At 46.7% G+C, this 115,355-nt stretch overlaps 3 protein-coding genes across 8 annotated transcripts in view; 1 reads left to right on the forward strand and 2 right to left on the reverse strand.

The window, feature by feature from the left end:
- The window catches only part of LOC142587613 (histone H2A-like), a 4,476-nt gene extending 4,292 nt beyond the window's left edge, over positions 1 to 184 (reverse strand). Inside the window, exon 1 of one of the 2 annotated variants that reach the window (XM_075698754.1) lies at positions 80 to 184. The gene's annotated coding sequence lies outside the window, so the exon portion shown is untranslated. The remainder of the gene's footprint in view (positions 1 to 79) is intronic. The other variant, XM_075698755.1, reaches the window with a different exon arrangement.
- Positions 185 to 15,408: 15,224 nt separating this feature from the next.
- LOC142587616 (transcription factor YY2-like) lies at positions 15,409 to 65,287 on the reverse strand. Of its 5 annotated transcripts, none has more exons than XM_075698759.1 (8): positions 64,790 to 65,286; positions 51,216 to 51,336; positions 49,931 to 50,026; positions 45,137 to 45,194; positions 41,278 to 41,436; positions 33,406 to 33,575; positions 32,859 to 32,939; positions 15,409 to 19,267 (listed from the first exon to the last, which is right to left on the reverse strand). In XM_075698759.1, exons 1-8 carry the CDS (start codon positions 65,265 to 65,267, stop codon positions 19,198 to 19,200), a joined length of 1,233 nt encoding a protein of 410 aa, XP_075554874.1. In that variant the 5' UTR covers positions 65,268 to 65,286; the 3' UTR covers positions 15,409 to 19,197. The 5 variants fall into 5 exon arrangements, with proteins under 5 accessions (XP_075554874.1, XP_075554873.1, XP_075554878.1 ...); XM_075698758.1 differs by having other exon boundaries at positions 51,216 to 51,342; XM_075698763.1 differs by lacking the exon at positions 49,931 to 50,026 and having other exon boundaries at positions 64,790 to 65,287.
- An 86-nt stretch (positions 65,288 to 65,373) lies between these two features.
- On the forward strand, positions 65,374 to 111,374 carry ifc (delta4-sphingolipid-FADS-like protein ifc). Its single transcript, XM_075698764.1, has 5 exons — positions 65,374 to 65,720; positions 100,318 to 100,640; positions 102,869 to 103,076; positions 105,184 to 105,395; positions 108,691 to 111,374. The coding sequence occupies exons 1-5, from the start codon at positions 65,639 to 65,641 to the stop codon at positions 108,916 to 108,918; spliced, it is 1,053 nt and encodes a 350-aa protein (XP_075554879.1). The 5' UTR covers positions 65,374 to 65,638; the 3' UTR covers positions 108,919 to 111,374.
- The last annotated feature ends 3,981 nt before the right edge of the window (positions 111,375 to 115,355 follow it).

Here is a 115,355-nt window from a genome sequence, read left to right on the forward strand (position 1 = left end):
GCGTGTTTTACGTTCATTCATCTAGCAATGACAATCAAGCGACACACAGTTCGTACTTGCCAAATATTCAAACACTTACAGAACGCTGTCTCGCAAGCTCCTCTGGAATAGGTAGCGGGATGGTTTCTTCCACCACTACTGGTGGGCGAACCCTCGTAGCCACAGTTTTACCTTCGGAATAGCTGTCACATGACCGTCTGGTTGCGTTCACATCGAGCTGAATCACGCTGTTTTCGTACAGACCTTCAATATGCGATAAGGAATAGCCTTTCTGCCGCTGCCTTCACCGTGAGGGCATGCTATATCAGTTCGATCAGCTGCCCGCCGTTGGCGTTTGAAAGGTTTGAAACACCGAATGCCACGTGAATATAAAAAAGAAAGAAAAATTGGCGGATCCCACGCACTATGGGAATCGAAGTAAGCGAAGCTTCGTATGTTTGCTTTCATTGGCGACAATTATAGCGGTGATGTTGGCGGCGAATGTGTAATTTCTTCAGCGTTTAGTCCAATACGAGAGTAGCGAGTTGATGTTAAACGTTACCTTGCGTGTACCACTGCTGCTGCTGTTTGTCTGCGTAGTCCACAAAACACACAGGTGTTTGCTTGAGGCATCGTTGTACGTCAGTGTTCATAATCTCTGATTGAGTTGAGCATAATCATTGCCTCATGTGGCACATCGCATCGTGGCATCAGCATACGGCACATCATGTGGTATTATGTATGAAAATGCAGAATTGTCTAAGAAAATTTCACTACTGAGTTTTTTAACTAATTTAGCTCACGTATTGCAATGTACTAATTAAGGCACGTGATTTCACAAGGCACGTTCACTTGGAACTAATTTTCACACTAACACTAGTTTTGAGATAAGAGCTGTCCAACTCGCAGTAAAAATGCGATGCAGTTCTACTTACTTTTTAACAAAGCGATTTTTTAAAGCTTTTGTGCATTGAAGCTCAAAATTTACTATAACAACACTGTATTTTGTCAGAAACTTTGGGAATGCGTATATCAAAACTGGTGTCTTGTTCACAATTCGTTCCAACTGGATATCAATGTCGAAGCCATCGACTACGATTTATAGATTAAAATGTTTGTCATTAAGTAATTTCACTAAACCTTAATTAGAGAAACATCGCTATCATCAAATATTCGTTATGAATTATCGTGCAGAAATGACTACTTGTAGGAGTAACGTAGCTGAAGAAGTCGAATTGTGCTACGTGCCAGGGTTGTTAATCCTGTTAACGTTAAAGTAAACGTATTAAAGATATTCTGGGGTCAGTAGTATGCACGAAATTTCGACTCTATTGTTACTGGAGCTCTGGATCTAATAGTACCAACTATACTGAGAAAAAAAAGATTTCAGAAAAACAATTACATTTCCAGGACAAATGTGCTTATCTCAAACCTGGTGTTAGATTGAAAATTTGTTCGAAGTGAACGTGTCTTGCGGATTATCATAAGCTTTAATTAGTACTTTCCAATACGTGAGGCAAAGTAATTAGTTAAAAAGTTTAGTAGTGAAATTTTGTTAGTTAGACAATTATGCATTTTGATTTAAGCTGTAATAATGTCCGCCTTTTCGAGTAATCCAGTCCCCTAAGTAGTCTTATGCTTTTCTGAAAAATGGGAGGGATGACCATTTTATTGGACTTTTTATTGGACCTACGCTGGTAGGGCTGCTTACTGTTAACAGTTCGACTTCGCTTGTATCATCAGTCTTGCAGTTGCTACAGTTAATTATTGTTAACCGGGCGACATGCTAGCATTATCTTTGTTCTCAAACTTGGAGTATTAAACGCTGGTCAAATGCGTCGCGCAAAGATGTGAACAAGGCTTCCGCACACAAGCCGAAACGTGTAATACTTTATTAACAAGACCTTTTTCGTCGCTGTGCTTTCTTTTCCTTCTCACACAAATCTACTACCCGACCATAAAAGATGACGTCAGATCATATATTGCACTGCTGCAGCGTTTTGGCGTCATCTAAATTATATAGGCAACATTATTGTTAAAGGTCATTCCCGTACATCGGAGAATGCGCTCAGCGGGAACACAAAGACGAAGATCGGAAAGGCGTTATCGATGCGCCATCTTGGCTGTCTCTCCTCCCTCTACGTTCTGAAAATATTTCCCCTTATTTTCTCTCACCCTATCCACGCCACAATTTGGTTGAAATGTTGAGTTCTCCGACGTATCCAGTTGCTGTGCGAGCGTGAAGCTGGTGGCTAACAGTGATCGTAGGAAGTACGAGCAGAAGTTCGGGACCGTCGTAGTTAGCATTGCGATGGTATAGAGAATACTATCACTGAACAGGAACAAGTTGAGGAACGAGTACAAGACACCCGAATATTGCGTTCACAAGGTTGTAAAAGTTGGATCATCACAAGTACATCTTGCCTCTTTCATACCTCCTAAACATAATGTTTAATGGGAAGCAAAAGCAGGAGAGTAATTCATGTCTCTGTGGCGGCTATCGCATAGAGACCTCTGTAAATTCAAAATATTGCTTCCTTTATTTGCCCTATAGAGCACCATTATTGAAGATCGCTACGCAATTGTAAAGATTTTATGAACTCTCCGAGTTGCTCAATTTTCGCTTCCAACCTGCCATCATGCCATTGTCTAACGGCAAATACTGTGATAAGAAGAAACGAATTTAGGATAAGTGAAGCCCGCGATTTTGTCTTTTATCGCCGCTAACAGTCATAGGGGGAAGCATAAAGACATGTGTAGCAGTGCCCCTTTAACGTCCCAAAGCAACACGATTGGTGTGATATAGGCTGGTAAAGAGCTCCCGATTTATTTTAACCTGCTGGAGTTATGTTAGCGTACACTGAAAGCCTTGCATACGTTCTTGCATTGCGCCCGCTTCAGCGCTCACCTGTACCACGCAGGAACTGAAATGACGACCTGATGCTTGGCAGTAGAGTATCATAGTGAGCCACAGGTTTTGCGCTGTTGAAATGGAGAGGGTGCGTTAAAATACGAAATTCAGCACCAGATATGCATATGAAGCAAGTAATTATACCCTCGTTCCTATACTGAGATAGAAGCTTGTTAACATGATTCTTCAACACGAGAACTGCACAGCAGATTGAAGTGAGATTCTACGTCACTTACACAATTGCAAGAACAGCTGTTTGAACCGAGACTAACTATTTTCTTATCGGGCCCAAAACTATTGTTCAGTTTGATCGACAGCGTTTCAGCACGCTGTTAAACGCTGCCGTCGGAACGCTTTCACAAGCAAGGCCACACACCGCATTAACTTTTGGTCAGATATGGCAATTTTCGGCAGATCGGGGAGTCCTGAAAATGACGCAGTTTCGCCCAAAACGCGAAGCATTGATTGCGATAGCAAATTAGTAGACAGCTATACGAAGTAAGCATAGTACTTTTATCGTCCGTATAAACTTGTAGACATTCGCGTACTAACTAAATTAACAAGCATGGTGTCACGCGAGCACAAGGAAACATGAACACATATCCCTCATGACCTCGGAAAATCGTTGTTGAAACGCTGGAGTGAGGAAGCGCAGCAGCAGCAGCGAGCGAATTGACATTCGTGCTGCCTTTCGCTTCAACGCGAACTAAGCGGCGAAAACACCGTGTACACGAAGCTATCAGCACTCGGCAACTGCACTCAGTCCCGATCGCCGATAGCTTGCAAGAAGCACCCGCGCGGCCGCGCCATATGCAGGAGCCGTCGGAGTAGAACGCCCCCCTTCCTTCCCTCCTTCGGTGCCTTGCACGCGACGGAAGACGGCGCGCTTCCTCCCCGCTTTCCTCCCCTGTGCGCGAGATTGAGCCGCCATCTCACCCTCGCTAACCCTCGCATGCTTTCACTCGCACATACAGCATAGGGCGCACGGCGACAACGCTATCGCCCTTGGCCTTTATATGGAACATCACGTCGACGGCAGAAATGAGCCAGGAGTGTCCATATATTTGCTCGCGCAATAAAATCAACCTTCGGCAAGAGGTATTGTTGAAACTAGGCTCCAACACTCCTAGCACTTCGCAATCAAGCAATGGGCAATTTGCGATTTGGTCGACTCGGGTACATAACTTTTAAATGACAGCAGCTGTGAAACCTGGCAACCTCTCTCTAGTTGTCCGATTTTTGTTCGGACATTTACGCTGCTTTCAAAATGCCTTAAAGGCAACTGAAACGAAATTTTCTACCGCATAATAAGCCGAGTTTCATATAATTTAGACATGCAGTAACCTATGTGCATGTGTGCGTGTGTGGTGTGTGTGTCTCACGATCTTGCTGCTTTACTTGCAGAAAGGCCGAACACAACTTTGAGTCGTATAATTGTTGCCAATCATACCTCGTTGCCATCGAACTACATGCTTGGGGGCAAGGCCATCCTCACCTTTATGGTACCTGCCCAAGCCTGAAATACGCCTTGCCATCCCAGGAATCACGAAGAAAGCTAACATGCCGTCGTTTGCCCTGAAGCAGGCCACATTAGGACTTTTACAGGAGGTGCTGTATGAGTTGGAGGACTATCCCACCGCTGGTTACCAGTTGTAGGATTTGTGGTCGGGCATGAAATACGTGGTAGCTGGCCCATGCCGTCGTCCAACTCACCCACTCTTGGGACATGGTTGTAGGGAGGAACTTGCTCTCATCGAGAACTATGAGTACGGGATTTATTTACAATATCTACAAAAAGGGTGGAAAACGTAAGATTTAATCAGTCTAGCGTGACTGAAAACAAAGCACGAAGCCCCAAGCACAGAGCACACCGAGTAGCCGAAAACTGCTGCTTAAAAACCATCTGCCTCCCTAGACCCCTAGGTGAGTGAAAACTGTCATCCTACCATTATCCAATCTAACCGTTCACAGTTGTTGGAGGCGTAGTCGACCTGCCTTTGAGGGGGAGGGTTCGCACACTCACATCTGCACTTCGGATTCCCAGACCACACACCGAATGGAGAGGGTCCTCGTAGAAGTTGATACGCTTGACCCAAGCTGGCGTCTCTTGATTGCGTAGCTGACTCCGCAGTTAGCCGCCACATTTGTCAATCGACCGTGGCGATTTCTGGGGCCCATGAGAAACACCGCAAAACACCCTTTTCCAGGAGTATTCTTGCTCCAAGTAGACCGTGAAGGCGACAGCGAATCGACTAACAATACTCGGGCCGCCGAACGTGGCTAACTTGTTGGCACCGCTGGGCTGTCCGAGGAGGCGCATTGTTGGCTTGACAAAGCGACTCGTCGCAGCGGGATTAGAAAGGCTTGAAGGAAGCTACCACCGCAGGTCGATCGAAACAGCTGCAGCGGGCTGGGAAAGTTCACAAGTCAGTAACCCTGCAGGCCGATCGTAACAGTGCACAGTGGTCGCGTACATGTTTACATCGATGGCTCAGTCACTCCTACAAGTTCAGCTGCCGCTGTGGTGATACCAGCAAGATCCGTCAAAATACACCTAAAAACGTCATATGTATCATCAAAAGCAGCTGTTGAACTGGTAGCCCTGCGTGCGACTCTTCATTTCATTCAGGAGGAACCACCCCATGCATGGTCAATCTTCTGTGATTCCAAGGCAGCCCTACAGAGTGTACTCTCAGCACTGCGCCATGGATCACATGAGCAGCGCGTCGCAGAGATCAGAGAAGTCCACCATCACATAGTTGACGAAGGACACGATGTAATATATCAGTGGTGGCTGTTAGGATCGGCCTGCAGCTATTTCAGCCCGCTACAGGTGCGTCGATCGATCCGGGGTGGTGGCGCCCTTCAGAGAACCAGCGAGGACAGCGCTAACCAACCATGAACTTACTTCAGAGAACTGAGGACAACCGGCAGCCACGCGGCGGGCGTCAGCTCAGGGGAGTTCTCGAGGGAAGGTTATTGGCGGAACCTCCCCAGGCGCTTTTCGAGACACCAGACAATGGACCGCGGCGGAGGCCACTGTGCGAGGTCCGCTCTGGAATTTAGAGGCGCAGGCTGGGGTCGGGCGTGACTACCTGGCTACGGGGACGCAGGACAATGGGCACCACGACGACTGCGCTGCAAAGGTATCTGCCCGCGGAGGGGGCACTGAAACCTGTGTGTGCGTGTGTGTAAAACGTCCCGCAGAGAGGCGGCCTGTTTACGATGACGTCGAACGTTTTGCCTCACCTAGGGATCTAGGGAACACGAAGTGTTTAAAAACGGCGGTTTGTCGGCTGCTAGGAGTGCTCATCGTGGTGCTCTATGCTCGTCAATGTACTCGTGAGCTGTGTGCTCGTTTGCTGTATGCTTCATCTTGCGGGCTCCATTTGGGAGCCACGCTAGACTCTCAATGTATCCCATGTTCAAATGTAAATAATGTAAATAAATCCTGCTCGCCTAGTCCTGTCGCCCCAAGTTCCTCCGATCGTCGTACAAGCCCGACTCCAAATCCTACATGTCCTAGTCACTGTGGCATACATGGCAATGATCGAGCGGACCCAGCTATCCGACCTGCCCATGACGGCGTCAACTGCGTTGCCATTCCTCTTTCGAGAGCCCACGCAGCGAAAAAACGTTCCGCCCTTGCGCGTGACCTAACATTAGCTCAATGGAATTCAACCGAATTCACAAGTGCACACCTTCATACCCTGTACCTTAATTTACTGCTCCATATTCCGCCCGACCTTCCACGACGTAACTGCATCCTTCTAGTACGTCTATGGCTTGCAGTACCATTTTCAGGTGCATACTCCTTTCTTATCGGAATGGCCTACAGCCCACTTTGTGACTTCTGCGGGTGAAACGAAATAATCGCGCGCCTTCTTTGCGTGTGCCCTTGTTCAACCCGCATAGAGCAGCCCTCTCAGCCAGCCTAGACCAACTGAACAAGCGCCCAATAACTGAAAACAACATGCTTGGAAACTGGCCTACGCGAACATCAGCGCGATCCGCTATGAAGGCGCTGCTGCGTTACTTAAAAGATACGGGACTTTGTGACAAATTCTGACTGTACACTGTGTGGCGTAGGATTGAATGTTGACACCACTGCGTAACACTAGGAACGCCTTCGCAGACTACGTGACAATGCCCACAGAAACAGTTCTGTATCGTGTGTGTGTGTGTGTACGTGCATGTGTGTGCGTGTGTGTGTGTGTGTGGTTTTTTATTCTTTTTCTCTCTTGCCCCTCCCCCGGTACAGCGTAGCGAAGCGGAGATAATCTATGGTTAACCTCCCTGTCTTTCTCTCTCTCTCTCTCTCTCTCTCTGTGTGTGTGTGTGTGTGTGCGTGTGTGTGTGTGTGTGTGTGTGTGTGTGTGTGTGTGTGTGTGTGTGTGTGTGTGTGTGCGTGTGTGTGTGTGTGTGTGTGTGTGTGTGTGTGTGTGTGTGTGCGTGTGTGTGTGTGTGTGTGTGTGTGTGTGTGTGTGTGTGTGTGTGTGTGTGTGTGTGTGTGTGCGCAAAACCTTACGCTTGAAATACCGGTCAATGTGTCACAAAGAGCTCGCAAAAAACGATATTTTTTCATACCGAAACTGAAACAAGAAACGCCGCCATTATCGCCCGGCGGAAGTGACACGTACAGTGAAGAATGTGGAGAACCAGCGCCCGCGCTGTCTGCTTTCCTTGCTTGTATTCCGTTCCGTTGTATCATCGACCAGGTCCCGCATGTCTGCTAGCCACAGAGTTAGTATGCTTTGTTAGATGCTTCGTGCGCTGTGACTACGCCGTTGCGCGCCCGCGATGTTCTTTTAATGGGAACAGTGGCGTGCCAACTATTTTTCGAATGGGGGGAGGGGAGGGCAAGCTATCTCTCCTCTCTCTCTTTATATTGTAATTAAGAAGAGCACAAGGACCGGGCCAGCCAGATCGTCTGTTCCGTGCCTGCAGTGGAACCAGTGGGCCAGCCGGATCGCCAGTGCTTAGCACGAGCGTGAGCCGTTTGGGCAACCAGCTGTTCTTGCCCTGCGTGACCTTCCTTCTCGATTACGAACAGACGCTACGAACTGAACTGTTCAAACACTCCATTACAATTGGTGGAAGGTGCGGGATATTCAAGAACACCTACACCCTGGAACTCCGGTCTCGGACTCTGCCTCCCGTCATGCCTGACTCTCCCCAGCCGACGTCGCCGCCACCCACCGTTGCCTGCTGTGGCGCTGTCCCGCAACGCCATCCAGCGGTCTTCAGCTGTACGAATGAGCAGGACGTCAATGACTGGTTGTCTGCATACGAACGGGTAAGCTTGCACAATCGATGGGACGATACCGCGAAGTTAAATGCCGTCATCTTCTTCCTTGCGGGAGTGGCTCACCTGTGGTTTAAAAATCACGAAGCCGACTTTCAGTCCTGGTCCGTGTTCAAGGCCAGTTTCGCTGAAGTTTTCGGTCGCCCCGCCGTCCACAAGTTGCGCGCCGAGCAGCGGTTACGAGAGCGAGCTCAACAACCCGGTGAAACATTCACCTCTTATATCGAAGGGGTTCTCGACCTGTGCAAACGTGTGGATGCTTCTATGCCCGAAAATGAGAAATTGAAGCACATTTTGAAGGGCATCGCCGATGACATTTTTCAAACGTTGATCGCCAAGAGTCCGCGCACCGTAGCAGAGCTCACAAACTTGTGCCAAAGCTACGACGAGTTGAGGAGGCAGCGCGATTTGACCAGGCGCCCCTCAGTGGCTGACGAGGCCCTCTCTTCCATGACGGCCTTCCTTGATCGCTCCCCCTGCTCACACAAATCCAAGCTTTCGTGCGGGAGAAAATTGCACGTCAGCTTTCTCTACTGCCCTTCGCTGAGCTACCCCAACAGCAGCCGCTGCCGTCACAGCCTCCTACACAGCTCGCCCCTACGCTTCGGCGGGTTATTGAAGAGCAAGTTGCTGAGGCTCTACCTATGCAGCATCAGCAGTGCCCTGGCGCCGCGCCACCTACATACGCATCCGTCGCCGCGCAGCCTCCTCGTCAACCACTCGTTGCGCTACATCCACGGCCGCTACGTTCATCATCCCGTTCATCGACCTGCTCCTGCGTTTGCTAATCCTTGGCGCACACAAGACAACAGGCCCATACGTTATGCCTGCGGTATTCCCGGCCATGTTGCACGACTCTGCCGCCGCCGCATGCTGCACTCTGATGGGTTGGTGCAGTCGCCTTCCTACGCCGACGTGCAACCTTTTCAAGACACTTATTTTAGTCGGCAGTCGAACAGGCCACCAGCCGAGCGCCCAGTCCTTACACGTCGTTCGCTCGCCTTCCCCGCGTCGCCACTCGTTATCCCCCATGCGTCGGCGACCTTCACCCACGCAAGAGGAAAACTAAGCGCCGCAGTTCAGGAGGCAAGAACTGCGTCGCCATCGATCTGTACAAGTCCTCCATTGTCGCCTTCGAACGTTGTCGACCTTACTGTTGACGGCGTCCCTACCGTTGCGCTAATTGATACTGGAGCAGCCGTGCCTGTCCTCAACGAACACCTCTCTCACGCTTTACGAAAAGTTACGACGCCATTTTCGGGGTTTCCTCTTCGCACAGCAAGCGCCCAGCCAGTACAGCCTTCAGCAGCATGCACAGCTAGAGTTGTTATTCAGGGCGTTCTCTATATTGTGGAGTTTGTGGTTCTTCAGTCCTGCTCTCACGACGTGATACTTGGGCAGGACTTTCTTTCGCGAAATAACGCCGTCGTCAATTGTGCACGTGGTGAAGTCGAATTATCGCCTCTGTGTGACGTACACCTCGTCGGCGCCACTTCTCTTCCCGCTAAGCTTGTCCTTCGGGAAGACATCGCCATACCGCCGTACTCGTCTGCCGTTGTTCCAGTCTTCTGTGGTGCTGTTTCTGAAGGCACTGTCCTCTTCACTCCTTCGGAACTCTTCATAACCCGCAAAGATGTTCCCCTCCCTTTCGCCACGCTTGACATTTCAGCCGGTCTCAGCGCCATCGTTGTCTGCAATCCGCTTCCTACAGCCCTGACGGCTCTTTGCGGTGAAGCACTTGGTCATGTTCAGCCTCTTGATGACATGTTTATAACCGACGTGCCGGATGCTTCGTATACAGAGCTCGCTGACTTCTGTGCGCTTTCCACTTCTGCTCCGCCATCACCTGACTTATTCACACCTTTCATTGCCGATGACCTTACTTCCGAGCAGCGCTCTGTAATATATATATATATATATATATATATATATATATATATATATATATATATATATATATATATATATATATATATATATATAGAGAGAGAGAGAGAGAGAGAGAGATTTCACTGACGAAAGCCGGACGCCGGCCGAAACGGCGGGAAAGAATAAACGTTTCGCACATTCGTTCGGTCTCTTTGTACGCTTTTAAACCAACTGAATCATCCAGAGAAACATCCATCGGATATATATATAGAGAGAGAGTTTGGCGGATTGGAAAGTGATCTTTGCAGTATGTGCCACCTGCATGGGATCACTCTGCCGGCGCTACACTATCGGCAATGACACCCCGCCAACTACGGAAGCTCCACTACTGTAAGACTGCATTTAATTAGCCCCTTTGACTTGTGCAGCACATGTTCGTTTGTCGGTCTGCTGCCTTTAGCGGCCGCAGGCCAGTTAACAAACACGTTCTTTTATTTAATGTGTTAATGACACGTTGGTTTATTGTGCAATATTCATTGGAGGTTATACAGAAGTTCATGTTCATGACTAGGCGAGCATACTCGGAGTGGACCCGGATGGCACGTACTGTAAAGAATATTCACCTGCTGTGTTCGAAATATGAAGACAAAATGTATTCCATTTAATTTGTTAAATTAGCTCTCTTACACGCTTGCGCACATTTACCATTCGAATGGATTTAGGGACACCGCTTATCCCGCATCGTATAAACGCATTCAGTATATTTTGCAAATTACAAAGAAACTTCAATTTTGTGAGCACAATGTGAAGGCTATGATGACCACGGTGCTATGAAGCAGAATAGCAATGTGAAGGCAACCATTCACATTAGTCACGGAGTCTATCATGGTGACGGAGCCTATGCATCGTACAGCGAGTTTATAAAGCTTGTGGATATTAAATTGCGTTCTAGAACGCCATTTTTCAGGCAACCTTTCTAACTTATAACATTAAGTTATCGCTAATTGTTCATTCAAGTCACGTAATTAAGTAACTGCTTCCTAACTAGAAAACTTCTCAGTAGACAAAAAAAAAAGAATTCACTGAATCTAGCGAAAAGAAAAATCGGTAAAATGGCAACAGTTATTGAATACCCGTAAATTACAAGAAACAAGTCTGATTTCGTGTTTTCAAAGATGGTTAGATTAGACGGCCCCAACAATTAAACACGGGATGACGCAAGGGACGGTAGATTAAACTTGATGTGGACCGCCCAGCGACAGCTTTCCCAGCAATGCAAACTTGCAAGGCGCGTCGCGCAGGCGTCTCGCAACCCTTCACTGTTTAGCGCGGCCGGCCGTGCCGTCATGACGCCCGCCCCACTATACCCGCACGAAAGACGATGCTATAGCTGCCCAATCAGGGGACACGTAATAAGAAAATCGTACTTATGTGGGCGCAATTCTGAGAGAAAACTTAGTATCAGCTGTTGGATTTATCAGTGTGCAGCCGGCGGTGCCCGCTTTCACAAGTGCGTGTGTTTAGGCGGGGTGGCATGCTTCCCCCCCCCCCTCCCCACCACACGCACAGGTATACACGTCTATGAGAAGCGTGGTGTCACGCACGCACAGGCAAATATAAACGCATCTCAATCCATGACCACGAGCACTCGCTGCCACAACGCTGGCGTGATGAAGAGAGCTGGCAGCGAGAAGTGAACGCTTCGTGCTGCCTCTATAGTTTCACCGCGAAGCAAATTCCTTTCACGGCCAAATAAATGAAAGCAGTGTTGAAAGTACTGCGGATCTCAGTTGCACTATTGAGGTTCCTAGTATGACAGACCAAGTAGCCCGAATCAATGCCTACATAAGTTTTGTGTGTGAGCGTGTTTTTGTACGTTTTCTTTAATACTTTGCGCAATATACGTACCGGTGATGAGTGCGCTGAAGAACCGATGAGGCCGAGTCTCCGCGTGCAGCTGGCGGAGAGGCCAGACCCCCATTATCAGGGCTGCAAGCGGCTCTGTAGAATCGAGTGATGTTAGTCGGGACTCCAGGCGCTGTATTCCCGGCTTTCAAAACTAGGGGAAGGGGGGGGGGGGCGGTGCAAATGACATACATTGCTTCCCCCCCCTCAGTTCTGAGAGCGGTGGGTAAGTCCCCTCCCCCCCTCCTATATATACGAATGCGAAGTGTTCTCCGAGTCCAGCCAGTTTTCTATATCTGGTTGCATACGTTCAACAGCAGGGCCTCGATGCGTTCTGCTTCCGCTTGAAGAGCGCACTGGGGTGGCCAAGCTAAAGGTGCGGGATAGCCCGGCTTGACGCGGACGCGATCCAGGCAAAAAAACGGGACGCTCTGCAGTCTTGTGTGGCTGGTGCGGGAATAGAGCATGTCCTATCGTACGACGAAGCAGCCGGAACAGGGTGCATCGCGCGCTAGCTTGGCTGACCAGCAGCATATATGCTGTTCGGCTTCACTGAAGCGAGCGTACGTAGCGTTTAATTTGCGCCTTCAACAAACAAAGCGCTCGCTCCCCGCGCACTTGTCCGCTAGCGCTGCGGCAATTGATCGCCGCGCTGCTGCCTTAATGCACGGGGTAAAATTTTAGCAATCTCACAGTGTCTCCGGCATGACGTATCCGACTTCACCGGCAGCTGCCTGGCACGCTCGAATCGCCGAACTAGTCGACCGATCCGACCGATCAACTACCGCCATAGGCAGTGGCGTAGCAACAGGGGGGGCCGGGAGGCCGTGGGCCCCGGGTGCAAGGGGTCAGTGAGGGGGGTGTGTCATATGCGTCTGAAGACACCCCTCTTTCCGCCAGCTACACCTGGGGAGGGGGGTGACAGAAGACCTATGGGCCCCGGGTGCCAGATGACCTAGCTACGCCACTGGCCATAAGCAGCTGAGACTTGGCACAGCTGGAGTAGAGGGGCTCGGTACTAAGCACGCACACCGTGGTGCTAAGCAAGGAGGTTTCGTGTGTAACCTCCTCGGTCCTAGGTGTGCGACAGACCAGCCTGCGGCGGTGACAGAGCTTCGCCCATTTGGCTCTGGCGGTATTGCATTATTCCTGCATGGCTTGCCGCCGCATCTACACCGTGGTCGCCGCGTCGAGTTCCACTTCGTGGCAAATGCAGTTACCTTCTCGTTTCTGGCGCTGCGTTAGAAAGGATTTTGTTCGTCTGCTTCGACGCGTCCGATATAGAGATGCAGGAAAGTCTTGAAGACGATGCACTACCGGAAATGATCGCTTGGCAATATCACCCTTGAATACAACGTACCTTCAAACGTTAGCTTTGGTTTATGTGCGCCACCGCGGCATGTAGAACTTATAGTCACCCCGTGAAAGTGTTTGCCAAGCAGATCTTGATAGCTAAGAGACATCTGTTGAAATGTAGCTTGCGCAACTTCGTCAACTGCAGTTTACATGCATTGTGCGCGTTGGTTGGTCCGCGTCGCGCTTGCCTGCCGCGCCGCGGTGCACGCTTGCGCTCGGAAGGCTGGGACAGGAAAGATGTGTTCGGCCTTCCACTGCTCGGCGTTGTCCACCACACAGCCATGTGCTCTAGTACGTATTCGAGCACCAGACGGCCACGCAACGCATCGGCATTCTTGCAACTGCTCAAATCACGAGCGCAACAGGGAGAAACGCACGCCGAGAGTGAAGTCCGTCAACTCGCAAATGATGAGCGAGAAATGCGCCTGGCTGCCTAGGCGCAACGTGGCGCATCTGAGATAAAGTTCCGTACGGCTCTTCAACACTCGCCATATCCGCATCGCTAACGCTTTGCCGCCAGGTGCACGCGCCGTCTGCTAATAACAAAATTACGTCATTACCAGCCCTGCGGCTTTGACAAGATTACTTTGAGAGTATACGATAGGCACAATTTAGCTTTAATGAAATTTCGTTTCAATTGGCCTTTAATTCAACATCAGCACATGCTCAGGAAAGCGGGTTGTTCTGAATAGCCTTTGAATATCAAATGCAACTCTATGGGTTGCTGCCTACTGTTGGGAATGGCCGTACGGGGTGACAACGTGCCAGCTATTTCAGCCCGCTGCACGTGTTCCTACCCAACCGGACAGGGAGCACTTCACAGAACTGCGAATGACCAGCAGCCACATGGCGCGGGGTCAGCTCAGGAATGTGGTGCCCAGCCGTGCCACCCGGGACGAAGCAGAGTTCTACGAAGCCCCTCTGACGTCGGCTTCGGACCTTTACACCTGTGTGTGTGTGCGGCACTGAAACCTGTGCAACACTTGTTTGTGAGCCCTCCTCCAAAAGGGCGGGTCATCTACGGTGACGTCGAACGATGACTGGACGAACGTTTCCGTCCACTGGGAATCAAGGGGGGACCAAGTGCTTATAAGCAGCGTTTGTCGGCTACTAGAGTGTGCTCGTTGGAGTGCTCGTCGTAGTGAGCTGCGTGCTCGTTGTCATGCTCGAAATGTACTCGTGAGCTGTGTGCTCGTAAGCTGTTTGCTGTATGTTAGTCTTGCGGGCTCCATATGGTAGTCGCGCTAGACTGTCAATATATGTCTTGTCTAAAATGTAAATAATGTAAATAAATCCTGTTCACCGAGTTCCTCTCTACGACCTTCAACTCCTTCAAATGGTGGCAGCGGCGAAATCATCCGACGACTCCTACATCTGGTTGACAGAGGTGGGATCGTCCGACGAATCTAATACTACTAGCGTTTTGACAGCATATGTCACGTATGGGAAATCCTTTCCATAGCGAGTTCTCGTTCACATAAAAGCGTGCAGTCTACCTTGGACCGACCTTCTGCAAAAGCTTGGCTAGCTGTCTGAAGTACTGCACAAAGGACAAGCAGGATCCAGTATCAGTTCAAGCTGCACAACAGCCAGCTTTTTTTATAGCGAGAAGCTAATCGAGTATGAGGGGGCTTATGGATTTTCCCAACATGACAGTCAGTGCTTCGAGAACCTCAATAATGCTGAAAAATGGAGAAACCAAATGCTCCCTTACAATATTTGTTTGCCTGGTCTGGCTTGGGAAAGTTACAACCAGGAGCATGGCAGGTGTTTTGTATATTAAAGATTTTCTTTACTCTAAGAACATTTACTGAGGATCCAAAATTCTCATTTGTGGTTCTTTGCTCGCTTTTTGAAATTTTACATCAGAATTATCAAACGCTCAGCAAGGATTAGACTACATGGTGTGTGTGTTTGAACTAATACACTTTAAAATAAAATGTTGAAACATTACAGGACTGAAATTAGCCCGCTTCTGGCAGTAAGGAAAGAGTTAGGTGTTACTTCTCCTATTGCCGCAGCGTGCAGCACCAATGCTGAGCACAAGCTTCAATGAGAACAAACAGACCACAAGAGCAAGCGATCACAATAGAAAGTCCTTTTTTATTATTCTCCATACTCACTGTTGCACAAAGCAATCTGTACAGCAAACAGACAAACGTGTCTCCTCACACACACCAAACCAAAATGCTTTGAACGCGCGGAACAAGGATAGCACAGCATCAAAACACCCTGCTAACAAGCAGCGTGCAGTCAGTACAAACAGACAAGAAAATTTAAGGAAAACAAACAGTGTTTGATGAAAGTTTCTATGACTACACGCGCATACTATGTACATATATCCAATAATACATTTGTTTCCCCCTCAAGCTCAATACAAGGACTGTCGCATCTGAATTCACCAATACACATCATTACTGGAACACAAACCCATCAGCAAAAAATAATAAGAGGGGAGGGGAGGAGGGAGAGAGACCCAGCACTGCAGACAAAGTGTTATATTTACATGACAGCAGCTGTGAAGCGGCCCCCATTTTTCTTGCCTTAACACACAAATATGTGCACCGGAAACAACGTACGTCAAATTTTGGTGAGGTCCAAATGCTCAAGGAAAACCACTGTGTGGCTCTCAAACAGTGCGAGCACACATTTTCAATGTTATCGTTCTGGCTGTGTTTGCAAAACGTGCTTGATGTTGCTTGAGTCTGCCAGCTGCGTTTCTTCTAGAGGGCAAGTCCAATCATTATACGGGACGATTCCCCACCAGTAGAGTCTACCACTGGCCATCAGTGAGTTGTGTCGGAACAATTACGTCCACTAAATATTCGACCTTAGGTCTTCAGCGTACAAGATGACGCAAGTACGAACCAAAGGTTGCCGTTTCTCGCCAAACACACAAGAAAAACAATGCATGCTGGATTCAGTACTAGGCGTACAGTTCCAATCACAGTGTGATGCTTTCATTTGCTGTCAACATTGGTCATGCAAACGATCGGCAAGCTGCATCATTAACGGGAGCCGCAGCGTGCCACAATGTCGTCAAAACAGTGCACCATTCAAGCAGGCAAACTTCAGCTGGACTCTGGGCAAATGTTAATTTGTCCAGTGGGCCCACAATTCACACAATACAGCCGCACACAGTGACTCATCTTTCAGCTGGTTTTATACAGAAATCCCAGTGCTGAGGTCTCAGCTATGAAACACAAACCATCAAAGGTTCTTCTATAATAATCAAATACTAGATCCCACAAAGCATGTAAGCGGTCTCATGAATGAAAAGAATAACAGAAGAGTACAAGAACACATATTCAGTAAAAACTGGTGACACTGTGTTACACAAGGTATAGACATCATCAATGCCCATTCAGGAATTTGTATCACGAGTCTGTACACACTTCTCCTGCGGATGAAGCCATCTGAAAATATTTCATTCTCTGCTACAAAAATCGACGTGCTGGCGACGAGCAAACCTGACTCGCCCAACCACACGTGGAGAGCCACCCTAGACAATGCAACATGCGCCCTTCACTCACAAAGCTTTCTAGGCAATCACACGCTGGCTCACTAAACCTAGATGCGACAAATGTTGACTGTACCGTACACTTGAATGTTGCAGCCTTCTCGGCATGACCACAGCTCGTGCGACCCTCTGAAAGTCGCCACAAGTGTCACTGACAATGGTGAATAAGGTGCATGGTGTTGTGATTTTAAAAAAGGGGGGTGGGGTGAAGGGGGGGGGGGGCTAGATAATTGACTATAACAAAAAAAAACTGAGGATCAGTTTGTAAACAACTATCTCATGCCTAGTGAAGAAAATGTTGCCGTCCCCTACATTAAACGGCAAGCAAATGGCAAAGCAGGCAGGGAAGCTGCAACCTACTTGTGTCAAGGATCATGGGAACTATGTACAGTGAGATGTGCTAAATATGACCAAAAGTCTGCTGTGTGCCCACATACGCCAAGAACCAGCACACTTTCTATATTCACATAGAAAAAAAAAAAAAGTGCACCTAATGGGCACATGTCGACAGGTGAGAAAGGCAAGCAGCAAAGTCTTCGCAGAAGACCACAATTCTACATTAAGTGCTGCGGCAAAGCAGACTTAACAAATTCCAAAGCAACATCTCTGAGATGTAACTTGCCTGCCAGCCTTGAAAAAATTTTGTTAGAAACCTTTTTGCATATTTTGCTAACTAGAATGCTGTGCTGTGAACTGACAGCATAAGTTGTGCACACGACTACTTTGCATTCTTTTTCTTCTCACTTTTGTCCCAGCTCAAATTTCTTGGAATGCACTTTGACACAGATACACTCCATGTCTATTTCCATAAAAACAGACACTACCAAACTTTAGAAAACTTCCTTCCCTCTTTTTTCTTGATAATGGTTGACACTGTTCTTAACCATGTTCCAATGTGCATACGAAAGAGGATTGACGAAAAGAGAGTAGTGGCCCTAAAACTAATTGAATGAGAAAAATGAGTAGCAAACAAAAATGTAGGCACCCCATCAATCCTATTGCATATCTTATTCCAACTGCACAAGACACCTGCTTACTGTAACTGCGGTAGCTGCTTGGACACCATGCACCTATACCCTACAGATAGCTTCGACATAATAGGCAAATGCCTGTTACAGTCTTTAAAAAAAAAACAGTGCCCATCAGACGTTTTGTAAGGCGTATGGGACCAGGTAACCAACTCTCAAGGAGAATTTTGACCACAGCAGCACGAGTAGGCAGCAGCAATAAAATGCATACCACCGATGTCAGTTTGGCAGGGACGCCAGAATGCCAGTTAAGCTTACAGATGCAAAAGACTCAAAAGCGAAACTAGGCAACATTGTGTTTCAAGCTCATTTTGACAAGGCAGCACACTGTGAGCCTTCAATGCTTACAACACGGACCATTTTCATCACGTGTCAAAGCTAGCATGTTTCATTGATCGCGTGACCCACGAGCCACTTCATGGCATTCAGAGCAAGGAAGCACATAGGAGGAGAAACAAAAGATCTAACAACAATCTCATGCTGCTGCTATGCTGGTTTTACCACTTAGCCTTGTCCTATGCTATGTGACATACCGAAAAAGTCACATCATCATGCACATGCGTTGCCCCTTTTTATTTCGCACAGGCTTGACGTTTCATCGCCATTCAAAGTTGGCGAAGTTTACGATTAACTAATTTTGTTACTTGTAAGTGGGCTCAACTGCATGCGCAAGAGTGTGACACCTCTAGAAGAGACAACTCAGCAGCTGCACAATGATTGAATAAATACAACACTGGGCGGACACGTAAAAAAAAAAAAAATTCTACATTTTCGGACTGGCCTTTAATGCCTGCTACAGCTCACTGGAATCTCAAGTGCACCCCCCCCCCTCCACAAGCTAATCTTACTGTATTTTGTAAATAATAATAATAATAACAGTGTTCGTCTAGGTACTGCTGTTCAGGGTAAAGCAGTACAAACAAAGTAATGAGGAACGGCAAAAACAAGGTGAAACAACAGCGGAAGTACAACAGCGGAACCACGAAAAAGACGTCAAAGCCACTCATCAGGCATTTCACACTCACACACTTCTGAAGCAGGCAAAAGGGAATTCCATACACAAATTAGCAAAAAGAACTGACTTCAAGAACCAAACAAGACAACATGTAACGTCTGACTCGTGAACAGTCGGGGAAAGCGGAGGTTACGCACTGGCACCAGGGTTGGTGTTCTAACTTCGAACAGCTGTGACTACACTAGCAGTGGCCAGCGGCGGTGGCTCTGTGCTGCTTTGCTGCCCGCCTTCCTCTTAAAAACAAAATGAAAGAAAAAAAAAGAACATGAAGTTCCTGTTTCTCTTGTCTGTGTACATGTTTTTTTTTTTTTAATCCTGGTCAAAGGTGAACGTGACCTTCTGCGACTCAACATCCGACAGCCTCTGTCCTGTGCCGTTTCTGCAAAATAAAAAGAGGGAATAGAAAGAAAGGAAGAAAAAGAAGTTAATGGGAGGGAGGAGAAAAAGAAGGAGGGGCAAAGAAGGCGAACAGAAAAAGAAGGAGAGAACAAAACATTTGTTGGTTCAGTTGGTTCCACACAAATTTTGTGATACACATGCAGCGTGCAGTTGCCTTTGATGCGAATGAAAGCACCCACAAGGCGGCATACGTTCAAGCCACCTTGTCTGGCTCAAAATGGCCAGAATGAACACTTGGCTGGTGAGTTCCCGGCACCACGCCAAACACAGACGATCTACACTAATGTATGTCCCAGTTTTAATCAAAGGCAACTGCTCCCACAGTAAATAAATGTGGGGTAGGGGGGGAGGAAACAAAAACAAAGCTTCATAAAGCAGGGCACTTGGTTTCATGAACCATTCAAAGAAATTTCAGTCAGGCAAAGAATCAAAGCCAGGTGTCACCAGAAACACAAATCCCTTCAGAGTGGCTGAAACCCGAAGCCCACTGCTACTCACTCAAACAAATTACAATGCATGGTGCAATGTTCTTGCTAAAATGAGAGAAATCACACTGCCGATGCTAGCGAACAACCAATCCAACGAAAGCCAATTATGTTCTCAATTTTCTTGGCAGTACAGTATGCCCCCCCCACCTCAACACAACTGAAGTACAGAAGAGTCAGGGTTAACTAGAAACTAGAACACATTCTTTCATTTCTGATGTTGCCATTTCATGCAACGCCAGCATGACTTACTATGGGGCCCACACCATCTTTACTGGCCAGATACATAGGATTGAAAGTTGTACCATCGAGTAATGGCTCGTAAGGGCAGCTTTGATTTATACTTATGCATTCTTGTTCAAGGACACTGCGAACGTTGTTCTATGGTGGGAAAATTTCTGGCACATACTACTTCAGCTCTACCAGCTGGGAAGTAATCGAGAGGATATTACAAGCATCTGGCTGGTTAAGACTGCTTTACAATACATACAACTTGTGCTTATCACAAAAGTGATAGGACTTCATTGTGATAAGAGTGAACAGTGCTAGGCACAGTGAGGAGAGGGACAGCTACTCCCAAGATTAGATTAACTTCCAACAAAAATGCTAATTTTCTGCAACATTTTCCGCAACTGTGCATCCCATATCCCTGACAATTGGGAAATTAACACTCCATGGCGGTTGATAACACCTAGATCAGAAAAGAACACCAGGAACATTTATTTTAAGCATAGCACCTGGCACCAGTGAAAGTGTGTTGCCTGTAAACCAAGCCCTCTAGCTGAGTAGCACATGCTATATACTACTACACCTGAACACACAAGTGCCTACTGACTCGCGCAGTTCCATAGTTGGATGAATCTTGACGTTCTGCGACATAAAACAGGGACAAATAACAAGACCTACTTTCCATGTACTATTGCGCAAGCATGCTCAGCAACTCAGCGCACACACACACACACACTTGGTAACAAACGAGTCACATGACATTTTGTAGACAGGCAGCAAAGCTACCACTGAGGACTAAGCATTCACTCCATGCTTAAATACCCTCCTGAGTTCCGGCTATGGGACATTTGTCCAATATATTGGACATCAAATACTCTGCCACTACCCAGGCCGCAGCACGTTTTAGCCTGTAAAACCGAATTGTCCAAAATTTAGGCACCTACTAGCGCCACCTATGAAGTTTTGTTGAAAATGCATTTTTAGTTTGGCCACCAGGGGTGTTTGCAATGGCGGCATTCAGCAGCACGGCTTTCTATGGCGATCGCCGAAAAAGTGAGTTCTATTTCTCATACTTTATTGCTCGTTCTTTTTCTGTGATGAAAGTTTGATTAATAAACAGATATTGCACTTTTGAAGCGATTTTTAATATTAAATTTTCCCTTTGCTACTGCATACCCACTGCCTCAAAAATGACCGGGTAGAGTTCCAGTGTCCAATATGTTGGACATCATGCTGTGCTAAAACAGCCGATAATTGTGAAATACTAAAATTCACTTTTCATCTCTGTAACATAATCAATTTCTTCTGAAAAGCTCACAAAAATCTGTGAACATTAATACACCTCGGAACTCAAGACGATAGAGCGAATGTGGTCAAGCCTGCTCACAACTGCCTCGTTTAACAAAAGCAGTTTAACGCAGAAAAAGACAAACACCTGTCAAAGAATATGCTAGTAAAGTGCAAGCCAACACATCAAAGGCATACACCAAACTACACTCATCGAGTGTGGTCAAGCAGGTGCCTCTGGCCTGTGCATGTGGTTCCAAGCAGTAGATACTGGCTTCAAAATCCACTGGCCAGGAGTACAAGGGGCATAGTAGTCTAATACTGCATAAGAGACTGCAAGCCCCCTATTCCTTTATTTAGATGGGTGGCTTTAATCGTGATCTGTGTTAAATGCAGTTAGCACAGTTACACAACAGGCTGTTAGGCCACTAAATGCATTTGACAGCAAGCCGAGCTTGGCAACCTCAGTTTGGAGTAAACAACCTTATGCAAACCGTCAAGATAGGGGAGAGCATGTAAACACAGCCCAGTGCAGGTCCTTTACAAGCATCCCAAAAGGGTGAGAATTGACTTGATGCAACTACAGAGACCACCATATGCATCTCGAAGTATAATCTCACAGCTCTACGCTCCAATGCATGCTGCTACGGCAAGATGGCGGCAAAGCTCAAACGACAATCTTCTCGCCGGCGAAGGACTGCAGAAAAGAAACAAGCGTGGCTGAAGCTTCACGAATCAGCAAGCACTACCGATAGCTGTCTACACCAGTTGAATTAGGTTCATGATACCATGTAACGCACCTTCCCTGATTAAGAGAATGCTGCACCAGCTTCAGCATTTTACTTGGAGATGCCAGCCATTTCGATAGGAAATACGGCAAAAAAAACTGACAAGTTATAAGGCACACCATGCCTATGCGCCATGCTGCCTTCTCGCTGCTCATGCCGTAGGCTCATGTAAAAAATTAGCTCTAAATTAAGACAGGTATAATACTTTTGCACTGTATTGTAATTGAACGGGAAACTAGCGGCAGGCCCTATTCATCACTAGCGTGAGCCATGAACAGGAGTGCCCGCGTAACTTGCTTGGATGGACTGCATTTGGTGTTCACCATGGTTGCAAATAACTCCCATTAAGTCTAATGCGGATAAGGCCTCCCGTGAAATATTAAACATCCCTTAAACTAAAAGGCGCTCGCAGTAAGGAGAATGTTTTTGCAGTCAATAAACCTGAAGCCACTGTCATTAAGTATAATTTACCAAATATGAATAAACTGGTGTCATTAGCCTGTTCTCTGCAGTGCACTCATAAAGAACTTTCGAGACGAACCCAACCGGCGCTGCACTATAACTCAGGATCACTACAAGCAGGCCTGACCGTACTATAGTCGCCGATCAATAAATTGGACACCGACAATCCAGACAGCATTGCGGCACTGCCAATGGCCCCATAGCCTTAATGAGTAAAGACGACCGATATTTCGGACAGCCATCAGCTTTACTTTCTATTATTCGGACTTCGTCCGTGGCTGCAGTGTACGCCAACTCTGCCACCACTATCTCCTCTGGCAACCTTGACGAGACATCAAGTATGGCCTCAGAGATTACATGCTAGATGGTAATCTCAGAGGCCTTATTTTGGTCACCGCTCTATGCCTCTGAGATTTAACTGCAAATGCCAATCTTGGAGGCTTTGCCTGAACTGCGAGGTTGCTTCAATAGTGCGATCATCACATCCTTTTCTGGTACCCCCCTGCATGGCCCATTATCGCCATTCTGTTTGTTGAGTCAGAGGAGGCGCTAGTTGAGTTAGCCTTGCAAGCAGCGTTCTGCCATGCTGTGCTTGTTTGTTTAGTTTGCGTTCCAGATAGCGCTCTGCTGGCTCCAAGAAGTCTTTCTCGTTAAGTTATAGATAGGCCACGTCAAGTGCACAAACGGTGCCCTCGCAGCCTGACTCTGCAACGGAAGAGGCTGAACTGCTGCCTACCCCAATGAGCTCAAATGTGGACATCATTGATGACCTGCCAGGCTGCGGTGTGCAGATTCCTGCCGCCGTTAGATCTGAAGACTGCAGATGTCGACGGCGCGGCTTCATCGTGCGCCGAATTGAACGATGACGAAATAATTGAGCAAGTTCTCCCACCATCAAACAGCGACTCCAATGATAATGTGCCATGTGCCCCAGAACCTTCCACATGCGGATCTGACTCAAGCCTTTGCAGTCCTTGCATCGGCTTACAGCAAAACTCAAAACTGGCAGAAATAGAAGCAGACTTTGTTGCACCTAAATGGTGTGCATGCAGCAGTGCATTGACCACTTGTTCCTTACACAGGGACCCTAAAACGTAAATAAAGTGATCTTTTTTGGATAAATTCGTTGTTTTTTTTTTCGGACATTCGCTAGTTCGGACTTATTTACGTTCCCCGTGGAGTCCGAATTATCGGTCATCGACTGTAGTCAGAATAGTGGTAGTTAACTGGCTCGCCATTGACCTATTATAATAGCCACACACACACAAAAGAAACAAGGGCATACAAAGCAAACTTTCTCTGCACAGTTGCTTTCAGTCAGCCTAAAACAGGTTCCCAGCTTTATGGCTTTACGACGGCACACTGCATCCGTACCTGGCACTTTAAGCACCAAAGCTTTGAGCATGCACCAATAACAAAACCCCCACACACACACACTGCATCATTTATAGAAGTGCTACTTGCAACCTGCGCTTGCACAACAAACCGGCAGGGTACACAAGCTCGTGAGCTCATTGCAGAAATCAGTTTGCAGCAACCATCGAGTTTCCAAGCGCTTTCAAAAGAATAAAAGGCCTGTTGCCAGTCCCTGAAAGGCGGAGCCAGCAGAACTAACTGATGAGCTAAACAAATCTTTCCTCCCTCTCAGTGTTACGAGCTGTCCATCGCTGCTTGGCATGGCATTTATCAGTTTTCACTTCATGCGAAACACAGAAGCTAACGTGAAAGGAGGATGGAGAGAGGTGACACATATAAAGGCAAAAAAGGCTTCTGGCCTCTTCCTCGGGCCAGTGCAATGGTACGATTGTCAATGCATAGTGCAATTTTAGAGTTGAAACGGTCAAATTTGCCCCAATGCGGGTGCAAATTACTCACTCCTTTCAATGCCTGTAAACAAATTTCCTCCCATGCAGTGCCAGCGGAAAACTCGATGGATGCAAACTAATGAGGGCAGAGTGTTTTCTCGCTCAAGGCGAAACCGAGTGAACCACAGGTGTTCAAAGAAATACACACAGGAAAAGGGCCACAGGGCACAGGAATGCACTATTTGATGGGGCACCGAAACATCCTAGACATTTATGTCTGATGAAGTGCGCCATGGGTGTTGTTTTTGTGTAGTCCAGAAAATTAGTCAAGAGAAGAAGCAGTGCACTTCGTTGCACATCTGCCATACACATTTTTCAAAACTGGTGCCAGTCAAAGGCCTTCAAGCAATCTGACATGCTTTGTGTATTGGCTGGCTTCAGTATGAGTACCGAAACACCGTGCCCCCAAAGAACATGATCACCAGTCTTTGCCGATGAACGGTTAACCAGTCTCAAACAGAGGCCACGAAATCCCATGCCACAGCACGGTACTATTCATGAGAGAACATAAAGGCTGCGCCATTTTCTGTTGCCACGTGTGCAACTTTTCTGGCTTGCCTAGCTTGCAATCATCGTAGGGAGTTGCCCCTTTCTGGCGTTCCAGGATTGCAGATTATTAATCAAGCTTTGCCCGAGCATGCCTGTGAGGTCGACGGTGGCATGGGGAGGCCAGCTGCCACTCTAGCCCCGAGAGAAACTATGCATACAAGCTCAAGGCAACCTGACACTGATCCACCAGGTTCCACGTGGTCATTCAAATTTATGATGGTATACAGCAAGAGCAGTAGCAAACTAATGGCACATTGGCTGGTCACTTTCAAGTGCTTTAAAGCACTCTGGCAGCGCAGTTCACACCCCAGTGGTCAAAATCAAGCTCTTTGAACAAATCTGCCTGGTTCTGCCAGAGCGTTCGAAGGCGCCCTCACATTCGACCTGAGAGCACAACCAAGATCTCGCAGAGTTCTATTCACGTGACTGATGTGACTTCTCTTGTTGATGCAGCATCAGCAGCTATCTGCAGTGGCAGGTGTATGCCTTTGGTCTGCCATGTTTGTTAAAAACATAAGTGCCAACCTGTTTGTTTCCGCTTACAGTTTCCGATTGCTCTGGTAAGCGGCAGTACATTTTGGCTAGGGCACAGTTTCTCCAACTCTAATCTAGAATCGTCTCCACATCCTCGCCGTGCAAGTCAGCACATGGTAGGGTCCAGCCTAATACGCCATAAAACTGATCTCGCCCACTCTTATCTCTGAGCCTGCAGCTTGCTCCATTCCTGTGCACTGTGGTTGAAGAAGCAGGTCGGGAGAAATGCAAGAAATGAAGGGGACGAGGAAAATGGGAGAGTGAACAGTGGCTATCAGAGGCGAAGAGAAGGTTGGCGGGGGCACCACCATCATCACTAATAGTCTGACGCTCCCTGGGATCCGCTACCAGCCAGGAAAGAAAGAGGAGGAAAGACAGCAGGAGAGAGGGAGAGGAGAGAGAAAGAGAGTCAGCCCAGCCATCTGCCAGCAGCAAGTCTGCGCATATCCCCCATGCATGTCAAGACTCGGGAAACAGGGACATAGGGAACTGACTGGGCTTCACCACACACTTTGGGGCAGGAATGACTGTGCCTTTGTGAGCCTGCCATACAATTTGTTTTGCAATGCGCCCTTTCAGTGCAGCAAACAAACCCCTCTCGTCAGGGTGCACACGTAACACCATGGTAACAATGTGTGCTTGCTGTGAACAGCAGTGGTAAGCATTTAGGAAAAGATGTCCCAACAGTGAGGACAAGACAAAGAAAGCCTTACATGCACTATCATGCTAGAGTGAAATGTGTAATGTGAGAAGACAAACTTTCCCTTTCTACAGTTGCCAGGGTGTGTGACAGTGGTGTGATTCTTCTCAGAAATGTTTAGTTTCGCTGCTAGAGCACATTTAGAGCACATTTAGTGACTGCTTAGGTCACTGTCACCCATTACAGTTAAGAGTAAGAAATTCCAAGAGAGGTTTTACCCTGTTTCATACCACTTGCATATTATTCCAGAATGATAGTGCCAATGCATGCCCCTCATGTCCTTATACACCTTTTTCAAACCAGTAAATCTTCAAGCAAGTGCCCGTTTTCTAAGGCCGAAATGGTGCAATTAGCCCTGTTTGGCATACCAAAATAAGCCGTTTAATCATGTGTGCAGCAGTGGCAGTAAAATGCAAAGCTCCCAAAGAACTGACATAGGGTTATTACCTAAACAGTCCAACCTCGTTATAACGAAACCACATTTTACGTGTAAAAACCTTTTTATATAAACCTCTATATCAAAAGAAAAACTTTTATACAATTTGGCATCAGCAGCTCACACTTTTTTGCTAACAAGCTTATCTTTACATGTCTTGTCACCACTCTGCGAAGAAAACAGATGATGAAGCCAGCTGGCAGGCCAGTTGCCTGCTCCGAAGTTCAGGTACTACAGTTAGAACTCGATCTAGCGAAACCAGATTTTGAGAAGTTTTCAACCTACCGAACAAATTTCCATTCCCCGGCAAATACCCATACGTTTCAATGTTGTGATCAAACCAAATTAGCGTAAATAATTTAGCAAAACTAGATTTAACGAAGTTTTTCCTGAAATAAATGTGTAAAAAAAAAGCGACAATTTTTTCCTAATTTTGTCACAGACAGGTTTTTCTTCGAGTGTGCGCTCTAATGTTAAAGGGAAGCTGCAACAGTTTAAAAAAAAAAAAAAGTGAGTTCCCTGCGGCATTCTACAGTTTTAGTCCATTGAACACGAATATCTAGTTTAAGAAGGGCGGAAACAAACGCAAGTGGCTTTATTTTTGCAAGAAAACGCGCACCAGCGCCTCAGGGCATCGGGCGAACGCCACTGTTGCCCGTAATTGGTCGGGACCGCTGTGACGTCATTCACGGGGATCACCGGTCGGCGCGGCCGTTTCAGAGCGTAGCACGCTGTTCTGGTCTGGCTTCACCGACGAGTTGTAAGCGTCATGGAACGCTCTCGCTGTCTCGGACAGCTTGTATTTTCGCCTTGCATGTTTGAACAGACAGTCGATACAGAAAACGATGGCGGCAACGACGATGTTGAGTGTGCCAACAGCGAAAACGATGTGTGCACCTTCTCGCGCATTAGAAATATTAGCTGGTATGTATGTTTCTTTTTTTTCATGTAGCTGCACGTTGCAATGACAGGAGAAGAAACGCGCAAAAGTGTCACTGGGAACTTGCTGCTGGAAGAATGCCGAAGCACTAACTTCTCATTAAATTGTAAACACGGGTGCAATTCCGCGATGTCAGGCACCTTGCCGCTGCTTGTCTAAAGTTCGGTGTTTTTTTTTTTTCGTGTTGATACACGATCGCGAACATAAGTACCGCGTTTCAAAGCGCGCACATACAGTGCTGCGAGGTACAGTCATGAAAGTTGCTTATCATACACATCCAGATCGAGATGGCCCTGCAGGGCGATTGCATGAAGTCTACAGCATTAGTAAGAGAGTAGCAGTAGTTGTAATCAAACTTAATAAGAGGTATAGATTAAGGGTAGTACAAGCCTAAGCTCCAACATCCAGTCACAATGATGATGAAGTAGATCAGTTTTATGAAGATGTTGAATTAGCAATGAGAAAAGTGCAAACTCAGTATACAGTAGCAATGGGCGACTTCAATGCAAAAGTGGTGGAAAAGGCAGGCTGATGAACAAGCAATTGGAAACTACAGCGTTGATTCTAGGAATGCTAGAGGAGAGAGGTAGAATTCGCAGAAAGGAATAAGCTGCAAATAATGAACACCTTTTTCAGGAAGCGTAGCAACAGAAAGTGGACCTGGAAAAGCCCTAATGGTGAAACAAGAAATAAAATTGATTTCATACTTTCTGCCGATACCAGCATAGTGCAGGATGTAGAAGTGATAGGTAGGGCAAAGTGCAGTGATCATAGGTTAGTGAGGGCTAGGATTCACCCCAATTTGAAGAGAGAAAGAGTAAAAAATTGGTCAAGAAGAAACAGGTAAACCTAGAGTCAGTAAGGGTAAAAGCAGACAAATTCAGGCTGATACTTGCAAACAAATATGCAACCTTAGAACAGAGAGATGAACATGACATAGAGGTAATGAATGAAATCATAACTAGGCTGGCTTTAGAGGCAGCAACTGAAGTGGGAGGCAAGGCACCAAGGCAACCAAAACGCAAGCTCTCCCAAGCAACAAAGGACCTAATAAGGAAACAACAAAGAATGAAAGTGTCCAACTCAAGAGATCAGATATAATTCGCGGAACTGTCAAATCTGATCAACAAGGCAAAAATAAGGGATATTCGAAATTATAATGTGAGAAAGACTGAAGAAACCGTTAAAAATGGACACAGCCTGAAATCAGTGAGAAGGAAACTTGGCGTAGGACAAACAAAGATATATGCACTAAAAGATAAGCAGGATAATATCATCAGCAATCTTGAAGGTTTAGTATCAGCAGCGGAAGAACAGAGGTATCCCAGAGGAGTCGGGATACCTCCATTTGAAGCAGTAATGAACAGGATACAGAAAGTCCTTCTATAACTAGAGATGAGGTCAGAAGGGACTTGCAAGACATGAAACGGGGAAGAGCGGCAGGAGAAGATGGATTAACAGTTGATTTAATCAATGATAGACGAGAAATAATGCTTGGAAAACTGGCGGCTCTCTATACGAGGTGTCCATTGACTGCAAGGGTCCCAGAAAACTGGAAGAATGCAAACACTATATTAATCGACAAAAAAGGGAGACATTAAAGAAATGAAAAATTATAGGCCCATTATCTTATTCCCAGTATTATATAAAATATTAATGAAGGTAATCTGCAATAGAATAATGGCAACACTATACTTTAGCCAACCGAAGGAACAGGCTGGCTTCAGGAACGGATACACTACAATGGATCCCATCCATGTCATTAACCCTTTGAAGGTTTTTGCCGTACATGTATAGCAGCGGTTTTCTGTCCCGCAAGGTCTTTGCCGTACGGGTACAGTTTCGACCCTCCGTTTGAAATTTCGCGCCATAATCACGATGCATGCTTACTGGGAGGTGCTGCCACCTCTTAGGACTTGCAAGAAGCGTTTGAAATTTGTGCTACCTTCTTGGGGAGATAAACAGAACTGATTTCTAGCTTCCGCGTGTTGCGCAGACTGCGGCAACACCCCTTTTGCGGTTGTGGTTTCGCCGCGTGATCGCAACGGAGGCACGCGAAACGTCATTTTTCTCTTTGTCGGCACTCTCTTGCAGAGGCGGTGGAAGTTGATTTCTATCTCGATTGGCGCTGCTCTTAGCTTGTTTATAACTGCCGCTCGCAAGGTGTTCTCGCTCTCAGCGGCAACGCGCTTTCGCGGTTTCAGTTCCTCTACGTGATCGCAACGGAGGTGCGCGAAACGTAATTTTTCTCTTTGTCGGCACGCTATCGCAGGGGCGGCGGAAGTTGATTTCTATCTTGATTGGCACTGCTCTTAGCTTGTTTATCACCGCCGCTCGCGAGGTATTCTCGCTCTCTGCGGCAGCGCGTTTACGCGAGAGGGTGCCTCAGACCTCTGCCCAAGGCAGCCGCACGCGGAGAAGATGTCGTGTGCGCCAACACAACTCGTCGCTCCAAGAGGAGAACATACACGCATTTTAGGTGTGCAGACTGCGATAAGGCGCTGTGCAGAGACCCGTGTTTCAAGGAGTACCACACTCTGAAATACTATTGAACATTTTGCAGTTCTGAGTGATGCCGACACCAAAATACTGTTCCTAATTTTTTTTTACTATTTATTCCCGACTTTATACATCTTGTACATTCAAGATCTGCAATAAAGTAATTTGACCCCCTGGGAAAGTTTCTTCAAAATAATTCGACCCTCAAAGGGTTAATCAGGTAATCGAGAAATCTGCAGAGTACAATCAGCCTCTCTATATGGCTTTCATAGATTATAAAAAGGCATTTGATTCAGTAGAGATAGCAGCAGTCATAGAGGCATTAGGTAATCAAGGCGTACAGACTACTTACGTAAATATCTTCGAAAATATCTACAGAGATTCCACAGCTACCTTATTTCTACACAAGAAAAGTAGGAAGATATCTATAAAGAAAGGGGTCAAACAAGGAGACACAATCTCTCCAACGCTATTCACTGCATGCTTCGAAAAAGTATTCAAGATATTAAACTGGGAAAGCTTAGGAGTAAGGATCAAAGGCAAATATTTCAGCAACCTTCTGTTTGCAAAGGACATTGTTTTATTCAGCAACACCGCAGACGAGTTACAACAAATGATGGAGGACCTTCACAAAGAGAGTGTAAGAGTGAGGTTGAAGATGAATATGCAGAAGACAAAGACAACGATAAATAACCGGGCAAAGGAACAAGAGTTCAGGATCACCAGTCAGCCTCTAGAGTCTGAACGAGTATGTCTACCTAGGTCAATTAATCACAGGTAACCCTGATCATGCGAAGGAAATTCATAGAAGAATAAAAATGGGTTGGATCACATACGGCAGACATTGTCAGCTCCTGACCGGAAGCTTACCATTATCATTGAAAAGGAAGGTGTACAATCATTGCATTTTACCGGTGCTGACATATGGGGCAGAGACTTCGAGACTGACAAAGAAGCTTGAGAACAAGTTGAAGACCACACAAAGGCAGATGGAATGAAGAATGCTCGGCATAACGTTAAGAGACAGAAAGACAGCGGTTTGGATCAGAGAGCAAACGGGTATAGCCAATATTCTAATTGACATTAAGAGAAAATAATGGAGCTGGGCAGGTCATGCAATGTGCAGATTAGAAACCGTTGGACCATTAGGGTTACAGAATGGATACCAAGAGAAGGGAAGTGCAGTTGAGGACAACAGAAGACTAGGTGGGGCGATCAAATTAGGGAAATTCACGGGCACTAGTTGGATTCGGTTGGCACAGGACAGGGGTAATTGGAGATCACAGGGAGAGGCCTTCATCCTGCAGTGGACATAAAATAGGCTGATGATGATGATGACGAAATTCCCTATGCTTTCTGTGGCTTCACAGTCTCATTTTCTTCGCACAGTTATAACCCAACACACTATTGAGCCCCTTGGGTTCCCTTTAGTACTTTAATCCCCCAATAACCCCACTATATCAGTGTGCAGACTCCAAGCGGTCACTCAATAATATGGCAGCCACAAAGTGCAGTGTTTTGCTGAAATGCAACTGGGGCTATCTGGGTCAATCAAGATCTCATGCTTAAATGTGAAACAAAGCCAGAGTCAAGCAACATGCAAGTCAGCCAGCTAAGCTACACTAATTTTGAAGCGCAAGACAGGAAAACATGTGTCGCCTTTCAAGCCCATTCCTGAATGTACAAATGCCAGGTGCTCCATTTAAGCTGAGTATCGAACCTAAAAATTCTAGCAGCATCATTGCTGCCCTGGAGTTTCTTACAGTCACTTAGAGGGACAAGTGGGGGGCTGCGGATTGACATGTTTCTTGGGAGAGTCAGGACACCTTAGGGTGCACCTGGTGAACGGCGCTTAATTTATCACGATTGAGTCTGTGCTAACCGAACTTATATAATACAGTTGTCTCTGTATTATTAGGGAGCTTTAGCATAGGGGTATCATCCTACCGTTACCAATACTGGCTGCCACAACTGCACGTGCATGGAATTTACTGCGCTCCATTACGTTTATTGGGATGGCCTTCCGCCGTTTACCACGATCAAACAAATGACAACATGGCAATGTACAGCCGCCTGTTTCGATCCTAACTTGCCCCTGTTACTTGCTCCCCATCATGAAAGCTAGAAATGAACGGTAAAATCAGTCACCAACTAGTTTCACCTCACGCTCGGGACAAATGATAAGCAATGTTTTGTGGTTATTATCACAATTTTTTGTTATGATGCTGGTAGGCCTATGGAGACAGCACCGATGTGAGAAAGTGTGTCTATTTTGCTGTGCGTCTGGATGCTGTGTCAGCATACGCTGACACAGCATCACACAGCTGATCAACACTAAATGCTATGGCACCATCTATACGACTGAAACTGACACACTTTCCTGTCTCAGTGCCATCTCTCTAGGGCTAGCAGCATAAAAGCAAACAACAGAAATTAATGACAACACAACATTGCTTATAATTTCTCCTTGGCATGAGGCAAAAGTAAGCGATGACCGGTTTTATCATTTCCTTATTGCTTTCACGACGGGGAGCAAGTAACGCGGGACAATCAGGACCAAGCAGACAGTCTGCCACATTTTACGCAATCACGGCAACCAGGGGAGCCATCCCACTAAACTAACCAGAGCCAGGTAAACTCCACGCACGCAGAGCTGTGGCAGTCATTATCAGTTAACGACAAGTTGGTAACGTCATGCTAAAATGTGGTATTATGTAAGAAAGACATCTCATTAAAACAATGGCACTCACGCTGGGATGCAGTTAATCAAATGTGAACAGTAATGGCGGGTCACTTACATCTCAGGAAAGACGAGGTCAGTGCTCAACTGTGCATCAGTTTCAATTGTAGGTTTCCATTTTCTTCGCTTGCTCGTTGTACTAGCATATGCAAGTAAACATTAACGAAATAAACATTACAGGAGAACCAAGATTTTTTCACGGAGGTTTCATTACAAAAAAAACTTTCATCTCTACGGCTGTGACCATGTCTCAGTTCAAGCCACATTTATGATAAGCTAAACCTTCCATATCCCGCCATTTCACTGGTTTAAGAAATCCACACAGATGGTGATGCCACATTTCCCTCTAGGCGATATTGTAAGAAACTCTCATGATCCCTGAACTCCTAGAAGCCCAGCTCCTAGGAAGAAACTGTTATGAGCCCAGGAGCTCTGATGCAATGTGCATCACAGCTCAGCCACAAGTCAGCGCTCGTGAATGTTACGCGACTCCATTTTGCCTCACGTTTTGTACCAGCAAGAAGCCTTTTGATGCGGGCTGGACAGGGAAGGCCGCCGTGTGTAAGAGGAAAGGAGGGCAGCACGTGTTTTGCCAGCAGACTCACTTGGCTTTGGCATGGGTGAGGATGTGTGACTTGAGGTTGGTGGACTGGGCAAACTTCTTGTTGCAGCCGTCGAAGGGGCAGACGTATGGCCGGTCGCCCGTGTGGATGCGCACGTGTGTCCGCAGGTTAAAGTCCAAGGAGAACCGCTTGCCACACCCTTCAAACGTGCACTGCAGGGCGAGAGGGGAGACAGTGGCCAAAACTTACAACATCATTCCCCCGCAGAAACAGTCGAGGCACTAGAATGTCCGCACCAACCCACGGTGAAACTTTCATTCACAGACGCAGCTCAGGGACCTGTCAACAGCTCTCTGCAAAACGTGAATCACGTCCTCTAATTTCTCTTGTGTTCCTCTTGCAGTTTACTTTTAAGACATGCATAAGTACCCGCTTGGTATTAATGAAATGCTAAAAAACAAACACTGTGCAGTTGAAGTCAAAAGTTTAAAGACGGTGGGATCTGAGAAAGAACAGAGTATTTCTGCAGCATGGTATCTTATTTTTAGCCTGCACTAGTTAGAGTAGAACCACACTGATATGTTTTCAAACAACTGAGGGGGGAAAAAAAACATGTAACAGCCAGGAAAACATAACATTTAAGAAAGCCCCAAATCGCCACAGCAACGTCAGAAACAGCTCTAAAACAGCTCTAAAAGAGCTCTGACACAGCTCTGCATGTGTGTATAATTAAGGAACACATACTATGTCCTGTGATAGTGGCCCCTTTCTACTATTCAAAAGCTTCACCTCATAACACAGCTGTATTGCGGCAGAGCTGACTCTAATCAACCCTCGATATATCGAACACGGACATATCTAATTATTGTCGATACCAAACTGTTCCCCTATCCCACCAAAAATCACAATTACTTTTAACCTTTTATGTGAAATGGGGTCAGATGTTAAATGGGTACATAGAACTCCACTGCCCCAGCCAACCTCTTGCGACAGGCAGTGGACTTCCCAACAACACACTTGAAGATGGCGGTGACACGGTACGCATTTCTGACAGCTACACATTAGGCTACACGCTTGCATCGATAGTGCTGGAATCACCATTTGAGCATAGCAGCACACACAGGAGGAAGCTTGGCTCGTCTGATAGCACTGCACATTTGATGCACACTCCTGCTCGGCACTGCTACTAGGCAGGCCAGTCATAGTTATCGTGGTGTGATCGGCGTGATCTATGCTGCCTGCAGTGTTGCGATGACTCCAAACGTGAAGAAGAGAACGTCACGGATATTTGCCACAAAACTTGAGATTATCTGGAGCGTCGAGAATGGAGCAAAGAAGTCAATCGTTGCCGACGCTTTCTGCATACCGCAAACAGCATGCGTAATGACAACTTTGTCGGTTGCGACGACAACTGGAACCATGGAAGAGCTGACAGACACAGCTGTATTGCGGCAGAGCTGACTCTAATCAACCCTCGATATATCGAACACGGATATATCTAATTATTGTCGATACCAAACTGTTCCCCTATACAGCTCTAAACTCTAAACTCTGTGGACATTGCCACAGAGTTTACAGGCGAATGCCGTAATGAAGAGGATGCTTAACACGATCCCACAAGAGCAACCATCGTCCTGCTTTGAGTTAGGCTGTGGCTGCCTTTGTACGCCACGCTACTGCAGTGCTATAGAAGGCACTGGTCAGGCACTCGTGGAATGTTTGGATTAAGTAGAGGAGGCCGCAGTTACGCATGCCGCCACAAATAAAAAAAACAAGCTATGCAGCTGCAGTTCTTTAAACAAAAACAATAAATTGTTTGTTTGACAATTCAACTGAGTATTCCCTGCGCCATGTGCAATTTAATCATTAACTTGCACAGGCCTTTTACGTATATATTAAGTAATTTCAGTAGAATTCTCGCTATACTGAACTATTTTGCAATCCTCATGCTGTTCGAGATGTTGAGGCTCAATTGAGTGTACCTGCAGCCTCGCCATAACAAGCGTACTGGAATTGATGACTGCATAGTTCCTGTATTTCATTCTTCTGAATTTGCACCTGCACCACAGACATCACTACATGCCTGACCTATACAAAGCATCATATTGCGAAAATTGCCATAGCACACTAGACGTACATCAATTGCTCTGGCCGTGTGGTCGGACCCACGCAAACAAGGATCAAGACTCCGCCAGGCTACAAGAAGCATTACGCAGCACGGACCTGGTGGAGCAGCTCTGGGCCGTCCAACGAGCCCATGATGCGGCCAGGGAGTTACAACTCCCGCTCCCAACGTCGGAGTAGCCCGCTCTATGGGACCTTGCGTCCCGTAGCTCGCAGGACCTTTCATTAAAGTTATTCCATCCATCCATACACTAAGTTTACATGACTGCCACATTTAAACGGCACACAAGATGTGGGAGCATTACAGAATGGCAATGTATAAAATAGGAACGTAAAAATTCACTGACGATTATGATATTCCCTAATGCAAAATTTGCATGCAGCTCTATACGTGTTTTCATTTCACAATATATTGGCTGGCACGGACGATCTGTTTCATGCGGTGCGTGCATTGCAAATGGAGTGAAGTGTGGTGCGACTGCCTCACTAATTGGGATATCGAAAGAGGCAGTGTGTGGGCAACATGTGGGCGTGATTCACAGCAGCCGCCGCAGACAGACCTCCACTCATGCAGCCCTTTGTATCCATATATGGTATCAGTTGACGCATTCGCTGCGTGCTTAATCGTGAGCGTCATCTGTGAACAGACAACAAGCACTACTCTCGTACAATCTCGTAGCAATCATAGCTGCAGAACAAATCTTGCGCGGCACTACTCTTTCCTTTTCCCGCTTTTATACCCTCCTCATCGCTTTCTGCCTTATGGTTCCACTGCACCCTCCTCCTCTGCTTTCCTCCTCGCGCTCTATTCACTCTCGCATGCAGATCCGCTAGCAGTCATAGCCACCACCTCGGCAACACTAGGTCTTGCTACTTCGAGGTTCCCTATGAAGCTTCTTGCTTTTTGGTGCAATTTTTTTTTTCATTGAAACAATTTGCTGCTGCTAGCAATGGTGCCGACTCCGCCTTTGTACTCGTTGCCCATGGCTTCAAGGCTCGAAAAGCACAATGTGTTGCATAATGCCAGTTTTCGAAAGTTAGCTTCACCTCAAAACAGCTGTTATGCTGTGAAGCATACACGAATTGCAGTCGAGCCCACATACACCAGCCCTACTTAAGACGAACTTTCGCTAAAACGAATGAGACCCGTGCAACCTTCAAAATATACATTATTTCAAGGGCATAAAACCGCACGTATAACAAATGTCTTTGAGCCCTGCCGATCGGTTACAGCGAATGCACGGCGTAAACCTGGTGCCGCAATGTGAAATAACGGCGACCTCTGACCCCTTTGAACACACGGTCTGTTTTCCCAAGCCTCCCTGCAGGCAAACTATCTGTTTTGTGCCCCGCTACCCTCTTCCTGCCGTCATGCGCTGCGCACAAGTGTCGGCGTGTGGCTTCCAAGGCCGCCGTCCCAGCTGTCCCTCGCAACTCTGCTCCCCTTTCCTCGCTCTTTCTTGCAACTCCCTCGCTGTCTTGGCAGGTGCGCTATGGCATCGGTTAAAGTACAAAAGTTTTGTTTTCTGGCCATTACCGCAAAGCAGGCCTCTCCACACTAGTCTATGCTTTCTTGCTTCCACAATTTCTTCTAGTCAGACCCGAGTTGTATTCAGGACGACCGATGGGAATGCTGTTCCTGCAGCGGTCACAAAACGAAAAGCGCTGGACATGGTAATGAAGCAACTTTGACGGAACTGTCACAAGGTGCTAAAAACTGCGAGTTGGTGAAGAAGTGCATGTTAAAATCAACCATCTCGACGATTCTAAAGAACAAGGAAAGGATTGCCAGCTTTGTCTCCGAGTCGACAAACAGAAAGCACCTGTGGAAGGCCACCTATGCGGATGTAGAGGACGCGCTGCTTAAATGGTTCATCACGAGTTCACAACATTCTGAAAAGTGGACCAATGACGCTGGGCAAAGCCAAAACCTTTGCATTCCTGTTAGATTTTCCCAGGCAATGGCTGGCTATATCGATTAAAGTGCAGCATGGGATCGTTTTTAAATCGATTGTCGGTGAGATGGCTTTGGTAAGCGACCAAGACGTTGCCACTGGGCTTGTAGGAAACTGAGCCATTATTGCAAGCTACGCATAGCAAGACGTGTATAACACAAACGAAACTGCATTATTTTATCAGGTTCTGCCAGACAAGACACATGCCATGAAAGGTGAATCATGCGGTGGCAGCGAGCACAATGAAGTGTGCATTACAGTACTTCTGTACGCTAACATAGATGGCAGCAACCGTCGTGTGCCCTATACAGTCGCCGACCGTTTATTCAGACCTCACGGGGACTGCGAAAATGTCCGAATAAACAGGCGTCCAAAAAAGCAGATTAAGGAGAAAAAAATGAAATCCTTTATTTCCACACACTTATTTGGGCTAAGCAGTAGGCCTGAATAAATCGTGAATGCGCCGTTGCACGCTGTTCTGTTTACGCGTAATCAGATAAGCCTGAATCTCGGAGAGGGCCATACGGTCACTATAGGCGGCTGAAAGCAAAGTCACTGCTTGTACACGCTCCGCATGCGACGGCAGCATAGCACATGGTGCGTCATCTTCCGACTCAGTCATCATCCGGCGGTGCAGCAGAAACCTGACGAATGATCTCGCCGTCGTCGAGTTCTGCGCATGTCAGTACAGCAGTGTCAGCACCTGTGAAACTGTCAAATGAGACGGTGTCCAGAATCACAATGCAACCACTGCACAAGTCTCGGCAGAACATTTTCTGTGTCGGTAGGGAGCACATCAGAAGGCGGCAAATCTTAGGCCTCCCGGCACTCACTTGCCGGCATTCCCCAGCGCAGTCTGCGCGGGCACTGTCGGCGCCATTAGACACTTGACGCGATGTTTCCGTATGCAGTGTTGGATCACCAGAACCTCGACGCAGCACACAAAGCAGACACCACCATGCCGACACCAGTCGCATAAACGAAAAACGTGGCCTACTCGCAGTGTCGTGCGCGAAGAAACAAATCAGCTGCTGGATTGTCTTGACATGGCTTACTAAGCTGAAACCGGAACTGCTGTAGAACCACTCTATCGAACCAGGCAGAAACGATGATGATGAGCGGGGATTTGCAGTAGCGCCACTTCGTGGGGCAGCAAGGAGGCTCCGTTCAAAACAAAAATGGCGTTCAGCAAGTCGAACCATGCACCGGTCAGAGTCGGTGCACGGTGCTCTCGATCGAGTTGGCTCATGGAGTGTCCGAAAAATCACATGAGAGGTTGCAAGGTGTCCGAACTTTCGGCAGTTGTTATACATTATGGTCTATGGGGAGAATGGCGGTGCCGCGAAGCAGACTGAATAATCGAGCATGTCCGAATTTTTGGAGTCTGGAAAATCAGTCGGCGACTGTATTCAGAGCAATGCACCTGTGCTCTACAGGCACAATAATAAGGCTTGGATGATGCACGATTTATTCGCAGAGTGGCTGGGCGAGTTTGACTGCGACCTGCAGAGGCAAGGCAGGCATGTGCTGCTCACGCTCGACAACTGCTCAGCGCACCAAGTGCAAATTTCTCTAACGGCAGTTACTCCACTTTCCCTGCTGTGCAGCTAAAAGTGCAGCCGCTTTATTAGGGCAAAATACGCATATAGAAGGCTTCGTATAGGTGCCGCATTGTGGAACGCTTGCTTATCACTGTTGACTGGCCGGCCACCAACTTGCCGCTTCGAGTTTCACGGTATTCAAACGTTCAGATGATGAAGGTGACCCGGCGGAGGTGGCAGCCAGTGCCTGATGCCAGGCCTGAAGCTTCCGAAGATGATCAGTCCGGCAGCGATTTGTGGCAGCGCGTCGTCGACTCCGACAAGGGGGCCCACGACATTGGTTGAGACGACTTTGTTTTTGCCGATGAAGACGCCGATATTGTGGAACCATGTACGGACAAGGGTATCAGTTGCAAAGTGCAGGTGGAGAGCGCCACGGAGGAATCGGAAGACGAAACTTCGGAGCCAGCACCTATAAGCGCACCTGTAACAATGAGCTATATAGAGGGCCTCAGAAACTTGTCTACGCCAAGGGCCTTGGCGAAGAGCACGCTTTTACTTTAAAAGAACTGGGGACCACCCTTATTGGATCTGCACTGCAGAAACAGACGAGAACCACGGACTTCTTTACAAAGAAATAAATTTTGCATTCTGACTAGCCACCTTTTTTTAAGCTGTGGTCAACTTACTACAAACTTTGGGATATAACAAACAGACGCTGTGTGACGCTCAGGTTCGTTATAAGCGGACTTGACTATATTGCGATGAAGCATACCAAGACAGAAAAGCGAAAATAACCACAGGACACGGTATGTATCCTTTATTATAAATGTGCGCACCTGCCATTTCATATCACAGTACAAGCACAGATACGTTTAATCACAGTACAAGCACAGATACGTTTAATAAGTGTGCTGGCAGAACTTTAGAGCTATTTCGGATGTGCCTGAGGCGATTTGAGCCCTTGGGTGCAATAAAAGTTATGCATTCATTATTTCGGACATTTTCACAGCCCTTAGGGAGTCCGAAAATTCGGATGTTGACTGTATCATGACACTAACCTTTAAAGAGGGAAAACATGGGAAAGGTAGGAGATGGAAATTCAAGACGATGAGCAAGACGAGCACATGGTGAAAGCAGGAGCCAACGTTTCAGCAGAAGCCAACGTTTCAACAAGTGAACTTGTCTTCTTCAAGGCACCTTGAAGACAAGCCCCCCTGTCGAAACGTTGGCTCCTGCTTTCACCTTGTTCTTGTTTTGCTCATGATCTTTAAAGAGCAAATTTTTCTCAAACCATGCTAGATTTCCTCTCCCTTGCCTCCCTTGTGATACTGCACAGCTGCGCATGCAATGTCACAAACCCAGCGGAAGCTGTCAAGGATGAAGAGCACCGGCTATATTGTGATGGATGGATATCTATTGGCGGCTGGCTCATTGGAAAAAAAAGTAATTGGGATGCGTCCGGAAGTGTGAAAAAGTGCGTGAGAGAGGAAGACGCGCGTTGCAGCAATGCTGTGAAGGAAGTTGTGAGGCCTTCGCTACTGTGAGAACTAATCACTCACGAGATGAAATGAAATGCTACTTCAGCACTGCTCTTGTGCGAAATAGAAACAAGATTTGTCAATGCATTCCCTAAACTAAAGCATGTTGACATAGTAAGCATTTGCTTGTTGTTTTCTTGATACCGCCAATCATTCATCCTTTGGTTAACTTGGACATTCTTTTCGGTCCCGTGAAATCAGAAAAGATTTACTGTATTAACGATGATTTACCTTTACACATAGCACACAAGCAGCAGTAAATTTGGAACAGCGCAAGCTGGCAAGCAACACACGGCTTTTAGGTTATAGTGACTTCATTGTTGCTGCTTTCACCTGCTTCAGAAACTTGTCTGAATAAACTTACTCCAAAGCAGTTCAGAATTAGAAGATTTCCAAGGGTAAGTGCAGAGAGTGGAAAGTAAATCCTTGTACAAACAGAACTTATTTTCCTCAAATTCGACGAAATATATGTAAAATTGTACAAAGAGCCCGAATGTGTAAACTTTATGGAAAATTCAGGAAAGTTGGCAGGTATGCATTACATAGTAACACGCCCTGTGGATCCTCCCTCATACTTTTTCCCAACATGTTTTCTTCCCCTCAGGACCTAAATATAGTTCTAACTCACTCACTCACTCCCAACATGTCGATTTATGTTCAGTCAACCTGGGATAGTTTAACAGACCATTTAACTAATTTAGCTACTAATAATTTTGGAACCCCTTGGTTAGAAACGAGTCCTCCAACACGCACCTGAAAGGGCTTCTCGCCCGTGTGGACCAGTTGGTGCCGCTTGAGCTTGGAGCTTTCGACAAAGGCCTTGCCGCACTCTGCACACACGTGCACCCGGGGACCGTGCGTGTGCAGGTGCTTCCTCATGGCAGAGTTGTCACGGAACATCTTGGTGCAGCCCTGCAATTGTGACACACATGGGGTGGCAGGGGGGGGGGGGGGGGGAAGAATAGCATTGCATTTTCACAGGTGGGCCCCAAAACACTCTTTCTTATCCCTTTAAACCCCGATTCTGAGCTGTACTCGTCATGGGAAGTCAAACCTCGATATATCGAACACGGATATATCAAATTATTGCGTATATCGAACACTTTCTATATCGCCTGGAAAATCGCATGCATTTCTAATTGTGTATTTTGAACGGGGCTGGACGTAAAATGGATATATCGACCTCCGTCACGCTAGACAAGGTGCGCTCTGTTGACAGGCGGCGAGCTTTCCCGCAACATCCTTGAAGACAGCGGTGGCGCAATGGGCGTTCCTGACTACTGCCCATTATTGCTGCACTCATCGATCGTGCCGAGGGCGTCATTTGAACGTAGCTTCGTACGCACGCTGCGGCTTGGCTAGTTCGACAACGTTGACGAACGACGCATTGCATTTTCAGCAGCAACTCCTCAGTGGCACGCTCGGCGCCTGCCATGCCTCGCGAGGAATGGCAGTTTGCATCCACAATGACGTGCGACAGCATGCGCTCACTGTGCTCGCTCATGGACGCCTTGGCAGATGCCACTTAATACTTCGTTACTGACAGTGTTTCAAAATGCTTCAATTGACGGATGTGGAGATCACAGCAGAAGTAGCAGCCAAACAAAGACGCTGCCAAGGTTGACCCCCGCAAGCACTGATGTTGCCTCGCTCCCAACTTCAACTGAGGCTATATATAGCTGCTTTGGCCCTAGAAGGCACCGGCCTATCGCTTGCGGATCGTTTAGACAATGTTGAGGACTCCGTGTTTAAGCACGCGGCTGCCAACAGGAAGCAGGCTACACTGCTGCAGTACTTTCAGCCAAATAAATAAATATGTTGCGTGAAGCTTCGAGTGAGTATTTACTGCACCACAATTGGGGGCCGATAGGAAATCGTTGTTTGGAGCGTGCATTCGGGCGCCGCGCGCGATTGGCCTAGGCCATGCCAACTTCGCGCGGCAGACAAAGTCGCCACTGCCTAGGCCAATTGCACACTATGCAACTGAATGCACACTCCGAATAATGATCCCCGATCGCGCCCTTGTTTCATCGATTGATTTGGAAAAGTTTCCAACGCGTTCTTTACATGATTATCTATATCGAATTCTGGCTATATCAAACTTTTTCCAAAAGCCAATTGCGTTTGCTCACTTTCTAGGCATCAGTGAAGATGAACATAATTCAACATTGGCGTCGCTCGTGAAGCTTGATTTGGAATGCAGAGCCGTAGGGGGTGGATGCAGTACTATTGTACAACAAGGGAAGTACTGGATTCTTAGGTTCTCATCGCGAATAGCCGAGTTTATTTGGCTCTCGTAACCATAAGCGCCAAACATCGCTCCTCTGTACATGACAGGTAAGCTATAATTTTGCAAAGAAGGAGTGCCGGCCCTTTTCTTTAACTCCTTGAAATTCGTGCCACTAAATTAAAATCAAATCTTGGGGTTTTACGTGCCAAAAACAGCCACCTGATTATGAGGCACACCATAGCGGGGAAGTCTGGATTAGTTTTGACAACCTGGGGTTCCTTTAATGCGCACACAATGCATGTCACACGAGCATTTTTGTATTACACCCCCCATTGGAATGTAGCTATCGTGGCTGGGACTGAACCCATGACCTTGAGCTTAGAAGTGCTACACCGCAGCCAATAAGCTACCGTGACGATTCAGCGAGACAACAGTGGCATAATTTGGCGGTAGAGAACATTATCACTGCACTGATACCATGGCCTCAGAAGTTGGCTGTTGAAACCTATCGATCTCAGAGGCCATGCTGGTATTTCAGTATGCTGAGTTTAGCAACTCAGTCATCTCTCCATGTTAGCATAGCCACACATCTTGAAGCACAGTATGAACAACAGGAAGTAGAAGGCCACAAATACATGGCAGGGGCATCATTTGATTGCCATTTAGCCCATTCATATAAGACACATTTAAAAAATATTTTCTCTTAAAGTGTTCCTGAAGTAATGTCCCTCAATAATACAGTCGCCGACCAATTTTCTGGATCTCATGCGGACCGAAAAATAGCCTGAAAAATCTAACAGTACAAAAAGCTAGTTCAGCCGAAAAATTTTAATTTATTAGGCTTAATGCGGCTTTAAAAGTCTCTAATAATGCCCGGCCTCATATTACACTTGGACGCGACCAGATTTGCTTGGATTTGCGCAAGAGTGACATTGTCCCCGTATACAGTTTCATAAAAGTGCCATCTGCGATCTCCGTTGCCGGAGATCGCCATGGAGCTCGAAGAAACACGCCACGTTTATTCGCACCACTTGGCTCTCCCAAAGGCACACGAGGTGATGCCAATCACACAAATGCAAAGCCGCACAAACACACACAAAGATGCGACGTCGTCTCCGAGACACACCTGCTCTGTGGACGCATCACGTGCAAATAGCAACAAAGACATTAAGAATAACTAAATTAATAAATATGGATCCCGCATTAAGCGATTATGACAATAGTGCTGACCGAAAAAAGAAATAAACAAGAATAAGTGCCGTCCCCAAGAGCGTGTAGTCAGCCAAGGGAGAGCGGGTATGGCCTCTGGGATTGGAGAATGTTGCGCGTGCTCTAATGAAATAGAGCACCTCCCAATCTTGCAGGCTATAGAGCAGGCGACTAGGAAGCCAAGCAAGCAGAAAATCCAACATGGCAGCCCTCAATATCGGGTAGCGTGGCTCGGAACCACGGTGTAAGAATATTATGGGAGGTGTGCAAACAGCACCCATCCCAGCATATCAGTTTTGCGTGCGCTTTAAATAGTTTGGCGCACAAAGATGGTGCACTTGTGTTGGGACCATCTGCGAATGAGACACGAGCCCCGAACAGAGGAGATTAATGAGAGCGGCCCCTTCATTGAAGTGCACGTGGGAAACTGCTGTTATGCAGACACGCTCGACCGCTCGTTTCGTACTATCGTCTGCTCTTGTCAGCTCTCGCTCGCACTTGTTTGGTTTGGTTGCTTTAGTCTCGTTCACGCTTCTTTAGGCTGTCATAGAAGTGGGTGAACAGGTTGACAAAACAATTAATACTGCAAGAAACCATGCAAAAGCAACACACGTATACCAGCACAATGCACAAAAGCACTCACAACTGCATGCGACGAATGCGAACGTTGATGTGATGGCGATGTGGCTTCACCCTTTAGAACAAGCTAGCGGCCCCTAACATATAGCGCCGCCCCTCGGAGGATGGCCGAAACACACGCATGTTGCTGACACGCTCTCAGCAAGGCGAGGCACTGCCGATCACACACCTCTTATAATATTCTTACACCGCGCTCCGAATGAGCGATTTAATCCGGAAAATCAAACTTTGGGGCCTAAACCCATAAAAGCAATCGGTTGCGAAAATGCATGAGCTCTATGGGAACCCTGACGATGCATTCATGAAGTCGGGTAGATCCATCAAGTAAGAAATTTTTGGAGCCCAAAAAATCCGTCGGCGACTGTAGATGCATTTGAGCCCCTTCACGAAGTTGTTGAAAAGTCTCCCGTGATGACACTTTGCTTCAAGTCTCAATTCAAAGTGGAATCACTGTCCAACATTACTACATGCTGCTTACAGGTCACTCATTGCAGAAAGCTTCTGGCAGAGATTGCATTACAGCAATATACTCACTTTGTGTGGACATGCTATCGTCCTTGCTACATCGTCACTTTGTTTCCTTGGCTTCATCCTGTTCCAGTTGGGAAAGTAGACACGTGCAAGCAATGTTAGTCATGCACCATAACACTATGACTAAAGCTCAGAAACCACTGCGTCTGCTGTGAATGCTGATTATGTGGACCACTATGAGCAATCAAAATACCTGAAAAATTAGGAAGGTTTGTTGACTACAATGCAACTACTTAATTAGCACTACCTTGCCTTAGATATGGCACAGAGCTGTAGCATATCTATATATATATATATATATATATATATATATATATATATATATATATATATGGCAGCCGCTAGAATGACAACTGGCACTGAATGAACTGAATCTAGTAGTGGTCAAATAGTTGCCACAATCTCACTTGCCTTCTGAAAGTGCAATGCATTCAGTTAAAGCCATAGAATTATAGCCCTCCAGAAGAAGCCTAAGATACCCAAAAGCAAAAAGCCACGAGTTAATGGATGGCAAAAACAGTTCATTAACTATGCGACACTTACGTGCAAGTTAACAGTGCAAAAAGAGATAGATAATGATAATTTTAGCTGTCTTTTTAGATCACACAATATTTAGAAATTGCCTGCGGCAGACAGCATAGCTTTAGTCACTGAGCTGTATTAACCGTAGAGATGGGCATTACTCGCACATGAAATCAAAATGCATGATTGACTAATTAACAACATGTAACTAATTACCCACTAAAATAATTGTTTTACAGCTCACAGTGCAAACTAGTTGTAGTCGGTGAGTTCACAAGGAGTGTCCACTTGAACTTTCAGGACAGTTTCAAAGTATTCATTCCCAAAGTGTGCGATGAAATACATAGGCACTCCAGTTACTCTTATTCCTCAATGCATAAAACGGTGGTTTGTTAAAAAAAACCAGGTGGAACAATCTTTGCATCTTTACCGAACTTTCATAGTAATATCTCGGAGCCCGTGTGATCTTTGAAGGTCGTTCCAAGTGAATAAGCCTCTCCAAACTCACCAGATAAAACTTGTAAATTGCGATGCATGCCATAATTAAGTCATTTAATGTGTTAATTAGTCAATTATGCATTTTGATTTCTCATGCGAGTAATGTCTGCCACTTCGGGTAATTCAGATCAAGAATTACAATTATGCTATACCAGCCACAGGCGATATTTAATAATTCTGTATGGTCAAAAAAAAAAACACCTTGTATATTTTAAAATGTCATGTCGCAGATACAATGTAAGGTCCCGTTAGCACCTGACCCTCCCAAAAACTCTAGCAAGGTGTACTGCACACTGCATCAAATGTATAATGAAATTTCACATGTCAAATGTGAACTGCAAATGGTGCACTGTTATACAAATACTGATGAGTGAAACACTGCGTGCCATTCTTCTAAGGCGCTGCATACATAGTGACCAGCTGACAATGTGAAGACGCCAAACCAGGACAGCAAACATGCAGCACTCACTCCTACCCCTGTAATCAAGTTTGCTCTTGAGCTGTTCCTGCTGTACTGGCGCTGTTTTGAACCTAGTCATCATAATTAAGAGCCCAGCTTTTGGCGGTGTACTTCCTTCTTTTATTTCTGTAATGGCTAGTGTGTCACATATCTACGCATTTTTAAGACTGAATTTACCAAGGTGTGCCCAAACGCCCCTGAACTAGGAAGAATGCGATGCCATATAAATATAATGTACATTTGCAAAGACTGGATGGCAAGTCTAAATGATAACCACGTGACTTAAGGATGGCATAATTAACAAGCACTAATCATGTAAGAGCAAAAGTGGGCAAGCAACCTTACAAGACTCAACGTCACTTCAATATCCAAGCAGATTTAACAACTTTAACAACAGATAGGTCCCCAAGCTCAACTTCATTTCTCGAGTTAAAGGTGGGTACTAAATGTAAATTATACCTATTTGTGTTTCCTGTGCATGCAAAACCACGTTCACGCACACATTTTCCTATGCCTTTGATACAGGAGGCTCAAAACTGTAATGCTAAAAATTAAATGGATGGAGAAGTTCGTTTCACAGGAAGTTTCATCTGCGTAACATGCTATGACAAGGCATCTACATAAACTTTACTTAACTGCGGCAAGCTTCAAGTCATTCCGCATCAAGTAAAATTAGAACAGCTTGATCAACTTTATTTTTGGCCACATAATGGAAAATTTCAGAAAGAAAAGTTATTTGAGTGAATAATTCATTAAATTATTTTTGTAATTGGTTTATGAGCTACCCATAACTGAAAATTAGTCCTGCGTGTCAGAAATGCTACCGTGGGTTCTGTATCAGCATTTTGACGTATCAAACTCAGGTTATCAAATAAGTTGAGCTATTAAATGCGTTGGGACATTAAATGTAGACATATTTCTAAAGGTGCAATTATTTACATTAAAATAAAGTCTACTAAATACAGCTGACTGTATCACTCACATTGCATCATGTGCATTGTGTACGTGCGATGTCCAATAAGTGCTGACTCATTCATGTACAAGCAGCAGATGTACAAGCATGTAGAAGCAGTACATGATGTACAAGCATGTACATTCATGTACAAGCAGCAGAACCAAGCAGCCACAGAGAAGTCTAGCTCTGAAGTCGACCTCAACGACCAAGTAACCTCAATCAAACACATGAGGTCAAAATCGTTGACTTCACACGCAGAGTGTTTAGCAGCAACCAATCTCGTTCTCATATAGTGAGAGTAAGGTCAACATCATGAAGTCTGAGCTTAATAAGCTTGCCCTGTACTGTATAAGAGAGTTATAAACTGCACACTAAAGGGACATCAACATTGTCAAGACACAGCATGGCATTGCAACAAAGGCACAGAGCCCAAGCCTTATGCAGGGCCAATGCTGTCCACTAACTTCAGGCATTCGCTATCTTGAATTCTGGTGGTTTTATGTGCCAAAACCAAGATTTGATTGAGGCACACCGTAGCGGGGACTTCGGATTAATTTTGACCACCAGAAGGTTTTTAACGTGACCCCAGTGCACAAGACACAGGGGTTTTTGCAATTTTCCCCGTCGAAGTGTGACTGCCATGGCTGGGATTTGATCCCGCGACCTCATGCTCAGCAGCGCAACACTGTAGCCGCTAAGCCACCGCGGCGGGTGGACTCCTACTACTGAATTTGCCTACTGGCTGTGCACTGGGAGGTGAGAAACCACTGAAATTCCCTGACTTCTTTTTGTAATTATATGAATGTGAAAGCACTGCTGGCTAGAAATCATTGGTCACATAATGCCATAGTATGAAAGTGCAGATAGATAGATGACAACTAATGGCAGATTCTACTAGCCATTTATGGACAATCTGGAATGCTACTAATGTCACCCACATCAGTTTTAAACCTCCATTACAACAATAAGCAGTGCAGATAGCATCGACTGAGCCTCATTATTACCATTCAAACTTGCTTCTGCATTACACTACCCCTAGCAGCACAAAAAGCAAGATCAATGTTGGCCACATTGGCCCTACATTGGACTATGCCGGATGCACATTGGTCTTGCAGTGGCTCTGTGTAGCCGCAGGGTAGCCAACCAGTCTGAGAACTGGCTAACTTCCCTGTCTTTCCGTCTATTTTTCCTCCTCCTCCTCCTCCTGTGTCCAATGCCTTAGGTACCTTTGACAGGCATGGTGCTCTAGAACAACCATTCAAGTACACCATAACTATTGTGAGACAAAGGTACACCACAACAGACACACGTGAGCATGTGCTCGCGCACCCTGCTGGTATTATGCCAATCCACATTGTATTAGCAATGATGACCTTCATAAAGCTTAGCCCCATGAGTAATCCCCTTTAAGAATTGCCAGTTGCTGCTGCTGTACAGGCAAGAAATGCGCAGGACACGGTGAAAAGCCAGATGCCAAGCCCTGCGCCACATCTCTAACACTTGCTATGGTCCCGAGGCTTCAGGGCATCAACAAGGCCAAGATCATGGAGGGTTCGGGCAGCAAGACTTTTGTACCAGTAATGACCGACAAAGAAATGTGTTGCACATAATCAATTTCCGCATCACTTAGGATACCTGGACAAAAGTCTTACCATGAAATAATGCTCCTCAATATATAGCCTGTGGCATAATTGTGAACTTTGCAATAGAGTATACATCTCGCAACATCTATTGTTTTCTTTTTGTTAAAAGCCTTGCTGCTTATAAGGCAGGCACCTAGAAAACCCCCAGAGGCTGCAGCCTGAGCATCAGAGGTGGGCGTTTTTGTGGGCAGTGATGCCTTTGCCAAGGTGAACCTGTGCCCAGCAATATGGCTACCACAAAAAGAAAATTATTCAACTGAATATGGCTTCGGGAAGTGCAAATCCCAATGCATAAATCTCTCTTGCGACTAACAGGAATCGCAGCTAGGTGTGATTGCCCAACATCTGTGTTCAAGTTAAGTCTTTACTTTTCTCTGAAAGAAAAATGGCAATGGTCCTAACCTAACTGACAACATATGACCATGCTCCAGCTATAGAGCTTAATATGGCAGCACAGGAGGTGCCCCCATCCAGAATCTGCCATCTTAACACTCAACAGAAGGCCTCAGCTTTCCCAATGCATGATACAAGGCAAAGCACAATACCCCCAGCTCCTGTTGTCGCAAGAAGAGGGCTGCAGATGACTACAGCCAAAAAATGTCACTTCACAGGTTCACCAGGCCAAATACACCCTGCAGGGTCAGATAGAGCGGGTGGTGGAGTGGGTCAGTGGGGATGAGGGCGACGAGGGAGGGAAGAAGAGAGAGGACGCCACTGACCTCTGGCCGGCGCCACCCTTGTTTTTGTCGGGGGAGTAGACACTGGTGCACTGCACTTGCTCCCACCACTGCTTCATGCCATTGTCTGGTGTCGAACTGCAGGCGCGGCCCCCACCACGGGCACAGCAAGAGAAGCAAGAGGGGCAGAGCGGGGCAGAGGTTAGAGGAAGGAATACGCCACGCGGCACAACTCTTGCTTTCTCAAACGTACACAAATCTCAATGGCAACCAGTGCAAGTCAGGCAGCTACTAAACATAGAACCATGGCTTTCCATTGGTAACTAGGGATGTCGCAGCACCAACACCTATGCTATTGCGGTAACTAGTGGTGCAACTTTTCGTTTCAAATTGCAATGCAACAGCATGCCGCCTAGTGAGTGCAGGAAGCAGCTCAGCCACTTGCCATTTCAGATTAATATGAAGCACGGGTGCCCAAAGTATTATGTGCACAAATAAAATGCAGCCACTGGGGTTTATGTGTCCTTGGGTTTGTGGAAGTTGGGACATGCAATGTGCAAATGGATCGTAAAAGTATCACTATGCTGATATACATGAATACATCACTTGAATTACACTAAATAGCGTGGCAATGCAGTTTACATAGGAAGCACATTCCATTTGCTTTTGCTGCCCATGGTACAAAGCAAATATGCTCTGCACGTATGTACAGGGACTCCGGCTGTACATGAATTCCACAGATAACATCTTTCAGAACCCTTGGCATGTGTGACCTTACCAGTATGAAGCAAGAGTCAAATTATATGATATAATCAGACGATGTTGATGCTTTCCGTAAATAGCCCACAATTCACAGGCTATGTTGGTGCACCTTCCTTGCTTGGAAATACAGCTCCACTTGTTGCAGTGACAGGACACAACACTATGTCAGACCTTTTGCAGGCTTTCAGCAATTTTACCCAACTCTGCGAAACCATATTGCTGCACCTTTGCCTCTGCCTCACAACAGCAAGCAGCAATGACATCTGTAATGGCTTGTGACTGATATGCAGAAAATTAATTTAGGAAACACGCACAGCATAGGGTTGCTGTGTTTTACACCAGTTGCATGAAAAATTGCTTTCAGTAATGTCTGGAAAAGCGAAATTTCTGCTGCTCTTTTGCAAAGATTCTTGTAGCATCAGACAAGAGGAAGGATGTTAATGGTGTGGACTTGGGCCTTCTATTAGAAGATAATTTGGCCACTGTGCAGCCCAAATTCACTGGCCACTGTGTGTGAACACTGGACAGCTGGAACACTTCGAGAGACAGGAGGCCATGCACTCACTTTGCAAACTCTGCCAGCTGCTTGGGGTCACTGAGGTCCACACCGGGGATGCCACCTGGTGGAATCTTCTTTCCCGTCATGTACTCCGTGTAATCGGGGTCCGGCTCGGGTGTCGACTCCTCTGCAGCTGACCCAAAAAGTCCACTCAAATACATACGCTTGCTCAAAGCACAAAGAATAAAGATAAATAAAAAACTGATTTCGCAGATGTACACTAATGATTCATCACAGATGCCTCGGCCACATGCATGGGGGCTCCAATACAAGCTGCATTGCAGCACCAAAGCATCCGCTGCAGCTTCACAAACTCCTAGCTGAGCTCCAATGTGGGGCCGGCAAAATGCAACATGAGAAACAGGGCTTACTGGCTGAGAAAAAAAAAAAAACATGAAGAAGTTGTCTGTTTGAGTAAGGTACAAGCAAGGCAACTTCTATTTTATAACCATGGATAATTACATTTCAAAGGCAAAAAAAAAACATATTCCCCAATTACGATACTCCCTAATGCAAAATTTGAGTGGAGCTGTATACATGTTTTCATTTCGCTATATATTGGCTGGCACGAACATCTGTCTCATGCAGCACATTGCAAAGGGAGTGAAGCGTGGCGGGACTGCCTTGCTGAGAGGACATGCATGGGTGACACATGGGCGCGATTCACAGCAGCCGCCGCAGACAACCTCCACTCATGCAGCGCTTTCTTTCCGTCCAGACAATGCATGCTACTCTGGCACCATCTCATAGCCGTCGTCGCCGTAAAGCCCCTCGTGCGTGGCACTGTGCTTTTCTTCTCACTGTTTCCCCATACCCTCATCTCTGCTTTCCTCCTGACATTCTCTTTGCTCTCACCACTTTTGTCATCCCGCGCTATGCTCGTTCTCTCGGTTACAAGGTAGGACGTTAACACTCACCGCAGGAATGTGCAATTAAGAGCTGCACTCTAAATATGATGCAGGTTACGTTTCTGGCCAATACCTAGAATGCCACCATCAATGTGTCTACCAAGTTGACATTTCCAAATTCCCAGAGTTTTCCAGGTTTTCCCTGAATGCCTTGGTAATATTTCCTGAGTAACACAAAACTTCGTTTTGTGTCAAGCCGGGCTGACACAATGTCACCCGATACTGTCACTCTCCAGTACACATGTTAAAAAAAGAACTACTTAATCCAGTTTGAATAGTAGTGTTTATTTTATTCAAAAAGAAAACAGAAGGGAGAGGTTAGTAAAATGCCCAATGAATCAAATAGCTTCGGACAAAAGGGTAAAGCCCATTGCAAATCGAGTAGAAAATGTTCAAACATGAATAAAAAGTGATGCATATGGAACCAAATATTTTCGAATATGAGCTATTTCTATAAACTGATAGCAAGCTCATTGGTATGAGGCAAAAACTTTGTTACAAGTGAGATTCTCTCTCAGCAGCTGGAGAGTCAACCTCAACTGTCCTTATTTACTCTCAGCCCGCGCACAACACCTCAGTGTTGCCTTTCGGTGCTCTAAAGAGTTTATTATTGTTCGTGTGCGGGACACCTGTATCTCGGCATCAGCCAACATTTTGTTTTTTGAGCTCAAGCTCCTTCAAAACGGCGGCAGCACGCTTCCTTTCCCGTTCATTCCTCAATGCGTAGGTCCTTTATGTTCTCGTCATCTTTCCACTCCGCGTTCGCCCCACGAACCATTTGGTCAGTAGTACAGTCAACGTCCGATTCTTTGGACTCCCTAGGGGCCGCAAAAACATCCGAAAAATTGGGCAGTTCGAAAAAATGAATGCATGTCTTTTACTGCCCTTAAGGGATCAAATCATCACAAGCACATACCAAAAATCTCTGCAGGCCTGCCAGTACACCTATTACTCATATAAATCGGTCCTCGTATTGGGACAAGAGATGGCGGGTGCACGCGTGTATAATTAAAGAATATATACTGGGTCCCGTGGCAATTTGCCCCTTCCCGCACTTCTTAAGCTTCACCGGAATACTTTGCGTATGCTTCACCTCGTAACATTTCTGTACTGAGGCCACGGAGCTAGAAATATTTAGGAGTGGAAACTCCGCTGTTTGCGGCGACCAGTAAAGGTCACAAGCCCGCGGATATGTTTTCATGCTGGCGGCACCTGGCGGCATGGGAAGAAATTACCGCCGTTTCGGTTGCCAGGGCAACCGGTTGAGCGTGTTGCTCCCGTTCGGCCGCGCGCGCTTGACTTCTACTACGGAGTGGCCGGAGCTGCCGGAGCCGCCTGCCGGGCGCTGCTTTTTTTTCTTTTTTTCCGCTGCAGCTTCTACGACGCGCCGCATGGTGCCGCCACTGTATACGGTAGCGTCGGCGCATGCAACAATCGTGACTTTATCTGGTCGCCCGCTCTCGCTTGCGCTGATGGGAGTTTCACCTCCTATATGTCTTACTCCGTGACTGAGGCTAAGCTTCCTTTCGGAAACTGGCATAATTCAACGCTTCGTGTTTTCCGAGCCTCGAAGCCATTGGCAAGGATTACATAGCCTGAATCGGTGCAACTGCTAACAGTAGCGAACGTCGAAGCAGCTAGGCCTAGCGTTGCCGCAGTGGTGGCTACGGCTGCCAGCGGATGTGCGTGCAAGAGCGCCTGTTCGAGGCAGCGAGGTGGTCAAAATGGCGGCGGCGGTGGCTCTAATCAATGCCGTTACGGACCTGCGGTCATGGCAGAAAGTCCGGAATATCGGATGGCGAAGGGTTCTTGCGCCCTAAATTTCATACGTTCTTATGCATTGACTCTATGTGGTACGTGGCGGTGCCACGAAGCCGCCCGAATTCTTGGGCATGTTCTAAAAATTGGCCGTTCAGGAAATCTGGCGTCCGGAAAATCGGTCGGTGACTGTACAATGACAACTCCTCCAGCCGTTACGGTTCCTCTGTTACTCGAGCCAGCCTTAGCGCGACATTAGTATTAGTACCCTTTCAATTAAACTACAGTTAATTTTCCCTGATAGAAGCACAAATTCCCTGAGTGTTCCCCGAGAATTCCCGGTTTTCCTGGTTGGTAGACACCCTGACTCTACAATGGATCATATCCATGTCATCAATCAGGTAATTGAGAAATTCGCAGAGCCCAATCAGCCTCTATATATGGCTTTCATAGATTATGAAAGGGCATTTAATTCAGTAGAGATACCAGCAGTCATAGAGGCATTACGTAGTCAAGGAGTGTAGACCACTTAAGTAAATATCCTGGAAAATATCTCCAGAGGTTCCACAGCTACCTTAATTCTCCACAAGAAAAGTAAGAAGATACCTATAAAGAAAGGGGTCAGACAAGGAGACAATCTCTCCTATGCTATTCACTGCGTGCATGGAAGAAATATTGAAGAAATATTAAACTGGGAAGGCTTAGGAGTAAGGATCGACGACGAATACCTCAGCAACCTTCGGTTTGCCAATGACATTGTTCTATTCAGCAACACCGCAGACGAGTTACAACAAATGATGGAGGACCTTCACAGAGAGAGTGTAAGAGTGGGGTTGAAGATTAATATGCAGAAGACAAAGACAATGATAAATAACTGGGCAAAGGAACAAGAGTTCAGGATCGCCAGTCAGTCTCTTGAGTCTGTGAAGGAGTATGTTTACCTAGGTCAATTAATCACGGGGAATCCTGATCCTGAGAAGGAAATTCATAGAAGACTAAAAATGGGTTGGATCGCATACGGCAGACATTATCAGCTCTTGACTGGGAGTTTACCATTATCATTGAAAAGGAAGGTGTATAATCAGGGCATCTTACCGGTCCTGACTTATGGGGCAGAGACTTCGAGATTGACAAAGAAACCTGAGAACAAGTTAAAGACCACACAAAGAGGAATGGAACGAAGAATGCTAGGCATAACCTTGAGAGACAGAAAGAGAGCAGTATGGATCAGAGAACAAACGGGTATAGCTGATGTTCTAATGGACAATAAGAGAAAAAATTGGAGGACGCTTAAGCTTCGCCTTCAAGAGCCGAACGCGAAAGCCTTATCGCACCCCGTTCGCACCGCCCACTCATTCACTCGGCATGCTCTTGAATCCCACAAAGACATAGTTTTCATACACAACACTTCTAAGTCCACAGCACAACTTTGGGGCATCCTCGCACCGGTTCCCGCACGGCCCCAATGCGTGAGACGAAGGGGAGAAGCGGGCAAGTGGCACGCTACCTGTCGGAACAGCGCCGTACATTGCGAGAAGGGGGTCTTCTGTGTTTGCCGCAAGGTGGCTCTGCGTATGTGCCAAGCGCAGCAGAAATGTAGCGGAAACGTACTTCGCTACACATTGAACTGCGACTTCTGTAATTTACATGCTCATAATTACCTATAATTACCATAATTAACATTATAAGGGACCAGCAACAACTTTCCGGGAAACTGAGCAACATGCTGAAATGAGTAAGACATCTTGCGAGGAGTATACTTTCGATTTTGGCAAGTAAAACCCCAGAATCTAATCTTCTTTTCAAGTACTACCAGAGAAATTTTAGAAACAGTGCTAGTATGAATGGAAATATCAAGAATTCTATGCTTACTCTCAGCCTAGGTTCCTCTCAGCCTAGGTGGCACCACTAGCAATGACCCTCCTATCTTTTCAGACATCAGTTTGCGCACATACACTAACACTATTCAGTAATGCCCAGGAGCCTTCGAAAGCATTTCAATAAATAAAAACCTTTAAAGTTTTAAACACACTATGGTTTGCCGCAACCATACACCATGTCAACATTACTGTTTCGCCTCTTGGCTGTATCTTCACACCACAGTAATACAAGGGCCATTCTTGTGGAATGAAAGTGAGGCATAGTATAAGGTTAAAGTTCCATAGTGGGACGTCTTATATGTATGATGAACAACAGTGTCTGCATGCAGCAATAAAATAAAGAAATCAACAGAAAAGACAATGCCATAGTTATTCGAATATACGTCAACCTTTCTTTTTCCCCGGATAATGTTCCTCAAGATAAGCTATCGACCTACATACCTGATCAAAGAACCTCGACCCCCTACCTTTCCTTCCTTTTCATCCTCCTCCTCCTCCTCGACCTTATTCGTGAACAAAGCTAGCAAAAGTACTTCACTATCAAAGCTCCTCTGTTGCCCCCCCCCCCCCCTTAACACCAAACGGGTGATTATCCAGACTCGCTTTAAGAAATGCTGCATATATGACGCACTTAACGGCAATGAGAAAGACTGCATTTGAGGTGCCGAGGAGGTTTGCGGAGCATCAGATGAGGACGACTTCTCTGGCAGTTCTGACGAGGGTGCAGCTCATGGCACTGACTAGCGAATTTAGTAGCCTAGCTTGCGGTAAATAAAGGTGTGTCCTGTTTAAAGTTCGTTTTTCTAAGAAGACATGGGTCAACCTATATTTTAGTTACACTTTATTTCTTGGCAACTTCAATATACAGGGGCCAACCTATAACCATGCTCAACCTATTTTTTGACTAAATATGCTAGTCAATGTAACGCATGAAAATGCAGCAACTAGAGCTTGTAGTAACTAAGAGAGGACAAAACTTGTATGGCAACATATACTATGAATGACCCCCCCCCCCCCATGCTGTCTTCTCACTCACCTATGTCTTTCATCTCTTAACAGAATGGAATGTAGCCGGCTAGCCCAATTCAATTCCTTATCTTTACTTAACACACCAAATATTGCAGATGTAGTCATAAGGCTGGCATTTATATGTTAACACAGAAAACGGAAGACTTAGTATTAAACATAAAGACAAGGAATTCCATAACTGTTTGAACACTGCTGTGGAAAACACTCACCATTGTGATTATCGATTCTTCACACAAAACAATGAATTTTGGATGCCAGTCATCTTTCACTACACAATATGCAACTTTAAATATGACAACATCAACAGAGTATGCTAAAAGCTAGCAGTACAGGCAGACACAGAAGACTGACAATTATTCCAAGTATTCAAACAGACCAATTATGAACACAAGGTGCTAGCCTGTCAAATATGCAGATGCTTCTTCTTCAACCAGAAATATCAGGTTGTAACATTTCTAAGCCCCACATGCTCTTCCAAGAAGTTTGAACTAACTTCAAGGATTAACCATCATAAAAGCTATTCATAGTGATAGATTATAACTAGGGGTGTCCTGCTATTCGATTCGCACTCGAGAGTTCAAAATTCTTGAATATAGATTTATGTTGAACATAAGGCATAACCCATATAGGAGTATCAAGACTGAAAGAATGGTGAAAATGAGGACCGTTTCGAGTGATGCAGGAAAGTTGCAGTCCCAGCACAGAGGCCCCAATTCCCAAGAGAATGCATGGGGCAGATAAGTTAAGCTCAGTAACTTTCCAGTCATTTAACTTGTAAATGCCTAATGTAGTACACTGCTTTCATTCACAGCAACTCCACAGATTTTGTCGTAGAAAAAACAAGAGCTTCCTAGCCTGTTTTCAAGAGGAGGAGGAATAAACGTTTAGTAAAGCAGATTTGAGACCTAGGCCTCTCTACCTAGATGACGGCCTCGAGCCCTTGGGGCCTGGCGGCATATTCGGCATGCTGGATTGCCTCAAGTTGGTCTTCCGGTGCACAGATGAGCAATGTGGTCTCCCACTGCTCTCTAGTCTTGTGTGTATTTTATTCTGTGTGGGTGTCCAAAGGCAAGGCCAAACCATATGTTGTAGGTCCGCTCTTTCTTGACAGAATTTACATCTATCTGTGTAAAGGTCCAGGTACTAGTTGTGGTAGGCCACCGGGTTCGGATACGTGCCTGTGTTGTAAGAGGCGCCATGCCGTCACTTGCCGTCTACTTAGCGAAGAGTGTGCCAGGGAATTTATAGCGTTTGGTGATCTCGTTAAACCTGGTAATCTGGTCTCTCTCCATTCCCAGTATTTGCATGTCACCTACTCGGCCCGTCAGTTCTCGAGCCAAGTTGTGCACTATTTCATTCCTGGGAAGGGAGTGTGCGGGTGCCCATATAATATATACGTCTCAATCTTCACGAAAGTTGATTAAAATTCTCAGCGATTCCAGCGAGATTCTTCCTTTGGAATAGTTCTTGATGGCCGACTTGGAGTCGCTGACTACAATGTTAGCCTCCGTGGAGGCTATTGCCAGTGATAAGGCAGACTTTTCCGCCACCTCTGCCTTTCCTGTTTTTACCGTGCCACTAACTCACCCTCTAGACTCGTAGCAACTATCGACACACACTGTCTATGTTAGCACTCTGCCGCGTCCACATAGACCACGTCCCTAGCACTACGAAATCTTTTGCGGAGAGCTCTCACTCTTGAAATTCTTCTATCTTGGTCAAACTTCGTGTGCAAGTTTCTGGGGATTGAGGGTATTGAGAGATGTTCCCTTATTTTCCTTAGGATGTCTCTCCGCAGTCCATGCCATGCTTCGTAGGCAATTCCAATGTCGTCTAAGAAGTGTCTCCCCTTCAAATTGTGTGAGTCTTTCATACTGCGCCACTCTCTGGACCTCGATAAGTTTGTCTAGTGTGCTGTGCACGCCAAGCGCCAGGAACTTCTCGTCTGACATATTTGCCGGAAGTCCCAAGGCTTGCTCATGCGCCCTTCTAATAATGCATTCTATCTTGGTTTTCTCCGCAGCGTAGAGCTTGAGGTAAGGGACCACATATACAGTACGACTGATTACGAATGTCTCTATGAATCGGATGAGATTGTGCTCTTTAATGCCATAGTTGCTGTTGAATATCTGCTTTATTAGTCTGATTGTTTGTTGAACACTATTCTGCAGTAGCCTGTTTCTCCATTATGGCCATTTTTGGATATGCAGAGTCCCAGTATTTTCAGGCTCTCCACTATTGGCATCCTGGTGCCTTCTACTGTGAATACAATGCCTGGCCTCTCCTTAATGCATTTTCGATGCCTTGCATGTGGGTCTATAGAGCAGAAGTTCTAATTTTTGCGAGCAACATCTTAGTCCCCTGTCTCTAGTGTAGTCTTCAATCGTACTTACTGCTGTTTGGAGGATCTCTTCCACATGCCGATCGCTACCAGCCGCCACCCAGAGGGTGACGTCGTCCGCGTATGGGCTGTGTCCAAGTCCTTCTATCTTTTCGAGTCTCGCAGGAAGGATGACCATTGCCAGGTTGAATAGAAAGAGAGATAGGACTGAACCCTGTGGGGTAACCCTATTACCTAGTTTGAGCGCCTCCAATTTGGTTCTTCCAATTGAAAGAAGTCAAGGCATCTATCAAGAAGTCCTTGATGTATGCGTATGTTCTACGTCCTACATCCAGCTCTTGGAGATGTTGTAGTAATGCCTTGTGTGTGACAGTGCCAGAGGCCTCAGTTAGATCAATGTATCCATCATCCATGTATCTTGTGAGGCATATGAGAACCACATGTTCCACGAGTTTACCGAAACAGGGTGTTAGCGATATGGGCCTAAGTTCATCACTCATGGTTTCTTTACGGGCTTCTGTATAAAAAGGACTTGGGCTGATTTCCCTTGACTTGGAATGCCACCTCGCCTCATCAATTATTCATAAGGTCATAATTCTTTTCAGTGAAAAATTCGGTAAATGTGTATTTAGCCGTTTCTGCATAACAGCCGCATCATTGTGGATTGCCAGACATTGAGAAGGGTGCCATTTGGAAACAGGAAAAGTAACCAAAATAAACCTAAATATATTTCATTATGGCCAAGATCGTGATTACCTGTTCGCAAGAAACAAATTGCGCATAAAACCGGATTATATATGCTCTGTATTATTGGAATAGCAATTATACGGACACTCCAGGCACATTTCTGCTGTTGCCGTCATGTTCCGTATAAAGTCCAAGGGCGATAACATTGTCGCCATGCACCGTATGCAGCACGTGCGAGTGAAAACGTGCAACGGTGAGCCGACGATGGCAGCTCAATCAGACTGTGCCGAGTGCCGATAGCTTCGTGCACACCATATTTTCACCGCTTAGTTTACGCTGAAGCGAGGGTCAGCACAAAGGTCAATTCACTTGCTGCTGCTGGCACATTTTCGAGGTCATCGAGCAAGATGTGTTCATGTTTGCCTGTGTGCGCATGACGCCATGCTCGTTAATTTAGTTAGTAAGCGAATTTTTACAAGCTTATACAGCCGATAATGCTCCTATCCTTACTTTGTATAGCTGTCTACTAATTTGCTATCACAATCAAGGCTTCACCTTTTGGGCAAAACTGACTTTTTAACACTTCGACACTAATGATATTTGACACAGCAGCGTCCTATATGTAGAACGCCAGGCAGATTGGGTGCGGTTTCGAGAGCCTATACATAGTAATGGATGTGCCAGACATGCTATCAAAAAGATAAAAAAGATACTAACATACTAACATGGCTGCCAGCTTTCGATTATAGAGTTCATTGTCATTTTGAGGTAATCGTCCATCATGGCAAACACTACAGTACTGCTGCCGTTGCGTCTAACACTCACGGTGTGGAACCCAAGAACCAAGTAATAAGATACCAGATGAAAAGCAATTAAAATGTCACAGCCAGGAGTCAAAGCCTCTTATGACATAATGACCAGACATAATGCTAACACAGGAGAGACCACTCTAACCACTACGATGTACTACACTTCCATATGGGCAAGAAGCAGTGTTCTTCACTACTTACGTACCTTCTTGATGTGCGTGTCAAAAATACATTTGAGCATTACAGTGTAGGAAGTGATAGAGCTGACCTGCTCACATTTCACGGTTAGCTAGCAGCCACATGCCAGAAAGGCTTATTCCAGAAGTCCTTGGATGCAAAGGGGCAACAGCATTTCTTTGAAAACCCAAAATTTATTTGGCCGATTCCATCACATTGCGATTCTGCGGGACGAGCAAACTGTGTTCCTACTGCCATGAGAAAACTACCATGCGTTGTGAGAAATGCGAGAGAGTTCGTAATAAATATTTTAAATTCTAACACAACTTTAAGGAGTGCATTTGCCTAGTGTCCTATATCTAGGGTAGCTCGAAACCAGCAGTTATAAAGTAATTGTCTATCAATAAACTGCTGATACCAATAAACTGATCAATAAACTGCTGATACCATATACCAAAGCCTCTGAAAGGCATTTTAGAGAGAAATATTTTAACTTTCAACTTGTCACAGTTTAGGCATATATGGGTTAATAGAATGGCTTGCTTTTAGGGAACCTATATACGAATCTCTTGTCTTCAATTATTATTTGGCCAGTCTCACTACACTTGGATCAATGTTAAAATATAGATGCAGTACTGTAGCATTAAATTTACTCACTTTTTGAACACAACACTGCATGTGCTTCAGGTGGCATGCTGTTCCTTTGTTCCATTACTTCCACTCCCGAGCTAATGGGGGGACTGCACCAACTGCCCCAGTCAACTGCAAGCACTTGTTTCTCATTTTCAAGTGTCTACAGTTGTCCTGTGATTCAGTTGCGAAGGACATTACATATATGTGTGAAATAATGTATATCAAGCGGCCCCTACACCCCCTTATTTTTTGCAATATGAACACTGCATAAACTTAATGTTTCAATTTGTTTAGAAACCAGAAAATATTCTACAAGGGATTCAACATTTGGAGGCTGTTTTTCTTGAATGCTCATATTCGACTAGGAAATTTTGCTGTTTGGACACCTTAAAACCGATGCCAGAGGACGCACTGACAGGAGCGATAAGAACCTGTACTACCGACGCTAATCACGAACGAGGCAAAAGGTGCACAGACAATAAGCTGTTACAGTATTTGCTGCAAACATCCATTTATAATGCTTTCCCCTCTGCAAGCCCGCCTGGAGTTTTGGGATTGGCTAACAGAAAAACTGTTCTGCTAGCTTGCCCTCTGCAACATGCACAAGAGGAAAAGTCTTCAACAATGTTTTCTCAAGGCTCACGCTCTTTCCTGATGATCTATCGCATTGGCAGCACTCAGTCTTTATTAAAAGTCTGCCAAGAGCACACGCCTTTTGTGGGAAACGCGCACTTTATTTACGATTATTCACCTACGGGGTACGTAACAAGCAAAGCAGCAACAAAGTTGAAAAGCAGAGACTGAAGAACAGTGTTCTTGAATCAAAGTGACTTTTCCAGTGACTTTGCCGATTTCGCTTGCTAAAAGTGAGTATTCCTCTAGTATATGGAGTCTTGCAGTGCCACAACAGGTCGGCACAGGTACTTTCGCAATCTCTTTTTTTTTGTGTGCACTTTTTGCAATATCGCAATGCCGTGTCCTTTAACAGCTTTAATATACATATATGCACAAAGTTCCAACAAATGGTGCAAGCCTTCAAGACTTTAGCGCTAGAAATAGGCAACCATCAGGCCTTGCAAATCTCCCTCATTCTCTTCCTCTCATGCTTGTAATCTTTATCAGCTCTTATGCCAGGATCACTAAAAGCTATAATTAGTAGAGTGGTGGCATTTCAATATGTGACCAACATACTCTTTTCCTTACGTGAAATTTCCTCAACGTAGCGGATTTCTGCAGGAATGGTTTGGTTTGCAACATGGCCACATATGCTGCACAAGGTCATCTCGCATGAAAACAACTCATACTTTCAACTTCCTTTTAAAGTTATGCGTGGCATTCATTGTACTGAAGAGTGGCCCACCATTCCTTTGTGCATTAAAATTAGTTAAAAGCATGTCATGAGCTTTCCAGTGAATTTACTGACAGCTGGCTGCTACACTGCATTGTGCCATTGAGAACTATTTCATGCAAATTAAAATGGCACTAAGAACAAAAGAACACTAGGAGTATGGCCATCGGTGAAGTAGCTTGTGCTGTATTCATTATATTTGCAGTGTTTCCTAAGAAATGAATGCTGATGAAAGTCATGTCACTGGCTCACCCCGTTCAGGCATTTGTGGAAAAAAAAAAATGAAGACATCCCGAAATGCATCAAAAACGACTCCATCCTTGCCACAGCACGCCAAGCTGGAAGATTCTTTCATTTCGAAAATAGTTGAAGTTTTCTTTTTTTTTTTTCCGTCGACAAGCGCCATCAATGTTTAAATTAGAAGAGAAACTCGTACTGCATCACTTCAGCCACCTTCACGGTTTTCTTTTTCTTTTCTTTTTTAATTATTTTTTTGCTTTCGAAAGGTAAGAAGGCGCACCCCGGAAATCAAAAGTGGAGCAGCATTGAAAACCAATTCCCACTGCGAAGGTGCTGGGCCCAATTAACTAGTTTTCCCTAGTTCCCGCTAATAAACACACACGTGACGAAAACTCGCAACCACGCGGGTGTCTCCGCGTAAGGTAAAACAACGCTGACCCGAGTGCAACACGTCGCGAAGTTCAATTGACGCCACACGTTTTTCCACGCACAACTGGCAGGTCACAACAGAGAAGACGCGCTCGGAACCGCGACGTTTTTTCCAAAAAAATTACATACCGCTCACTGATGACGCTAGCTTCACGCAGTATACGCGCTATTTTCATAAGGAGCGCCGCCGCGATAACCCGCTCGGGCTCGGCCAATACTCCGGCGACGAACGCCAATGAAAAATCTTCGCCAGCGAACGCAAGTTCCCAACGCAAGCAAGCATGTTCCAGAATGCGCGGCCGAAGAACAAGCCGCGCATAGCTCAACCACTTCACGTAGAATAAACGCCTACGGAAGCCGCTCAGACCGCTGAAACCGCCGTACCAGCAAACATACAATCGCGAGCCATTTCTCTTCTTCCTACAGTGTTCTAGTGAAGCGATTTCACAGATAAAGTACGACCAGGGTCCTTCAATACAACAGAGCAATCTTGCGTAGGGTCAGCCCGCTAAACGTTTGCGCCTTCTGCGCCCGAAACGCGCGCACCGCGTTCTTTTGTAGGTGTTTGTTTCATGACTGCACTCTCGTCGAACGGACCGCTGCGTTATTCCGTTCACGGCTACACTGCTTAGCTCCGCGGCGGATATGTAGACGCGCAAATCGCAAGACAAACAGGCGACGAGATCGCCACGAGCCAAACACCGCCACCGCGGCTCCGCCTTTTTTTTTATTTTTATCGACGGCGGGCGATCGCACGCAGACGGCCAGCGCTGCGCGACACCGAGCTAGCTTGTTTCTACGGGAGCCCCTCGCGACCTTGAACGATAAAAAATGCCCGCACGGCTCGCACCGCGAACGCGTATGGGCAGCTTTGGTGTGTCGGGTCGGCGGACCGTTACCGTCGTCGAGCTCGAGTCGGGAAACGAACGTCCGCGGCCTAAAAATTGAGCATTTCGGCCGAAAACGCACGGCAGGCGAGAGCTCCGTGCCATCCAAAGATGGCCGACCTCCGCCATACTCGAAAAGACGCCATATTGTTGCTTCTGAGAACATGGCGGCGCCCATGGAGGCTTCATGGCCGGTTTTTCATTCAAAACACAGCCGCCGAAGCGTCAGAACTCGAGCCACACGATCCACCGGACACAGCACGGGTCACTCAAGGCCGCGTAACGACAAAATCCGTCGTCGGCCGGCCCAGTCGGGGAGCGACAGGCGTTTTTTCCGAGTGTACTCGGCGTTCTGCGCGATCGGCTCACGGCAGCATTTGCGGCGATACGCGTGTGTTTACGGCGCGCAGGACGAAAAGAGGCGAGCAAGACAGTGCATGAGGCGTGCACCTACCGTCCTCCGTGCCCGAAGCCCACATGGTGACGGAGAACTCTCCTTCAAGCGTCTTGATCTGCACCTGTTTCTGTTCCCACTTGCGCGTACTACGGTCCGTCTCAAACGTCAGTTCGCCGCCAAAGCTGCGTCCTTTGCCACCACGCTTGCCTTTCCTGCCGCGTTTACCCGACGTGCTGGGGCTCGTCTCGATGAGCACTTCGGGGGTCGGCACCGGGATGTTGTCGTATCCTGTGAGCGCTTCGTGATCGGCGTCTATGCTGCCGACGATCTCCTCCTGGGTTTGTAGGATGATCTCTTCCCTCCCGGGCTCTGGCAGCGGCTGCAACGCGATCATAGGCTGACCTTCGACCGCTTCGACGGTCGTCACGACTGTCTCGACGGGCATTTCCACGGGTATAGCCTCGATTTCCACCTCCTGGATCTCGGGCTGAATCTCAACCTCGGTAACCACATCCGAGGACGCCATCTTGCCCATCTGCAAAGATGGAGGAAGAAAGCACGTGACGCCGCTTGTTCTCGTGACGTCATCGATTTTTGACAACCAAGCGAAGTGCGTTGCGATTTTGTGCTTTTTGTGCGTTTGTCATCGGTTGATTACCTGTTCGAAGCATCAAGATTTGCTTAATAATAGTTGCATTTTTCGGAAAATTTCGTTATTCCTAGTGTAAACCTAAGCCAGTGACAAGTAATGGATACACGACACAAATTATAACGTAGACGACGACCTGCGGCAAGAGCGAACGCGCTCCCTCGCGGGCGTTCGTGTGTACCACTCATTTGTAGCGTTTGCCGGCTGCGGAGAGTGCCATAGTCGTGCTGTGCGAGCCGGAGCCGTGACTTTTCGCGATGGGTGCTCACGTCTCGCGGACCGACTTCGAATGGGTTTACAGCGACGAGCCGCATGCCACGCGTCGGAAGGTGATTCTCAGTAAGTGCCCCAGTTATTTGTCGCTTGTTTTATCCATTTTTCTTTCTTTTGGCACCGGTAGTCTGCCGGGATATCCCGGCGGCGATCGGTTGAATGGCCGGGCGTGGGCCGGCTCGTCGCCGATCGAGTCTTTCGTAAGCAGCCAAGCTCGGGTCACCTGATCCGCTAAATTCTGTGTGACTTCTACACCCTCCTACGCCACGTAATTGGGGTCACTCTGTTTTGTCGCTGCTGTGAGCGCGGATCCACTGGCCGACGGTTTTTGAAGTTTGTTTATTTACTGGCTTCTAGCCGACGAGGCTTTTCTTTTGAGTCACCCCATGCCTGCTTTCCTTGGGTTTCGCTTGAACGGCATCTCGAAGAGTGGCTGCAGTGCGCGCTCAATGGGATCGTGTCTCAAAGTGGCGGACTTGCTTTATAGCGTTCTAGAATACTTGTATCGATGGGCTGTCTTGCGGCCGCACAAGCCTTCCTTTCTTTAAGCCCAGCCCGACGTTTTCGAGATCGCATTTGAATATCGCATCCCGTCACGGCCACCTCTGCTGCTTTTCGAGATGGAGATTATGCCGCTGACGGGTGAATTGATCGTCGGTTGGGGCTGGCCGACGTGACTAAATGCCGCGTTCTCGAGACCTCTGCGTCCGTCGTTAAAATTGTGTTCCCCCGGCTCTCGCCGGTATATCCTTTTAAATGCCCTGGATTTGGAAGTCTCTACGGGTGCCGGATGTTCAGGCGTCGTACAAACGTCTGCATATGTCTTTAAAAGTAGGACAGCCCGCTTGCGTTGACCTTGACGGGCCTTGTGCCGTTTGTTTTATCCCGTAACTCCGTTGCCGCCCATTATTTCATATGTATGTGTACTTTGAAATGGTCATTTCCAGTACGCGATTATTTTTTTGCGGGCGCTTGGTTTGTTCTGCATTTGCGCGTGTGAATTACGGAATCACGTGCGTAGCCTTTTCACCGCGATCTTGTCTTGAAGTTAGGGAAAATATGAGCGATGCTGTAGGCCGCATCATGTGTCGCAAAACTCTGGCCTGAACTTGTCAACCGAGTTTAAGCTTTGTAGTACGGCGTGTTCGCGCCGTCACGTTTTCTTGTGGTATTTGGTTATTGTATACCAGCGGCGTGCTGTCATCGAACCACGAGCCGCGTTCCAGCGCCGCCGCGCCCGTGCGTTGCAGCTCGTGCCCAGGGAGGAATAGAAAATGAGGACGGTGGTGTTGCTCTTGACTGCAGAATTCACAGTCTAATCAGAATCTGCCTGCGTGGCGTGCGTTCCGTAATCGGTATTACGTTCATCGCCAGTAAATAATGGGAATATGCTTCCGTGATAGCGTTCTAAAGAGCAGCTGTGAGTTGGCGTTTCCCACGGCAGTTGTCAGTGGCATCATGTCTTTAGCTGATGAACTTCGTTTAGCGTTACGTAATAGCGTGTCATCTTTCTTTTAACTTCCACGCGACGTGTTCAGGTCAGTGTTTCGCTGGCTGATACTTAATAACGCCAGGTGCTGCACATGTTTCGTGCGGTAAGTTGCCATTGGAAGATTGAATTTGACACGAACTTTCCTGTGTAACGGAAAATGTTCGTGTTGCCTGTTTTGTTTTATTATTAATATATGATTTGTAGTTGATTGAGCGCTCTCGATCTTCTACATCATAGAAGCGCAGATTCCAAGGGCTAAAAGCGCCGACCGATGCACCGTTATGGAATTTGCACTCGAAGCTGGTAATTTCCCTTCTTTCCGCTCTGCTATAGGGGGAGGGGGGGGTGAAGTTCCATTCGGGGAATTCTTCATCACGGGAACTGTAACATCGAACAGCAGTGAGTGAGGTTCTGACGCACGTTTAGAGAAATCTCTTGTTTGAACACGGTGTTCCTTTTCTGATTGGTGCAGAGCGTCCGTCATACTTAGCCTAAACACACCTTACACGCCTCTTTGTTGCTTCTGCTGATGGTGCTGCACATTTCTGGCTGGTGTGTGCGCCTTGAAACTGCTAGCTTAATTAATGCGTCTCCCTTGCAGCGCCTTCGATGTTTGCTGCTTACGTAGTGCGTTTGTTAGACTTAATCCGCTGGAAACGTGTATGGATTCTCCGGCTCAGCTTAATCTCGGGTGCTCCTATCTAAACACATGCAAAAGGACAATTCGTTTTTCTCGGCAAACTCCGCAGCAAATTTGACGAGGTTTGTTGCATTTAAAAGAAAGACTTAAAATCTAGCGACTGTTGGTTTCGAATTTTTTTTATTTACGTCGCCAATTTTTTACTAAAAAGTGGCAAACATCGCAAATTTTCAGAAAACGAAACTATCGAGTTTAGAACTCCGTAACTCGGCAATAAAAAATGATATCACAATTCTGTGAATTGCATCTGATAGTACATCTAAAGCGGATAAAATTTATGTTACACATGACCCTCAAAAAATTTAGTAATGTGTAAATGCAGCTATTGCAGAACCCTTGTACACAACGTAACAAATTCACGTAACCTGCAACCGGTGTCATCTAAAAAAAAACGAGCTCAACGGCACGTGACGAGTTTGCGCATGAAAAAAGAGACTTCGTATCATCCAGGACATTGTCAGCTGACATCGACGGCGGTAGGCGTTCTCTGACAGCTTGTGGTGCAAAGAGGTAATTAAGTGTGTCAGCTTTATAGAATTCAATGGCTCTGTGTGCGAAATATCTTGTTCATCGGGCAGCTGCTTCACGCCGCGTAGCCGATTGCTCTAGTATGGCGAGGCCGTAGCTCTAGTATTGGTTGTTTATTTTTTACGCGAAAAAAAAAAATGAAATCGCAGCTCACCGCATTGCAGCTGTCGAGCTACAGCTGCCGTGACACACGAACGTCGGTCGGTAGTGGGTCTGGGGGAGAGAGAGGTACAGGGAGAGAGGGGATACGGTAGGTGGAAGGAAACTGTTTACATAATGTGCATTGAGGTGAAAAATAAAAGCCTTTATGTAAACCTGAAAAGCCATAGCTTGCTTGTGAGGCTCTGCAACTTCGATGTTGAGTGCGTCAACAAGTTGCTATAGCCGCTGTTCTTGGCCCAGCATTTTTACAACATCGGTCCGTTCGACCACATTTCGAATTACTTTCGAGGTGCTCGCTTGTACTAAAAACAGATTTGTAAGATGTTTCAGTGCACTGGACGCCCGCGATTCCGCTTGTATCGAATTAACGATTTATCGTTCCTGTGTTTTACAATGAGAAATAAGTGCGCGTGTCATGGTTATGTGTCCGCGTCTTTTGTACCTCTGTATACTTACAGGCGAGACCGCAGTTCTCGGTGAAAATGTGCCCGTATTGTGTAGCCATGTCGCACATTTTCATGTTGACGTTTTTGTTGTCGTTCCTCTCGTTTTGAGACGTCAAAAAATAAACGAAAAACGTATAGAGTGCAACTGAATGCAATGTCTTCGACAACAGTCAAGTCAGTAATCACTGGTAAAATGACAAAGACGACGACTGGTACCTGATACAGTTTTTAATCTCCAAGTTCTTTTTTTTTTTCTTAATTCATTAACTCTGTGTACACAATCATTCGATTCATGGCCCATGCCATATAGTGGATACGGGCTATATATTTTCAAGGCCCCTCATCATCACCACCACCATCCGGTATTGGAAGCCGAAATTGCTTGTTTGTTTTGGGTGTTCTTTTTGTTTGTTTGTTTTTCCGTTTATCTGTGTTCGACTCAGTTTTAAAATTTCGCTTTTCGAACACCCTATACATAGTTCGTAATGGTATAGCTCGTATTGGGGACTTCCTGCGAGTTCCGAATTTCTCCCTCCGAGCGACAGGGCGATTCTTCGGGAAGTTTCGCGGCGAGGAATGTATAGGTAACATTGAGTGGCGTGTCTGACCAGCGCCGAGGCGCCCCTGCATTATTTTTCTCGCAATGCGCGTCGTTCTTCTGCGACCCTGTTCGTCGTCGCGACTGTCGCGTTTCTCGTTGGAGGGGGGGGGGGGGGGTGAATGCCTTTTGTTTCCGCTTCTCTGACATGCGCGAGCGACATTTCATTAATAGGCGTCGCGCAGCGGGGGTATGGTGCCGTGAATGTAGAAAGCATATCGAACGGTACGAAGGGTACGCAAATGACACGATGTTGGCTCGCGCGACTGTTCTGTATAGTGTCTCCGTTTCGGGACTGTCATTTCGCGACGAACGTTGACCTACATCCTGGCGACGCGCGGAATAATAAAGAAAGAACGCCCGGCGATGCATTAGCGTTTTACATGGTTTGTTATTATGAGTGCAAGAGAAAAAAAAAAGACATCGCAGCAACGGTTGTACACTGGATCACGTTCAGATGCTTGCACAAGGGGACAGTTGTCTCTGTTTCGTTAGCCTGACGCGTTTGAACCATTCACCTGCGAGTCTTCATTGTTACGCCAGTTGAAGTGAGTGTTCGATAAGGTCCGCAAAGCACTCAAACGTAACGGTTATCGAAGTATAACAGTGTACGCTGCCTCGCTATACAAAGCCGGTGCAGGTGTGTGCGTGCGTGCGTGCGTGTGTGTGTGTGTGTGTGTGTGTGTGTGTGTGTGTGTGTGTGTGTGTGTGTGTGTGTGTGTGTGTGTGTGTGTGTGTGTGTGTGTGTGTGTGTGTGTGTGTGTGTGCGGCGACACCGCAGCGCGCCGGCACGTGGATTTGACGCCACGGATTTCAAAGTATTTTTTTATGTTTTGTTAATGCGTAAGCATTTCTATGCTTACCCAACTAGAAAACTGTGCGTAAGACGACCGCTTTTAAAATTTATAGGTAAGCGGCGAGAACACAGCGCGCGAACACTATCGGCATCGCAGATCGCTTTCAAGGCACGGTCCGCGTTTTTCGTGTTGCTCTACAATTTTCTCATTGACACTCCATCTAATTATAATATTTAAAAAGTTGATTAATTTATTAAGGCTAATTATGTAACTAGGCGGAATGCAAAAAGTAATCTGAGTATCTACAAGCAAACATACCTTGATTCTTTTCAGCTTCGCTTCGAGGTCACTGCGCACGTGTCCATCGAGGTTTGTGTACACCTCGATGGACACGTGAATCATCTGTCGAGCGATGAGCTTTATTTCCGTTCTACGTATTGGCTTATAACGGTGAGGAATGTCGTGAATGTAACCGGAATGTCGGTCCCCACTTCCGCCCACGAAGGAAGGAGACGCCAAGGGCGTCTCTTTGTTAATGCGAAAACGAACGTAACTCGATTAGGGTGGCTCGAGACACTGTGAGCCCGATTAACGTGCCTAGTTGAATGCAGTTTTGTTTTATCCCCTATACGCATTGCGGCGACTCCTCGCGTAAAAAAAGAAGTTGAATGTTTAAAATTTACAAAACTAGCCTTTGGCAGGAATACCACTGCTTTTGGCGGACACGTGGACGACGCCTAAATTTGTTTCAGCGTTCAAGTGGAGAGGACAAACCTGTGACGTAGACGCATGCTTGCTAAGCAAGGATTTTTCAAGCGGTGTAGTGAAGGCATCCGTTCGATCGGACCCGGCGTTGTAATGCCGGTAATAAAATGGTGTATCCGGCTTAACCTTCGGAATGTCGCTTCCACTCCAGAAGTTGACTCTCTGACCCCCCCCCCCTCCCCGTTCTTCACGTTTGGCAGTATTCGTGCTGTCGTCCTTCACGACAGACGTCGCCCGTGCACGTTGCCGCGCCTGTATGCGTGATGCCGTTATCCTTGCACAAAGCCGTTTGAGGCCAACCCCGCGTATTCAGAAATGCACTTTGCCCATGCTTGACTTGATATATATGACTCCTGCGTAAGTGCCCAAAGACGCTCATTGCGTTTCCATTGGTGCGTTCGCGACAGGCGTCACTTAAGTCAAGCGCGGGCTTCATGTTGAGAGGCATTTCTGAGTACGGGGGGGGGGGGGGGGGTAAGTGATTGGGTAATACACGAGGTGTCACGTGTTTATGGCCGGGCAGCAGCATTCTTTCGCGGTTTGTCTCAGGGACGGTGACCGGTTTCCCGGCCCGTTCGTTTAGCCGTGACGTCAGCATAGAGGGGAGCGACGGGCGCTTGGATGTCCGTCCGCATAACGTTGACGTTGTGACAGTTTGCAAAGTGCAAGAAAAACGCTGAATAATTCTAAAGATCTAATTTTTAAGCTCTTTTTTCGAGGTAATCGGCTTACTATTTGCGATGAAAATTAGACAAATCTTTAATTTCTTGAATTTTGCGGCGAAACCGCAGCGCGCCGCCACGTGGATTTGACGCCACGGATTTCAAAGTATGCTTTTATGTTTCGTTAATGCGTACACATTTCTATGCTTACCCAACTAGAAAACTGTCCGTAAGACGACCGCTTTTAAGATACTTAAGTATGCGGCGAGAACACAGCGCGCGCACCTATAGTCGGCACTCTATCGGCATCGCAGGTCGCTTTCAAGGCACGGTCTGCGTTTTTCGTGTTCCTCTACAATTTTCTCATTCACACTCTTCATCTAATTATAGTATTTGAGAAGTCGATTCATTTATTAAGGCTAATTATGTAACCAGGCGGAATGCAAAAAGTAATCTGAGTATCTACAACCAAACATACCTTGGTTCTGTTCAGCTACGTGGCGTTCGCATATTCTTTTTTACCCTGGCTAAAGTTAGCTCGCACACTTTTTTTTTCGTGCGTGCGTGCGTGTGTGTGTGTGTGTGTGTGTGTGTGTGTGTGTGTGTGTGTGTGTGTGTGTGTGTGTGTGTGTGTGTGTGTGTGTGTGTGTGTGTGTGTGTGTGTGTGTGTTGAGGGTACCCATAATGCATACCGCGTCCATGATTTTCCTCGATCAAGTCGTGGTTCGGCACCCCTAGCTCGCGGAGCGATATCCACGCACGGTGAACCGGCTGTACCCTCTTGGCGCCGGTTATCCGCCGTTTGTTTGTTTGCTCGGGACAGTGCGTGCAATCAGCTCGCGCGGTGCCAACACGTGCCAAGGGTCGACAGGTCCTCGAGAGGGGAGAGCCTTTTACGGCAACGCGGTGGCGTAATAAAACGCGCCACTTTCTTTCGGGGAGAGTAAGAAATCGCTTTCACGGTCGGTCCAGATTATACGTCTGGCTCGCTTCTAAATTAAACGAAAGAACGTGCTGCTGCTGATGCTCCTCTCGGTTGCCGCGTCTAAGCCGGAAGGAGTCAATTCGGTGTCGCCGAGCGGCGGATTGCCTTAATTTTTTGTTCTCTTCCTTTTGCCGGCGTCGGGCAACCGCATTGAGCGGGGCGTTAACGCAGAGCCCTTGACCTAAGCGCGGTCGGCGTGCGCGTCCTTTCAGCGACGATGGCGTGGTCGCCAGGCCGTTATTACGTCGGTCGCGAGGCCGCAGGTTCGACAGCCGGCCGCTTCGAGGTCGCTGCGCAGCATTTTAGGCTGCGCGAGAAACGGATAGCCGCTGCTCCCGCGTCGTCCTTTTTTTGGCTTTCGTTTCGCACGTCGCCCGAGACGCACACTGCAAAAAACGAAATGAAGTTGTATAATTAAGCATCTGTGAGTTATGATCAGCATGGGGCGCTTTGGCAATGAGCCTCGTCTTCGGCTGTACAGCCTGTGATGCCGTTTATCCGGCTGTATGCCGCGCGGAGCCGCAAAAGAATACGCCGTACGCGTCTGTCTCTCGGAAAGGAAATCTCCGGCCTGTTTCGGGTGCCCGAATCCGCGACCCAACGCCTCTCCGGAGTGCTCGCTCTAGCAACTGAGCTAGCGCGCGCGAGGTTCTGTAAGGTGGATGACAATCCTTCCCTTTCACGGACCTTCCTACGCACACCTTGCGGATTCCCGCTGGAGTATTGTTATCCGGCAGCAGCTGTAAATAGTAACAACTCTGAAAGGAGAGGCCACGTGCCGGTAACGCGTCGCGCCTATCTCGTTTACTATCGGTTGATGCGACGACAATGAGAGGACACGCGCGACAAGAAAAAAGATCAAACAACGAGCAAACGTTTTACTACGTGTATGTTTATCAACGTAAGTTACGGGGTCAGTGATGTGCAGATTACATTCAAGTACATTCAGTGGGTCTGACGGTTGGAGTCCGCGTTTGTGTTTGTTTACGAGGAACAGTGGGGAGCCTGGCCCTGCACGATTGGCCGAACGCTGCTGTCCGACGAGGAAGCGTTTTGACGCGAGCTTTTCGGATATGGGCTTGATTTCTTGCATGGTGAAAGCAGCATTAAAGATTAATACTTTCGTAAACTGTCGTTAGAATATTTGTGATAAGTTTCGCTTGTCGTTAGGTTTGAATGTGTTTACAAACGAATTCAATTCTGGAGTTTTACGATCCAAAACCAGTATCTGATTATGAAGCACGTCGTTGTGTGGGACTCCCAATTAACTTTCACCACTTGGCGTTCTTTAGAGGGACACCAAAGGCAAATATAAAGTCAAGCTAAAGTGATACGTTAGTGCTCGAGAATCTCTAAAGTGTCAATATTATTGCGGACAAAGCCTTATTAATCGAGAAATTTAGATCAATGCAGAACACGATTAGAGACTCCCCCGGGACATTCGGGTACTGGCCCGATGACGGGGGCACTCCTCATTTAAGTTCTGCCGCTAGTAACCAACCACTCGGTATAAAAAACGTATTTGTATTGCATTATAAAGCGAAATAAAATGCTACATGTCCAGTTCTATTTCATTTACAAAAAAAAAAAAATGCGGAACTCGCTGCCCTTGACAACGACGCGGGCGGTCGAAAGGTTTCGTTTTCGCTCGGCTCTGCGTAGTGCTGCAATTGGTTTTCCTCGCTCGCGCAACTCGCACAAACTGCAAGTAGCAGAGAATTCCACGACCGTGCGATGTCGCGGGATGACCGAACAGTCCGTGCCACTTGACCAAAAGCAGCTGCAGCGGCGAATCCACCACTCTTGTCTTGGCTCGATTCCTCCAAGGGCGCGCGTTCGCGTATTACGCAAAAAAAAAAAAAAAAGTCTTCCCGCCGTTTGTCGGGCTCTGTTTTACTTTACCGACGACAGCAAAAGGGCGTTGATGGCGTCTGCAACGTCACCACTCCCTGGTTGGGTGGCAGGTGGTTTGAATTACGCTAGAGGTATTCGGACCCTTCGGATGCAATTTTCTTCTAAACTAAGTCTTTTCTTGGCACAAAACGAGTGCCGCGAGGTTTCTGGAGTGGTATTGAAGCAGTCCGCGTCGACTTAGTATTTTAGCTTTTAGTGTCCCTTTAACGTGCACCCATAGTATGGCGGCTACCCATAGCATGGTACACGGACGTTATTGCATTTCGCCTTCGTCGAAATGCGACCGCCGCGGCCAGTATTTGATCACGCGACCTCGGGCTTGGCAGCGCGCTGCCAAAGCCAGTAACCAATCGCGGTGGGTCAAGTGTGTTTCTATGTACTTTTTCTTTCTTTTTCGTTCCTGTCGCATGTAATTCCTTGTGAAAATTAGTAGCCGGCGCCATTAGGAATCGCCAAAATATCCTAAATATCATGTTTCAACGAAAATATGAAGTGTGCATAAGTAAGCGACGCCTTTGCAATAGCAAATATGCTATTATATACCATGCCTCTGAAAGAAGGCTCGATATGAGGCCAGAATAGGTGCGAAAAACGAAGCCGATGTTTCCACATCACCTTGCCGCGACGGGACGAATTTCGACAGCCTTTATTCCAGTGGGCTTTTTTCGATTATTCAATTTTGCACTGTCGCCCGCAAAACGTCCGCGGCTTCTGATCTGACTAGTCCTAACAGAAGTGCACGTCACAGTCGCGTGACCCAGCCGTCGGGGGGCATGTGTCTTGGACCGTCCGAGGTTTCACTAGAAAGCACCGTGACCGGAAGTCGTTCTCCGGGCTGCCGTCGTCTGCTGGTAGCCACTCGTAGATAGCACCACTATACTCAGCGGGTTCATTATGGCGCAGCGTCGGGCGCCACGTCAGTGACGCAGCCGTAACGCCTGCGTAGTGGAATCGCATCCTGAGCGCGTGGAACGCGCTCGCAAAGCGCAGTTTATGTCGCCCTCGCGCTCTTTGTGCCACTTGACCGCTGTAATTAAGCTAGCTCGTTGCGTGCAAAATTTAAGCGAAATTCCTACACGAACGTAAGCAAAATCGCGATCTTGTCGCGTCGCCTTATTACATAATTATTTTTAATTAATCAACTTCTCAAATAATATATTTACATGAAAAGTGTCAATGAGAAAATTGTACAGAAACATGAGAAACTCCCGATACAGCTTTCTGTTGCTCAATAAATACCCGCAAAGTGCCTCGAGCGGCCAGTCTCGCGGCCAGTCGCGGTGTAGGACAAAAAAATTATCTATCTCCAAGCGACCGGAAACAGCATTAACTTGGTAATGCTGTTTGTTGGACAGGTAATCGGGGGTATCGAATGTTTTTAAAATACCATTTAAGTAGCCTCTTCACGAAAATTGCGCTTCGCACAGTTTCCAATGTGTCCGTTGAGCTTGCTTATATTTATTTTCAATTTATTTTACAATAAGCAACCAATTAGCGCTACCACTTTGTCAGGATAGCTATTAAGAGACATATAGATGGGCTAGATGGTTGCTGTCTTGATGGAACACTGTTATTACGGCGCGTCTTGAGGTCGGGACACAGAAAGAACGCACAGAGTACAGCCGCCGAACTTCAACTGCGCTTTACTGCGGAAAAATTACACTAGCAGCAGTTGCTGCGCAGAAACATTAGAAACAACATTGCCGCAGCGCACTTCGTCAGCACGAAAGTGGATCGTCATGTCTCACTCCACTACCGAAAGTCCCGAAAAATCCTCAAAACTTGCCGTTATAACCACGTTCCGTCGTACCACTTCGTCGACCGGCCGTGGGCTAGCGTTTGTGTGTGTGTGTGTGTGTGTGTGTGTGTGTGTGTGTGTGTGTGTGTGTGTGTGTGTGTGTGTGTGTGTGTGTGTGTGTGTGTGTGTGTGTGTGTGTGTGTGTGTGTGTGTGTGTGTGTGTGTGTGTGTGTGTGTGTGTGTGTGTGTGTGTGTGTGTGTGTGCGCGCGCCATGCGAAGCTTGCGTTTCACCCGTTCGGTGTCCCGCCGAGTGAAGACGCGTTGCCGTGGCTGCCGCTGGAGTGGAACTCGAGTGTCGAGGCGTCGGGGCGAAGCGAAGCCCTTGCTTGCGATTGCACGCGCGAGATAATGAGCGGCACCGATTCGAGATTGTGTGCCGGGAGTCTCGTCACCGCGTGAGTGCGCGTCTCGGTGTTTGTGTCTTCCCGGGGTCGGTTTCATTTTCCTTTATTTATTTATTTTAGCCGTCTAGTATAGCTTTGTATTTGTGTGCGCATTTTATTCTTTCTTTTCCGATAGGCCACCATGCTCTGTAAACATTTACTCGTTTAATTGATTCGCTCTTTCTCTTTGCCCGCATGCACACATGCCAGCGGGGGAAAAGAGAGAGAGAAAAAAAACTTTATTTTCGCTCAGTGGATTACCGAGAAGGTGGCCTCAGTTCAGGCCGCCTCTAAAAGCGGAGGAAGGCATCAGTGACAGTTGATATGGGCGCTTGTTCGTTCGTTGTATTTGTTTGTTTACAAAATAGAAAGGAGAGGAACAACGCGCGACGTTTCTCCATCGTTGGCGCGACGTTTCTCCCTCGTCCGATCTGGTTTCTCTTCTTCTTATTCTCTCTCAGTAAGTTCACGTTTAACGTGTGTGCAGTTCAGCCTACGCGATCGCCTCGATCTGCCAGTTGCGTTCATTATTAGTTGCAGGGCGTCGGCGCGAGTTAAAGCTAATCCCGTTGCCCCATTCTTTAGAGATTAAGGTCACATTGCTGTATTTAAGAGACGTTACACAGAAAGAAAGGTGGAACTTACATTCCAGTGACAAACATTCCTCAGAAAAGACATTTAAGAAGCTCCTAATTATTTGTTTAATAACTGTAATTACGCAGTAGCAAGTTGCTTTGTGTATCCTTTCGAACAACGGTTACTTGTAGGTAAGTTTAAGTGGGATGACGTCAATCGACTGGGGAACTTTGATTGCCTTTTTTGCCTTATCGTTTCTACATTTCAATTAAGACCACAGGCAATCTTCCCATGTGCGGTTGGCTTAGCTTCGCTGTCTGTTGGCTCTGTGTGATTTGTGTCGAACTATAAGATGGGCGAGCTCCTTCCCTTCTCGGCTCTCAGAGTCACGGAAAGCTCGTTGGCACTCTGCAGAGGGCCGACGTACGCATTTGTGGGCGTTTGCTAAATGCATCCTTTGTGGCGCGGTGGTGAACGTCGTCGTTTGCCGTCCTGCTGCAAGAATAGAGAAACTCGCGGGTGGACGACGCTCGGTAAAGAAGGTTCTTAAAGGAGAGAGTTGAAAGTGGGGTAAAGTGCAGCGCACTAACTCTCTCTCGGTAGAGGACACCTCAACCGCGCTGCGCAAGGGGAAGGGGGAACGAAAGGAGGCGGTCAACAGCATTAACAGCATCGAAACGCCACGGACGCGAAAGGTGACTTGGCTATCGGCGATCTGCACAGGCGACGGCCTCGGCGTATGTGGGACTCGAGCCGCACCTAGTTGTGTTGAAGCAGAGATTCCTGTGCTGCGAGAACTCGGTGCCGTGGTCCGTCATTGGCTCGCTGGGGGCAAGGGCGAACTCGTCTGCGACTTTCCGAGGTGCGCTGGCCGCGCTTTTTCTTTCATTTTTTTTTCTTTTTTTTTTTTTTTTTTTTTTTAGTTTCTCGGACTCGTCGGCCACTAGCGAGCTTTCCCGCGTTTTACCGTGCGGTGAGTTGCACGTTTACAAAGGAAATGCCGCGGAATGGAAGCTCCCCGTGTTGTCCTGTTGCCTGTCCTACGGCGCCTCCTGTCTCGACTATTTGGTGGCGGTCTGTGCACTTATATCGCTCGCTCGCTTTCCACTGCGTCGTCCGGGCGTGTTCCGGGCTCGGCGAATGCGGATGTGAGTAGCTGCAGAAAAAAAAAGAAACGGAAGAAAAAAAAATTGGTTGCGGGGTTGTTGGCTAAGGTGTTACCGGGATCGGTATCACAGGGGAAGACCGGGTTTGCGTTCCAGAAGTAGGGACTCGATCAACATCTACGCTTGAGGGAAATTACATATTCCGCAAACACCAATCCTGAACTGCTCCCCTCCTTGATGAGGAAGCGCACAATTTCCGTAAAATCACGCGGTGCCATTTACGTAACGTTCTTTACTGAGAGAGTAAAACGTCTTTATTAATAATATTTGAATGGCGAGAGCAGTGTGGGAGGAACCCTCAGTCCAGGGTCCCTAAGATGATTCCGGTGGTGTTTCGAGCCTGTTCTATCTTTACTGAGGCGCCCTGACGGGTGACGCTGCTTTGCAAGCGTTTCCCGCGGGCTCCCTTCTTGCCTTCTTTTGTCCCGTGAATTCCTCGTCGCGTTCCTTGATGATTTTTTTTTAAATAAAAGTTTATACTACTACTACTACTACTTCCTTGATGATGTAGGCTGGTGCAGCCCGAGTGGTGACGCCAGTAGCATCAAAACAAATGTGACGGTATATCCTTTGCCTTTCGCTCGCTGCTTCGAAGGTCCAGTGGATGTTTTGATATTTCTTCACGGCTCCGTTGTCCAGTTACTTAACGAAATTGTGCGTTGAGATCAGTGTGAGGTGATTTACGGCCGAGAAATTTGTTCCGGCACTGGGATTACGTGGACAGTGTGAGATCTCCATATCTGGACGAGGTGGCAACTTCAGCAAATCTGGAGCACAGTGCGTACGGAAAATATCGCCCCCGACTTTTCCGTTGAGAGACACGAAGACAGCCAGTGGTGTGGATCAGAGAGTAAATGGGGATAGATAGGATAACGGAGCTGGGCAGGCCGTTTAATGCGTACGGTAGATAACAAATGGACCATTAGAGTTGCAGAATGAGCGCGCCAAGAGAAGTGAAGTGGTGTCGAGAACGACAAGAGAACTAGGTGGCACGATGAAAGTAAGAAATTTGCTGGCATAATTTGAAACCGGCTAGCGCAAGATGGCGGTGATTGGAGATCGCTGTGCGAGGCTTCGTCCAGCAGTGGACGTAAGAATAGGCTACTGATGTGGATGACTGCTCCGGTTATGTCGTCCTCCTCAGTCTATATATTGTGCACTGCAATGTATATTTACGTCTTTCGGCTTTTATAGGCTGCGAACCCTTATGTAATAATAATAATATTTGAGAAGAGGGGGTTAACCGAGGGTCCCGATTTTTATTAGTCATATCATAAGAAGCCAACAAACACTGACACCAAGGACAACATAGGGGAAATTACTTGTGCTTAATAAATGAAATAAAGCAATGATTAATTAATGGAAGTTAAAGTGGATGAAAAAACAACTTGCCGCAGGTGGGAACCGAACCCACAGCATCGCACGCGAAATGCGAAGGTTGTGGGTTCGGTTCCCACCTGCGGCAAGTTGTTTTTTCATCCACTTTAACTTCCATTAATTAATCATTGCTTTATTTCATTTATTAAGCACAAGTAATTTCCCCTATGTTGTCCTTGGTGTCATTGTTTGTTGGCTTCTTATGATATGAATAATAATATTTGGGGTTTTACGTGCCAAAACCACTTTCTGATTATGAGGCACGCCGTAGTGGAGGACTCCGGAAATTTTGACCACCTGGGGTCCTTTAACGTGCACCTAAATCTAAGCACACGGGTGTTTTCGCATTTCGCCCCCATCGAAATGCGGCCGCCGTGGCCGGGATTCGATCCCGCGACCTCGTGCTCAGCAGCCCAACACCATAGCCACTGAGCAACCACGGCGGGTGAACCCTTATGTAGTTTACATTGCGTAATATATATGAGAAATAGCACTGGGCTTCTCTCATTGTCTTCTCCTTGGCACATGTAGGCCCACTGCATTTTATTTATTTGCTGTTACATTCTTCCTGACAATTTGCTGTATCTTGCCGTTGTAACCTTCTTCACATTTGTTAGCATAGTTTCAAACCTTCCTCGGAGTTTCTTTCTTTATTTATTTTTTTTTTTTTTTTGACCGCAGCTCGGCCCGTTCTTGCGTTTCATTGTCGGCGGCCTCGGCGTAACCGAGTGAACGAGCGCAGCAAAGGATGAAAGAGCGAATGCGGAGCGCAGCGGGTGATGAAAGACGGCGACATTGTAGAAAGCGCGAGGAGGAAAGCCTGTTGTCAATTGGCGCTAACGAAGAGAACAATCCCTGCCGTTCCGTCATACTGCGGACAAGCAATATGAGGGTGTGCTGATAAGTTGCTGGCTTTGTCCCTTTCCACACGAAATAGAAAAACGAGTACGGGGCCATATGACAGGCGTAATATTCTGGTATATCTCTCTCCAAATATCGGAAGTTTGTGATTTTTATTAATGTTTGTTCTCTCAATGAGAAGCTGTGATTGCAGAGGCACAAGCAAGTTTCGCGTCGTTGGAGTTAAGGACTATCGTGGATCTTTTTAATTTCTCCAGGGAAAATCAGCGAAAGAACATTCCCACCGAGATTTGACAAACGCTGAGAGATAAGTGTCCTTCCTACAGCGCTGTCAGAATCTGAAAATCTGGATTCAAGGCCGGGCTTTTCATCGTTGAAGATGAGCCCCGCAACGGACAGCCCTCGCTAACCCCCCCCCCCCCCCCCCCGCCCCAACGTCAGATGACCCGGTAACCTGAGGTGCTGTTGCATGAGCTGATAATCGAGGCGCGACGATTATCCGCAAAAGAAAAATAGCGCAGGTACTTGAAATTTCGCGGAAGCGTGTTGGGTTACTTATCACCACTATATCCTGGACATGCGCAAACTTTCAGCGTAGGGTGTGCGAAATGTTTGAACAATGATCAGAAGAAAGAAGGAGACGGAGCATCCGAAGCCATTTCGGCCTATTTCGAAGATGCACAGGACTTTTTGCCTCGCTTAGTGACCGAGGATGAAACCTGGCTCCATATCTATGATCACGAAACCAAGGGACAGTGGTTTCCCGCTACTGAAGAAATTCTGCACCCAGAATTTGGCCAAAAAAATTTAAGTTGTGTGTGTGTGTGTGTGTGTGTGTGTGTGTGTGTGTGTGTGTGTGTGTGTGTGTGTGTGTGTGTGTGTGTGTGTGTGTGTGTGTGTGTGTGTGTGTGTGTGTGTGTGTGTGTGTGTGTGTGTGTGTGTGTGTGTGTGTGTTGTGGTAATGACGGCATCATTCCCCTTGGTGGAATACCTAACTTAGAGATCCTCTATTAGCGGACAGCATTATGCTAACCTGCTACATCAGCTGAAGGAGGCAATTAAGATGAAACGCCGTAAAATGTTTACCAAAGGGATCCATTTTTCTTCCACGACAATGCACATGTGCACACATCCAATATTTTGGCTTCCAAATTTAACGCCATGGGTTTTCTATTGGTCCATAACGCCCTGTACTGGCCTTACCTGGCCATGTCGATGGCTGTTATATGTTCTTATCTTCAAGAAACACCGTAAAGGGGCAACGTTTTGAGGACACATCTATCGTCAAACGTGCTCTTGAGAGCTTTTATTATAGTTACTTTTATTTGGATGATCTAGAAAAGATGCTACTGCGCGTTACCATGTGCATCTGTCTCAGGGGGGAATACGTTGAGCATATCTTTTTTTTTTTTTTTCATAACTCTCGTTTGCTTTTTTCCGGTCAAAGCCATGAACTTATCAGCACCTTCTCGTAAATATATATGCTTCCCTTTTTCAGGTACTTTGCAGGCATGAGGTCGCAGGTCATATGCGGTGCAAATATTGTCGCATTAAACATACCTAGTGTGCCCCCTGGCGTAACACGCTGAAAACCGTAGTAACGGTGCTGCTACATTTAAAATCATGGGAAGGCGGTACGTGTTTACAATTGTGAGGTATCATCGTTGAGCTTCAAGTGCAGGCAATGCATGGACGAAAAGCTCCGGAAAACGTGGCCTATTTGAACCTAATATCGTTGTCTTCCTTTCGGTTTCGTTCCGGAGTGAACAAAAAAAATCGTAATGTTCCAGTTGAGATTCGGTTCGAACAAAAATAACGTTTTTTTTTTTTTTTCTTCTGCATTTCGCTTCAGTTTGGGTTCCATACCCTGATCGCAGGTGTTCGTATTTGACGCCGGCCATGCTCCTCCCCTCGAAGCCGCGAGCATCGAACCGGCACTGACGGTGCACCCTAACGCGAGAGACCCTCGGTGTATCTCAAAGGGAGGACTTGTAAATACTCGCTATGCCATTAGAATTCTCAGATCTCATTACTGTTTACAATTTAGCCATTAATGGTTATTCGTTAGAGAATCACGTAAACACAGCGGGCTGGTGCGATCGATTTTATTGTGAAAAGGTCATCACCAGCCTATTTATGTCCACTGCAGAACGAACGCTTCTCCCAGCGATCTCCAGTTACCCCTTCCTAGGGCTAGCTTATTCCAAGTTGTGCCGGCGAATTTCCGCCTCGACTGAGCTTTCCCTTCCCTTTGCACACATTCTGTAACTGTAGTAGCCCCGCGGTTGTCTGCCCTACGCATTACGTATGGTGTACCCAGCTCCATGTGTTCTTAGAATATCGGCTATTCTCGCTTTCTGTCTAGTTCCACACCGCTGTATGCCTCTGTCTTTTACTGATTTATTTAGATGTTAGCAAGCACCTAGGCGCGGCATTGAGTAAGGTACGTTACAAAAAAAAAAAAGGGGGGGGGGGTGGTACGAGGATTCCATTTACCAGAACAAGTAACAAATCCAGGAAGAACGGTAACAGATCGCTACGGCTAACATTTTTTTTCTTCATCGCTCGTTGCGCAGTCGTTCCTTTGAAGTTTGTTTGCTAACCTCCGAGTTTCTGCCCCCCATGTATGTACCGACAGAATGCATTGATTGCACGCTGTTATTTTAATAGCACATTCGACCAAAACACGTATTTACGAACACAGCTTATATTCCGGATACAGCTACAACCATGGTTACAGACAACAGGCACACTCCACTCGTTTTGCGCAGTTAAGCCCCACCCCCCGCATTTGGCTACCACGGGGGGGGGGGGGGCTATTCTGTAAGAGTTACCTAGTGGACTGTTCACTTCTGTCGCTGCTGATTGGATGCAGCTGTACGAGCGAGGAGGAGACGAGCGGCCCTAGCCAATCAGGAACGGCCGAAACGGAGAGTCCGCTATACGTGGACTCTTACAGAATACTTCCCTGGCAGAGAGCTATAAGCCATAGCGCTAGCATGCCAACACACGCCGCGCGCAACGCTACCCCACCTGATCGCTCGCAGTATGTCATTGGTGCGAAATTGTCAGTCATATAATTGTCCTCTTGAGGTCACTCAAGGTTCGACTCTTGGCCCCTTTGCGGAGGGGCGCACAGCCCCAATATTGCTCCCTCCCCCATTACGCCCCTCTCACCGCTGAGCCGTGCTCCCTAAAGGGCATTAGAATGTATCGTCTCTCTCTCTCTCTCTCTCTATCTCTCTCAGCACCAAGGAGCGCCAGCGAATGTTCGGATCGCTCAGTCTTGTTAAGACCTCTCGCTGTGTATGCTCTATCTGGCCTTCACTAAGAACCCGAAGAGGAAAGACCAACGCAGTAGGGCCTTATACAAGCTTCCAGATTCAAGGATCTTAAAACGCTGTTAAAGGGGTCAAAATTTTAAAATGTTGTTCCTCACTATGTTTGCAGTTACAAGGAAAGGGGGTACTAAAATCACATACGAAAGAAACGGTTGTTTGTATCATGTTTAGCACTTTTTATTCCATGGGAAGCAGGCCGCCAACACCAAGAACGGAAGAAAGATTAAGCGACGTAACCTAGGTAGTGCGAAAACCGATTAAAATTGAATGAAAATTTGCATTTCCCTGTCGTTTGCTTATCACTCATATAGAAGCGCCAAGGAATAAATATCAGTCTCATGGCGCCTATGTGTACAAAGAAACATGACCCTTCGGCGGAAACATGGTTGTTATAACAACAATTACATATTTTCGCTGTTAAAAATAACGACGGCGCGTTCATACATCTTTCGTGCCAAGATGCGTCGTGTGGCATCGTTTTTTTTTTTTTTTTTGAACGGAGAAAAAATGTAAGTGTTGTTGAATTATCCTCACAGCGGTTAAACCAGATACTGTACTGGCTGTCTCCTTTCCCAAGTGGTTTTGTGCGCATGCTCTGCTTCTATACGTGGTAGTGTCTCCAACAATAAACGTAGCTGTGAAGTTCAGCGCTCGTTCTTGTCCACTTCCATTTGTGAACGCGTCTTTTTCGCTGGTTTCCTGCTTGTTCGGGACTAGCAACTACACAGTACAGCACAGTGCAACATACAGGTTGTCGCACAGCAGACAAACATTCCTAGCGGTGTGCCGCGCAACTACACGATTAGGCGGATGTGAAAATATCGCGCACACAGCGCTCACTATAGCTATGCACGTCGGTTGGAGAAAGAACGAGTTATGCGTCACTTCCGGCGGGCTGTAATAGCGTCGTTTTGTTCGTATCTATCTATCTATCTATCTATCTATCTATCTATCTATCTATCTATCTATCTATCTATCTATCTATCTATCTATCTATCTATCTTCTTTTTTTTTCTGCAGCCTCAGTATGGAAAGCACTGCTTTGAAAAGTTTGTAGCGCCCATGCAGTTTTGCATTTCGCTCAAAATGTTGCACTGAGCCTTCTCTATTGACACTAAAGTTACAAATATTTTACGCGATGTAAAATTTTGCTGCAGTTGGCCTTTCAGCGGCCGAGCACAACATGCAATTTCCAATGGAGGAGGCTCCCAGGGAGTGTACGTTTCTCTTTCTCTTCCCCTTCTCCCATCCCCCAGTGTAGGGTAGCCAACCAGACTATTGACTGGTTAACATCCCTGCCTTTCCTGAACGCTCCTCTCTCTCTCTCTCTCTCTCTCTCTCTCTCTTCTTAGGAATGGAAAGTGTTCTGTGCGCACTTTTAACGGATCGTCTTCCCTTTTTGATGTTTTTGTTTGGCTATTCCCCCTCGCCCCCATTTCTCCGCTCCCTCCGTTTGGTTCCTGGAAGCGGTTCAGTATACGTCGTTGCGAGGTGCCGAACAGAAGTATAGCGGAGAGGGAAAGGAAAAGAAAAACTAGGAAAGGGAGCATTGCGCGACCCGATTGAAGCCAGGAAAAGTTGGCCCCACGCATGATCATGTCGCGATAGTTTGGTTTCAGTGTGTTCTACCGGCCGCGCGCTTAACCGCCCCCAGCGCACGCTATTCCGAAAAGACAGCTCGTGCAACAGCAATGCGCAGCTGCCGCTCTAGCACGTTGAAACAACGAACACTATAAATATATACGTTGCAGCTGCACCGTAAACGACCGACGCTGAGCAAACATACCGGGAGGAAAACCTGCACAGCGCGCTTGGCAAGGCGCCCGAAAAAGTGCGCGTCGATCAAAACCTACCGCGAACAAAGAAGCGCATTGGGTAGCGTACGCCGAGCGTGGTCACGTGTCGGCTTCAAATTATTTCCCGTTTGTCCATTTAAGTGCGACCATCTTGCTTGTGCCAGAAGTGTGACGTAATGTATCTGCTTCCTTAGTGTTCTATGGTACACTGTGGCAGGAGACACGTGATAGACATTGTTTCTCTCTCTCTTTTCTCGCCGACAATGAGCAACCTCTGGGTGGCTCAGTGACAGTTGCTTCCGCCGCGTAAATTCGTTGCTGAATTCCGCGAGCAAAAAGAGAAATGCTGCATGGAAGCGGCTCGTTCGGGCGGTTGTCTATACCTATGTAGGTGCTATAGCTTTAAAGAGAAATAAAAATTAACTGTCCCGGAATAGCTATAGGCCTCGCGTGTGTTCGGATTCAGGGCTGATCCGTCATCCCGTGGTGACAGTTGGAAGGACGCTGCCTCGTGACAATCGATCAGTGAAACAATGCATGTGCCGGGGGTGAAACGGGTAGCGCGCTCGGCAAAATGGCCCCGCCAGTTGAAAGGCGCGCTGCTTGTGCGAAGCTTGAACATTGCTCTTTTTTGTTCTTTTGTTATTCCTGCGGCTAATTTCTCGCCGTCAGTAAACAGCTGCGCAGGGCGCGCACCTGCACCTAAGCTCCGCGGTCGAGTTTTGTTGGTTACTCCCCTGTCGAGTCTGCGAGACCAATTAAATAAAAAAAATTAATGGGTCGCTCGGCTTCCGTCTCGTCGGCTAATTCACTGGCGTTGTTTTTTTTTTTTTTTTCAGCGCGTGGATCGTCACTTTTATACAGAGGAGCTGTTAGCCTGCAGTTGGTTGGTATTTTTTGTGGCGTACACCCCCCCCCCCCCCCAGAAAAAGAAAAAAGAAATGACAGCGGGAAAAGGGGTTTGTGTTTGAGTTTCCGCGTAACAGAGTTATGTCTTCTCGTGTATTCGAATTACAATCCGATGCTGTCATGTCTGCAGGGTGTGTGTACTATGCGAGTTTTCTGACGCATTCTACTTTGGGAAATTCAATTATTTCCATAACACACTTGCGCTAGGCGGAGGGTCTACAAGAATGGGAATTTATGCTGCGCTAACGGTACAGCCACCTAGCGGCCGCGGCCACTTAGAGAGAGCTCAAATGGCAGCCTGGAGAAGGGCTTTTATCTTTCACTTTTCGCGTAACAGATTTACGTTTTCTAGTACATTCGAATGCCAATCCAAAGTTATCATGTCCGCAGCTCGTGTGCAAGTCGTGTGCGTTGCGCATTTTTCTCACACAAATTTACTCTTAAGGGTTAATTTAGTTCAGGCACTTGCGCATGGCGGACGGCCTGTAGAACAGTGAGAATGGATGCTGCACTTCCGCACACGTGTTGGGCTGCTGAGCACGAGGTCGCGGGATCGAATCCCGGCCACGGCAGCCGCATTTCGATGGGCGCGAAATGCGAAAACGCCCGTGTACTTAGATTTAGGTGCACGTTAAAGAACCCCAGGTGGTCGAAATTTCCGGAGTCCTCCACTACGGCGTGCCTCATAATCAGAAAGTGGTTTTGGCTCGTAAAACCCCATTATTTTTTTTTTCGGACACGTGCGTGCGCGCGTGACCTACGTCACTTGTGGCGGTGGTGTTCATGCAACGTCGTCTAACGTCCGCACCAGCTTCGCTCTACACATCCACTTTCGCAGGGTGGAATGGAGGAGGAGGAGGAGGAATAAACTTTTATTGTACAACCAGCACATTATGATGGCCGGCACTAAGCCTCCCATGACGGGACGTCGAGGGCTGGTCTCGCCGCCGCAATGGAGGCGGATTCTTTATTTCAAGGTGCATTCCCAACTCGAAATGTTGGGTATACTCTCTGCGCGGGCTTGAAGTTAAATTTCTTCTTTAAAGCTGCGCTATAGCACCCCGTTCGATTCTGTCAACGTATAAAGCGCACGCTGTTTTCGCTAAAATCTTATACGACACATTTTGGACACTTTATTAGACCCAGTTATTCCGGTAATCATTCAAGTACCGAACATAGTCGACGTGCCGACTAGAGGATCGCTGGAGGGTGGGAATTACGCCAGTAGGCTTAGCCTGCACGCATCATCTTTTTTGCACATCATCTCTGCCCCGTAGTGGCCGTTTCTTACGTTTGCATTGTTCCTTTTGCTCTGTCCTCGTTCAATATCCCGTGCATCCTTGCCGATGTAGTTGTCGCATAGGTCGTTCCTCTATGCGTTTCCAAACCATGTGAGTGATGGCATCTCAGTCTTGATTGTTCCGACTTCGTGTGTGTGTGTGTGTGTGTGTGTGTGTGTGTGTGTGTGTGTGTGTGTGTGTGTGTGTGTGTGTGTGTGTGTGTGTGTGTGTGTGTGTGTGTGTGTGTGTGTGTGTGTGTGTGTGTGTGTGTGTGTGTGTGTGTGTGTGTGTGTGTGTTTACTAGCCAATATTGCAATTTCTTTACCAGCCCGCGCAACCTGACACGATTACAATGGTTAGTGGCAGAAGTAAAAGAAAGCAAGCAATAAAAGTTGCGGTATATTAACTGCTGCTAGCTCTGTCTGGCGCGCTGACTTAGTCATGTTATGATGGGGGGTTCAATCCCATCGCTCGTGATCCGTTGTCAAGATTGGAGTCGGGCATGAATTAGAAGGTAGCTGGCCCATGCCGTCGTCCAACTTATCCATGCTGAGGACGTTGATGAAGGGAAGGACTGCTTCTCATCGAGAACGAGGAATATGGGTTTATTTACAGTATTTATATCAGTCTAACATGACTGCTTGAGAAAGTACATCAGTCTAACATGACTGCTTAAGAAAGTCTATCGAGCATCCGCACAACAGCCGTTTATAAACACTCGGTCCTCCCCCCTATTCCAAGGGGTGAAGTCATTCCAAGTCATCGTAAACACGCCGCCTCTCCGCGGGACGGTTTACACACACACACACGCACACACAGGTTCTCGGTCCGAAACCGACATCACACGATTTTCGTAGAACTCGGAGCGGTCCCTCGCAGCGTGACCGAGTAGCCATTGTCCTGCGTCTTGGTCGGCGCGTGGGAAGGGGCCTCCGACGATGTTCCCGCGGCAACTCCCCCATCCGTAGCAGATCAGGTCCGCGTTGGTGGGCTCGGTAACAATAGTTGGCCCGCCGAACTCATTCAGTCACAATGGCGATTTAGTGACACCGTGGCTAGACGTTTGCGGCGGCGCTCCAGGAAAAGATGACGCCCGCGGTCGCAACTGGTTGACAAAACTTGCACTGCAGCTGGCCGTTCTTAACTGTCACTGGCCACTGAATAGAAGAAAGCAGCACACGTCCTGTGCACGGAACTGTGGGCAACGCAGAGGTGGTGGTGCCTGCAATCAGCGTCTCCTTCCAGCTCAGAGGGAACAAGAAGGGCAACGAGAAGTCCTCCGGGATTCTAGCTTTCCGTTGAAGGTGAACGAAACGGTCTGGGAGGAGAAGGGCGTAGAGCGTGAGGAGGTCTGCAAGGCAATGGCCCTTCGTGACATAAATGTTGCCCACAGTGTTTCGAGTGCAGTTACTTGGCTCACATCCGGCAAGCGAAAAGGCTCATTAGATAAGGGCGGAATAATCTTGTGTATTAACAAAGAGCGCGCGACGAAAAACACGCACTCCCCTTCCAGCCCCAATACCTAGTCAAATATAGAGAGAAGAGGGGGAGATCGCCAACGATCAACTACAACTACGCCAACTACAAACGAGATTGCAAGATTGACGAGCCTAAACTTCTCCGTTACGTATACTAGCCTATCAGTGGGGCTGTCGCAGAAGCACACAGCACAAATAGTGTCAAACCATGTAAGATACAATGCAGTTAACAGCACAAATAAGCAAGAGACGGAGTCGGAGAAAACAAACACGTAGAAATCCGTCTGTATATGTTGAGCAAAACTATAGTCACCCTGATCGTGTGTAATATGCAGTCAGGTCACGAAGAACAACGTTAGCGATGTGGGCGTGCCGAAATATACTGCTGACTTGATGCGTATGCATAACGGCGGCCTAATTTAGGTTCGGAAACGCAGATTCGGGTCTATACCGGGCATTTTTAGATTGTACAAAATTTTCAAACAGCGCCTGTGGCAGGTAGCATAATTTTATTCCTTGAGCTGGATTATTTGAAGAGCCGGACAGGAAAAATCTAAATGCGCAGTCGACTAATTAACAAATCTGCACTAATTCATTTTAATTACATCACGGCGCGCATTGCAATTTACGAATTGTAGCCGGTGAGTCCGCGAGGCACCTGAAACGAATTTTCAGAGTGACACTAGTTTTGAGACATTCGTTCCCCAAGCGTGCGACGAAGGTCATTGGCGTTCCAGTAACTTTTGTGCATCGTAAAAAAAGAATGTAAGTGAAACAACGGTGCATTTTTACTGCAAGTTTGATGGCGCGCATCTCGGAAGCCCGTGCCGTCCTCAGAATTCATTCCAAGTGGATACGCCCCGCAAGATCATCGGCTACAATTCGTAAATTACAGTATGTGAAGTAATTAGCCTAAACCTTAATTCGTTATTCTCCTAATTAGTCGATTGTGTGTGTAGTGATTTTTAAGATGAAAGGAAGAGAAAAGTGCAGTGCCGTAACTGTCTCTCAAGGGAGGGGACCTCAACAGCACTGCACGGGGTAAGGGGAGTATAGTATCTTGCTTATCTAACAGGCGTTCTTGTTAGTTCCTTATTAGTTCGTCTAGCTCTACATTATATGATGATGGTACTACATAAAAACAAGCGTAGAAAGCTTATCGCGGTGCGGTATCTTCAAAAAGACGGTTTCCGCAAATTCTACGCGTGTATAGCGTGGAATTTTGGGAGCCACGGCGGCAGCATTGGCTTCGAAGCTCCATGTTTGCGCGCAGCTTGCGCCGCGTACACTATTGTCGTTCGCTGTAAATAACGTTTCACGTGATTGCTCCGGCCCGTTCCAAATGTGGTCAACTCCGAAGAGCGATTGACGATGAACGCGCGTTCGTCATTTGTCCCCGTCGATGCCCGCTGTGCACGCCTTGTGCGTGTGTAACGACGTTCGCGTCTCGCTCGGGCATTGGCGCGCGCTTCGTGCAGACGGCGTCTGCTGCTGCTGCGCGCATCAGCTTCGAGGTCTTGCTTTCACTCGCGGCTCGTATGCATCCTTCGCAGGCGTCGCCTTCGGATGCGTCTCCAGTTGCGATGCGCGTGATGTCTGCACTGGGCACTTTCGTCATTGTTGTTGCGTGACTCGTGCGTCTGAATCAGTGTGTGTGTGTGTGTGTGTGTGTGTGTGTGTGTGTGTGTGTGTGTGTGTGTGTGTGTGTGTGTGTGTGTGTGTGTGTGTTGTCCTTCGAGTCAGTCTTTGTTGTCTTGTGATCTAATAAAAATCGGGCCGCTCGGTTTCCTTTCTTCTCGTTCGTTACGTAGCGAGGGTCTCGAATACGGCAGCTTTGATGCCTTCAGGTATAGCATGTGTGGGTTCGTTTACCAGTTGCCTTCACACAAAAAGTTTACGTGCTGCGTGACACCTGCGGTAGGCAGGGTCTTCTACATCCACATCTATGGCCGTGAGTGGTGTCGCTGGCTAACACTCCAAAGGTTTAGTTCTAGCAGACAGACATAAATACCCCAGAAAATTGATGGGAGAGCGGCGCTGTGGTAACTCAGTTCGTGAGAGCAATGAGCATCGCACGCGTATGGGGCTCTTGCATTGCCCAGGGGGCGCTGTGAAAATGGAGCTAAAAAGCGCCCTCTGTCCTGAACTGGGTAGTACCAAGCTCGGTCGTCTGCTTCGGAAAGCACGTTTACAATATCGACCCGCCACTTTCGGTTTTGTTGTACCACGGCTTGCAGCGAATATCGGGCGCCGAAGATTTTTTTCAGGGATGGCACGCTGCGTAAAGGCAATAAATTATGCAACGCCGAATGCGTGTACGCCGTCCAAGAAGTAAGCGGCGAAGTTTTAGCGCGGTATCAATCGCAAGTGAAGCGAGTCGCGTACGAAGTTGAACTTCAGGTAAGGTTTGCACGCTGCTAAATTCAGGCGCACAAACACGAGGAAATGCTTGTTATAAATGAATTCACAGCAGCGATAAGCAGACATCATGTGTACGGAACAGCTCGAGCGCACGACGGTACGCGCCGCGACGGCAGCGATATTTCAGCACGCCGCGATGTACGAACTGCTCAAGCGCACGATCGTACGCGCCGCGATGGCCGCGGTCTTTCGACATGCCGCGAAACGGTGGGCCTCCTGCAATCTTTGTTGACTGCATGCCGCTAGACACGTATTTATGCCTGCGCTGTAGTAGCGGCCATCTGTCCCTTTAGCAACTGATAAATAACTGATGCAATGCATATGAGCTCGCAGTAACGCACGTGCGAATCGCACTGCAGCGCGAGCTCGCGCGCTGTTCGCTTGATGTAGCTTTTAATAACAGCGCTCGAACATCGATGTGCTGCAACCAATACTACCTTGCTGTGCTGCTCGTAGTGGGGTAGTGAATTGTCACCGAATCAGCACGTCCATTTGTGCTCATTTGCATAGACCTGGTCACTTCACTTCTTCGCACCGGTGGAATTGTTAATTGTCGCTGTGGCCTGGTCTCGAATCGTGAATCACCAGCCATGCCTGCTGCTATGTCGGTCTGGCTTCGGGACTGTAGGTGCAAAAGACCGAAATTTAGAAGGCAGATAATGAAGCAAGCTTCAAGACATGCGAACCAGTCAGCATCGTGCGAACTTTCGCTTACCCAGCGCGACGAACTGCAGCTATCCAGCGCGCCCGACGCTCGTTCCGCTTCGTGAGGCCTTGAAGGAAAACGGTAGAATCTGATGTTGGGATTCAAGCCTTCATGGCAGCCCACGACGCAGAAGTAACGACGGTGACGCTTTTTCAAGGCTGAGCTAGGTCTCTCCGGATCGGCGTCGCCGATTCCTTCTGCTTCCAGCATTACGTCTCACGGAGAGTCCGTTTTCGTTAGCTCGCAGCGTGGTCGGCGTGGTCTGTGAGAAGTGACGAGCTTTTTGGCACCCGCAACATGGTAGAAAAAAGCGCGAAGCGACGCAAAACTCGGGCTAGAAACGTGCTTCGCAACGGCCAGGCCTCAATACTACCCAAGCTACTACCCAGATAACGTTTCGCGCGCCGCCACCAGGCGCCGCTACTGTACCTCAAACTCCAGCGCAAGACGCCCGCCCATTGGGTGATGCATAAACGCGCGTCTGTGTGCATTGGGTGCACGCTAACGAACGGCAGGTGGTCAAAATTAATCCGCAGTCGCCCCACTACGTCTTGCTTCATAATCATTTCGTGATTTAGGCAGGCAAAACTGCAGAATTTAGTATTAGTAAACTTACCTTGGTGCTGCGATAACACACACATGTGCAATAGTGCGCTTGCGTACGTAACTGCCATGGGACCGTATTTCTCTACCGATTCATTTTGTGATCCGTTCATTTCGCGTTTTCTCGTTGGCTCCGGCGCTTCTCGGATGTCGCGCCCGTAGTGACCGATGACGGCGTTCGAGCGTGGCTACCGATAGAGTTACTGTATACAGTATACTGTATATACGGTAGCATATACAGTAACTAGCTACCGAGATCGGGCTGCGCGCAGTGGAGGCGTGGTTGAACCGCGTCCGATCCAAAAGTGCGTGAAGAATGGACATTTGAAAGGGATCGTAAGAAAATACGGCCCGGTGTTCTCTCTGCCTCCTTGAAGAAGCACGGCGTTTGCGCTTTCCCAGCTGTTTCGCAGCAAGCGCGTGTTTCACTCTTTTTTTTTTTTTTTTCCCCGATTTCTCCGCGTGACGCGCATGGCCGCAATCGGGAACTGGAATTAGTTCCACCAGCTCCGCTTTCCGCTTCTCTGCTGTGTGGCTCCCAAGTGTGTGCCGTAGAAGCACCTGTGTGTATAATCTGTGGAGGCGGTGTTTGGCCGTGTACGGCCCATTGCATCGGATTGCTCGATTCGCGTCGCGGCTCTTGGCGCTTTGCTCGTCGCGGTAATCTGACACCATTGTTGTTTTGGGCGTCGGGTCTGTTTGGAACTTGAGTGTTCGTTCTTTCTTTCTTCAGTATTAATGCGAATACCATTTTTGACATTGTCGGACCAGTCTTTTATTTTTTTTTCTGGCTATCTAAGCAAAAAATGGTGGGCCAATCCCGAAGGCAGTGCAGTCGTTAAAAAAATATCGGGCGGAACCCATCTACGATGACTATCTACGTATGCGGATATCATTCTCGGCGTTGTCAGGTCGGTTTTCCTTCCGGCTAATCAATCGTTATCGCGATGCACCGAGAACACCGTGGAGCCGCAATTTCTGAGCGCAAGTGTTATCAAGGGCTCCGACAATGCTAAGCTGGTACCTACCTAGCAAGGGGAGACAAAGGTCGATGCGTAATCTAAAAAAAAAAAATGCTCCACTTGCATAGCCGTCGTATAGATGAGTACTGCCATGACTTCATTTTTATTTGCGTTTTATTTTTTGCGTCGCTGTCACGTGTAACACCGATGTGACAGCTCTCGGTGCCGCATAGCTCACCGGGTATTGTGTACTGCCGCGGAGCGCGAGGTCGAGGGTTCGATTTCCGGTCGCGCTTTTCAATTGGGGTCCAATTAATGCAAGAAACGCTTGGCGCTTAGGTTTATGTACATGTTAAAGAACCCTGCAGGTGGTCGAAATTGGTCGGGAGCCTTCTTCACTGCGTAGTCCCTATATGGGTGGGCAGCGCAACCCGGACGAAAGGCGAGGGGAAGTACACAACACGAGCGCACACTAACAACTGGCTTATTTTTTCAAACGTCCCTCGTGGAGTTTTTTTGAGACGTTAAACGTCACAGGGTCTATGACTCAGCCCTCGGAGAAAAGGAAACGCTGTCGCTGGAATGCGAGGAGCTCGCTTTCACGTTACTGCATCCGTGACTTTTCATGCTGTGCACGCCACATTTGACTACACAGCTCTGTGCTGTCGTCGCGTGCTTCCTCTCATATGTAGTTGTGCATAATGTGCATGAAGTTGTGTTGTAATCCATTATTGCTCAATTTAAAAGCCACTCACGTTGCAAGGGTAATGAGCTATTTCTTTTAATTCTTTTTTTTTTTGTAATAACTTGGTTGCGGTTACCCGCGTTTACATACACCCGATTAAGGGCTGAATTCGTCTTACCGGTCATGCACATAATAATTTTGGGAAAATGTCGGCGAGGAGCGTCGCTCCCCTCACTTATACGCTTGTTCTACCCGTAGGTGTTGGGCGCGGGGTTGGCGATGCCTTTGAAACCACTAGTCTAGTCGAAAATTTCCTCCAAGTCCAAGATCCAAACCTCCTGCCCTTTAGAGGGACCCTAAGCAGAAAAGATAATTTGAACATATTCTTAAGTTACGCTTCTAGAACACCAAAATAGAGCTACCGTGAAAGGAGGTTTGACAAGCCGAAGTACGGCTGGCGACGCCCCCCCCCCCCCTCTTTATAAGATTTCAACACCAGTACGCGAAATTAACAAAACCATTTTGACGTGATACTTTATTAGTCCAACGCTCAGTTTTTTCTCTTTAAGAGGTGCTCACATGATATTTTCAACTATTCATGTTATTTGTTCGCGTTAAATGTGGGTCCTAGACCTCCAAACCTCAGCAAAAATACTGGCAAGCCCAGCAGCACCGTATATAATTTAATGACTTTGCTACAGCCACTTTCGCTTTCGTTTGCACGATTATACTGCGTTGATTGTGACGTCACGACACAGTGTGTGGTCACGTGTGAGCAGGACATTGGTGACGTTGTGACAGTCGCTCCGGCTCTCTCGGTCGCCTCGTATGCTGCCACATCGGCGCTCAAAATGAGTAGCAACATACGAGGCGACCGAGCGAGCCGGAGCGACTGTCACAACGTTACCAATGTCCTGCTCACACGTGACCACACACTGTGTCGTGACGTCACAACTAACGCAGTATAATCGTGCAAACGAAAGCGAAAGTGGCTGTAGCAAAGCCAATAAATCATATACGGTGCTGTTGGGCTTGCCAGTATTTTTGCTGGGGTTTAGAGGTCGAGGACCTCCAATTAAAGCAGAAAACGAAGACTCGGAAATATTGTCAGCACCCCTTCAATGACCCTTGAATCCTTGTGCACACGATAGGCTTCTTTCGTCTTGCGGCAAAGCTTGCGTGAATTTCTTGTTCCCTTGCAAGTGATAAGAGAGACACTGCAGCGCTGAGTTGATAACGGCACGTATTGTTGACTCTGTCGGTGCTGGAATCTCATCCAATGTCAAGGGCATACGTGCATCCCACCATGCACGTACCACGGGCGTCAATAGCGCGCGCGACCTGCGGAAGCTTTTAATTGCGGGGAATCCTGTACACGCACAGCCTGGGATTCGAAGTTGCACCCCGTGCTTTAAAAGGACACCGGTTTGCTCGTTGGCAGGCTGCGACACAATGCCCGGAAATTTCGGCTTGGTTTTTTTTTCTTTTTCTTTTTTTTTTTTTTTTCGGAAGGCATCATCTGCCGCAACCCGCCGTGCATGGTGGCGTAGTGGTTTTCGCGTTGCGCTGCTAAGCTCGGGGTCGCGTGGAAAAATCGCAGCCGCGGCGACCGCATTTCGACGAGAGGGAAATGCAAAAAAAAAAAAAAAAAAACGCCCGTGTACCACGCATTGGATATACGTTAAAAAAAAAAAAAAGAGGTGGCCAAAATTAATCCAGACTTAAATTAATCCAACCTCGCTACTGCGTGCCTCATAATCAAGTCGCAGTTCTGGAACGTAAAACGTCAGAACCCCCAGAATTTAACATTTTACTCATATCCCGCTAACTTTTGACGCCGACAACGACGGCAAATAAAAAAAAAAGGAAGCTTTTATCACGGGCGTTGCACCCTTTCTAGCTTCTTATCACGCACAGGTTGCCACACGCCACGTGTAATTGTGTGCAGTCGAGTGAATGTGTGCCCAGTTATACGGAACGCGGATACTTCCAACTATTGTCCGCACGCAAAAACTGCATGGGAGAGGAGGGCGTGTGCGCTCACTATGAGGATGTTGAGTAACGCCAGTTGCCGCGCCCTCGGTACAGCGAACGACGACGTGGCGCTTCCGCTTCACGCTTGCGACGTTCCTGCGCCTGACGAGGACCGTTTCTTCAAGCAGGCAGAACCGCCCGGTCCAAAGAGACGCTCCGCAGCTGCATTTTCATGGCGCTGGGAAGTAGCTGTATAACGGTATTGAACGGAATTACGAGTTCCGAAACGAGCTTTATAGAGGCGGATGGTGTTTCCAGTAAACTGTTGTCTACCAGTCGGCATCTCTTTTTCTTTATATATAGGGGTTTTCTTTAAAGTTCAGCACGCAGGGCCCGACGTATCGTATGCAGGAAAGAGACGATGAACTTTCTGGAAGACTTGTTTACTAAACGTTTTCGACTGGTGGACTAGCCTTCGTCAGGGTACAGAGGACAATAGTTGGAAATATCCACGTTCCGTATAACTGGGCTAAATTGCACACATTCACTCGACTGTACTCTGACGAAGGCTGGTCCACCGGCCGAAAACGTTTAGTAAGTAAGTCTTCCAGAAAGTTCGTCGTCTCTTTCCTGCACACACACCTATATAATCGCCTTGGCAGAAATGCTAGTTGCGCCCTTGCAGGGTGCGCACAGGTTCTTGAAACCCTAAGCAATCGAAATCGAAAAAAAAAAAAGTGAATTTTCGAGGTTCCTCCGCATACACCGACTTGCGCGGAACAGCGGGCGGGGGACAGCGGCGCTGAGTCCTCCTTCCCGTCCCGTGTTTACGCTGTGTCATGTTTACGTGTTTACTCGTCATATTTGCGTGTCATCCCGTGTTTACGCTGCTTTCTGCGCGCCTCGCTAGGAACTCGAAGAAATGCTTTGACGGGGGCCTTGAAAGTCTTTGAATACTCTTGAATTTCTGTCTTCGAGACCTGTGCGAACCCTGCTTTGCGTCTGTATCACTTGGCGGGATGGGCATTTGGATAAGTTCATTTTAAGACGCATATTGTATTTTCGGGATTTACGCGGGTAAGTAATTACGGAAAGTTCATTTAATCAGGAGTCCATTTACTAAGAAGCCCGAGCGCAGCACCATGCAGTTTGCGAGATGTCTTCTTCAAGCCCGCCCATGACCTCTGTAGAGCGAGCTTTCCCACACCCTTTAGTTGTGGTGTGGTACAGTACGTTTTCAATTGTCGGGAGCCTGACTTAAACAGAATAGAATTAAGAAACTTAAAGCGAGCATTTCGCTAGTGCACACTTGCGCATTTCGTTTCCATCTGTTTCCGGGCAATCTGTGCGGCGTGAAGCTGTGTTAGTGAAAAGTCAGAAAAGGTCAGATTCCGCGCCTTGTTCGTGATGACGTTGCATACATGCAAACATGGCACGGCATTCTGCTTCAAATAACTATTGCGGTAGCCGAGTAGCTTCAGATCTGCTTTCAGGTGCCTGTTATTATACATTGTTGAAAAATGATTTTCTGTGGTGTGGGCTTGCCTTTCACGTCACGGTATGCAGGATGGCTGTTCGTTCTTTTTTTTTCCTTTTGTAGACTATAGATTTTTTTTATAAAACGGCTGTAAGCCAACGTAGAGTTATTTCAGAAGCGTTTCTAGTCGAGGCGGACATACTTTGCTGATCATAACGTATCAGACGACTAATTAACAAAACTTCGTTAACTTCTTGGTTAGAACCTTGGGGACAGTTGTTTATGTAGCCAATCTGGAGGCAGTCACATATTAATGCACTCCTATTTAAAAAAAAACAAGAAATTGGAAAATCGCGCATCATTTGAGATATTCAGAATCGAATTTTTAGTATCAAAACCGAGTGCGCCGGCAGTGCACAAAAAGTCTATCATATCAGCTGGAAATCGCCGTGGCAAGGCCACGAAGTTTTAAACTGAACGTCGCGGCCAGTCGCGGCAGCTGCATCTTTTGCCTGGCAAGCATGTGCCGTGACTGCCGCTTCACCATTTGCCGTGACATGCCATCATTAAAAATTTGTCACACACTTCGTCATTGTACGTTGCCGTCTGACGTAGCAGCGGGCCACGCTCGGTTTCCTTATCCGCTGGATTGAGCGTTAATATTCGACGATGACTACAGTAGAGTTCCGTTAAGCTGAATCTGCTTAATTCGATGCTTCGGTTAATTCGATCCCGAGCGAATGTCCACAACGGCGCCCATGTATTACTATGGGCCCAAACTTTCGTTATTTCGATCCTAAAGTTGGCCTTCGCCGGATAATTCGAATTTGACCAGTCAGCATGCACGTGCCTGAACCCTATGGTGACTCCAATAGCGACCTCTTGCAGCATGTCTCGACGGAGTTAAGGGGACAATGAATGACGTTGTGCACACGTCACCCCCCGTCGAAAACGCCTATTTTCGGCTTACCCTAGGAAGATTTTCTAGCCATAGCGGTAGTTCACAGTGCCTCATTTCGGTATTTACCTAATTCTAACACGCGTTTTCTTTTTCTTATTTCCCATGAGAGATATATTAAACCCCAGAAGAGGCCTGCGGGGTGTAATCAGATACGAAACCAAAACCGCGTTCGTGGCGTTCGTATACTTTGCTCCATGACATGACTGTATTGCGGTGAAGCTGACTTTAGAAACCCGGCCACCATGTCTTTCATTTTTGCTGAAAATTGGGTTGCCCTATAAAATGTATACTTGTTTTAGAAGCTTTTATGTCATTTCTACTTTAGTTTTCTGCTTTGGACACATACAAAGTGGGCGCGCGTTTTATCCGGGGTTGTGCTAGAATCGGGGAAATACTGTGAAATGAATGAGCGATCCGTTTTGACGTTCTTTTATGCATGTTGTTTAATCCGACCCACCGTATAATTCGGTCGCTTTCATCGGTCCCGTCAGGGTCGAATTAACGGAAGTCGACTATTTCGAATTAGGTGCGATTTTCATGATTAAAAAAAAATGTGGTGCATTAAAATGTAACTGCCTCGAAATAAGCCAGTAAACAACTGCCCGCAAGGCTGTAACAAAAAAGATGATTAACGAATTTTTATTAGTATCTTGATAGTCATTTTATTAGAGTCACAGTGTGTCCACCTTGCCCAGTAACTCCTGCAAAAATGCCAAATTCTCTACGCTCATAGCCATTTTATATTTAAAAAAAAATTGTATAGTAAAAAAGAAGACCCCCTATACGATACTCGTAGACAAGGTGCCTTGACTCGGCAACAACTGATTAATACCCATCCCTCTTTTTGCCACCATTACAGAAAAGTATCCCCAGATCAAGGAGCTGATGGTGACAGACCCATGGTTCAAGTGGCAGATTGTGGGCATGGTGACAATCCAGCTGATCATGTTTTGGCTACTGCGTGATGCGTCGTGGCTCACGATCATCGTGCTGGCCTACTGCTTTGGCGGTGTGATCAACCATGCGCTCATGCTGGGCATTCACGAGATTGCGCACAACCAGGCGTTCGGGCAGGGCCGGTCGCTGCCCAACCGGCTATTTGGCATGTTCACCAACCTGCCTGTTGGGGTACCAGCGTCGATCTCTTTCCGGAAATACCACTTGGAGCACCACCGGTACCAGGTGAGGCAGTGCCTCGCAAGCTTTAATTTTTTTTCCTCTGTCTCTCTCTTTTGTCCTCTGCAGTAGGGCCCAGCTAGCTTTCAAGACTTAAGAACAGTTCTCGCATCCTCACTTGCCATATAGACCTTTTTATTGGGTGAGGAGGAAGGGTGCACAGCAAGCCTTTCCTCCTCTCTGGCTTGTGCAAGCCAGAGTGGTGCTGCTTGAAAGTATTCGCTTCCCACGCTGCGGAACAATTTGGAAATGTTTTAGCTAATTCTCTGTGAAATAGATGTGATTTCAGATCATACAAGGTCAACGAGAACAACCACGGCATGTAGGTGCATCAGTAGCTACAGTACGCAAAAATTTCTCTTGGCTGTGTAAACATGCAACATGCATCATCAGCCGCAGTGAGTGTATGCACAGTGAACTGTTTTGGCTGTATCAGTTTTCACTCGACGAAGAGAACCGACGTCTGCCAGCACGAATTGTACATTCTTCTCACTATCTGGTCACTGATTGTGGGAACTAAAATATAACAGTGCTTGCGTACGTCCAACCCATTTGAACACCAAAACATCTAAGCACCACTTGTCATAAAACATTTGCGTCCATCGCCAGCATCATTTTTATGCATTGAAAGGCTAGTAGTCTTAATATCACTACACTGTGTCTACGTTAGCTCAACAAAGCGATCACTGTGGTTGGTAAACCAGCATGATACATATAAGCTTTGTGCTTGGGCATCGTTATGTTGCCCTGTAAGGAAGTATTTACAAAGGAGGATCATATAAAAAGAATCTGATGGCTATTTGTGAGGACACAATTTCCGTAGCAGACAGGATGAACAAGACTGAAAAATTAAAAATTAAAGTCCGTGTTATCCTCCTCTTCTGGAAAAAAAGGAATAAAAACAATAAAGCACTGGTTAATGCCGCAATAAGACCTCACATGATCATGCCACGTGCTTAGACCATGCGCTATATAAAGCAAACAGATCTGTAACCCAGCATCTACCACTGCTTCGGATGCTCACGCAGTCCGCAGGTGGTCAGTCGACCATTTGCCAAGTGTAATTCATGCTGTACTTACTAATTACTAACCAAAACTGTTTTATTTGTGGGCGGAAACCTCATCCAACAAACAAGGTAATCGTGCACTGTATTTACGGATAGCAACTTGAACGCCTGTCAAAATAAATGGCGCTGTTTATTTCGTAGCAGAATGGTACCCAGGCTGTTAGGTTCATCATATGTTTTGGAACTATTCGTTGCTGCTAAACTACAGCTTACAACTACAGTGAGAATGCTGCAGTAAGGTTTCATTAATGAAATGAATTTTTGGGAATACAGATCTGATCTCCGAGGCTGATTGTAGGCTCACACATGTGCACACATTGCACTGGGCGCACCATCTGCCTCAATGCCGCAGAAACTCCGGCCCTGATGACTTAAATCACTTCGTGCAGAACCATTTCTCACGTAGAAGATGCCAAGTCATACTAAATAGACTGCCGAGCACAAAAACACCCACCAGAGAATGCTGCCGAGCGTATACTTCGCATGCAACACAAAAGCACTCGGCATGCTAGCTTGGAGCGCCAGCATGCCGACTGCCCATAAGTGGTTCCACTGCATACGCAATATGGCAGTGCCCATGAAAAAAAATGGTCTATATGCACGAAAAGTAAGTATACAGGGATGTGGCATCTCTGCACGTGAGTGTGGGCACTCAGCCAAAATATCTACGTCAGATTTCTTTCCTCAAAGCAACACACACGTTAACACAATGGACAGGGCAAGCAAGGGATTCATAGCACTGCAAAAAGCAAGAGGAGTATGGAAAGAGAGACAACTGTAAAAAGAAGGGGGAGGGGATGTTTCTAACGTTGCTGTGCTATAGCTATGCCCTAACCCTATTATGCGATCACTCAGGTTGTATGAAATCGGCTGTGCATTGGGACTGGCTTGTAAGTCATAGAATTTGATTCAACAAGCATTGACCATGCTTGACACTGTCAGCGTTGCAAGGCTTCTCCATGTTTTATGTATAATCTGCATATGTTTGATTGACAGTCTGCTTCTTTGGAGTTGCACCTCTTCTCCCCGAGCACTGACATTGCAGAAAGGGGGAGGTATAGAAAAGGCATAATTTATGGCTGCATGTATCTGTTGTCTAGTCAACCATTTTTTGCATTCCTTTTCAGCTCACTCATGCACTTGGCCTTTCTTTGTTTCGATGTGCAGGGCATAGATACAATCGACGCAGACCTCCCCACTGAGCTGGAGGCAAAGCTGTTCTGCCACACCGGCACGAAACTGCTCTGGGTGATCCTGCAGCCGCTTTTCTATGCACTGAGGCCCGTGTTTGCCTTTCCCAAACCCGTCACCGGGCTCGAGGTGCTCAACACTGTCATCCAACTCTCCTTTGACTGGCTTGTCTACCATTACTGCGGTAAGTGCAAAAGTCTATGCAGAGCATAGTCACATCACGCATCCCTTAAAAGTACAGAGCTCAAATATGTAAAGAGCAAAACTTCAGAGTTTCATGATTTCATCACAGAATTCCCAAGTTTTGGTGCTAGCGTAGTGTACGACTGTCACAGTGACACCAACAATTGTACATTTTTTTCCACTTTGCTGTTTATAGCAAAACTCACTTCGAAAGAGAAGTAGTAGAACTAGTTGCTGACCAATTTTGCTGATTCTCTCTCTTTTTTTTTTTACCTACTCATTTAGTGTTTGGATCTACCTGTAGCACTGCCGCCCACTCCATAGAAGTGTTGCATAATGGCGACAGAAATTGGAAAAAGTTTGTGGCTCAAATTGTTAATTGTTTCATATCTACCTGTAGCACTGCCAACCACTCCATAGAAGTGTTGCATAATGGCGACAGAAATTGGAAAAAGTTTGTGGCTCAAATTGTTAATTGTTTCATATCTACCTGTAGCACTGCCACCCACTCCATAGAAGTGTTGTATAATGGCGACAGAAATTGCCAAAAGTTTGTGGCTCAAATTGTTAATTGTTTCATAAGAAACAAGTCCACTCTCCAGTAAACCAGAAGAGACCATGACAAACGACTGCAGAATTTCACAACAGCTTGGCAAGAAGTGAGCCCAGATGTCCTCGTAGCAAGTAGAACAGCTGATACTGGTCGTCACTTGTAGCCCCCGCAGTGTCACGGTGCCTGCGACCCTAGACTTCTGAACCACGAGGTTGAGTCTCATCCTGATGGGGGTAGATTGAAAAATAAACGGGCCGTGTGCTTCAGTTAGGGAACACGTCCTGGTGGTCAAAAGTGCTTTATTTTTCACTTAGTCGCACCTTCGTATTAGGTGCATCCTCACTTTGCATGTTTCGAAGAAAGAAACAAAATTTATATAAGTGGCACCAGCCTGTAAAACGCACCTGTTTTAACTCGATTGGCATAATGAAATGATGCACGCATGTACAATCATCGCGAATTGCCAAACCTGTCCATCTCAGAATGCTTAATTACCCTTTAAAAAGTGATTACGAGCTGCAAATTCTAGCAGAAAGGAAATCTTCAACCAAGACTCCTATCAGACACAGTGAATCAGTATTGCACTAGAAGCCATCAAAGACCATGTCCTCCGACACTATCAAAAACTTCAGCCACTTCAGCCGGCAGTATTGCTGGGTAACCGCCTTCGGCCTCTCAACAACCTTTACGCAGCATTGTAGGCACGTCGCTGGCATTGCCTCTGTAGCACAACACGCTCGAGACAAGCACGCATATGATCACAGAATGCCTGAACCAGCCTGAACACATGCATACAAGGAGCGGAATTGCAACCAGAAGCTGGAGGCACTGCGACTTCTCAAGAAGGCAACTGATGATGATGATGGTGGTGGTGGTGGTGGTGGTGGTGGTGGTGGTGGTGGTGGTGGTGGTGGTGGTGGTGGTAGCGCTTTTTGTAATGGGTATATCCTGGGCACCACAACATAACAGTAAAAAATTGTGGTACCCTTTTGTTATTTATTGTGCCAGTTTCGCGGGTTTAAATTTTTTTTAGGAAATACTTACCTATAACAGCAAACTACAGCATGACCTCCAATCAAGGGAGCACCCGTATCGCAGAGGCCAGGCTGACGACCTTCACTGCTGCTACTCTACTGCTGCCACCACGCTGCTTACATGGCAAAGCCCTAGGAGCTAACATCGGTACCAATAGTCGCTCCACTGTTAATACAATATTTGTTTTCTTTCAGAAAGCTGCCATGCTCGGTTTCTTGTACTCATAAAAAAAAAAAAAGAAAGAAACGCACATATTGGTTACGCCTGCTTGCATAGTTGTATGCATATGTAAACTGCACTGCTGTATAATACGCAGTGGCAAAACTTTTGGGAGGAAAATGTGACTTATACACTCCAAAATACATTTAATCCTGATCCCAATACTACAGTGTCTCCCCCAGTTGACCAGGATGTAGGCTTAGGCTAGTTGAAATTATTTCTCTACATGTTTCTTCCTCTGTTAGGCTTAAAGTACGAATGATTGAGGCGAATCCAGTTCTCTGCCATCTCAAATGCGCAGGGGGCAAAGTGCTGTTCTACATGGTTGGCGGGTCCCTGCTGGCCATGGGCCTGCACCCCGTGGCTGGCCATTTTGTCTCCGAGCACTACATGTTCAAGAAGGGCTTTGAGACTTACTCCTATTATGGCTGTCTCAACTGGGTCACCTTTAATGTGGGCTACCACATGGAGCACCACGACTTCCCTGCCGTGCCAGGCTCCAAACTGCCCCTGGTGAGTGCTCAAGGTCGGGGCAGTGGGATTTTGTTTATGTGTGCAGTGTGGGAATGGGACACGAAGATGCAAGGTTAATGAGACATGGCACTGAATTAAAACAAAATTTATGGCTATTTGACTTTTTAATGAACTAGTTAGTGCAGAAGCTGTGGGTACTGGGTGCCATAGAAACAGTGACAGTAGTCGCAAACAGTTGTGCAGGTGTATGCAGGAAGGGAAGGAAAGGGAAGGGAAGCAAAGCGTAGCAGGGGACGGCAGAAAGTTAGGTGGGCAGACGAGATTAAGAAGTTTGCAGGGACAACATGGCCACAATTAGTACATGACCGGGGTTGTTGGAGAAGTATGGGAGAGGCCTTTGCCCTGCAGTGGGCGTAACCAGGCTGACGATGATGATGATGCATTAAATGGTATTTCCCATAAAAGCACAGTACATTTTGCAGGCAATCAAATATTTTACGGAAAAGAAACATGACACAGTGCCCCCACCACCCACAGCATCTAGACCTTCCTTGTGTCTCGGAGCTACAGTAGAATCTCGGTGATGCGGTCGCACCTTATAAAAATTTCAGGATTATAGAAATTTTTTGAAAGTTGCAGGCCAAGTCCATTAACTTACAACATTCCAAAGTTCAGATCGTCGCTGACCACCTTTCGGGCCACAGAGGGTGATACGAACAACCCAGCCACTTCATAATCCCTGGCTGAGGAGGCTCCCGCATGGCACGGTGGTACCGCCAGGCTGTTGGCAGGTTGGCAGAGCGGCCATGCCAATGCTTCTTTCTTTCTCCTTTTCTTTAAAATTCTTTTTCTGATGCTTTCCTTGCTTTCTTAAGCAATATGATGCAGTTTGTAGGCTGTTTTCAGACGCCGTGCAACTTTATCAGAAGCGAGCAATTGCGCTTGACCCAGTCTTCCCATGTCTGCAAGACTGGCGGCATTCACTTAAGTGGGTAGCCTTGTCTCTGGATTCCACATGTTTCGTCATCTTTGGTGCCCAATGAAAGTTTGTAAATTTTCGTGTCTTAATTTTCACTATGCACATTATGAATTAGTTTCGTTCACCACTGCTGAGAAAACCGAGAAAACAGATTTCCACGTTTTGTGCAAATCATCTCCTTATCACCATCAGGCAGCAACTAGTATGCAGAAACGAAAAAAAACGCTGGGGATAACGAGGCAGATCTTGAAATGTCAGCCTTGGAACATGTGAAGTGTGCCGGCTATTTAAATCCGTGACAGCCAATAGGAGTGCTCCCTGTATGGCATGTGACTAGTAACAAATCATGACACTAGTTTCCCTTCTATCCCTAACACTTTTTTTGAAATTTCATTTCTACATTGAGAAATACGGCGCTGTGGCTACTCAAAACCTCCGATCTCTTGTTTATGGTGCCACCAAGATGGCAGTACTTACCAGCAGAAAGCCGCACCGTGCAGTGGTGTGATAGCACATCCCGAAACACGATTTTCTTCCCTATTTCAAGGACAACAGACTAAAGAAATGCAAGTTTTCTTCTGCTGCATATTTCTTCGTAATATTTCACCATGAATTAAAGAAAGGTCATAGGATTGCTGAAAAAAATTCAATCAATAATTTTGACCAAGTCAGCAACTTCCCAATTTTATTACGTATTTGTGTGATATTTTTTGCTCCGTCCCGAGAGATTCATATCATCGAGATTCTACTGTAGATAGCATTTGGCAACAAATGCAGTCATTTGAGTACAAAAATGAATGAAGGAACCAAAGAAAGCCATTTGCTTTAAAACGGCAGAAGGAACCAAAGCAATGAACTCGGTTTATTGAAGGAATGACGCACTTGGAGGAATATATTTGTTACAGTGATGCTGTTTAGGCAGCATTTGTTTTCATTGCATAATTTCATAGAGAACAAATCCGGCAACCAAAATATTTGCAGAGTCATTATGTAACGCCAACTTTCTATACGTGTGCTGCCCTGTGTTGAACCATCTTGGATGATGACATAGTAGTTCCTGTGTGAAATGAATCTGCCAGAGACCTCAAGAAAACAGCATCTGCAGTAAAAATCGCATTTGGAAAAAGCATGTTAAATATACAAAAGCAGCTGCACTGTAGTATTGAGCAGTTCATACAGACAGAACAAGGTGTGAGCCTATGCTCAAGAGAACACAAACTCTGTCTCAATCAAAGCTATCAGTGGAGTGCTGACACAGATATTGGCCTAAGTGTACAGTCTTTTCTGCCTGAATTGGTTCTTGTATTGGGTGAAGTCCATGTCTGCTCTCAATGATGTGTTCCCGCAAGGTAGGGCTACTAACGCATAAACACTTTATCTTGTGCTTTCTCTTATTTTGCTCATTTAGGTAGCGCTTGGCTCTGGTGTAAAATCTCAGTTCTCTAAGTTTATTGTATAAAACCTCAGTTCCTCGAGAGCAAACAAATAGTTGATCTCATTGCCTTTTAATGAAACCAATTCAATATATACCTCTTCTCTATAGTGAAATTTTGTCACAGTTGTATTTTACAATGACAGTAATTGTACGGTAGCAGCTGTTTGATAAAGGCCACAATTTACTGCTTTTGCATCGGTTAAACTGGGTTCATTACATGACTTCAATGCCTTAATGACTGCATTTAGGGGTATTGCAGGATAGGTGGGCTGCGAGACAAAACAGTTCAAATACATGTATCCATGGCTGCTTTCAGAAATTCAAAATGAAGATGCGATCGGCATCACTTGGTGAGAAAGGCCATTTTAGTGTTACAGATCACAAAAAAAGAAGAAAAAAATAAAAAATGATGCAGGAAAAGTAGCAGTGTAGGCCCGTGGGTGAGCAACCTTAAATGGGTGACCAGTGAGACCATGCAGCGAGATCACGCAACCAGTGAGACCATCGTGCTGAGGTATGCGTGATTGAGGGACTGTACCATAAAAACCTCACTCTGCAGGAAGTGGTGTAGCCAGTAATGCAGCCGATGATTCAGTACTCCGCTGTAATTATCACTCGTTTCATCATTGATTCCTTTAAGATCATTCTGCGCTGCTTGTGCACTGTTCAGCATAGGACAGCATTAGTACGTTTTTATCGCTTGTCTCAGCTTAGGTTTGACTTGTAGAACAAGTTCAATATTTTCATGCATACATCCTCATTAAATCTGTGTCATCCAGGCATTCTTGCCAGCAACACTTGACTCACCACACATACATACTGCTGTTTCAGAAGATCAAAAAGCAGGCAGTTGCTGACATGCGAGGCCGCTCGGCAACAAAGTTTTCTCAGCACCTTGCTCAGATGACCATCTATTCCAGGTCAAGAAGATTGCTGGGGAGTTCTACGATGACCTGCCCCAGCACAACTCGTGGGTCAAGGTCCTCTACGACTTCATCATGGATCCTGACATCGGGCCATATGCCCGCATCAAGCGAAAGGGGGCAGCCATGCCCGTGCTTGACGGGTCCGGGGACGTGATCAAGCCCATCTCCGATGTCACGTTCGCCGACATGAACGGCTCCAACGGGGTCAAAAAAAGAGAGTGAGGTCATAAGAAAGGGGGTAATGGAAAGGGGGGTAGATGGGAAGGGAAGGATGGGACGGAAAGGCATTTGTACACAGGGGTTGGGAGAGTGTAGGTTTAATGCTTGTGACGCACATGATGATAAGGGGATGAACTGAGAAGTAGTGCTGGAAAGGAGAGGAGAAGGTAAGGCGTTTTGCTTGGCAAAAGATGCTGGATCATGCGACACACGTGAGGTGCAAGAGCACCAGTAAACATCAGTGTGCTGTAATTGAGAGGATCAGCAAGGAAAGGTTGGAGAAGGCTTGGGGTTGATGGGTTATAATATTCGGCGGAAAGCACATGTCTGTGGGGGGTGGACTGCCCTGGTTTGGCAAGCTCATGTGAGAGGGTTGCGTGTGTTGAATTGTGTGGTGTGGTTTTGCAATGTGGAAGGCTTGAAGTGAAAGGCTTGTAGTGACTGAGTCAGGTAGTGCTGTTGCAAGAGGCTGTTGTGGAAGAGATGAAAGTTTGCAGGAGCAGCGATGCCTGCAACACGGTGAACTAGCCTGTGCGACCAAGTGCATCGTTAGAGGGCATTATTAGATGCTGCCACGAAGCCTTCCTGCGACGGGCATTGCTGAAAAGCTTCACAGCTGGCGACTTGTGGTGGCAGAGGGACTGTGTGTGACTGTGCTACGTCTGCAACAGCCAAAGTGTGAGGAACGAGCGCTTTGAACCATCGTGTGAAGACAAGCCTTCACAAATGACAAAGGATAGACAGTGTGGCAGTGTGGAAACAGTGTGGATCAAAGTGCAAGAGACTGGGACTGTGGTTTGTGAAGCAGGAATTGTGTGGGATGTACATGTCTTTCAAAGGTGGTGTATTATGTGGATTGCACAGCAGTGTTTCCTTTTTTTTTTCTTTTTTTTCTTGTTGAAAGGGTGAGAAGAATGTCCTGGTGATGTGCTCACATTGAGCTTTGTATAAAGTTTTTATCAAAAGGGGGCGGGCTTTGGCGTTCCATGGCAGGGTGGCCAGTCCACTGTAGCAGAACTGAAAGGTGGCATAACTGGCAATTATGACTCACTGTGCCGGAAGTCTGTCATTGTCTTTTGGCACCTTGACCATAGATTAGTCCATTGTATTTTCCTGTGTTTTAGTACAGGTCATAGCTTTGTGTCATGCTATTTCAGGTCGCCAAAGGATTTCTTACAGCATCAGGTGTTTACAGAAAGTTTTCTCCATTTATGTCTGAAAGTGCTGCAACAGGCAGCCAATGATAAGAGCATGATGTAGAACGAAAGAAAACGAAAGACAAGGGTGAAGCAGTCTCACTGGTAGACCCGCAAAATCTTGCCATATAACCAATGCCGCTGCCCCTCAGGTCAACAATGCTCGGAAGCAACCAATTGTTTAAGCTGGTGTAAACTTGCTATGCAGTTGGCTGTTGCTTTGTCAAGAACTCTTACATTGTCTCACTTTTAAAAAAATGGCAGTTACTGCGATGATCGGACCCAGATGCAGGGACACAGTTCAAAACAGCCGCGTCTGTTTTGGCTGCCACCAGTAAGATCAGAGGCTGTGCAAAACTCTCTTGACAATAAAAGCGTAGTTGTCATGCCTCTGAGGGATGTCGAGACAGCCGAAGAAATTGCCGAAAGTAGGCATAAGTATGCAACTGCTCAACATGTAAGGGTGCACCTGAATAGCCGAGCAGAAGTCTGCTAAAGCTCATTGTAGAGTGCAATTTCTTCGCATGTTAAAGTGGATAAGTAGCAAGCTTTCTCAAAATTTGGGGTGTTTTATTTACCCTGGTTCCATTCTTCAGCTTGGCAGGAGTTAGTCGGAATAAGTTCTGTCTCAATGCAGTTCTTTGTGGGCAATCCTGCAGGTTTGAAGCATCTGTGGTGTCTTTCGAGTCACAAAGGCTTTCCTGTTTTTTTTTATTAAAACTTTCTTTTCTATTGCGGTGCTACAGTCAAAATTATCTTCTGTTGTTGATGCGTTCACATGTGTTTGTGTGAAACCAGTGTGGTCATGCTAGGAAAGAGAGTGTGTGTTCATAGTCTGCCAGCATTTAAAGCACAGTGCTTGATCTAACTTGTAACACCATTTTTAGTGTGCTTGTGGACTGTACAGTGAACTGGGCGAGTTGGAAGTTTGACATTGTAGGATTCAAGCACTGCGAAAAGGAACAGTAGACAAAAGGAAAATATGAGCACTATACTCGCAACTAAGGGTTTAATTACACTGACTAGAGGTATGTGGTGCTTGCAAGATATGCAAGAAGCGCGAGCAAATCATGCCACACATACATTTTACTTGTTTGCCGTGCAGTGTAGTAAGACGTCTGGCCAAACAACAGTGCTTATGTTGTCGGGCTCCTCCTTTCGTCCGATGTTCCTTTTTCTCCATTTGTTATGAACGCTGCTTGTAGATGACTTTTTCTCTCTGCTATGCGGCAGATACTTATTAAGAGACTTTTCAATCCTGTTGCCTTGGCTCTGTTTGATGAAGGAGTTATTTTGCTTGGCACAACATTGTCAACTGCTGAATACTAATGTAACGCACTCCAAGTGACTCAGAGGTTGCAGCATGGAGCAACCGTACTCTGGCTTGAGTAGTCGTGGAGGTATTGCTTTCAGCGCACGCTGATCGGCGAATCTGATCAGCTAATATGATCGCCCACCTCTTCTACGAGGTGTCGCATTGGATGCAGTCTGACGTAAAAGTGAAAGTACGCAAGTGGCCAATAAATCCTCATATGCCGCCTCGTGGCGTCAGAGCTGCCATGCGCAAGGCCCTCACTGTGCGTTATGCGAGAAGATTAAGAGAGTCCAAGGGGCTCTTTTTTTTTTTTTTTTTTTTTTGTCATTTGCAGGCACACTAAGAAACGGACAGAGTGAGACAATGAGAACCGGACATAGAAGAATGGGATGTAGGGCACACAATACGGGTAGGTTAACGACTGTGTTCACTTCTCGTCTATCCTCCATCCCATTCTTCACGTCCAGTTCTTGCGTTGCAGAGCACTGCTCCACTGTGTGAAAGTGTACCCAGGAGCGTGCAACTGAGACGTGGCCTCAGGTGTCGGCTAGTGGCTGGAGAGAAATTAGTTATTTTCGTACTACCGTGCATTTGCACGGGTAACCAGCACCAAACATTTTTAAATATAGCAGTAAGGGCGGTGTGAGACTTGTATACGAATTATGCCTTTAGGTGTGGCTTCACAGCAGTGCATGCTGCACTGCCATTAAGCCACACCTCGAAGCAAAGTTCACCGCCATCCAAAGTTTCGTTATCTCCGAGGAAGACCCACCCTACCTCGACCGCCGCTTTTCAAACCTCTCTCCTTTCCTCATTCGTGGTTGCCTGGTCTCTTCTTTCTAGGTCGCCATTTTGTTGTTTAGCTATGTTAGTAGTTAGAAAAGAGTGTGCGCAGCGCTGTCGCCAAACCAGAACTCGCATCACAATCGGCTGCGCTTGACGGCAGCCCTTACCATGCAGTAGAATCTGCAGATTCATTCATTTCTTTATTTCTGCCAAAAGGTTTACTCCATGTACACAAAACATTGTTGGACCCTTAACCATCGTGGCTAGTGGCGGCTCACTCATTCTTCATTTGCAGCAAGATAACATACGGTGCACACAAATTTTATAAATATAGCAAAAAAAAAGATACAGAAGCAGCTCGTAACTCACAATAGCTATTCACGCAATTCAATAAAGACTGCTTTAGTGCTGGTAAAAAGTGATTAGCTTTAATATTATTCGGAATAGAATTCCAAATTAGGGCCCCATTAAGTTCAAGTAATCTCTCTTCATAATCATTTTTTACAAGCGCACAGGTTAAAGTGATTATTAGTGTACGCTCTCATATTCCGTGTAGGTAATGTAAATATGATTAATGGAAATGCTTCATTCTTGGCTAACACTTGATCAATGACTTACGTGACCTTGTACATGTGCACACTGTTTAATGGCAATATGTGAAGTGATTTAAAGAGAGGTGCACAAATTATCGATGTCGCATAAGAGGTGGGGAACAGAGCTGCTGGCCAAGGATATGGCATGAACGAGTCGTGCATCCGTGAATGGAGACTGTTTTTCAAATATTTGAGCAGTTGAGGTGTTATAATTGGGGGTGTGGGTTAAACATTAAAAGATACGCTATCTGGGTGCATTGCTTTCATATTGTCTTTCAAGCCACCATACGATACCTCTGCACTTGCTCTTGGGGCTGTTTACTAGCACGGTGTGAGGCGATGCCGCAGTTATGCTTTAGTGGTTGCTCATTTAAGGATTTGAATCACTTCACTAAATCAGAAGATTGTGGCGTTTCTACATTTTTATTGGGCTCTCTCCATCATCGATAGCACTCTCTAGCTAAAATGCAAAGCATTGGACAGCAGTAGCCAGCTCAACTCGGAAGAGCCACCAATAAGAGTAGGTGCTGTGAAAACACTTCGCTGTGCCAGTGTCTTTCCTTCCTCCTCTTGATCCTTATTGCTGTATTCCTCTCACTCTGTTATCAAGAAGTAATCTATGTGACCCGGCGAATATGTGGTTGGTTACATGTAACGCGGTAGCATTCTAAGGGACATAGCCCGTATTCTGCGTTATGAGGATATTGAGCAATTCCTTGGCGAGGGATATACCGAGAGGAGGAACGGTGGAAACTTGTATAGGAGCATAGGGGCACCTGGACTGAGTGGCATGGGTGCCGATGTGATTGAGGAAATGCGTTGGCTAAGCGGAGACAATGCGCGCGAGCTTTCACGTATGGGGCAGCCAGGTGGCAAGATTTGAGACATTACAAACACTCCACCGGAGTAGTGAGCACGCACATCCAGCGGTACTGAAGGCAAAGCGTGCACTGGTGTGGAATGCAAGCAAATGGCCAAAGACCAAGAGCACGCCTCACTTCGGTGTCAAGATGCAGAAGAAAGTCCTTCACACATTTACACCAGCGTCGGCTGGTGTTGCTTGCGTCTGAGCGAAACAACAAGCGTAACTGGTGAAACCTCGATGCCAGCATGGAAATACAGCATGTCCTGCCAGCCAATGCCTGTAGGAGTAATGAGGACAAAGGATAACAGGGCGGGGAAATGCTTTGTCCTGCAGAGGACACAGGCCAGTGATAATTGTGAAGCCAAACAGCATCCTGCATAAAATTTTCACCGCCCTAAACCTTGCAGTGCCATGAAGGTTTCTTACATGCCCTTTGGTGCCATTTCTTAATGATATTTTCTTGCATATTAAAAGCGGTCACCCACTTGTGCTGGCAATGTTTGGGACATTATTCTTCTGAATATTTCTTGCTGCTTACATTTTGTGCAACATTTCCTTACCAGATAATTTGCACAAGTATTTGTGGTCGGCCTTCATTTTGCTTGTAGCGCATATGTTGCTTTTTGGGCATCAACTTGCCATCATGTCTCTTGTCAGCATGTGGTTTAGTGTTGGTTAAAGCTGTTTGGTGGCACCTAAAGGAAAAGTGGTGATGACTTGCCATGTGCAATGTGTAAGTGACTAGACTGGTTAATTCAGTAAGCAGAAGGCAGTCATTCATACGAGCTTTGGAGCTGGGTCCGGCTTTTTAAAATCTTTTCTATGGAATACACTACTGCGTTTGCAGCTGGACAGATGCCACATAGCTCTAGCATGTTCAGCTTCTCAAATACTTGTAACCACTGCACAGCTTTAAGGCCCACTCAATTTTCCTTTCATTTTCCAACCTGGTTTTTGGGGTGTTGTTCCTCACTGTTTGTTTCACCGATTCAATATGGCAGTACCTGCCTGTTGCCACTCATTTTACCCAGTGCAGTGTGGCACGACTGCATGCGACCATTCGTTTAACCTGTGCAGGCTTTGTGCAGAGCATGTGCACAGCATTTGGTTAACCTACAGGAGTGAGAGTAACTTCTGCATTCTTGATCAATCACTTTTGGTAATATGTTCATATGGGATTTAGTGCACTGTGTGAATGTAGCAAAGAACATGCCTGGACGTTGCAGTATTACTGCTTTCCTGTCTTATCAATGCAGTTACTAGGTACAGGTTGCTGGCTGGCAAGTTGCTTTTCTTGCATCTGCTTCGACTGGTTCAGCCAATGCTGCCACAAGTGATTGAAAATGTGGACCCAGAGATTCAGTATTGCAACAATTCCTTTCACTGAACTTCCATTCCTGTTAGCCACTCATAACTGCCCAGCTGTGATGACCGTGTTTGGCTGGCCGTTGATCGAACCAGTGACACGGGTGAAAAGGAATCAAATGGAATTGCTACAATATTCTGGTTCAGATGAAGCATTAAGTGAATGCATTATTTGTTTATGGAGCCTCTGTGTACAGATGCGCCCTCCATTTGGCTCCAAAGAAGTCTTGTGAAGAACTGTGTGTTTGTGAGGAAAAGAAAACTTTCAGCACATTAATACAGACACCAAAGCGCACAACCATCCCCTGGCCTTCGTTCAG

Source organism: Dermacentor variabilis, chromosome 7, assembly GCF_050947875.1.
Source record: "Dermacentor variabilis isolate Ectoservices chromosome 7, ASM5094787v1, whole genome shotgun sequence".
NCBI lineage: Eukaryota > Metazoa > Arthropoda > Arachnida > Ixodida > Ixodidae > Dermacentor > Dermacentor variabilis.

Coding starts and splice junctions, on each gene's coding strand:
- LOC142587616 (XM_075698758.1), bottom strand. CDS start 65,267: ATGGGCAAGATGGCGTCCTCGGATGTGGTTACCGAGGTTGAGATTCAG. Junction 41,437..45,136: donor CGATAGCATGTCCACACAAA/GTGAGTATATTG, acceptor TCACAATTGCAG/GGCTGCACCAAGATGTTCCG. Junction 19,268..32,858: donor GACCTCGTCTTTCCTGAGAT/GTAAGTGACCCG, acceptor TTTATTTTGCAG/AAACGGCACAGGACAGAGGC.
- ifc (XM_075698764.1), top strand. CDS start 65,639: ATGGGTGCTCACGTCTCGCGGACCGACTTCGAATGGGTTTACAGCGAC. Junction 65,721..100,317: donor GCGTCGGAAGGTGATTCTCA/GTAAGTGCCCCA, acceptor CCACCATTACAG/AAAAGTATCCCCAGATCAAG. Junction 105,396..108,690: donor CAGGCTCCAAACTGCCCCTG/GTGAGTGCTCAA, acceptor CATCTATTCCAG/GTCAAGAAGATTGCTGGGGA.